Source organism: Cervus elaphus, chromosome 30 (assembly GCF_910594005.1).
Source record: "Cervus elaphus chromosome 30, mCerEla1.1, whole genome shotgun sequence".
In the NCBI taxonomy this organism is placed as follows: domain Eukaryota; kingdom Metazoa; phylum Chordata; class Mammalia; order Artiodactyla; family Cervidae; genus Cervus; species Cervus elaphus.
In genome coordinates, this window is record NC_057844.1 from 60,972,804 (window position 1) to 61,116,982 (window position 144,179).

At 37.1% G+C, this 144,179-nt stretch overlaps 1 pseudogene; it reads right to left on the reverse strand.

The window, feature by feature from the left end:
* Positions 1-43,589: 43,589 nt before the first annotated feature.
* Positions 43,590-111,785, reverse strand: LOC122686684 (annotated as a pseudogene).
* Positions 111,786-144,179: the final 32,394 nt, after the last annotated feature.

Here is a 144,179-nt window from a genome sequence, read left to right on the forward strand (position 1 = left end):
TCTGATTCCTAAAATGTCAATTTTGTGTTGGCTCTAAGTACATAATTCTTGGACACACTTTGATCTATTAGTGTTATGAATGAACACAGAGAAAATAAAAATTAGTGGATTAACTGTCCTTGACCCTTTCCTAAGAGGAAATAAAATTTTGACACTGTTATGTTTTCTATCAGCATAATCTTAACAAACGACAGAATTTTTTTCCATTGGGATTAGCACGCTTATATTCTTTCTTAATGTTATGTCTGTATATAATAAATGTGTTTCTGTACCATAAATACGTTTGCTTGATGATAATTTTAAGAAAAAAATAGCTGCAGGGTCCTTTATTATAAACAAACAAAACAGGGAAAATCTTCCAGTAAATTCATTATAGCCAAACTCCATTATCTCAAGAGTACAAAATTAGAAATTAGCCCTGACAAGGATGAATATTTTTCCAAAGTATTCTAGCACAAAATGCATTGACACTATTTGCTCTGCTGCAAGGAGATTAAAAATTCAATACTCAGATTCTACTATTTACAGACAGGGCTTCTACAGATTAACATGTTAAAGAAAAAAAAGGGTGTTTAGTGACACACACCTGTGGCTTGATTCTCATACAGTCCAAAGGTATCTTACAAGTATTTGCTGGTCCTTCAGTTAAAATAGCTTATTACTTAATAACTATAAGAAAGAAATTTTGGATACTGTACATCATTCTTTTCAAGAAGGAGAGTATGGCACATTTTAAATATGGACGGACAAACTTCTAGCAAACAGTTATTTTAGAAGAATCATCTTTTAAAATTAAAATTCTTATCAAAATTAAAATTCTTCCTTTGCATATTTTTTCCACCAAGTCACATGGGAAAATTAACCCTTCAATTCTCATGTAACCAGTGAGGAGGATATACTCAGAACAACGTGCATATTTTTTAAAACTTTCTAAATTAAGTCACATTCAAATATTTCCATTTACATGTTTACAGCAGTGTTCAAGGTGACTGCCAGATAGAGCAGGTTCACAGATAAATTAGTCTCAAATTAACTGTATACAATAAACATTTGGAGCTGTTGATACTTTTCCTTTTACATTTTGCAAAATAAAGCAGTGCAGTTTAACTATCATGCTTACAATTCTTATCTTTTTAAGACAGTAGAAAACCAAGGCACTTTCAGACTGATACAAAATTTGAAATTTATATTGATCCATATGAAGTAACCTTTCTCCCTTTCTACTATCGATCTGTCTATCCATCCATCCATCCATTTACCTATCATAGGGCATTTTCTACAATGGTCCCACAGGTCTGGCCCCTCTACCTGCAGTCCACAACCCTGTATAATTTTGAGTGTGGGCAGCACCTGGTCACTAGGAGTCTGGCAAAAGCAGCTCTGGAAAGAACTGTTCTGACAGTTTTCAAAATGGAACTGAACCAAGGATCCCCAGCAAGAGACATAAAAAACAGAACACTCTTCAGTCATCCCAACCACAAATTTTGCAGCAGCTTCAGATTAAAAAAAATAGTGACTTGAATAGGACCATAAGGATCTGTACCCCTATTCTCTCCTTACTTTTAAATCTCTAATTCTATTTTGCCTTAGGGAGTTATCTGATCTTCAGATTTTTCCTAATGTGCATCAACTGAATAAAAACTTCTACCTCTGTTTGAGTTACTTTTGTTTTCACTGATAGGATCTATATAACTAATTCTTTTTTTTTTTTTTTTCATTTATTTTTATTAGTTGGAGGCTAATTACTTTACAATATTGTAGTGGGTTTTGTCATACATTGACATGAATCAGCCATGGATTTACATGTGTTCCCCATCCCGATCCCCCCTCCCACCTCCCTCTCTACCCAATCCCTCTGGGTCTTCCCAGTGCACCAGGCCCGAGCATTGTCTCATGCATCCAACCTGGGCTGGTGATCTGTTTCACCCTAGATAATATACATGTTTTGATGCTGTTCTCTCGAAACATCCCACCCTCGCCTTCTCCCACAGAGTCCAAAAGTCTGTTCTGTACATCTGTGTCTCTTTTTCTGTTTTGCATATAGGGTTATCATTACCATCTTTCTAAATTCCATATATATGTGTTAGTATACTGTAATGGTCTTTATCTTTCTGGCTTACTTCACTCTGTATAATAGGCTCCAGTTTCATCCAACTCATTAGAACTGATTCAAATGAATTCTTTTTAATGGCTGAGTAATATTCCATGGTGTATATGTACCACAGCTTCCTTATCCATTCGTCTGCTGATGGGCATCTAGGTTGCTTCCCATGTCCTGGCTATTATAAACAGTGCCGCGATGAACATTGGGGTGCACATGTCTAATTCTTATATTGAACAGTATAAAATGTAGGTTTGTGTATGGACAGAAAACAAAATCTTAAGAGTAGCAGGAAGAGGGTTTACAACTGAGAAATTCCAGACTACTTTTTCCTAATGTTCCATGGTGTTTTCTCGGGTTATGTTTGGGTTTTGTATTGTTCATAGATCCTCAGTGAAGAAAGAATGGAAAGGCAATATTCCCAAGTCATTGAGAAATTCTAAGTAATTTCTTCCTATTACCTATGTTTCCCAGAGCTGTTAACATCATGACAAGTCACACTAAGTGTTTCTCTTAAGTAGGTGTCAGATAAGTGCCTTGGTTACCATTATGGAAATAAGGGCCTAGTTCATGATTTTGTCTACAGTTTAAGTTTTATGAAAGTAGGGAGTTTCTGTATGCTTAGTAAATATAACAGGAGTCAGCACACAAAAGATATTCAATACATGACTGTAGGATAATAAACACACAAACATATTACACACCCATATACACACTGCCATTTTTTACAGAACTCCGCATTATCACTAGATGGTGGTTTAGCATAAAACTGTAAGAACATAAATTCTAGATTTCTTTCTACAGAGGGTTAAAAATAAATGCATTATAGATAATGAGTCCTATTACTGGCTCATTAAGTAGAGGATTTCAGTTCAGTCGCTCACTCGTCTCCGACTCTTTGTGACCCCCATGAACCGCAGGACACCAGGCCTCCCTGTCCATCATCAGCTCCCGGAGTCTACCCAAACCCATGTCCATTGAGTCCGTGATGCCATCCAACCTTCTCATCCTCTGTCATCCCCTTCTCCTCCTGCCCTCAAATTTTCCCAGCATCAGGGTCTTTTCAAATGAGTCAGCTCTTCTCATCAGGTGACCAAAATACTGGAGTTTCAGCTTCAGCAACAGTCCTACCAATTAACAACCAGGACTGATCTCCTTTAGGATGGACTGGTTGGATCTCCTTGCAGTCCAAGGGACTCTCAAGAGTCTTCTCCAACACCACAGTTCAAAAGCATCAATTTTTCAGCGCTCAACTTTCTTTAGAGTCAAACTCTCACATCCATACATGACTACTGGAAAAACCATAGCCTTGACTAGACCGATGTTTGTTGGCAAAGTAATGTCTCTGCTTTTTAATATGCTGTCTAGGTTGGCCATAACTTTCCACCCAAGGAGTAAGTGTATTTTCATTTCATGGCTGCAGTCACCATCTGCAGTGATTTTGGAGCCCAGAAAAATAAAGTCAGCCCTATTTCCACTGTTTCCCCATCTATTTCCCATGAAGTGATGGGACCAGATGCCATGATCTTAGTTTTCTGAATGTTGAGCTTTAAGCCAATTTTTTCACTCTCCTCTTTCACTTTCATCAAGAGGCTCTTTAGTTCTTCTTCACTTTCTGCCATAAGAGTGGTGTCATCTGCATATCTGAGGTCATTGATATTTCTCCTGGCAATGCTGATTCCAGCTTGTGCTTCCTCCAGCCCAGCATTTCTCATGATGTACTCTGCTATAAGTTAAATAAGCAGGGTGACAATATACAGCCTTGACGTACTCCTTTTTCCTATTTAGAACCAGTCTGTTGTTCCTTGTCCAGTTCTAACTATTGCTTCCTGACCTGCATACAGGTTTCTTAAGAGGCAGGTCAGGTGGTCTGGTATTCCCATCTCTTTCAGAATTTTCCACAGTTTATTGTAATCCACACAAAGGCTTTGGCATAGTCAATAAAGCAGAAATAGATGTGTTTTTTTTTTTTTTTCTGGAACTCTCTTGCTTTTTCGATGATCCAGTGGATGTTGGCAATTTGATCTCTGGTTCCTCTGTCTTTTCTAAAACCAGCTTGAACATCTGGAAGTTCACAGTTCATGTACTGCTGAAGCCTGGCATGGACAATTTTGAGCATTACTTTCCTAGCGCGTGAGATGAGTGCAATTGTGCGGTAGTGAGCATTCTTTGGCATTGCCTTTCTTTGGGACTGGAATGAAAACTGACCTTGATTTAATCAACTTGGAAAATAATCATAATTATTTTTTACACTGATTGAAGATTTAAGAAAAAATAATCTTACTTGGTTTCCAAGGAATAGATTTTCCCTTTACAATAAATTTTAGTTCTAAAGTCATTCCATATTAGAAAGTTCAAAAACATTTTCTTGTATTTATGAGGGATGACCGAAAATGAATTACCTCTTCTTCCAGTGAAGCAATGCTAAAGGAAATTTTATGCACACACATACACACACCAGCTCGAAGAAAAAGAGGAAAGAGAAGAGACATGTGGAGGACAGACATTAGGGGAAGATAAAGTAGATGAGTATATATAATATATAAACCACAGCAAGAAAAACAGAACAAAAAGCAGTATAAAGAACCACAGCCATTCTTTCTTTGGTACACTAAGAATATCCAGTCTTGGCAATTCAAAGATAGGGTAGCAAGGGAAACAAAAGTTAGGTTGATTGTTTCAAGGAATGTTTATAGTTTTTAAAGGCAGTATCCTACTTTTATGTGACAAGTGAAAGTTTAGCCCAATGAAAACAAAGAAGAAATTCAAAATATCCTAAAAGGTGGGAAAAAGCCTAACTATAATAAAATTATGTTGAAAATCAAGGCTGCTTGTTACAAATATTTACTTGACATTAGAAAAACAATTGAGAAATACCTTTAAACTGTGGAAGGTAAAATCTTTTTCAACATGATTTTATTTTCAGTAAAACTATCAAATTAGGTTTGAAAGCAAAACTAAGAACTGACTGAAATTTTTTGAAATGACTGCTTGACTATATTCTCCTTGCATGCCCACAAAAAATATATTAATATATAATATCTACTGGACTTCCCAGGTGGCACAGTGGTAAAATATCTGCCTGCCAATTCAGGAGACACAGAGACATGGGTTCAATTCCTTGGTTCAGGAAGATGCCTTGGAGAAGGGAATGGCAATACATTCCAGCATTTCTTGCCTGGAAATCCCATGGACAGAGGAGCCTGGAAGGCCACAGTCCCTGGGGTTGGGTTGGAGGAACTGTCGCTGAAGTTCAAATACTTTGGCCACTTGATGTGAAGAGCTAACTCATTGGAAAAGACTCTGAGGCTGGGATAGACCGAATGCAAAAGGAGAAGGGTGTGGCAGAGGATAAGATGGTTAGATAGGATCACTGACTCAATGGACATGAATGTGAGTGAGCAAATTCCCAGAGACAGTGAAGGACAGGGGAGCCTGGTGTGCTGCAGTCCATGGAGTTGCAAAGAGTTGGACACAACTTAGCCACTGTTCAACAACAACAAAGCTATTAAAAATATATTTAATTCCATAATAATATAAAAGATTCCAACAGAATATCCAATGTTGATGCTTAATAAATCCTGGATTGTAATAAAAATGCTTAATACACATTAGTTCTCATAAGAATAATTCAGAAAACATGATTTTAATTTGCCCAAGGTCGAATTCATAAAACTGATATATTCAAATCTCTCACAAAATTCTTCCATAGTCCATATTCCTAAATAATTATTAAAAGATAATTAAATAGCTCTTCTAAATATAAGAGCCATTTAAAATATGGCTGCTATTTCTTAGAACTATATTGATATGAAGCTATGCAAAAAATAGGATAGCTGTTTTATTAGAAATATGAGCCCATCATTTTCCTCACTCGATTTGTCCTATACATTTACCCATCAAAATTTTTTCATTTGTACAAAAGCATGAACTCATTGGATAAGTTGGATGCATGTAAAGACTCTGGAGTCTTTCTTCATATGTAAATTATGTGGAAATTCTTCTAGCTATCACTTATATGGAACAATATGAACAGAAATTAAGAAAGATCAGACAGAAATTTTACTTCCTGAACTATTTCTGCAATATCAAGAGAATTCAGAGAAGCAGTGTTAACAGAACTCCACAAGTAAGTTCTGAGAAGGAGAAAAATTATTCCACTCAGCAGCTAAGAGCTCAACCCGCAGCAGGTTTGGTTTGGTCTGGTGTGATTTCATGCTGACAACCAGCAGCATCCATCAGGGCTGCACGTGGCAATGATTCCCTTGACACAGACAGTTTCTCTACACCTCCTCATTCCTGTGAAAGTGGAAAACCACTGAAATTTGGGACATCAGTTCAGTTCAGTTCAGTCACTCAGTCATGTCCGACTCTTTACGACCCCATGGAATGCAGCACGCTAGTCCTCCCTGTCCATCACCAACTCCCGGAGTTCCTCAAACTCATGTCCATTAGTCAGTGATGCCATCCTATCATCTCATCCTCTGTCATCTCCTTTTCCTCCTGCCTTCAACCTTTCCCAGCATCAGGGTCTTTTCAAATGAGTCAGCTCTTCTCATCAGGTGGCCAAAGTATTGGAGTTTCAGCTTCAACATCAGTCCTTCCAATGAAGATTCAGGACTGATCTCCTTTAGGATGGACCGGTTGGATCTCCTTGCAGCCCAAGGGACTCTCAAGAGTCTTCTCCAACACCACAGTTCAAAAGCATCAATTCTTCAGGGCTCAGCTTTCTTCACAGTCTAACTCTCACATCATACATGACCACTGGAAAAACCACAGCCTTGACTAGACAGACCTTTGTTGGCAAAGTAACATCTCGGCTTTTTAATATGCTGTCTAGGTTGGTCATAACTTTTCTCCCACAGAGTAAGTGTCTTTTAATTTCATGGCTGCAATCACCATCTGCAGTGATTTTGGAGCCCCAAAATTTGGGACATAATTGAATGTAAATATCAAATTGGATAAATAATCTATATTGGCATTTAATGCAATTCAAAAGTTTAACTAACTGAATATTAGTACATTTAATTTAAGTGAAAATAAATGGGACTCTATTTTTATTTTCTAAGTGTTCACATTTACCTTGCCTTTTGGTCATTATTGAAATACTGATTTTTGGCTTTTGACTTGTTTATTTCTGTCTGTCTGTCTATGCTCACACATGGAATGAACAGAGAAAAAAGTGAAATAAGATGGTAGAGAGGGAAAGGACACAAAGAGAAGGAAAACTTGTCATGAGGTGAGTTTAGATCTATGAAGTGAGTTGGGGACTAGAAACTAGCTATAAATAATGCTCAGATAATGAACATTTTTAAAGTGGTGTTAACAGAAATGTGCCAGGCACAGTTATGGGATGGCACATGTGCAGTCCTTATTTAGTGGAGGACCGGGGCCATATAGACAGACATATGCAGCTTTTTCTTATCTCTGTGGTTCTAGGGAACGGGTTGATGCCAGGGTGGAAGGGTAAAAGGAGAGACAAGACAGAAAACAATTTAATTTCTGCACTGAAATACATGTGGAGTGTGAGGGAAAAGAACAGTAAACACATGGCAATTTTACATTTATCTAAATATCTGTGCTTACTGAAAAGATGTGGGAGGCTGAGAAAGGGAAACAAACATTTATGATATTTAAATCAAATGGTTTATAACTGAGGAAAGCTCATAAGCTTTACATATTGTGTACTTCTTTTATATATTTTATTTGCATAAAATTGAGCTAATGCTACAGAAACTAAACTGAATATGTTTTAAATAAGAAATTTACTACCTTCTAAAAATAATCCTGATAGTTCATAATTTTCTTTTTCCAAGAGTGTGCGTGCCTACATGCTAAGTCACTTCAGTGATGCGTTTTTTGTGACCCCATGGACCATAGCCCCACAGGCTCCTCTGTCCATGGGATTCTCCAGAAAGAATACTACAGTGGGTTGCCATACCCTCCTCTCCAGTAGTGTATTTTTCCTAATTAAATTTTTTTTCAGAAAATTTATAGCACATATGATATCTTAAGATCTATATACATGATCTCCTAGATCCTCTGAATACACATTCAAAGCCAAATGTTAAAAAGGTAACAGATATTATCACACAGCTGGATTAGGACTTTTTGGAAACCCACTAGTGTTTCCAAGTCTGAAATACTAGTAGGCTCAGTTGTATGATACAAAGCTAAAAAGAATACCTACCACAAGAAGAGTGTTTTGCAAACTGGAACTGCTAATGAAAGAATAGTTCACATAGGTATTATATTAATAATACCATTTCTTTTCAGCTTGAAATCCACCATGCGTTGCTCATATTCTTTGATACATAGGTTTGAGTTCCAACAACTAGGTCTCTCTTATCCCTTTGAGATAGTTAAATTGAATAACAGGCAGTTGTCTCAGTGGGTGTCTTCAAATGAGACCTTAATAACTCAGGACCTGCATTTTGACCATAAAAGTAGGATTCAGATTTATACACTACATGAAGCATGCCACTATGTTGAGATTTGTATAATACCAAATGAAATTTAACAGTGATCTTTTTTCCCCCTGTAGTGTCAGAATTACCAAAGGGGCATTGTGATACTGTATGAGCATTATCTTGAATACCTGCCTCAATCACTTGCACAGCATACGCAATATGCTTATAAATAAAAAATAGATGTTAGCTTTGATCCATTTTATAATCATATACTAATCAAAAACAATTTATTTATTTGACTCTACTCTGTAGGAATTATAACCTAATGGGCAAATTCTCATAAAGCTAGAATATTTTTACTGAAGCAAAGGGTATTCATAAAACACCAGGTAATGAGGAAAATAAATTATGCTTTTCTGCTCCCCTAACAATGCTAGGATGCTAGGAATTCAGTAAAGTCACACAGATAAATTAGAGGGTCGGTAATAGAATTAAAGATGGAGGAAAGAGTTTTGCTTCTTCAAGAGCAAAACAAAACTAATTTAGAAGAAAGCAGATAATAATGCATTTATAAACATTTCAGTTCTTCTCGAGTGTTTGAAAATGACTCGCATAATTATCTTTAATAACATAAACTAAAAAACAAAACTAATAGAATGTGAATAAAACATGCCAAAGAATATAATACTGTACCAGATGCAAATAAGTAGCATACATTTGCTAGTCAAGTTGAGCTTGGGGTTTATATGTAAATAAAAAATCTCATATTTTAACTGAACAAATTAACATTTATTTTCATTTGAAATGAAATATAAACTATTCATGATATCTATTATAAAATAATAAACTATTTATTATTTCCTAATATGAGAATGTTATACAATTACCCAAATTTGGGGATGATAGATGGATGCCGGATATGGGTAGCGAAAAAAGAGGACCAAAGATCTCACTCTCTCTCTTATGGAAGTAAATAATTCTTGCATGTAAGTCTTAATGTGCCAATCATCAAGTAGTTATTACTAATAAATCCTTTCAATTGTTGTTTTTTGCATTATAAATCAAAACTACTGACTGACATATTTTTGAACCAGTGTGAGTAATTTTCCTTATTCCACATCACTTTGTTCTATTGTGGCCAAAGGGATATATCTGCAAGGTGAAGAGCCGATTATGAGATGCCATCTGTTACGTTACATAATATTCTTTTTGTTTGATGTGCTGTGTAAGGATCACACCCTCATAGCTGACCTCATCAGCATCATGATCTAGATAATGGATCTAGTTAGCACCAATAACTCATTCATATTCTATTGCTGAACACACTGCAGTCTCAACTCATATTTGATTAAATTTCCATTAATCATTATTAAAGATTCCTCTGTGCAAATGAAATGGCATTTAGTTCATTTAACATGTAATTGACTTCTAATTGAGCAGCAACTGTTTCACAGAATTGTTAAGTACTTTGAATGTAAAATAATACAGGTACCAATTTTGTCAGTAAAGTGTTACGTACCACTCATTCTGTTTGCTCATTATCTTCCATTTCTAGAGACTGGACCAATAGTCATTGGCTTATAATTATTAATATTCTCCTTGTCATTAAACTCATTCTTCATCCAGTTATGGGGTGTCAAGCATTGAGGAAAATAAATTACACCTTTGGATATCTTTTTAAAATCACATATTTTCAGTTCTGTATGGAGAGATGAATATCCTTATTTATTGTAAAATAAAAGTAGACACAGGCTTTTCTGTCAGGGAAAATTCTTTTTCTTAGAAGATGTTATCTCTGACTTGTGAGACTGTGAGACATGTCTTCAAACAGAAGAAGAAGACTTTTATTTAACTTGCTCAAAATCATAAATCAAATGTTTCCTGCTCAAGTTTTTACTATCCATTCCCAGTTTGAAAATGGAAATGCCCTTACAAACAAGGTTGGGTTTTTGTTTTCCTATTTTTGTTTTTACATTTATATTCTGTAGATTTAAGACTCAATTTCATTTTCCTTAATTTTGGTAATCAACTAACCCTCTTGGGAAACCTATATGTAGGTCAGGAAGCAACAGTTAGAACTGGACATGGAACAACAGACTGGTTCCAAATAGGAAAAGGAGTACGTCAAGGCTGTATATTGTCACCCTGCTTATTTAACTTATATGCAGGGTACATCATGAGAAACGCTGGGCTGGAAGAAGCACAAGCTGGAATCAAGATTGCTGGGAGGAATATCAATAACCTCAGATATGCAGATGCCACCCTCATGGCAGAAAGTGAAGAGGAACTAAAAACCCTCTTGATGAAAGTGAAAGCGGAGAGTAAAAAAGTTGGCTTAAAGCTTAACATTCGGAAAACTAAGATCATGGCATCTGGTTCCATCACCTCATGGGAAATAGATGGGGAGACAGTGGAAACAGTGTCAGACTTTATTTTTTTGGGCTCCAAAATCACTGCAGATGGTGACTGCAGCCATGAAATTAAAAAATGCTAATTCCTTGGAAGGAAAGTTATGACCAACCTAGATAGCATATCAAAAAGCAGAGACATTACTTTGCCAACTAAGGTCCGTCTGGTCAAGGCTATGGTTTTTCCAGTGGTCATGTATCAATGTGAGAGTTGGACTGTGAAGAAAGCTGAGCACTGAAAAATTGATGCTTTTGAACTGTGGTGTTGGAGAAGACTCCTCAGAGTCCCTTGGACTGCAAGGAGATCCAACCAGTCCCTCCTAAAGGAGATCAGTCCTGGGTGTTCATTGGAAGGACTGATGCTGAAGCTGAAGCTCCAGTACTTTGGCCACCTCATGAGAAGAGTTGACTCATTGGAAAAGACTCTGATGCTGGGAGGGATTGGGGGCAGGAGGAGAAGGGGACAACAGAGGATGAGATGGCTGGATGGCATCACCGACTCGATGGGCATGAGTTTGAGTAAACTCCTGAGTTGGTGATGGACAGGGAGGCCTGGCGTGCTGCGATTCATGGGGTCGCAAGGAGTTGGACACGACTGAGTGAACTGAACTGAGCGACATTCACTTTCACTTTTCATGTTTAAACCAGTTTCAGTGCTCCCTATGTCAATCTCATTCCCTGACTGCTCACTATAAGAGCATAATAGCTTGTATATGGCCCTAACATTCTCTTCTTTTCTACTTCTCAGTTATTCTCAGATGTGTCTTGTACATTATATGACATTCCAGTTCACTGCCTACAGGTTGCAGAAGAGGTGGGTGAACCTGGAAAGAACTCTGTTGTCTTGCTGAATTGTGGAAATGAGGGTACAAGTTTCAGGAAGGCAAAGGTGACTAGAATTGTTGGGCAGAGTACCTGACAAGCGGAAGTTATCTAGGGAAAATAATGGCTCTCGGTGAGTCCCGAGGTGTGTCTAGGTGTGTCCTGCCCGTTAAGTTCTGTCTGCACACAGAGTTGCACACAGAAAACTGATCTGCATCTGTGTGAGCAGAGACCCCCCAAGACAAGGGAAAGACACACCATGAGGCACCAAAGACCAGCAATTCCTAGCGCTTTCACATGGCTGGGAATAGTTTTGCGTGTCCATTAGCTAGAGTGAAGAGACCTTGCACTTTACAAGACATTGAGAAGAGTTCTGGGAGAGTCGTCTCTTAGTGGTGGGGTGGACGAGTACCAAATAAGACAAGGATGTTCTGGATATGCTAAGCAAAAGGCTGGGGGAAAAAAAAATCATGGCAAGACAAAGCAAAAGTAATCTGAAGTAACAGACTGAAGCATATTTCTGGGGATAAAGAGAGACATTGCAAAATAAAAAAGGGATAAATTCATTAAGAGGACATGTGTGTTAGTTGCTTAGTCGTGTCTGACTCTTTGCAACCCTATAGACTGTAGCCCACCAGGCCCCTCCGCCCATGGGATTCTCCAGGCAAGAACACTGGAGTGGGTTGCCATTTCCTTCTCCAAAAGGAACTACAGAAAGAAAGAAAGTGAAGTCACTCAGTCCTGTCTGACTCTCTGCGACCCCATGGACTGTAGCCTACCAGGCTCCTCCATCCATGGTATTCTCCAGGCAAGAGTACCGGAGTGGGGTGCCATTTCCTTCTCTATAAGAGGGCATAATAATTCTAAATTGCATGTATCTAATAACAGACCATTGGAGAAGGAAATGGCAACCCACTCCAGTGTTCTTGCCTGGAGAATCCCAGGGACGGCGGAGCCTGGTGGGCTACAGTCTATGGGGTCGCACAGAGTCGGACACGACTGAAGCGACTTAGCAGCAGCAGCAGCAATAACAGACCATAGACAAATATGAAGTAAATACTCATAGAAATAAAAGGAAAAGTGGACCCCATTTATTACAATTAACTTAACTGTAAATTATATTATGCATAATTTTTATTACCTCTTTTCCTCTCAATTTAAAATAAGCATTCTGAGTGCAGATATTTTGTTTGTTTTGTTCTCAATACATATTTATGAATAAAAGGAAATAGAATAGTATTCAATATTTTGAAGCAAAGTTTCCTCTCCAAATTTACCATTTCATTTTTGTTCTATTCTTAAAACCTTACTTAGAATTTTTCCATATTTTTCTCATTGTATATATTTATTATTATTCTAAACTATTTCCACATTTTCAAGAATACTTTCAAACTTCCTAAACTCTTTTCCCCAAGTATCTATCTCAGAATTATTTTTTTATTGAAGTACAGTTGATATACAGTAATGTTATATAAGCTACAATTATATAATATAATGATTCACAATTTTAAATATTCTACTCCATTTACAGTTATTATGATACTGGCTATATTTCCCATGCTGTGCAATATGTACTTGTAGCTTATTTTATATAGTGACTTGCTTTGGCTCAGATGGTAAAGTGTCTGCCTGCAATGTGGGAGACCCGGGTTTGATCCCTGGGTCGGGAAGATCCCCTGGAGAAGGAAATGGCAACCCACTCCAGTACTCTTGCCTGGAAAATTCCATGGACAGAGGAGCCTGGTAGGCTACAGTCCATGGGGTGGCAAAGAGTTATATATAATAGTTTATACCTCTCCATCCATACCTTTCTACTGTTGCTCCCTCTACCTCTGGTAGAGGGTAGTTTGCTCTCTATACATGTGAGTCTACTTCTTTTTTGCTATATTCACTAATTTGTTATATTTCTGGATTCCACACATAAGTGATATCATACAGCATTTGTCTTTCTCTGTCTGACTTACTTCACTTAGCATAATGCCCTCTAAGTTCATTTATGTTGTTGCAAATGGCAAAATTTCATTATTTTTTTATGGTTGATTAGTATTCTGTACCATCATCTTCTTTATCCTTTCATCTACTGATGGACACTCAGGTTGCTTCCATATCTTGGCAGTTGTAAATAACGCTGCTATGAATACTGGAGAGCATGTATCTTTATGAACTAGCATTCAGAACCTGGGTGTTTCGAGTGTCTGACACACAGAATGGGTTCCTTCTCACATGTTACAACTAACAGAAGAAAGTCAAGCTGAGGCTTCCTTTTGCCTAAATTATCAGTTCCACTTTTGCATCCACTTTCCATCTTCCAAAATGTATTATTATCTCTTATTTCTTGATTTCCCTATTTTTGTGCATGTGATTGGTTTAGACCTTCAGGATCATACATTTAACACAGTATCTTAAAAAGGAAGAGTTAATGTATGTGGTGAGGCAGCTAACAGAATTAGGAACCTTGCAAATGTGAATATATTTTCTATGCGTCAACATTCATTTCACATTTGAAAGGAAAATACAGAGTATTTTGTTGGAAATCAACTTTGAGCAACAATTTCAAAATTTAACAAATGGGTCTCTCCTTTTCTTAACTTTTTCTGTTTTTAAGTAATTATATATTCAAAGGACACTGTAAAAATAGCACACCAGGCACCATGTACTCTTCCTCAACTGAAGGGGGTAAAAGCCCTGTCTTCCCAGGCAGAGGGAAGCAGAGGGGCGCTCATTAGTGCCGGGTGGTAGGGGTCCAGACACCTCTTGTGCCCCTGCTGGGAGGGGTGAGGGTGGAGCGGTGGAGGGCCGGGTTGCACTGCTGAGTGCTGGTGAAAGCTCTGGCTTTCCCTCAGTGTATTCTTACACCACCCCTCTCGGGAGTGGAAGATGGAAGTCTCTGCTTCACAAACAGCCTTTGTGAAAGTGTGTATAGGTGGACACAGGTCTTTCCCAAGGTTGGAGTAGGGAAATCATATCCAACAGCTTTCTGTTCTGCCTGGCTTCCCCTTTCCTGGTTGTCTGGTTGGAGAAAAAAGGGTTTTTCTTGGGGCTTTTATTTTTTGGTCTGATCTTGATGTTTTTAGGCTGTGGGCTTCCTCAGGACACAATCCAGGATAAAGAAGGCAAAAAGAAAACCCTGTGAACTCACTGCCTTGTCATTCCTCAGTTATAAAGTCTCTAGCTGGTCTGCCTTCTTCTTGTCAGCACAGTCTTAAGTGTATCTTTTTTTTCCTTCATAATTTTAGCAGTACTCAGCAGGAAGAATACTGAGGAGTTTGGCTATTCTGTCTTGTTGAGGACTTGAAGTAGTCTGTTTCTCTTTAAGTAGTTTTAGCACATGAAAATTAACTTTTAGAAATGATAGGTTATAAATATTTACTTAAAAATAAAATTGTTCACCTTGCAAAATATTTCACTTTGGAATTACAGTAACACCACTCCTAAATAAATTTAATGTGTGATACACTTTCACTGAATGAAAAAATACACATGGCTTTTCAGAAATACATCATTCTGTAAAATGATGCATATTTGAATTGAAAAGTCTAAGGATGGCACTAGGATGATAGTTTTAGACATTACTTTCTTAATTTTCTTAAAGAGAAAAACCACAGGTCCCAAATGGCATCACTTGTGTTAAAGTTCATGATACTGTTAGGAAGTTAGGCAAGAGCAAGGGGTGGCCTAGCAAAAAGGATGTAAACTGATTTCTAAATCCCACCCCAGACATGGGCCCAGGTGAGCTCACAAATATGCTACAAAACTAACCACAGGGGCTCCTCCAATTTCTGCAAATGAACACTTGATGCAAAGCTGTGTCCTCAAGTAACCTTAGGCTGCTAGGAGTCCATTAAGGGTTTGTAAATACTCTATACATACATATATAGGATTATAACAGACTGAATTATGGGAAAGACATGCACACTAGAGTCTGTTGCTAGGTAACTTGTAACTGTCAGTTGGCCTGAGTATATACCCATTCGCATTCTCTTTCTTTATTAACAGCAGGTACAAGCCCTATTTTGCACAGTGCAGAACCAAGAGGAGGAGACAGGAAGTATAAAATGGGAAGCCAAGAGGAATCATGGCCACTCTTCTGGGGTTGGCCTGCTCCCATGTCTCGGGAGTGTACTATCTCCTATCTGTTTAATAAAACATCTGTCTGAGCTGTGACTGTAAACAGTCCCTTGCCTTGAATTATTGGTGTGATGAGACAGGAGCTGTGAAATCCTGCCTGCTTAAGCTGCAGTCAGTCCATCACTCCAAATCTTTGTTAGCATGAGACAGGAACTGAGGGAGAGAACTAAACCAACCTGACGATGCCAAACTTAGATGTAATACCTAACCTGACTGTAATTCCAACCTTCACCAGAAATGCAGTTCTAGTCAACCCGTCCAAAATTGTCTAGTTAGCCACAGTGAGGTAATCTATCTCCATGCCTCAGAGGAAGATATCCTGTCCTAAAAATAATCTCTCTGGTTTTTTTGCTAATAGTTCCCGTGCCTGCTTCCTTCTTCCTATTAAAACCTTTCATTCTGTGCAACCCCTCTGAGTGCCCTTCTGGTTACTATATGGAAGCCTGTCTAATTCATGAATTGCAAAATTAGAATAAATTCATGAATAAAGCAAATTAAATGTTCAAATTTACTCAGTTGAAATCTGTTTTTTGACAAATTGGTAGCAACAGTAGGATCTGAAGCGAACTTTAAATGGCATCAGGAGATAACAAGGAATACAGGTGTGGAACCCTGGGAACATTTTTGAGTTCACTATTTTTCTTACCATTTCCAAGGGTCATTGTGAGTTCCTCTTGGTTAGGTTCCACTTTTTCTGTTAAAGCCCTTGATCTACTTGGCTTTCCTTTATGGCAGCAGATCAGGTTGAGCTGGCAGATGATTCTCCCCAGATTTCAGACAGCAACTCCACAGTCGAAAACCCCAGCCCTAAGCTCTGTCCCTGGATCCCCTGTTGGGACCTGCCGATAGTTTAGTCTGTGATTCTCCATTGGTCTGGAGTCTTCCTCTGCCTTCTGTGGTGGTTCCGTCAGTGGCAACTGCAGCTCTTCATTTGTGTGGAATTGGACCATAGTCTCATTCTTTGGGGATTATTGGTTCAATGGTTCAACTGTTTCTCCCAGTCAAATCTGGACTGGGCCTGATTTAAGAACTGGACTGGGTCCTGGATAAGACTGAGTCCAATTTGAGCTGGACAGGGCCCAGTGGGAAGCTTCAGACTGATATTAAATAAAGGCTAGTTGCTAATGAGAATTTCAGAAGTCCCCAGAAATTGCTAAGTGTGCCCCTGAGAAATCCAAAGTCCTATCTAAAAGAAGAGAATCTTTATGTCTAAAGAGTTGAGTATGTCACTTTCTGGCGCACCTGCTAATGTTATGTTTAAGAACCTTGGTCCTGGAAGCTGCAGATATTGAGCAAAATTGCAAAGTTTTATCAACAGTTTTGAATTACAATGGCCATTATTGGGAATATTCCAAACAGATTTAAAAGAAAGAAAGAGCACATAAAAGGATTATGCAGAAACCTTCAGAGATTCTGAGATTTCAAAATAGCTTCATTGAAAAATTTATTACAAAAGAGTAATAAAAAATTAAAGAGATAAGAATGTGCCTAAAACAGAAGACTATAAGACTGACCTACAAGACTGAGGTAACTTCTACTGCTCCCTTCTATCCTCCTTTATCTGGCTAGTATTCATTTTAAAATTAGACCACCCAAGGCTACAGGCAACACTCTTCAGATATCTTTCACTCCTAAGTCAAAGGCCAACATATGGGTCATAGTTAAAGAATTTCTTAAACCTGAGGAGAATATTCAAGTTTATGTAAATGAATTACCTCTCGAGATAAGTGGGTTAAAAAGGTGGAAAATAAAATAGAGGCCACCAGTCTGACTGAACTCCTATCCTAACTGATATCCAAAGCCTGGCAGGAATTTTCTCAGATCTTCTCTCCTAAAATAAATATACCCAGAGGGAAAGAAACACTTAACAAATGGGTAGATGCGTGAGTTGGTCCTTTTTACCAATCCAAAAACCTCCTCTATTTTTTCAAAATACTTGTAGATATTAAGACCTTACAAACAGAGTTGTCCTGAGCATATGTACCATCCCTCAAAATTCCATCTTGGAGAAATCATGGATCCCTTAGTGAGGTAGGTGTTCCACCACCATCTTTTCTAGAACAAAAATCCATTGCTTGAAATGCAAATGCTTTTCATCAGGAGAAAAGGGAGGGACAGGCTATTTGGAAATCTGGCTAATTAAGAAATCTTACAAATCTTCTCCACATATATTAGTAATTTTAAGGTTTCTGTGTCTTGTCTGTACAACACACATATATGTTGAGGATGTGTTATATCTTTTTACTTTCAGATGGCATTACCTAAACTTAATCTGTAAATTGAGCTCTCTTAATTAAAGAGGGCTGAGGGCCAAGCACCTCTGAAGACTGGCTATTCTTAATCTCATCAGAAACAGAGAAGCTAATCCAAATGATTCTTTCAAGTTCATGGGATCTTTAATAAATAAATAAATCTTTAATAAATAAAAGGTAGTTTGCTTTCTGGTTTAATTAAAACAGACATGTGTTTAGAGTGTGTGTGCTTAGTCGCTCAGTCATGTCTAACTCTTTGAGACACCAGGGACTCTGGCCCACCACGCTCCACTGTCCATGGGGATTTTCCAGGCAAGAATACTGGAGTGGGTTGTCATGCCCTCCTCCAGAGGATCTTCACAACCCAGAGATCGAAATGAGGTCTCCCCTGCATTGCAGGTGGACTCTTTATCAGCTGAGCTACCAGGGAAACCCCATTTTTAGAGTTATCAGCATTAACTGCAATACTTATATTCTGCCTAGTTTCTTACAATTTGTCAGCATAAAAAGTAACTGGATATGAAGAAGCTTTCTTAGGTAATCTAAACCTAATTGTTGGGAGCAAATAACTTAAATAGATGTAGCTGTTTTAAGAATTTATAAACTTTTTTAGTAACAATTATATTTTATGGTTTACACACTTAAAAATATCTTTCCAATTATTTTTGGTACCTTGAAACCTTAGTGTTTTGCTCAGTCAAGTTAAACAATGGAAATTTACAGAATAGCTACAGTACTTCAAAATAAGAATAAAAGTACTGAGACATCAATGAATGTAGGTTTATCTACTTTTGGTTTCTTATTATATAGAAAGTAAGATGTTCAATGTCATGCTAAGAAATTTTCCATGAGAAAACATGTTTCTAGAAGTTATAAGTGATTATAAACTTGTCAACCTAAAGAACATTAATGTAAGAGACAGTTTATGATTGTTTAGCTTCTAAAGAAATTACAGTTTCTAAGAGTTAAGGATTCTAATGTAACTAAAGCTACTAAAATCATGAAAGGAAACATTTTTGTATGCAAGAAAAGCAGAATGTGTTTTTGTCTAAGACAAGGTATGAGGAGTGAAGATGCATTTTGTTAAGGAAAATTAGAGTAATTTTATCTAACTTAGAACTTCAGGTGCTAAAGGACAAACTCAAAGTATACAAAAGGTTGAAAAGAAAAACGATTTTACCTTGTACAATCAAGCTGGCTAAAACTGAATTGTTATCATAAAGATTATTAAAATTAAGCTTTACTATCAAAAGTGCAGTTATGTAAAACAGGAACTTAATTTTCTTTCATATGCTAAATAGACAAATATCATTTCACATGGAGTTGTGATCCCATTTAGTCATGTCCAAATCTTTTGATATCTTTGACAATTTCCCCAAAATAAAATTCTAAATATAAAGTATTTTTGTTTTCAACTTGGAAGAAACTTTAGGATTTTTCCAGAGGGCCCCTGAAACATTCTAAAAGATTTGTTAAACTAATTAGACTTACTTGATACATTAACCTACATGGGAAGCATTGTCAAGTAAGAAGTAACATAAACTTTCCTTGGAGAAGACTCTTGAGAGTGCCATGGACTGCAAGGAGATCCAACCAGTCCATGCTAAAGGAAATCAGTCCTGGGTGTTCATTGGAAGGACTGATGTTGAAGCTGAAACTCCAATACGTTGGCCACCTGATGTGAAGAACTGACTCATCTGAAAAGACCCTGATGTTGCAAAAGATTGAGGGCAGGAGGAGAAGGGGATGACAGAGGATGAGATGGTTGGATGGCATCACCGACTCAATGTACATGAGTTTGGGTAGGATCCGTGAGTTGGTGATGGACAGGGAGGCCTGGTATGCTGTGATTCATGGGGCTGCAAAGAGTCGGACACGACTATGCGACTGAACTGAACTGAACCTTACGTCTCTATAGGTATGTGTCATAATATTCCAGAAACTTGCATAAAATTCTTTGACATCTGATGTGTCTTGGCATAAAATTATGTCTGTCATCATAGCTGAAGCTGAAGAATTGATGCTTTCGAACTGTGGTGTTGGCAAAGATTCTTGAGAGTCCCTTGGACTGCAAAATCAAACCAGTCAATCCTAAAGGAAATCAATCCTGAATATTCATTGGAAGGATTGTTGCTGAAGCTTCAGTAATTTGGCCACCTGATATGAAGAGCTGACTCACTGGAAAATACCCTGATACTGGGAAAGATAGAATGCAGGAAGAGAAGGAGATGACGAGATGGTTGGATGGCATCACTGACTCAATGGACATGAGTTTGAACAAGCTCTGGGAGACTGTGAAGGACAGGGAAGCCTGGTGTGCTGCAATCCATGGGGTTGCAAAGAGTCGGACATGACTGAGCAACTGAAGAACAGCAATAACTGAAGCTCCCATTAAAAGGACTGAACCTGAGGATCAAGGAAGTGCCCTATCTGACTTTCATACAAAGGCAGTGATGACAGACTCTATAAAGATTGTGGCACATGTGGTGTGAAGTCCAATGAGTGAAGTCCATGTGCTTCTGCAAAAATGACCCCCTTACTGCCAGACTTTCGCCATTCTGATAACCCATGATGGCCTCTTGGTTCTTCTCAGCTACCTGTCAAATCCTGCTTATCTCTTTTTATATTCTTTCAGCCCCTTCAGTGCAAATTTTATTTTTGTTCTTTGGGGCCTAGACCTCCTTCCTCTGGACTCCTGACATCTGCAACTGGACTTTCTTCAACTGCCACTTAGTATGGTTTATTGGTAATATTGGTGATGGTTTAGTTGCTAAGTCATGTCTGACTCTTTCAAACCCATGGACAGCCCCCCACCAGGTTCCTGTGTCCAAGGGATTTCCCAAGCAAGAATACTGGAGTGGGTAGCCATTTCCTTTTCCTGGGGATCTTCTGATCCAGGGTTCGAACCCACGTTTCACGCATTCTAGGAACATTCTTTACTGATGAGCAACCAGGGAAAAAAAAAAAAAAGCAACGAGTCTGAATGAATTTTTTGGCCAACCCGATGTAGTCTTGCTGCTGTATGTTTCCCATAGGGATTGAAGCCTTCCTCTGTTCCCTGAGGCATTCTCCTTACTTCTTCTCTGATGTTCCAGCCTTAGTCAGCAAGTTGACTTGTAGCAAGTCATCCTAAATTTCAGAGCTTAGCTTCCCACCTTCCCCGCACCCCTTTTAGCAATGGTCTGGGACATACAGAAGTGGTGTGCTCTCTTTCTACACTCATACCAGACTGAAAGTAAGACAAGGAACAAAGGGTCTCATGTTTAGATACAGTAGGAAGTCCACTCGGTGCTGTCTGCCTGACTTTGCGGGCTATGTCAGAGTCTGTTTTTCCATCACCTCCCTCTATCTTCTCTACTTTAGTCTTTATCTCCCAGAGTCCTAAACCCTATACTCTTGAGATCTTGGTCGCTTTTCAGGCTCGTATACAGCTATTATTCTGCTTCATTTTGGAGAGCATCATCATTTTGGCTTCACCTCAGAAGACTGGCAGTAGTTTTTTTACTAGTCCCACTGTGTTACTGCAACTTCCAGATTCTTTAAAACACACACACACACACACACACACACACACACACACACACCCCATCCTCCTTATAATGTTGAGCACGTTGACAACAGAACTTGACTGAACCATGCTCATGGAGTTTGTTCTTTACTCCTGCCCAGATCAAACAGAAACACGGAAAGATGTTGAGGTAGAACGAAAATCTTGTTTTGCCATATGTGGTTTAAAATTTTTAAATTTACTTCTTAAATTTACTTCTATCAAAAATGGCCAAGAAGATTAGAAACAGGATCTGTAAAGTCAGCAGAAATTAAACGTGTGTACAGTATATCTACTAATTACTTTTGTATATGAAAACACATAAATACAAATATTTGACATAATACATATTTATATTAAATATAATTCAATCAAATAAAAATCAAGCAAAAGGGCTTCTCCTGAGAAATCAATGTCTTAAATAGAAAATATCCTTTATGAGTGACTTCTTTTATCAGGATCATAAGGAAGTTGTGAGGGATCACAGCATAATGTCCTCTTTGGTGGGAGGATTACTTTAGGCTGGTTCTTCTTAAGAAATACAAGACTTATGGAGGTCTTTCTTTTTGTTTGTTGTTGTTCAGTCACTAAGTCATGTCCAACTCTTTGTATGGACTGCAGCATGCCAGGCTTCACTGTCCTTCACTACCTCTTAGAGTTTGCTCAAACGTATGTCCATTGAGTTGGTGATGCCATCCAAGCATCCTCTGTCCCCTTTTCCTCCTTCCCTCAATCTTTCCCAGTGTCAGTGTCTTTTCCATAAGTCAGCTCTTAGTATCAGGTTGCCAAAATATTGGCACTTCAGCTTCAACATCAATTCTTCCAAATAATATTCAGGGTTGATTTCATTTAGGATTGACTGCTTTGATTTCCTGGTCTTTCTTTTTAACTGCCCCTTAGTTGCCTAAGAATTTAGATAAAGGGGCTGTCCTTGAAAATAGCTATTAACAGAGACATCTGCAAGTTATAAGATTTATATTTGTTGAAGGTGGGGTGGGGTGGGGGGCGTGGGGGACTCTGAAAAGCCTAAAGAGCAGAGTCTACTCTGTGTCTTGCTGTCTCCTTATGGCCCAGTAAATTCTTGTTTGCCAAACAATTGTTTCTGCAGCTCCTGGTGAATTGCCTTCTTCCCCTCTGAAGTCCTAAGCCACTACCCCGGCATCCTCTTTTGTCTTTATCAAGAGGCGTTATTTAACACAAGGGTATCAATTATTTTGGTGAGTTACTCAGTTTTCCTGGGTCCCTCCCACATATAAATGTTGTTAAACTTTTAGTTTAATTTTCTCTGGTTAATCTGTCATTATATTAATTTAACTCTTAAGCCAGCTAGAAGAACCTAGAAATGTAGAGGAAGATTTTTTTCCCTCTGACAAAGTCCATAATGAGGCCTACTGTTGTACTTTATACTGCACATTAAGGAAGATGTGGGGAGGGGAGCTGATAGGCAGTAGACACCTACAGATGGGAAAAGTATAGTTTTGTCACCCAGAGGAAGTGTAGCCATTTGCCTACTCTTATCCGTATTTCCTTGTTTTGTGTGTTATTTTTCAATTGACTAAGTGGACAAGGGTTGAAGACAGTTACGTAGATCCAGCAATCCATTATCTACTTCTTTCAGGTAAAACTGAATATATGAGTTCAAAGGTCTATATTTTACTACAGGAGATAGGTCAGTATTTTGGACTGTAAGACTAAGCATCACATTTGCTAAGCTTGCTTTACCTTTGGCCTAAAAATTTGCTCTTTCTTTCTGTATAATTTTCTTTGGGAGACATCCCATTTGGCACATAAATCCCAAACTGTAGTAATCCTTAGTAATCGGTATAAAATACAGAGCAAAACTCCAGGACTGATGGTAGTGATACTCAGCAAGAACAAATTCACAACGTGTATATATTTTCATTAAAGGGCATCCCAGGTGAAAGAAAAGTGAAAGTCTTGGTCACTCAGTGGTATCTGACTCTTTTGCCAGGCTCCTCTTTTCACGGAATTTTCTAGGCATGAATATTGGAGAGAGTTTCCATTCCCTTCTCCAAGAGATCTTCCCAACCCAGGGATCAAACCCAGGTCTCCTGCAAATGCAGAAGACCCAGGAGATGCAAGTTCGATCCCTGGGTTGGGACGATCTCCTGGAGTAGGAAAATGGCAACCCACTCCAGTATTCTTGCCTGGAGAATCCCATGGATAATAGTACTCAACAAGTACAAATTAAGAATGTGTATATTTAGTATCACAAATGCTAGTATTGAGGTTGATGTTCTAGATAGAAAAACTGATTGAAACCCAAGTTTCTAACTTGTTTCAGTGAATTACATTTCAGAGAATAGCTGGACACTTGAACTGGGGAGACACAAATTTCTCATGATTAAACTTTGCAGCTTAAACATAATCAAACTATAAGGGTAAGATATAGAGTGGATAGAAACCTATGTTTTATAATTTTATAAAATTTTAAAAAATATAAAATTTCAGGAAAGGAACAGGTATAATTCTTTGTATTATTTTTCCTACCTTTCATAAGTGTTGATTTGAGATATATTTTAAATAATCCTACTCCAAATTAAGAATAAAGCACTGTCACAAGAAAAAACAAATGTTACTCAATATTTATCAGTGTGTATGTGTAAGTGCAGGAAGTGAAAATTCTAAAAATCATTGCTCTTGACCTATGGTCTTCCAATTTTACTAGAGAAAAGAAAGAAGATAGGAGGCAGAAGAGAGAAGAGTGTTCAACGAAAGTGATGTAGAAGTGGAAGAAAACACAAGACAAAAATGCTTAACAAGGAAGACATAGCAAAGTGATGAGAAAGAAAAGCAAAGAAGCCAACTGATGGACACTGACAAGAGGATACTACAAAGGAAGGATAAATAAATGCAACAGGAAGGCAGACAAGAACAACACAGAAAGCATCAGAGGCAAATGAGACTGAAGAGTAGGACCAAAGGGAACAAGAATACAACTAAATGTTCTTGTATCTGTTGTAATTAATTCAGTGAAGTAGATAACATGTGCTTTTACTCTGATATCTTCAAGTCAGTAGTAACTAACTTGAAATTAAGATATGTAATTTTGAGATTTCTTTTCAAAACGTTAAATTGGTTGCACTGATTAATAAATGCCCACTAGGTAAAACAGTAATGATCAGAATTTAGAAAATAAATACTTGACAGAAACCTGCTGTAATAGCGATTGCTATCTTATATAACAAATACAAAACTCCTATTAGCTCCAATTTAAATCAAACTGACAGTTCTCACTAGGAATTTGCTATGAACACTATTTTTGTAAAATTATGTAAGAAATAAAGCTTCCATTACAAAATAGAAAACATACAAATGAAATAAAACATAGATGCTAGTTACCTTCGGCATTAGGGGTTTATAATCAGCCATAACATATGTATATTTATATACATATCTGTAATAATGCAATTTGTTCCAAGGGGCGCTCTCTTTCTCTCACTCTCTCACACACATGTCTTCTATCTGGATGATTTTCATCGCTCTTGACACTCTTTTTAAGTGTCGTTATGATCCTCATTTACTTTTCTCTGTGACTAATTGCTCCCCACTATTAGAATATAATGAGATCTAATAATAAAGACAAAAGACATCCACTGTTTTCTCTCTGCTGTTCTCTACATCCCTTGCCAACATTCATCCGCAGCTCTTTTATACTAAGGGAGAAAAAAAAACAAACCTGATTAGAGACAGCCTCTGTCTCCTGACTGTAACAATATATATTCACCATCATCGCACCCTAAACAATATGAGATTGGAGCAGACACCGGCATTGCTTATTTGTACAGCCCACGCCTCCAGCACTGGGTATGAACTAGCTCCAGGTATGATCTTGCCCTGGGTGGATCTAAGCACATCTACTATACTTTCAGAAATTCTAAAATCTAAAATTGACTAGTGAGAATAAAACACATACAATCTGGTCATTACCTTTAGTAGATTGTTATTTCAGAATATGCTAAAGAGTGTGGAATGAGTGTTCATTAATATGTGGGATTGACAATGTCTGGAAATGTGCCTGGAAATCAAAATCTAACCTAATGCCATTATAGAAATGAGAATGAGGAAATAATTGCTACTGTGTTGATAAAAAGTAAATGTTGCTTATTATCACTTGTTAAATCTTCATCTGAAATATTTTATTACTGTACAATGACTGACATGGAAATAATTCTCATCACTGTGGGATAAAAAGACAATTAAATTACATGATTATGATTTGAATAAAGACAATGGACTAAGCCAGAAAGTATTCATAAATAAATAATTTGAGAAAAGCGTAATTTTTGGTTCCTGAAGATTTAACTGAGTTTCCTAAACAGCCAGTGTATTATTTTAGATTGGGAAGGAGGAAGAATCCAGGAGGGTTTCACCAAGTGGCAACCCATAAGAGTATCCTATTTCACATAAATATGTACACCGTATGTGGGTTAACCATTGCCATAGATTTAGAATGTAATGTTAAGAAGAATCATTAAAAGCATGCTTCTATGCTTAAAAATTAACCTTTCTCTGATATTTCGGCTCTACTACAACATGATAAAAATACTTCTCTGCATTTTCTCCCTATTGTGCTCCTCTGTTACCTGGGTTGTGTTAAATCGCTCAGTTGTGCCTGACTCTTTGCGACCCCATAGACTGTAGCCTGCCAGGCTCTTCTGTCCATGGGATTCCCCAGGAAAGAATACTGGAGTAGGCTGCCATTTCCTTCTCACCGCATCTTCTGACCCAGGGATGAAATCTGCGTCTCTTATGTCTCCTGCACTGGCAGGCAGTTTCCTTTCCACTAGCGCCACCTGGGAAGTCCTTCTGTCACCTACTGTTTTCAAATAAACTACTCTGTCTCCTGAGTATGCCACAACTTTCTACCACTTTTACCATGGAGTTCCAGAACCCTTAGACTCACTCATCAGTTTCCATGATATCTGGAAACTTCTTACTTCTCCAAACTCCTCAGCATTGCTTGAGTCATTTTCAAAAACTCCACTTGCTTAAAATCTTTATAGATTAAATCATACATTCCCAAAGGGGTGATATTTCCCCCCAAGGGTATAAAATCGCTCTGAGTAGACAAAATATTCTTAGCCATCACATTTGTTGTGAGTCGCTGAAGCTTAAATGTATGCATCCAAATTGTCATTCTTACTGTTTAATTTCATGGGGTGGGGAGGTTATTAAGAAAAAAGTTGTTAAAAATCTCCTTCTGGGGAGAGGAGTGTTAATAAAAAGAAGATTGAGGAAACACTGGACTAGACTATCTTTTCCAAAATCCCCATGTATTTGTAAAGCTCTGCGTCAATATTCACATTGATTTCTCTATCTGAAACAACTTTAATTGCCACTTGGTTAGCTCTCCTTAGGAAATCATTCCATTTTTCTAGATACAGCTCAAATGATAACAGCTTTCATGTGTACACTCATTCATTTCACCTTTTCTAGGAAGAATTTTTTTTTCACTTATGTTCTTACAACATTTTACAGTTATCTTTGCATCACTATATATATAAATATTTATTTATATGTTGCTTTTCTCTCATGAGAATATAAGTACATTAATCTTAGGGGTCGTATGTTTTCATTTTTGGAAATTCTAGCTCTAAAGATCACATCTGATACTTAGCATGAATTTAACAACTGATAATAGTACTGTTTTCCTACATCCAAATAGGACATTAGCTTAGTGTTTATACATATAAGTGATGAACAAATACATATATATTTAATTTAAAAATGCATGATAATTGGATAAAATACCTCTTTCTTCCATAATTTCTCCTTGTCAATCTGTAATTCACCTTTCAGCTGTTTCCAAAGTAAAGTGCTCAATTCAGTGTTTTTCACATTTTCTTTTACTGCATTTAGATGTCATACATACAACATCAAATATATACCTAACTATTTTATCTTGTTTAATACAGCTTTGCATATCTTTCTCATGAGTTTTGATACACAGAATTTTTAAGCATTGTGTCACACCCACATCATTTACTCTCCCTCAACACAAAATGCATTGGAGGTTCATTATTTACGATATCACATTTAATGTGTTATATTACATAAAGATTAAAACAGACCAGCTTGTTATAAATGAATAAAAGCATGTAGAAACACTTACCTTTTGAAAATGGAATGATAGCTCTTTAAACAAGCATGTAGATACCACATTTGTGGAAAGGAGTTTTGCTTTTATAGAGAAGAGCTTATGAGAAGGCATGTATGTGAGTCAGAAAGAAGTAAACAGGTATACCAAGGATATTTTTTAGCACAGTAGACAATATGGGAGAAAAAATTATGAAAAGAGGGTAGTTTTAATAGAAAAATACGAACTGAAATTTGATGATTTTGATATGAGGAACAGGTAAATATATAGGTTTGCTTAACTCTAGATAAATTATAGCCCATTCTGCTCACCAAGTATGACAAAAAAGAGTATCAAACTTACATTTCCAGAACAGAGAGGTAAGCTGATTATGTGCTTTACAAACCATATTGGCATCCTAGTGCTCTATATAATGAGCGTAACTATGAGACTGTGTAGATGACAATACAAAGTCTTACAGGAAAGAAAAACATGTAACATACATGTATATACATCTGTATCTGTCTATGTATATCTCTATCAGTTGATCAATAAATATAAATTAACTGTGTATCTATAGTGTATATATTATACTTATTATATATTTACACAGTATATATTTATATGTATATATTTAATAATGAATATAAATCATTATGATAGTTATATATTTATTAAAATATGTCTTCTAAGAATAGAATAAATTTGACTTAAAGTAAATATTTCTTTATTTTCAAGTGTTAATGAAAACATGAAGTGAACATATTAGTAATGAAGGTCAGATTATAAATATAGTCTTTCTGTCAGCTAACTTATAAATGGCATTTTAAAGAAAAATCACATATATTAACTAGATCATTGAGGGTAGTCAAAGGGAAAGTTTAAGATACCAACAAAAAAGAAAAACTTTGCATATTTACTTAAATCACAAAGATAGACAAATGTAATTACAAAAGCCAATGGAGAAATTTAGTAACAGAACAAAATAATGCAAAAGATTAAAAGTAATTAAAATCCCAACTGAATGCTAGAGAAATGTAGGAACTTTATAAACGCCTTCATATTGGCTTATTTTTCAGACTGGAAGAGATTATAAAACTACAAGGAACCAATATCTGTGAAGAAAACAAGAAATAATGAAAAGAAAAGATTGCAATTAAGATTTGTATCTGATCCCATGGTATTGAACATTTCTAGAGATGGTAGTGTAAATCCTTGTATATTTCAAAATGTTCTTCAATGTATGTGCTGTGCTATATAGCATAAGTATAAATAACCTTCACACTTCTTAAATAACAAAATTATAAAATATATCTTTATTTAGTTGAAAGAAATATAAATGCCCCTTCTAGGCTGAAATAAAAGAAGTCCACTGCACACATTAGCAGAATGGGATTCTAAGTAAATTGGGGTTAGAGATCAAATAAATATACTTAGAACAGTTAGTTCAATCAGCATTCTCAGTAGGTTGCAGACTTCCTTGTTGAATAAAAATTGGAAAGATCACCTCCAATCTTTTCATTTGTTAAGAACTTCACTTATCACATACACAAAATGTTCTCCTATCTTGGTAATTAACACATTTCTTGGTAGAAGCCCAGTAAGTAGAAACAGTTTCCTCCTCTACTGTGCAGTGGACTTAATCTCAACAGGACGCCCCTCTCTGCCCACCCTAATTAAGAAAACTGGCATATGAAACTTTCTGCAGATGGATTAACAGCAGGGGCTGCATAGATTTCCTTCATAGGCTTAATAGTTCTATCAGCAGTCCACGTCAATTTAAAACTTGGAGTTCTGTCTACACTCTAGAGGCTTTCTTGAACCCCATAGCTTCCTGCCCATGCTTCCTCTACAATGACTATTGAAATTCTTCTCAGGTTCTCCAGAATACTCTTCTACATGTCACTTTTATTCTGGCACCATTCTATCTTTATTTTCTTTTCCCTTGGCTCCCACACACTGGTGTTGATCTGGTCAAGAGATGCTTCTGCCATCTTAATAGTCATACTTCAGAAGTACAAGCCACTGGTTTGGGGAAGATAATGAGCAAAATGGAGTAACTTTTAGCTAAAAAAGTTCACTTGGTTAATTTTATTTTTTTAATCTTGGAGAGCAACTAGAATAACTAGAATGTGTCTCTCTCTGTGTTTTATATATATATATATATATATATATATATATATATAGTTTTTTTTTTTTTTGCAAGTTCCATCTATAGAAGCAGTTATCCTGGCTTAGTTCTACCCAGTTTATGTTTGTCTCCTATGGACAAACAGCAAAACAAAAAACAAGTATCATCATTTCACCCCAGCTTCTCACATAGGATATCTCATCCACTTTCCTTTTTGTGAAACATGATCAGCACAGACCCACTCTAGGTCTCTTACCTCCTCTTAGTGCTGGTCAAAGATGGAGCTTGTTGTAGACTGAGTAGAACTGACAGGGGCGGCATGCTTTGACCAAGCTCTCATCATCTCAGTGGCGCCTAGTCTTCACTTATAAACTCTGATATAAAGAGAGACAGAGAGAAACTGACATGTACAGGCTGATTTTTGTTATTCTTATCAGCAACATTTGGAAAATCTTGATAAGACTTCTGCATGTATGATGAGACATTTTAATTTTCAATCAAGTCAACACTGGGGAAATGCCTCATGTAAGAGTTTAGAATAATTAAAGAAATAAATGTTTTATCAGTCAGAATTACTTGCATAAAGCATACCTATTTTATTTACTAAAGTAAAAGGTTTGTAATTAAGCTTGTTAATGTTCACAACCTCCAGGAGGACCAGAAAGCTGGGTTTGGAGTTTACACAGCCAAGAAAGATATCCAAACCATACAGGTGTAGATGGTACCATGGTGCATTGCTCAGATAACCCCTCCTCTGGCCAAGAGGCCAGCACTGTTGGATGCTGAAGGCTCAAAGATGAGTCTGTCTCAAGGCAACACCCTACTCCTTAGGGTGTACCTAAGATTGTACCCCACCTTGGGACTAACCTAACTCCAATGAATGATTTTTAAGGATATAAAACCTGCCCCATCCCTTCATCACCCTCATTCGGAAAAATCTTAGGGGTACCTAAGATTGTACCCCACCTTAGGACTAACCTAACTCCAATGACCAATTTTTAAGGATATAAAACCTGCCCCATCCCTTCACCACCCTCATTCGGAAAAACTCTAAATTGCTATTTTGGCTGTGGAGTGTCCTGTGGAACAGGCTGAGGGCTCTGATTCACCTTCGTGGCAGTTCTCTTTCTCTCCACTTTTCTGTATCCTTCACTCTTTTAAAACTATGGTACTTGAAAGCACTCAGTACTAATCTTTGACTGGATTATCTTGTATCATAATTTGTTTCTCAGGGAATTCTACCTAAGACATGGAAAGATTTCATCCCAACCTGACCTCACAGATAATGCCCAGGTCACAGACTGGCACCACTTCAGTCAGCAATGAATTCCAGAAATTGCCACTGGCATATAAGAAAGCCACAATCCTGAATACCGAATGTACTTGCATGTCACCTGCATCCTCAGATTGCTAACTTCCAAGTGAAAGTATTAAAATTTTAGAGATTGTTCAGTCAATTTCCTTGCATAGGCTTTATTAGCTGCCATGCCTCATGATGGGTCAGTATTTTTAATTACACTTCCTTTATGAAGAAAACGACTAGAGTACAAGTTCTTCTTCAAAGTATAGGCAAAGAACTTCATATCCCAACCTCCTTTGCTGCAAAAATGCACAGAATTACAATCTCTGCAACACTGATTACCTATGTTCAAAGGGACCTTTCTTCTAAGGGAAAAAATAGTGAAAGTTCTAAACTCCCAACATCTAAATTTTTTTTCTATCTCATTCATAAGTTGAAGTTTTCACATTTTCTATCTTGTGTTATATTACTAATAATTTTGATAAAATAATATCTAATCATTATGTGGAATTCTATATTCAGTGAATCCTAAATAAGGAAATCTCTACCAGTGTTTCATTCTTTAATGAAATTATTATAGAAGTGAAAGTCATACAGAAGCAAGGAAGGGAAAATGGCGTTGCTGGGGGCTCTGATTCAGTTTAACTTTTGAGTTTCATCTCCCTTGCTAAGGTGATGTAAATGTCAAATTTCTGCTAATTTTAGAGTTGAACAGGTAGTCTTAATTTAGCCAATTTTACCAATACTTTAGCTTTTGTTTCATTTTTATTGTGGTTGAGTAACAATATCATATTCATTTCAGGTGTACAACACAGTAATTTGGTATTTTTACAGATTATACTCCATATAAAGTTACTATATTGGCTATATTCTGTTTTGTACATAATATTCTCATAGCTTCTTTATTTAACACCTAGTAGTTTGTACATCTTAGTTCCCTTCACCTATCTTGTCCCTTTCCTTCCCCCTTTCCCCAATGGTTATCACTAGTTTGTTCTCTCCTTGAGCGTGCTTCCATCTTTGTTATGGTTGTTCATTTATTTTTTAGATTCCACATGTAAGTAAAACATACAGAATTTGTCTTTCTCTGTCTGATAATACCTTCCAGGTTCAACCAGATTATTGCAAATGGCAAAATTTCACTCTTTTTAGTGACTGAGTAATATCCACTGTATACATATCACATCTTCTTTGCCCATTATCTGTTGTTGGGTGCGGAGGTTGTTTCCATATATTTCCTATTTTTTTCCATTTACTTTTATTAGTTGGAGGCTAATTACAATATTGTAGTGGTTTTTGCCATACATTGACATGAATCAGTCATGGATTTACATGTGTTCCCCATCCTGATCCCCCCTCCCGCCTCCGGAAATATTTCTTATTCTAAATAATACTGCTATCAACACTGGGGTGCTTGCATCTTTTCAAATTCATACTTTTGTTTTCTTTGAATATGTACCCAGAAGTATGACTGCTTAATGATATGGTAGCTCTAACTTTAGGTTTTCTGAGGGACCTCCATACTGTTTTCATAGTGGCTACACCCATTTACATTCCCACTAAGACTGTGCTAGGTTCTATCTTCTCCACATCTTTACCAACCTGGTTATTTCTTGTCTTTTTGAGGACAGCTATTCTGACAGGTATGAGGTGATATCTCATGGTGGTTTCAATCTGCATTTCCTTGATGATTAGTGATGTCAAGCATATTTCCATGTGCCTGTGGGCCATCTGTGTGTCTTCTACAGAAAACCTTTTATTTTCTGAATAAAAAGTATTGTCAAAACCACACATATGTCTTACAGGCACTCCTCCCATGTATTAATTATTTTATGATTTAATATAAGATACACATTAAGACATTAGATTTGAGTGAAAGATTCTACATAAGCTGTTAACCAACTACAAGTAAGTAAAATAAAGATCCTTTTTTTTTCATATAATGCAAATATTTCATTGCATGATGTCTGCGGATATTTCTGTTTCTAATATGCCACCATTCTGTGATTCCAGATAATGCTGTTGAAATTAATTATGATAAACTTCAGCTGGAGTACCGATGTAAGTAAGTCTTCAATTTGGCAGCCAACATTAGATATGGTTCTTTCAAGACAGTAGGAGAAACCAGCACTCTTTACAGGATAAATGTTGATGAATTTATTAAGTAACAAGACTGGCTGGAGGCAACGTTAGAAGACTGCAACATCTGTGTGTGGCTTGTCTCCAATTGTTCAGTTTTCTCTCATCAGCTCCAGCCATCTTGGTCAAAAGAATCTTTCTAGCTTTAGGCTTAATTGTGTTCATGTTTCTGAGTACATTCCGACTGTAGGGAACCATAATTTTATCCAAGAAACTCTTATGACTTTGCATCTTGTCCAAATGCCCAGACCTAAGATTTGTTATCCACTATGGGTTCCTGGATTCCAACATTGTTTCTTTATTGCCATAAACCAAAAGTGATAACTGTGCCCCAATTTTATCCTATAACTCAGTACCCCTTCTCTTCAAGTTATCTCATGTCTCAAAAATGGGCTTCTGTGTATATTCCCTTATTTCCCTTGCTCTTGCTTTCCCCACCACAAACAGATAATTAATGCTTTATTATTTTGTTCCCAAGTAATTATTCTCTATTGAGAAAAATTAGTGAGTACTTAAAATACAGTATACATAAAATCATCACTTTGGTAGCCCAAATGGCAAAGCATATGCCTGCAATATGCAGGATTTGATCTCTGGGTTGGGAAGAGCCCCTGGAGAAGGGCATGGAAACCCACTCCAGTATTCTTGCCTAGAGAATTTCATGGACAGAGGAACTTGGTGAGCTACAGTCCATGGGGTTGGAAAGAGTCATACATGACTGACTGACTAGCGCACACACACACAACTCTGCTATGATGTATGAATTTTGTTCTCATAGACAGAGGAAAAAAGTATCTTCAGAGAAGCCAAATAAGGCTATACTGCTTAATAATGTTGGGAGTTTGGATTTTAAATGTATATTTTATTCTGCAATTCACTCTTGAAACATCCAGTTGTGGGACAATTACTTACTCTTATCTTTCTCTTCCACTGAGATAATCTGCTTTGATTTTGACTGAGGTTACTAAGTGACTCTGATGGGTAACTACCATATTTCTAGCTATTCAATCTGCTCCCTCACTAATTCTGCCACTTAAATTTTGGTGGGCTTCAGCATTCTTCCATCACAACTCAGAGCAAAGTTCCTATTAATCAGTATTAAAAATAAGCTACCATTTAATCCCAATCTATTTAATTTCATTCATCAGCCCCTACACCAGTGTTGTTACCTAGAGTCTTCAGACAACATTAGAGTCACACGTTTTTGTCAGCCACTCCAAACCCATGTCATTTAACGTTTCCTTCTGCAAGATGAGGGGCTTCCCTGGTGGCTCAGCTGGTAAAGAATCCACCTGAAATGCGAGAGACCTGGGTTTGATCCCTGGGATGGGAAGATCCCCTGGAGAAGGGAACAGCTACCCACTCCAGTATTCTGGCCTGGAGATTCCATGAACTATTTAGTCTATGGGGTCGCAAAGAGTCGGACACGACTAGGCAACCTTCACTTCCCTTCAGCAAGATGATATACTTTCTCTTGCTAATCCTCGTCTCTCTTATCAGTAAAGAAATAAACAATTGCTTTACATTAACTTTTAGTGAGGGCTTCCCTGGTGGCCCAGTGGTAAAGAATCCACTTGCAATGCAGGAGATGCAGGTTCGATCCCTGAGTCAGGAAGATCCCTGGAGAGGAAATGGCAAGCCACCTCAGTATTCTTGCTGGGGAAGTCCCCTGGACAGAGAAGCCTGGCTATCTACAATCCATGGGGTCGCAAGAGTCAGACGTGACTGAGTAACTAAATACCACATCACAACTCTGAGTGAAATGTTCCTTCACAAAGGATTAAGTTGCATTTAAAGCAAATTTAAAGATTTTTAAAAATTGTACTCTGGAAATTTTAAAGCATATGAAGTAGTTAAAAAAATAGTATAGTAGCTCTAATCTACCAAGCAGCCAGCTTCAAAAGTTAATTCATTAGCACTATGGTTCTATCTTTACCTCCTTGGAGTATATGGAAGCAAGTGTCCAAAAATTATTTAATTCATCTACAAATAATTCAACACATATTTCTAAATTATTAGATTAAAAAATATAATGTCATTCATCACATCATCACATTAATAATAATGTCTTCACTCTGTGAAGTAAGCCAGAAAGATAAAGAACATTACAGCATACTAACACATATATATGGAATTTAGAAAGATGGTAACGATAACCCTATATGCAAAACAGAAAAAGAGACAAAGAAATACAAAACAGACTTTTGAACTCTGTGGGAGAAGGTGAGGGTGGGATATTTCAAAAGATCAGCATGTATACTATCTATGGTGAAACAGCTCACCAGCCCAGGTGGGATGCATGAGACAAGTGCTCGGGCCTGGTGCACTGGGAAGACCCAGAGGAATCGGGTGGAGAGGGGGGTGGGAGGGGGGATCGGGATGGGGAATACGTGTAAATCTATGGCTGATTCATATCAATGTATGACAAAACCCACTGAAATGTTGTGAAGTAATTAGCCTCCAACTAATAAAAAAAAAAAAATAATAATGTCTTAACACCATAATCCTCTAGTCAGTATTCACATTGCCCTATTCTTTGTTTCTTTCCTTTTTTAAGTTGGTTGGTTTACATGAGTACCCAAACAAGTCCACATAATGCATTATATTGACATGTTTCTGAATACTATTTTAATATACAGGCCTTCTGTATATTACACTGTCTTCTTTTATTTTTCTTGCAATAAAAAAATTTTTTTTCTGAAAAAACTAGGTAATTTTCCTGTACATGTCTCATATTCTGAATTTTGCATCCCTTGGTATCACTTAATCTTTCCTTTCATTTCCTGTGTTTCAAATAAACTGATATTTTTGGTTTGATCCAACTCAGATTTTGTATTTTGGACTACAAGTGTCATAGGTAGTATTCAGTATGTCCTGTCACAGAAATTTTGCATGCAGTCTTCTTTCTTTCTCTTTTTCTGTTAATATTAATCAGTCAGTTCAAGTGTAGTTATCTTAATCCTCTTGAGCCTCTTTCCTAATAACTGGGCAGTCATTGATAATAATTTTCTATGTCAATAACTTCATCAGCTATTGCAATATGATGATATTCCAATTCCCACATACTCTACCCTTTATTAACTGGAATGCTCAATGTAAAAATTAACTTCAATTAGCTACTTTTAGTTTGTTCAAAAATGTTTGAATGATTGCTTGAATGTTTCCCTTTATTTCTCAGCTTTCAGAACATTCTGGTTTCCTAGAATCCACCAAATGTGACTGAATTTCTCATTAGGTAACATTATCAATTAATTAACTTATATTTTATTATTAATTTCAATCATTTTATTTATTTGGTTCCACTTGCTTCACTGATCAAACTGTGTCATCCCATTAATAGAAGACTCTTTAAATTGAACCATGAATCATTTTGATATGCTCCTAGCTTTTGATAGATTCTTTGATTTGGGGGACGTTTAATGAAATTTTTACATTTCTTTGCACTATATCCTGACTTAGACATTTCTTGGAAGATTTTTGATTCATTTCAATGAGAAAGCACAGTCTGTTTGCCAAGGTGCACATTGCTACTGGGTTGGCCATTGTTTCTAGGCTGTGAGCTTGGAAATGTGTATGTATATAAAGGAAAAAATGTGTGTGTGTTATTACTACTGAAAATAATTTTCCATTGCTAAATCTAAACTAATAAAATGTCATAATCAACATAAATATTCTAGTGATTGAAATATTAATATGTGGGTGTGGGCTATTCTGTTTCATTTTGAACTAAGCACTTTCACACCAGCTTCTTACAAGTCAGTCTTTCGGATCTTAGCCCCTTCATTTGTAAAATGTAAAAGTTATATTTCTTTTTGTCTATATGACAGGATTATGATGACATATTTATAAAACTGTGGATGTGCCAAAAATAAAAATGCCGCAGTCAGCTTTCAATCATCCGTATGCAGCTTGCTCTTTGGTACAGCTTAGCTTTCACGATCATTGACAAGGAATGGCTAAATGATTTATTTTATTGGCAAAATTTTCTGAAAATGACCCAGAGATTAAAAAAAAAGAATAAACCACAGCTGTAAAACTAGTTAATAGCCAAGCAGTGTGGTTATAATAATCAGAGAGGACACTATCACTGACACGCTGTTTGCCCAAGTGTAAAGGTAATAATTAAGGTACCTAATGAATTCCATTGCAAAAGGCAGGATGCTCTTTTGTGCATCAGACTGCAGCATAAGACTCAGTACCTATAAAGATGGTTTTGAACAATGGGAACATCTGTAGAGGAGTGTTTGATGACATTTTTGAAGCATCTGTGATGAGACGGGTCACTCACCCAGACTTCAACTATCTCACCCTCACTGGGGTTCGGTGGAAGAACTTTGAAGCAACCCAATGAATAGCAGCTATTGACATTTTCTAAAAATAAGACGTGAGAAAGAAAAGTTTCAACAAACTTCTTCAATTCATTTCAACTCGATAAACATTTTTGAAGGCTCACTAATGTGCACTGTCTTTCCTGCTCTTTGCATCTTTCGTGTCTATTAAAGGGTCTCCGTGCTTCAGATCCCTGTCGGATCCATCCTTCATGCTGCTGACATAATAATCTTTTTCAAACATACCCCTGATAGGGTCACTTCCCCATCTCAAATCCCCAGGATAAAATCCAATACCTTTACAAGACACAAAATGTCATTAATGATTCATCTCCTCCATCTCCTCTTAAATCTCTTATCCCCATGCCCTTGACATGCAAAGCTATTTATATGTCTTCTGGTGTTATGCTCTTTTGAGTCTTTGGTACAATCCGTATGCTATATCCTCTTCCTGAAATGGTCATCCATCTTCACAGGACTATATACTAATTGGCCTTGAGATAACCACATGTTGTCTTTTACATAGAGTCTTACATGGTTTTTCAACTTTGCTTAAATATTTGAGCATTCTCTTCATTGGAATATGAGCAATTATAATGTAGGATGCTGGGTAATGTTTCTTTTTATAAAGAACCTTCTTCAGCAGTACCAGTAAAAAGTATTTTTCAGAGGGTGATTAAATTATTTAACCAGTCCTACAATATATTAAAACAGTTGCTCTTCCATCAGAGAAGTCCTTGGTATCTCAAAGACTTATACAGAATCTCTATTTCATGGGGATTTGAGAGAGAAAGTTTCTTAGTAGAAAGCTCTATAACTGACTGAAAAGCAAACCATGAATGTGAAGCACGAAATACATTATACAGAGAAGTTTTATACTTGTCAGGAAGGAGATTGATTAGCTTTCCGAATCTTCAGAGTGGCAGTTCATTATTTTATTGGTTTCTAGCATAAAGGAGACACCCAAATTTAAATCCAAGTAACAAAAGGATTCCATAAGCAGATACAAGTTGCATTTGCATTGATAGACATCACTGCTTCACTGTCTCTGAAGGGTGCCAAGACATTGTCCAGGCTATCTTGCTGCTCATGTCACTGAAAAAGCAGAATACTTGGGGATTAGGTGACTTCAAATATTTGGATAGTGGGAGGAACTGAGACATGCCTCAGATTCTTAAGTCTTAACGCACTGCACATTTTAACATAATGAAAACGATCACATTATAAAGGATATGTATCAATGTAAATCACTTACATTAGGCATTATTAGCTCCAAAGTTAAAAAAAAATCATTATTGACTAGCTTTTAGTTTTAGATTCAAAAATTAATAAACATTACTGTTATACCTTTTTCTGTTTTACATATATATTTAAAATCCTCCTCTTATATGTTGTTTTTTTTTTCTCAAATTGATTTCTGTTGTAGACCTTTATATAAGCAGCTTTACAGACCTTTACAAGAGGTAGTATGTCTAACATACACATGAAAGAAATGCAGTCCGTAGGTTCGCAAAGAGTTGGACACAACTGAGCGACTAACACACACGTAAGAGTGCTGAATAAGAGTAATATGTTACAAAATCAATGACTGGAAAATAGAGCAACCAACTTTCTATATAAGAAGGCAGACATTATTTGAAGGGAAGTAAATGAAACATCAAGAAGCAAGAATATCAGAAGAAAAAAAAACTTGCAAAAGGTAAAAGTAAACAGAAACAAATGAGGCATTATAATGTCTAATACTGTAAATAAATATCAAGTAGAGGGTATAGAAATAAAGGTAATACTGATATAAGAAAATATTTTTATATCTGAAGGCACAGTAAAAAGGAATAATTCAGTGATATGTCAATGCTGACAGTTTCAAACAATATCAAATAACACTAAATGTTATCACTGTGTACAAGAAGTGGTTGTAGAATCTCTGAAGGATTTTAATAAATTTTAGATTAACACTTATCGCTTGAAAAGGAGAGATTCAAAGTCAGTTGCTGGAAGCAGACAAAACTGAAAAATCCTTCAAAAATACTTTTTACTATGCAGGCACAGGGGTTTTCTCTGGTGGATCAGACGGTAAAGAAGCTGCCTGCCAATGCAGGGGACAAGGGTTTGATCCCTAGGTCAGGAAGATCTCCTGTAGGAGGACATGGCAACCCACTCCAGTATTCTCGCCTGGGGAATTCCATGGACAGAGGAGGCTGGCAGGCTACAGTCGGACATAACAGAGCGCTGCATACACATGCAGGCACAGCTTGAGGAAAGAAGGCAGTGTGATAGGATAGGATAGGATAGTATATAGTATAGTATAGAATAGAATAGAATAGTATAGTAGAGTACAGTATAATATAATAAGTATTGTTGTTTAGTCACTAAGTCACGTCCGACTCCTTTGTGACCCCACAGACTGTAACGTGCCAGGCTCCTTTGTCCATGGAATTCTCCAGGCAAGAATACTGGAGTGAACAGTGCTGCAAGGAACGTTGGGGGAACATGTGTCTCTTTCATTTCTGGTTTCCTCGGTGTGTATGCCCAGCAGCGGGATTGCTGAGTCATATAGCAGTTCTATGTCCAGTTTTAGCAATCTCACTGCTGGTCAAACGCACTGAAGAAACCAGAATTGAAAGGGACACATGTACTCCAATGCTCATCGCAGCACTGTTTACAATAACTAGGACAAGGAAGCAGTCTAGATGTCCATCAACAGACGGATGGATAAGGAAGTTGTGGTACATATACACAATGGAATGTTACTCAGCTATAAAAAAAGAACACATTTGAGTCAGTTCTAATGAGGTGGATGAAACTGGAGCCTATTATACAGAGTGAAGTAATTCAGAAGGAGAAACATCAATACAGTATATTGACGTATATATATAGAATTTAGAAAGGCAGTAATGATGATCCTATATGCAAGGCAACAAAAGAGACACAGATGTAAAGAACAGACTTTTGGACTCCCTGGGAGAAGGCGAGGGTGGAATGATTTGAGGAAATAGCATTGAAACATGTATATTGCCATATGTAAAATAGATGACTAGTGCAAGTTTGATGCCTGAAGCAGAGTACTCGAAGCCAGTGCTCTGGGACAACCTACAGGGATGGGGTGAGGAGGAAGGTAATTTCAGGATGCAGGGACACATGTGCACCTGTGGCTGATTCATGTTGATGTATGGCAAAAACCATCACAATATTGTAAAGTAATTAGCCTCCAATTAAAATAAACAATTTTTTTTTTTAAAAAAAGAGAAAAGAATACTGGAGTAGCCATTCCGTTCTTCAGGGGATCTGCCCGACCCACAAATCAAACCATGTTTCCTGCATTGGCAGGCTGATTCTTTACCACTGAGATACCAAAGAAGACTAATACACTATGTGCTCATTCACTCAGTCGTGTCTGATTCTTTGTAACCCCATGCACTGAAGCCTGACAGGTTTCTCTGTCCATGGAATTTTCCAGCAAGAATGCTGGGGTGGGTTGCCATTTCCTACTCCAGGGGATCTTCATGACACGGGGACTGAACCCATGTCTCTTGCACCTCCTGCATTGTCAGGTGGATTCTTTCCCATTGCGCCATCTGGGAAGCCCATGATATAATATATAATAAACATAATGTAGTGAAAGTGATTGTTCAAATTTATACAGTACATACTTGGTGATATAGATAATTTAATATGACACAAGGAAAAAGCAAACAAATAACATGCCCTGAGGATGTCTGTAAATGTTAGTGCTCTCTTTTTTTTAATTAGTTAACATGTATATATTTATGGTTTTTTTTCTCTGTATATATGCTACATTTACCTTTTAATTCTATCATGAAAATGGCCTGTAAAATTAATATATTGGATATTGTTTCCCACTTAGGATATTACTCTTATGACTCTCCTGTTCCTTGACCCTACAAAATAGTAAACTTAAAATCAATGTATTCCATCATAGAATTTTCCCCATCTGGAAGCACCCATACAAAGTCTTAAAGTACCAATTCTCCTCCCAAGATTTCAGTGACTGCTGGTTTGTTACAGAGGCTGCTAATTTATCTTTGCTTTCTTCCACTGATGTTTAATAATATCACTTATGGGAAGCAATTTCTTCTAATAATAAAATGTTTTACTCACTGTACTCCACTACTGGGGAATATTAAAAATCTTATTCACTTGAACTAATAATTTCTCTTTCTTTAATATATGTTGGAAAATTAATGGGAACTAGATTTTTAAATTTAGAGTCAATGTCATATATCTCAGAATAAATTTCCCCAAATTCAATGCGTATTATATTGAGAATTTCAGGTATACTTTAGTTTTCTAAATTTCTCTTCACAATATTAGCTTCACTTTTAAGACAGGTTTATAGGCTTAGCAGACATACATATCCGAATCTTCAAATGTTTAAGGTAAACTATGCAGTCTATATAAAAATAAGCTTGCATTAGACTTTTTTAAAGCAACACAAAGTGCTAAATTTTTTTTCCATATAGACACAAAAGTTACTCTATTTTTTGAGAGCAGGATCCAGTATTAGTTGTATAATTAAATTATTTTTATTTTTTCTTATACTTACTTATCTTTATTTAAATTAATGAATAAATTACATATAATACATCTACCAAGTCCCTTATAAGAAATTAGATCTTTTTGGAGAGAGATGTTTATCACTTTCACTGGAACTGGAATACAAATTGACTTGTCTGCAAGGTGGTAAACACCTACAGTTTTTCCAAAATATGAATATAATAGAGATTTATAAACAAGATGCACTTATAATACATATTATAAATGAGATGCAATTATAAATGCATTTTAGTATAAATAAGATAAACTAATACAAAATCTGAACAAACTCATGAAGGATAGCTAAGAAAAATTTTCCACTTTTTTTTTTATTGGATTTAAGGGGATGACAGAGGATGAGATAGTTGGATGGCATCACTGACTCAATGGACATGACTTTGAGCAAGCTCTGGGGATGGTGATAGATGGGGAAGCCTGGTATGCTGCAGTCCATGGGGTCGCAAAGAGTTGGACACAGCTGAGCAACTGAACAACAACACTTTCTTATTTTATCAAGAGATTGTTTCAGAAGCATATTGAAATCTCACTGGATATGCAAACACCTCTCAGATATACTGCAAACTCTGGCATCTGCTCTATCAGGACAGGGGTTTAGGACAGATTCATTCACTGACATTATCACCAATGCGTATTTGTAGAATGAATTTAAATGTCAATAAGTAGATACTGATTCATAAGAAAATTAAGTGCTACATAGAATTCAATTTTTAAAATTGCATTTTCCTGTGATAAGAACATGTGATGACTGCCCTCAAAGACATTACCTTACACTATGGAATAAGCTCTAAAATCTTAAAATCCACAAGCGTGCATACACATGACCCTGATTTCACTAATAGTTAGCAACAGTCAGTTGAAAGGTCTAATCAAAAGATGAAGTGACACGCATCCAGGCCATGGAATATAAACAATTACAGTTCAGATGTCCTCCACATCCAAGGCCGCATTTAACAGAACCTTAAAGCAAGGCCACAATGCTCTTAGTTTGAGTCTCCACTCTGCAGGGTACTTATTTCAATAGAGATGATCTATCTAGCTTGACAAGTTATTCTAGTTTCCTCTCACAATTATTTAATCACCATTTTAACGACTGTACTTAAGTCTGTTACCAAAATGAAGTTCTCATAATTTGTTACCTTGTGAAACTCTATCTACCACATAAAAAGCAATAAATCTGAAAAACAAATCTGTCAAACTTAAAACTATGGGTCAACATGTATTTACTGAGATCAGTGAGATATACTTAGGTTCTGCTATATGAAAGTTTAAACTCTAATTTGAAAAACAGTTACAATAATAAGATGTACCATTGTGTGTTGGACTACCTTTCAACTGCCACACATATGTCCTACTTGGGGAGAAACTCTTTTTTTTGAGTCTTAGTGGGAGGCAAGGAGGTTAGATCTCTCTCCTCAGCCCCTTGCTGGCGACAGTGGCTTGAGCTCTTGGCAGGGATTCCCTGGGTACTTCCATCCAGAACTTTGACACTGAACACCTCCTAAGAACTCACAGAGTGCTTGAAGAGTCAGGCACTGACCCCTGCACAAGCACCATTAACGCAGAGCAGAGAACTGTTCATTGCCAAAGTGGTGACACAGGAACTGTGACCTGAATGCAGAGCAGATTCCAAAAAAGTCTTTGGTGGAATGAATGGTTAAACAAATATTCTTCCCTTGGTTTGGGCATGTTCTGATGGACTTCTGCCTGCTAAGTCTGAACTTGTCTTAAAAAAAAAGTCCATTCTTCTGGTGTCAAAGATCACAGGTGATTTTCTCAAACTGATAACAATTATTTTTGTTTCCCTTTGTCAGACTTTATTTTTTGGGGCTCCAAAATCCCTGCAGATGGTGACTGCAGCCATGAAATTAAAAGACGCTTACTCCTTGGAAGGAAAGTTATGACCAATCTAGACAGCATATTAAAAAGCAGAGACATTACTTTGCCAACAAAGGTCCGTCTGGTCAAGGCTATGGTTTTTCCAGTAGTCATGTATGGATGTGAGAGTTGGACTGTGAAGAAAGCTGAGTGCCGAAGAATTGGTGTTTTTGAATTGTGGTGTTGGAGAAGACTCTTGAGAGTCCCTTGGACTGCAAGGAGATCCAACCAGTCCATCCTAAAGGAAATCAGTCCTTGGTGTTCATTGGAAGGACTGATGCTGAAGCTGAAACTCCAGTACTTTGGCCACCTCATGTGAAGAGCTGACTCATTGGAAAAGACCCTGATGCTGGGAGGGATTGGGGGCAGGAGGAGAAGGGGACGGCAGAGGATGAGATGCCTGGATGGCATCACCGACTCGATGGGCATGGGTTTGAGTGAACTCCAGGGGTTGGTGATGGACAGGGAGGCCTGGTGTGCTGCGATTCGTGGGGTCACAAAGATTCGGACACGACAGAGCGACTGAACTGACTGACTGACTAATGCATTTCAAAGCATTATTCACTTTCTTAAAGATTTCTTACAGAGTGTCATTTTGCTTTTTTGACATCACTCACTACCGAGACAGAGCCAACATCATGTGGACCTTCACTTCAGCAACATTCGCTCTCTCCTCCGTATATTTAGGATTCCTATTTTTATTCTTAACATTTATTTTGTAGGAGACACTTGTTTTTCCTGGATAAGCCTTAATAGTGCTTAATGGATTTTATTACTAATTTCAAAGAACCAACTTTTGGCTTTGCTAATCCTTTTCATGTGCCTGTTTTCCATTTGATTCATTTATTTTCCTTATAATCACTAGAGTTTTTGTGTTTTTCTAAGCTCATTAGAGCTGAAGTGCTTTTCTAAAGTATGCACTTAAAGCTACACATTTTCCTTCATATTAAAAACTTGTTGCATCTCTCAAGTTTTGATAGTTACTGTTTTATTATCTTCTGGTGCTAAGAAGTTTGTATATTTTCATTATACAGGGCTATCCAATATATATTGTACTAAGATGGTAGTATATAATCAGTACAGCCCAATATGTTAGTCACTAGCCATATGCGATTATTGAACACTTGAATGAATGTGTCCAGTGCAACTGAGAAATTGAATTCTCACTGTATTTTATTTATGTAATTCAAAAGGTAACACCCACCTCATTGGACAGCTTGGCCTTAAGAGAGATACTGGCATTAGATGGCAGAGGATGGTTATATAACAAAAGTTTTAAAACACACATTTTTTCATAAGGGTTACAGGTTTATAGGCTGATGTAAATAATTAAGTATAGAGGCAAATCTTGATGATCCAAAAGAGGGCAAGTCACACAAGTGATGTCCTAAGAACCAACTGTGAATGAGTATATAATAGACAATGGGAAGATTGTGCATCAGATACACTTCTAACATACTTTTCAATCTTTATAAAGATCCTAAATTTTCACCCAAAGTAGTGGAGATGAAGTGAAATGTGCAGTACACATGCAGATGTGATGATGGAAGTATTCAGTCTCTTCTATACCCAACCTCCCTTTATTATTGAATAACCCTTGTATTACAGAAGTTGTACAATATTTCCAGTTGAAATGCCATAGCCACCCTTGTAATAGCTTCGGCCAGTGAGAATAAGTGTGATTCACTCTCTGTGATCAATGAAATAAGCAATTTCTCCCTGACCCCTTTTCTGTCTTCTTCTCTACAATGAGGAAGAAACTCCATCAGGAATCTCCTATAGGCATACCTTGGAGATAATGTGGCTTTGGTCCCAGACCACCACAATAAAGCATACATCACAATAAAGTGAGTCACACAAAAATTTTCCCCAGTCCATACAAAAGTTATGTTTATACTATTCTGTAGTGTACTAGTGTACAATACTATTCAAACGTATAATAATAGCATTATGTCTAAAAAACAAAGTGCATACCTTAATGGAAAAAATTATTTTTTTTTTATTTTTAGCTAAAATAATGCTAACCATCAACTGAGCCTTCACTGAGTTGTATCTCTTTGTTGGTGGAGGGTACTCTCTTGATATTGATGAGTGCTGACTGAGCATTGTGGAAGATACTGATTCAATTTCTTAAAATAAGGCAACAATGAATTTTGCCACACTGATTGATTAATTTCTTTTATGAACAATTTCTATGCAATATGCAATGCTGCTGTTTGATAGCATTTTAGCCACAGTAGAACCTTCAACATTGGAAATTCTATTCAAACTCATTGATGCTTTGTCAACTAAGTCCAAGCAATATTTTAAATTGCTGGTTGTCATTTCAATGATCTTCACAGCATCTTCACCTGGGTAGATTCCATCTCAAGAAACTGCTTTCTTTGCTCATTTATAAGAAGAAACTCCTCATTCGTGAAAGTTTTACCATGAGACTGGAGCATTTCAGTCACATTTTTAGGCTCCACTTCTAATTCTAGTTTTCGCAATTTTCACCACATCTGCAATTACTTCCTCCACTGAAATCTTGGGCTCCACAAAATAATCCATGAAAGCTGGAATCAGCTTCTTCCGAACTCCTGTTAAGGTTGATATTTTGACCTCTTCCCATGAATCACAAATGTTCTTCATGGCATCTAGAATGTTGAATCCTTTCCAGAAAATTTTCAATTTACTTTTTCCCAGATCCACCAGAGAAATCATTATCTGTGGCAGTTATAGCCTTAGGAAATGTATTTCTTAGAAAAGATGACTTGAAATTTGAAATTACTCCTTGATTCATGGGTTGCAGAACAGATGTTGTGTTAGCAGGCATGAAAACAATATTAATCTTATACATCTCAGTCAGACTCTTGGGTGACCAGGTGCAATGTTGATGAGCAGTAATGTTTTGAAAGGAATATTTTTCTGAGCAATGGATATCAACAGTGGTGTTAATGGGTATCAACAGTGGCATTAATGGGTATCAAGAGTGGCCTTAAAATATTCAGTAAGCCATGTTCTGGACAGATGTGCTATTTGTTATCCAGGCTTCATTGCTCCATTTACAGACCATAGACAGAGTACACTTAGCATAATTCTTAAAGACCCTGGGATTTTGGGAATGGTAAATAAGCTTTGGCTTCAACTTACAAGTCACCAGCTGCACTAGTCCCTAACAGGAGAGTAAGCCTGTCTTTTCAAATTTTGAAGCTATCATTGACTCCTCCTCTTTAGCTATGAAACTTCTAGATGGCATCTTCTTCCAATGCCAGGCTGCTTTGTCTTCATTGTAAATCTGTACTTCTGTGATATGGAGATAGCATTTTCCCTCAAATCTCATGAGCCAACCTCTGCTAGCTCATTCAAACTCTTCTTCTGCAGCTTTCTCCCCTCTCCCAGCCTTTACAGAACTGGATAGAGTTACTTTGTTCTGGATTAGGCTTTGGCTTAAGGGAATGTTGTGGATGGTTGGATCTTCTATCCAACCACTAAAAGTCTGAATCAGTTACAAGGCTCTATAATATCCAACAATTCATGTGTTCACTGGAATAGCACCTTTAATTTCCTTCAAGAACTTTGCCTTTTCATTCACAGTTGGGCTGTTTGGTGCAAGTCAGTTTTTGTCCTGTCCTGGCTTCTGACATGCCTTCCTAGCTAAGCTTAATCATTTCTAACTTTTGATTTAATATGTTCCCTTCACTTGAACAGTTACAGGTCATTAGAGGGTTAGTAATTGGTCTAAGTTCAACATTGTTGTTTCTCAGGACATAGGAAGGTCCTAGGAGAGGGAAAGAGACCAGGGACCAGCCATTCAGTGGAGCAGTCAGAACACACATAATATTTACTAAATTCACCATCTTAGGATCAGTTTGTGGCACCCCAAAATAATTAAAATAGTGGTGTCAAATGTCACTGATCACAGATCACTGTAACAAATATACTAATGATGAAAAATTTTGAAATACTGCAAGAATAACCAAAATGTCACAAAGAGGTAGGAAATGAGGACATGCTTTGGAAAAAAGGCTCTACTAGACTTTCTAGAGTCAGAGTTGCCACAAATCTTCAATTTGTGAAAAAAATGTAGCATCTGTGAAGTGCAATAAAGTGAAGTACTGTAAAAGGAGGTCTGCCTGTATCTCTGATGTACTGAAAATGGAAGATGCTCATTGCGTGCATGATCAGTTGTGTCCAGCTCTTTGAGATCCCATGGAAGGTAGCCCGCTAGACTTCCCTGTCCTTGGAATTTTCCAGGTAAGCGTACTGGAGTGGGTTGCCATTTCCTACTACAAAGACACTCATTACCAGTCTCTAATAAGTATAAAGCCACCACAAGAAGACATGCGCTGTCTTACTCCATATATATTTTACCTAAAGGAAAAATAAGTCTCTAACTTGCTTACACCTTTTAAAAATATTTACTAAACATGTTTCTTGAAATAGATATAATTTGGAAGTGTTGGTTGTAATACAACCTAAAATGTGGCCGAACAAAAGTGATGAGGAGATATTGCATGAGTTTCATATGGTTCAAAATAGAGTTGGTATTAAAATAATACTAATACACATTTGACCTAATGAGGTAGATGAACCTAGAGCCTATTAAACAGAGTGCAGTAGGTGAGAAAGAGAAAGCCAAATGTATATTAAGGCATGCATATGGAATCTAGTAAGATGGTACTGATGGACCTATTTTCAGGGCAGCAGTGGAGACACAGACATAGAGAACAGACTTGTGGACACAGTGGGGAAGGAGAGGATGGGGTGGATTGAGAGAATAGTACAGAAACATATACATTACCATATGTAAAACAGATAGTAAATGGGATATGCTGTGTGCCACAGGGAGCTCACCTTGTTTCTCTGTGACAACCTAGTGGGGTAGGATAGGATATGGTGGGGGGTGGGAGGGAGGTTCAAGAGGGAGGCGATACATGTATACTTGTGACTGATTCATGTTGTACGGCAGAAGCCAACACAGTATTGTAAAGCAATTATCCTCCAACTAAAAAAAAAGGAAAAATAAATAGACATTTGGTCAAACCATTACTTGATGTATTTTTGAGAACAGACTACACACTTACCGAGATGGTAAAACCAAAGAAAATGGTAGGGAATGTTTAGGATATTCCATGCGATGACTCCTTCTTGCTGTTTTTAGCAAAGTTCATGAAGAAAAATATGAATTAAGGACAAAGTTATCATAGCTGTAAGCAAGAATCAAAGGAAATGCCATTACGACAGTGGGGGTGCTCTCTGCCCGTGCAGACATCACCGAGAGGGCCATAATTCAGAGCCCTGCACAAGGGGAAAAGCCAAGTGTCGCTACTCTGCAGCCCAAATGGAAATTCTTAAAGCAGTTATTGCAGGCAGGTAATCTTAGCAGGAGTGTCACTGCTGTATCTACCAGACTTCCTTTGCTTTATTTTTTGTTTTATTAATATTGTTAGCTTTATTCTTACATATTACTCTTTAAAAATTTATTTAGTTATTTTAATTGGAATTCTCCAATTACTTTCCAATATTGTGAAGCTTTTTGCCATATATTAGTATGAATCGGCCATAGGTATATGTCCCCTCTGTCCTCAATGCCCCCCCCTTTTCCACCAGACTTTTTAAAAACATCTTCCACTGATAATCCCTGACATGTATTGACATTAGTGCACTGATGATGACCATATTAAAAATGTCATCTTCTTAATTATACTTTTCTTTGGTTGCATGGTAACTACCAATTTCAGGCTTGGGAAGACAAATGGAACACAGTAGGTAAAACACAAGAATCTTCTAGTGCTTGAAAATTACAACCAGACAATTTCTTGGTTATAATGAGTCATCCAAGGAACTTCGCAGAAGTAAAGAAATAGGCAACTTCACAGGGACTTAAAAGTGTTAACTACATTAACAACAGAAACCTGGGTAGCCATACATACACTCACACATGTGACTATACAGCTCTTTGAAAAATCCTACATACCACCCACCCCCAGCTATACTAGTCTGTGTTCTGTGGAACCTCTTTTTCCTCAGTGCTCACCTCAGAATGAGTCACAGACATGATGAAGAAACACTTGAATTATGGAGAGACACAGGGACGGAGGAGAACCAGAAAGTGGAGGCCTCATTTTACTGCCAGGATAAGTAGTGTCAGGGAGTGCTCAGGAGTACGCTTTGATAACTGTTCTGAGCCAGTGCCTGGGGCATGTTTTCTCTTCTTTTCTGTTTGGGAAGAGTGTGTGTGTGTGTGTGTGTCTGTCTGGGTGTACACGTACGGGAGCGAGAGATTTGACTCTACATTCTCCACTATGGTACATTGGGCATGATGGGGCCCAGTGTATTGTGCTGCATATTATATATTCCTTCTCCTCAGAAAAAAAAAATCCAGAATGCCAATTTACTTTTCTCACTGGTGGAATGTAGTTATCATCTGAGAACTTCTACTTTAGTGTAACAATGAATAAACTCTTTAGCTGAGAGTGAGCAGGATATTGAAGGGATGGAGGGTTTGAAAAGAGGGAAGATGTGAAACAGAATTTTGGGATAATGAGAGAACAGACTAATTCATATGTCCCTATTATTTTTATTTAATATTAATTATTAAATACTACATGCATGTAGTAGAAATATCAGGCAGCACTAAAAACCATCTAAGTCATGAATTTAAAATGAAACTAGATATTAAATTTGTGTGTTTTATACCTGCCACCATTTCTAGAGTAAACAGAGAGCTGGATTAACCTCTTATGGCTTTGCCAGGGAGAAAGAGGCAAAATTAGCACTTACTACTAATTGTCCACATTCTATATGAACCAACTTCAAACATTATAAGAGGGGATAATCGTTGGATAGTCACTGCTACTGCTGAAGAACAAAGCTACCATGCAGCTCTCTTAAAAGCTTGCTTTGCCTCATGATCTGGCCTTTCCAAGTCCAAATTACTTTGCTTAGAGTAATAAAGTAACAATGAATATTGGTTTATGTATTTACTCCCAAAAGGAAAGTACATATGGAAGGTTCTTGTGGCATAATCACAATCTAGCTATTCAAGCATATATTATGTCCTATAAAATGCAGAAGTAGCAACTATACTTATTGACTGAAACTGGTATTTAAGCTATCTTTACTAGAGCAATAAGAACTAGTTTTATTGAAATTTAATTTAGAAATAATAAAAGCTTTCAGTGAAAGCTTTGCCTTGTTTGGTAGGGAGCTTTTACCTTATACATTCAAAATTACGTAAGTTCTAACTTGCATTTTGCTCATCAATTCTCATATCAAAATTAGCTTCATATTGTTGAAATTAAAAGAATATGTTTAAGTTCTCCTATAAGGAAAAAAATAAAAAGTTTTCTTTAGTTCAGAGTAAAGCAGAATTGTACTTTTTAAGAAAGAGATATTAGCCCATTCTGATTACAGCATTTAACTAGATTGAAGATATTTTTAAAAAATAACAAAAAAATTTATGTATTTTTATTGAACGAGTAAGTGAATGTTACTATATAGCAATCTTGATTACTATAGTTCATAAGTTGCTGAAACATAAACAGGAAAACAGACCAATGAAACTGTACCAGGAAAAAGAAGTAACATACTGCATATACATTTTGGTCATATATATTTTTAATCATGTGACCAACATTCAAAATTTATTAATAAAAGTATAGCGAATATTTTTATTTTTTAAAGGTATAATAAAAGAATGCTGCTCAGACGTTCAGACATGTTTGACTCTTTGAAACCCCATGAACTGTAGACCACCAGGTTCCTCTGTTCATGGGATTCTCTCAGCAAGAATAATACAGTGAGGTGCCATTTCCTCCCCCAGGGGATCTTTGCAACCCAGGAATAAAACCTGCATCTCTTACTACTTCTATATTGACAGGCAGATTCTTTACCACCAGCGCCACCTTTCTAACATAAACAGGAGTTCTGAAAATAATCCTCAAAAATCAGGTTTTGAAAAATATCCTAAAATTATTGATCACCTTTTAAAATAGCTCTCCAAAGGAGAATCTACATTTTTATGTACTTAATTGAGAATGTTTTCTGAATAGATGACTGAAAATAATAAAAAAAAAGATCAAAATGTGATTTAATTTTACTGACACTAGCTAATAAGCTAATAAGGCTATAAGAATATCTGACTCTCTGCAGATTATATGAATGAAGTATTATCTATAAATAGTAGGATATTTTTGGTTAAAAACTCCTTTAAGTGAGCAACAGGAAATTAAATTAATATCTGAGATGGTATTCATTAGCAATAATTATTTTAACTATCATTGTTCCTTATTACTTAAAATTTAAGATGACTGAAAATTAATGAGATCATCAATTTAAATATGTTCCAGATTTTGATAGGATTTCTTGACTTATTAGATAAATATTACGCATGAAAGTATACATCACAAGCATAGTAAGGCTAAGTCAAATGCTTACATATTATTTTAGTGAAGAGGAGAGAGAAAAGCAAACTTAGTAATAGCTCAGTTAGGCTTACGTTAACTGAATGAATCTTAGATATCTGTAGAATAGAAGATAATCCTTAGAATTCAGAGTTTTGTAAATTAGAAAATAAACTGAGGCTCAAGTTTAAAGTTGGCAACATTTTATTTTGTCATTAAAATAAGCTATTATATACACAAAAGGCAACATGTTAAAATACAGGACACTTCTGAAAACATGTACCTTTACTTTATAAAACTTCTCTTCTGTTTGCTTTTCTCTCTATACTGTGGTTATGTAAAATCATACAGTCAGGTGCTGGTCAAAGATTAGCACCGAGATCCACTGGTAAAGTGAATAGAATTTAGGACTGAGTCAGAAGACCAAATTTTAGTTAAGCCTCTACTGATATCCATGTTAGTGCAGTTACATAAAGCCATCATTTCCTTTTCTTTTTTGTTAGAGAAAAACAAGCAAAAAAATCAGAAAAAAATTTTCCTTACTCAAAAATAGGTGTGAAATAAAACGTCCTTGTGAAAGCATATTTTGAATAGTATAGTAGAAAATATTACTTATTAATTTTCCCTAAATAGTATTTATAAAGGATGATCGCTAAACTAGAAGAAACTCTCTAGGGTTAAAGTATCATAGGGTGCTACATTTGACTTGGAGTATAAATAGCACTGTTATTAGAAATGACATTGTTTTAAATTAATGTTAATAACATGGATTCTGAATCTGGAAAACAGGTTTCTCAACAGGTTTACATAGGTTCTGTAAAGCTCCTAAAAATGGGCAAAAACTATAAATCTTCTGTGCATGTGGATACACTTTTTAGAAGTATTAAGGGCCACATATTTATAAATAATATTTTTAAGAGCAGAAACTAAAACAAATAACTTAGATGTTCAGAATACACATTCTTTTCAAGCTCATATGGAATGTTCTCCAGGATAGATCACAGACTAGGCCACAAAACACATCTCAAAATATACAAGCAACTGAGAAGGAAAAGGCAACCCACTCCAGTACTCTTGCCTGGAAAATCCCATGGACGGAGGAGCCTGGTAGGCTACAGTCCATTGGGTCGCAAAGAGTCAGACATGACTGAGTGATTTCACTTTCACTTTCATGCAGCTCAACTCCAGAAAAATAAATGACCCAATCAAAAGAATTAAACAGACATTTCTCCAAAGAAGACATACAGATGGCTAACAAACACATGAAAAGATGCTCAACATCACTCATTATCAGAGAAATGCAAATTAAAATCACAATGAGGCACCATCTCAAGCCGGTCAGAATGGCTGCTATCAAAAAAGTCTGCAAACAATAAGTGCTGGAGAGGGTGTGGAGGAAAGGGAACCCTCTTACACTGTTGGTGGGAATGCAAACTAGTACAGCCACTATGGAGAACAGTGTGGAGATTCCTTAAAAAACTGGAAATAGAACCGCCATATGACCCAGCAATCCCACTGCTGGGCATACACACCAAGGAAACCAGAATTGAAAGACACATGTATACCCCAATGATTATTGCAGCACTGTTTACAATAGCTACGACATGGAAGCAACTCAGATGTCCATCAGCAGATGAATGGATAAGAAAGTTGTGGTACATATACATAATGGAATATTACTCAGCTATTATAAAGAATGAATTTGAATCAGTTCTAATGAGGTGGATGAAACTGGAGCCTATTATACAGAGTGAAGTAAGTCAGAAAGAAAAACACCAATACAGTATATTAACACATACATATGGAATTTAGAAAGATGGTAATGATGACCCTATATGCGAGACAACAAATGAGACACAGATGTAAAGAACAGACTTTTGGACTCTGTGGGAGAAGGCGAGGGTGGGATGATATGGGAGAATAGCATTGAAGCATCTCAGGGCTGGTACACTGGGATGACCCAGAGGGATGGAATGGGGATGGAGGTTCAGGATGGGGAACACATGTACACCCATGGCTGATTCATGTCAATATGTGGCAAACACCACTACAATATTGTAATAGCCTCCAATTAAAATAAATAAATTAATTAAAAAATAAAATTTATAAGGTCTTGGAATTAAAAAAAATATTTAAGAGGATAAAAGAAAATATATCAAGCATTTTTTTTTTCTGACAACAGAAATAAGAAACCAGAAATCAACTGCAGGAAGAAAAATGGGAAAAGCACAAACACATGGAGACTAAACAACATGCTACCCCCAAACAAATGGGACAATTAAAAAAATCAAAAAAGAAATCATAAAATACCTTGAGACAAATAAAATTGGAAATATAGTACTTCAAAATCTATGGGATGCAGCAAAAGCAGTTCTTAAGAGGCAAGTTCTCAGGCCTTCCTCAAGAAACAAGAAAAATCTCAATAAGCAACCTGATCTACCACATCATAAAGGAATCAGAAAAATAACAAACAATGCCCAAAGTCAGCAGAAGGAAGGATTATATTAATGATCAAAGAAAAAATAAATAAAATAGAGGTCAAAGAACAGTAGAAAAGATCAATGAAAAAATAACTGTTTTTTTGAAAAGATAAACAAGATTAACAAACCTTTATGCATACCAAGAAGAAAAGAGAGGAAACAAATAAACAAAATAAATAATTAAAGAGGAGAAATAAAATCCAATACCAGAGATACAAAAAGTCACAGAGTAATTCTACTGAACTTATAAGAGCTAATATCTATTTTTCTCAAACTATTCCAAAAAAAATTGACGAAGATATAGCACTGCCAAATCTATTCTATGAGGAAATCATTACTCTGATACCAAAACCAGACAAAGACACAACAAAAAGAAAATTACAGGCCAAAATACTAATGATATAGATGCAAAAATTCTGAACAAATATTAACAAACCAAATTCAACAATATATAAAAGTATCATATACCATGATCAAGTGGGATTCATTCAAGAGATGGTTCACTGTTTACAAATCAACAAATGTGATACGTCACATTTTGAAAGGAAATATAAGATTTTATTTATTTAATTTTTTCATTTATTTTTATTAGTTGAAGGCTAATTACTTTACAATATTGTAGTGGTTTTTGCCATACATTGACATGAATCAGCCATGGATTTACATGTGTTCCCCATCCCGATCCCCCCTCCCGACCCTCTCCCCACCCCATCTCTCTGGGTCTTCCCAATGCACCAGTCCTGAGCACTTATCTCATGCATCCAACCTGGGCTGGTGATCTGTTTCACCCTTGATAGTATACTTGTTTCAATGCTCTTCTCTCAGAACATCCCACCCTCGCCTTCTCCCACAGAGTCCAAAAGTCTGTTCTGAACATCTGTGTCTCTTTTTCTGTTTTGCATATAGGGTTATTGTTACCATCTTTTTAAATTTCATATATATGCGTCAGTATACTGTATTGGTCTTTACCTTTCTGGCTTACTTCACTCTGTATAATGGGCTCCAGTTTCATCCATCTCATTAGAACTGATTCAAATAAATTCTTTTTAATGGCTGAGTAATACTCCATTGTGTATCACATATCTCAACAAATATCTCAACAAATCACATATCTCAACAAATAACATACATCTTGACACAAGCTGCGTATTTCTCAAATTTCTCCACAGCACAAAACAAAAATAAATAGATGAGATTATGTAATTATGGGGGACATAAATTCATCTCTGTCAATACAAGAGAGAGGAAAAAAGTTTAGCAGCATAATAAGGCATATTTTAAAGATATACGTTAGACTTGGAACCCTCATATCAGAAAACAAAATATCCTTTCAAATACTCATGAACCATTTAAAATTATTAAAATTTTAGCTTACAATAAACTCAGTAATTGTAAATACATAACTGTGGAACTAATAAAGATAACATTCTGATTACAAAATACTCTAACTGCCAGAAATACACAAAAACATTTACAGGGCAAATCTACCAAGCCTTCAAAATCAGAAATTCCAGTGTTATGTAAATTGTTAGCAAAGAAGAGAAAAAGAAAAAAAGATCAAAAAAAATTTTTTTTATTTGGGTCAATTTGAGACAGATACCACAACTTCCGAAGTGTAGGACAGAATTCTAGAGAGCTAGCTTACTATGCCAATTAATAATTCTAAAAACCAATATTAATAAACAAAATCTAGCAGACTATTAAAGAACATATATTATGAACAAGCTGAATTTACTTAATATACAGTTGAGCTATATACACTAAAATAATTATCTAAGAAATAACTATTACTTAAAATTATGACATTTATAACTTCATTTGTATTAGTAAAATGTAGTTAAGTGCAGTGAGGTATCATTTATCAGCTGTAAGATTTACAAAAATCCAAGAGTTTGTACACATTCAGCTAGAAAAGCCAGAGCAGAATCCACTTAGTTCATTACAGATGGAAGGGCAAATTCACAAACCCTTAGAAACAATCTCAGGGATAATCTAACTCCATTTATCAACATGACTAACTCATCCACCCTTAGACCTGCCTGCCATAAACACTTTGGGGGGATTTCCCTCTAGGTGTTTAGGCAGACGTAGGAAATGATGGATCTACAAAGCTAGTTATGTTAATACTGCTTGTAATGGCAATAACTGAAAACAAATATCAGCTGTTTAGACTTAGTACATAATACTATGGCATGCCAATACAAACAAGTATTAGTCATACAAGAAACAATAAAATACAAAAAAAGAACAAATACCATTAAATAATATATTGCCTATATGTTGAAGTGAAAAATACAAAGTGGAAAAGTAATGTAACGGTATGCTATATTTATTGGAGAAAGAAATGGCAACCCACTCCGGTATTCTTGCTTAGGAAATCCCACGGACAAAGTCTGAGCCCCGTGTACTACTGTCCATGGGGTTGCGAAGAGTTGGACATGACTTGGCAAATAAGCACATGCTGTAATTGTGGAAGGAGTGAATAAGGGCACAAAATCATATTTTGTAATGAAATACTAGAATGATACACAAGATTTTGTAACAAAATTGGTTACACAGGAAGGACCAAAATGGGTAGAGAATAAGTTAGAGAGGAAAACGGATGAGATCAAGTCTTTTCAACACACAAATTTGTGTATTCTAATATTTGGAACAATGATTGTACACTCTATAAACTGAAATTAAAATTCAATGGTTCATTAAAAATGTTTAACTTGACTGTATTCCTGATTTGGTTCCTTGCTGACATAATTTTACTCCATTCTTATTGATTTGAACATATTTGAAACTATATTTATCATCTAAGAATTGTTAATGTATCTCCAATATTAGCTTTCTTATGCACTTTACAATTTCATAAGAAAAGTAGCTTTAAAAGTATACATGGGAATGCATTTACTTACATATACTGTGTGTGTGTGTGTGTGTGTGTGAGAGAGAGAGAGAGAGAGAGAGACACAAGGAGAAGATTTGAGCCTTTTCCAGGTAAGCAGCCATCTATCCTGCTGGGGGACATGCTCTGGGTAAGGGTGTGTATGGACATATACATGCAATATTTTCAGACTTTATCTACTTCAAAACTGCAGACAGAACGGCATGTTAATGAATATGAGGGGAAGTGTGCTCTGTACGTAAGGATTGTTTCTAGGTAGGTTTAGACCAAGCTATCCACTAAAGGGCTTCTCTCTCTAGTAATTAACTCAGGGCTGTACATGGCTATGCACACATTAGCTGTTGGCTCCATGTACACTGGTCAACAGCCTCACCTGGTCAGCAGGCAAACTAGCAGAGGTATGAGAGAAGAGGAAGTTTCATGTAAGTGGTTGTTAGACAGATGGTGGATTCATTTTAATTGCGTGAGAAGTAACATTTTTTGAGTAGAGATATAGGTCCCCCTGTAACCTGTGCTGGACAAATCTTTGCAGATGCCACTACTCTTTTTCTTTCATTTTATAACTGGAGGATAATTGCATTACAGTATTGTATTGGTCTTTGCCACACATCAACATGAATCAGCCATAGGTGTATTAATACGTACATGACCTCTCTCTTTAACACCCCTCCCATCTCACTCCACCCCTCTAGGCTGCCATAGAGCACCTGATTTGAGCTCCCTATGTCATACACCAAATTTCCACTAGCTATCTATTTTACATAGTAATGTATATGTTCTGATGCTACGCTCTCAATTCGTCCCACCATTGCCTTCCTCCACATGACTTCACATTCCAGGATATCTGGCTCTAGGTGAGTGTTCACACCATCAAGATTATCTGAGTTGTGAAAATCTTTTTTGTACAGTTCTTCTGTGTATTCTTCCACCTCTTCTTAATATCTTCTGCTTCTGTTAGGTCCATGCCATTTCTGTCCTTTATTGAGCCCATCTTTACATGAAACGTTCCCTTGGTATCTCATCCTGGAATGTGAAGCTGAATGGGCCTTTGGAAGCATCACTACGAACAAAGCGAGTGGGGGTGATGGAATTCCAGTTGAGCTATTTCAAATCCTAAAAGATGATGCTGTCAAAGTGCTGCACTCAATATGCCAGCAAATTTGGAAAACTCAGCAGTGGCCACAGGACAGGAAAAGGTCAGTTTTCATTCCAATCCCAAAGAAAGGCAACGCCAAAGAATGCTCAAACTACCGCACAATTGCACTAATCTCACACACTAGCAAAGTAATGCTCAAAATTCTTCAAGCCAGGCTTCAACAATATGTGAACTTCGAGATGTTCAAGCTGGTTTTGGAAAAGGCAGAAGAACCATAGATAAAATTGCCAAATCTGATGGATCATTGAAAAAGCAAGAGAGTTCCAGAAAAACATCTGTTTCTGCTTTATAGATTATGCCAAAGCCTTTGACTGTGTGGATCACAATAAACTGTGGAAAATTCTGAAAGAGATGGGAAGACCAGACCACCTGACCGGCCTCTTGAGGAACCTGTATGCAGGTCAGGAAGCAACAGCTAGAATTGGACATGGAACAACAGACTGGTTCCAAATAGGAAAAGGAGTATGTCAAGGTTGTATATTGTCACCCTGCTTATTTAACTTACATGCAGAGTACACCATGAGAAATGCTGGGCTGAATGAAGCACAAGCTGGAATCAAGATTGCTGGGAGAAATAATAACCTCAGCTATGCAGATGACACCACCCTTATGGCAGAAAGTGAAGAACTAAAGAGCCTCTTGATGAAAATGAAAGAGGAGAGTGAAAAAGTTGGCTTAAAGCTCAACATTCAGAAAACTAAGATCATGGCATCTGGTCCCATCACTTAATGGCAAATAGATGGGGAAACAGTGGAAACAGTAACAGACTGTATTTTTGGGGGGGCTCCAAAATCACTGCAGATGGTGACTGCAGCCATGATATTAAAAGACATGTACTCCTTGTAAGGAAAGTTATGACCAACCTAGACAACATATAAAAAAACACAGACATTACTTTGCCAACAAAGGTCTGTCTAGTCAAGGCTATGGTTTTTCAAGTAGTCATGTATGGATGTGAGAGTTGGGACTATAAAAAGCTGACCACTGAAGAATTGATGCTTTAGAACTGTGGTGTTGGAGAAGACTCTTGAGAGTCCCTTGGACTGCCAGGAGAGCCAACCAGTCCATCCTAAAGGAAGTCAGTGCTGAATATTCATTGGAAGGACTAATGTTGAAGCTAAAACTCCAATACTTTGGCCACCTGATGTGAGGAAATGACTCAATGGAAAAGACCCTGATGCTGGGAAAGATTTAATGCAGGAGGAGAAGGGGACAACAGAGGATGAGATGGCTGGATTGCATCTCCAACTCAATGGACATGAGTTTTGTTAAACTCCAGGATTTGGTGATGGATAGGGAGTCCTGGCGTGCTGCAGTCCATGGGCATCACAAAAAGTCAGACATGAGCGAGCAACTGAACTGAACTGAACTCCTTCCTCCACTGTATCCACAAGTCTGTTCTCTATGTGACCATCTCCACTATGCCCTCCATTTAGGTTCATAAGTATAACACCTTTCTAGATTACATATATATGTGCTAATATACAATATTTGGTTTTCTTTCTGACTTATTGCACTCTGCATAACAGGCTCTAGATTCACCCACTTCATTAGGACAGACTCAAATGTGTTCTTTTTATGACTGACTAATATTCCATTGTATATACGTACCACAACTTCTTTATCCATTCATCCATCAGTGGATATCTAAGTTGCTTTCATGTGATAGCTATTGTAAAGTGTGATGCAGTGAATATTGGGGTACATACATCTTTTTCAATTACGGTTTTCTCAGGGTATATGCCCAGTAGTGGGATTTGTTCATAGTTCTTTCCTAGTTTTTTAAGGAATTGCCATAGTGTTCTCCATAGGGGCTGTATCAATTTACATTCCCACCAATAGTGCAAGAGGATTCCCTTTTTTCCACACTCTCTCCACCATTTGTTTATAGATTTTTTGATGATGGCCATTCTGACTTGTGTGAGGTGATAACCTCATTGTAGTTTTGATTTACATTTCTCTAATAATGAGTGATGTTGAGCATATTTTCATGTGCTTATTGGCCATCTGTATGTCTTGAGAAATATTTGTTTGGGTCTTCTGCACATTTTTTGATTGGGCTGTATGTTTTCCTGAGGTTGAGCTGTATGAGCTGCTTATATATTCTGGAGATGAATCCTTTTTTGGTTGTTTAATTTGCAATTATTTTCTCTCATTCAGAGGGTTGTCTTCTAATCCTGTTTATTTCCTTTGCTATGCAAAAGTTTTTAAATTTAATTAAGTCCCATTTCCATTTCTCTAAGGCCACTACTCCACTTCTAAATGCTGCTACATTTTCATGATACTTGATCATCAATGTGTCAAGTTCTATCTGGACTATTTGCTGCTTATAAGACACTCAGCAATTCTTAGCATACCTCCATTCAGTACAAGTTCACCTCAGTCCTGATGATGCCATCTGAAGAGTCTTTTTTAAAAAGTTGTATTTAGTTTATTTAAACTAGGACTATATATATACACACACACATATACATATGTATATAAAATAAATAATATACATACACATATACATATGTATATAAAATAAATAATATACATGATAAAATATAATTTAAATTATATAATATTTACCCAATTATATAAAATTTTAAAATGATGCATCATATATTACATTAGATGTGCCACCCAATAAGAATCAGAATAATTAATTGAATCTCACATCATATTGGTTTAGTAGGTTAAGAATAATTTCCTTTTATTGGTAAGGGCATACATTTTTTCTGCTAGCATGCAATAAAACTGTTCCTTCGAGTCAGGTATATTACTAAGTATTACTGTAAAACATCAGTTTAGATTGGCTTGGTAAGCAATGAACTGATAGTAAGATCAAGCTCACTGAATTACAACTGTTTCTCAGATGATATTAAATTATTTATGAATGAACAATTCCTTGAAATTTAGGTCACTCATGAAAACATTTATATTTACTTAAATGTCTGGAAAAGTAAAACTTTAATTCTTCAAATTTTCTGCACATACACTGAAACTTTTGAGAAAGGATTCACACAGTATTAATAGCTATATAGAGAATATTTTTAAAAAGTCAAATGTAGATAAACAGACAGAAATTAGAATTGACTACCATCAATCTTCTGAAAAAGAATTATATTATAGTTTTAGAAATATACAAAAATACACATAGAGGAATAATATCAATTGTTATTCTATGAATGTTTCATATATCTATACAACAAAAGTATATTCAAATCTTCTATCCAACTATTTTTCTTCAAGGTAAAAAGCATCTTATGTCTTCCTACACATAGAAATAAGAGTATACAATATGTGTCAGTTTGTTTTCTAAAAAAAATGAAACATTGAGTTCAACAAATATGAGAATTAGAATAAAACCCGAACACTAGAAAAAAGCCCAGGTTATACAAGCCTAGGTTTAGAATGTAAAAAAATCTAAATATTTCACAAAGACAATGTATACTGAGAATCAAGTTTTAAAAATAATATGTTTAACAGCTAATGATATGGAAATGATGGTGTAATTATTGAAAATGTAAGGATTGGAGAAGATCAGTTAGCAGAAGGGCTAAGAATGCCAATTTTATTGACTGTTAAGAGAAATGATGTCAGCAATATAAAATTTATATATGTACTAAAAAGACTGTTACTTAAGATGTGTTTTTCATATTATTTTGCTTAATTTTTATAAATTAACGAATTGAAATTGCTCTAGAAATTCAAGGAAATCTCACTAAAATACCAACAGCAGTGTGCATGAATGTGTTTGTGTAAATCGACAAGGTAATTCTAAGTTTTCGTGAAAATGAAAATAGCCAATATGTATTTTATTTAGTCATAAATAAAATATAAATTTATGTGTATATATATACATAATTTACTAACATTTCACATGTTTATTATCAAGTACTAAAATATTTATGTCCTTGTAAAGATTTGAAACTTTTAAGTTGATGATATTTATATGAAATTTGTATTTAGAGTTAATACTATAATGGGTTAAGAATTCTGGAATTTTTGAAGGCAATAAGTGCATTTTCCATGTAGGACAAATGTGAATTTTGGGAGACAGAGAGCAAACTGTATTGGGTTAAATAATCTCTCTCCAAAATTCACATCCATACTGAATCTCAGAATGTGACCTTATCTGGAAATAAAAGCTTTACAGATGTGATTGCAACCAAGCAGAATACTATGGGCCTTCGTGGAATAGACTCTCCTCACTACCATGTACTCTACCTTCCACTTGTACAAAAGGTGATCTCTAGGCCTCCTCTGAGTCACAAAACCTTGGTTCAACAATTAATTATTCAAAGAATTTGAACATTTAGTAACAACAAAAAAACAGTGTGGCCTGGAGAAGTGGTAACAATTTGACCAGTAAATATGCCATATGACAGTCAGAGCATCATTGGTTCCACCTTGAAAGTACACAAATAACAGTATCTGATGAACACTACTGAGTTGTTTTACAGATACTGAAACCCACACCAAATGGAAGAAGTAAACCACAAGATGATCACGGACATCCCCTACCCTTCACCTTGCATTTACAAATGCTTTGCTGATATCCATCAGAGTCTGGGTTTTCTTGAGCATGAGCTGTCTGGTCTCCTTATTTGGAGTTTACAATAAACATTATTGTACTTTGATTCACCACAACCCTATGTCAGTAGATTGGCTTTTACTAAAGCACATGAGCAAGTCTGGTTTACTAAAGTGTGGGCCCAACTTTGGTTTGGTAACTTAATTAGGTCAGATGAAGTCATATTCGATTGGAGAAGGACCAAAATGTGATGGCTGATATCCTTATAACATGGTCACATGAATACAAACACTAAGAGAAAAAAATATGACCAGGAAAACAGACATATAAATTGAAGTGATGCAGTTACAAGCTAAGGAAAGCCAAAGATTGCTGGCCATCACTAGAAGTTAAGAAGAAGCAAAAAAGAAATCTTCCATAGAGCCTTCAAAGAGAGCAAGGACCTACTGAGAGTTTGATTTTCAATGTCTAGCTTCCAGAAATGTGAGAAAATAAATTTCTTTTAAGCCACTCAGTTTGTGGTACTTAAAGAAGCCCCAGGACAGTGATACACTGGGCTTAATGTTTGCAAGATGTTTCGATATTTCAAGAGCCAAAGACGGGACTCAGCTTTACTATGTTTCCAAGGAAACACACTTGGAAAGAGGGAAAGGGTAGTACTCTCTGCCTTAATGAATGGAAAAAATAATTTTTCAAGTACTCCTAAAGTTCAGTTCAGTAGCTCAGTTGTGTCCGACTCTTTGGGACCCCATGAAATGCAGCACGCCAGGCCTCCCTGTCCATCACCAACTCCCAGAGTTTACCCAAACTCTTGTCCATTGAGTCGGTGATGCCAAGCAACCATCTCATTCTCTGTTATCCCCTTCTCCTCCTGCCCTCAATCTTTCCCAGCATCAGGGTCTTTTCAAATGAGTCAGCTCTTCACATGAGGTGGCCAAAGTTTCAGCTTCAACATCAGTCCTTCCAATGAACACCCAGGACTTATCTCATTTAGGATGGGCTGGTTGGATCTCCTTGCAGTCCAAGGGACTCTCGAGTCTTCAACACCACAGTTCAAAAGCATCAATTCTTCAGGGCTCAGCATTCTTTACAGTCCAAATCTCATATCCATACATGACTATGGGACGAATCATAACCTTGACTAGATGGACCTTTGTTGGCAAAGTAATGTCTCTGCTTTTTTTTTTTTTTGATTTGTTCACATTTTATTTTAGGGATCTCAGTACAATAATCACTCTACTGTAACATCACGTAGTTGTACCTTGTCTCTTAATATATTTATTTTTCTGCAGTAGGCTCCTCCTCTTAGAAATGTAAAACAAAGTGAGGAAAGCATAAGGAAAAAATGGGAAGGTAAGATCCCATTAATCTAAGATGCCTTAGATTAATTGCAATTGCATAGGTTTTTTTTTTTATTATTTTTTTATTAGTTGGAGGCTAATTACTTCACAACATTTCAGTGGGTTTTGTCATACATTGATATGAATCAGCCATAGATTTACACGTATTCCCCATCCCGATCCCCCCTCCCACCTCCCTCTCCACTCGATTCCTCTGGGTCTTCCCAGTGCACCAGGCCCGAGCACTTGTCTCATGCATCCCACCTGGGCTGGTGATCTGTTTCACCATAGATAGTATACATGCTGTTCTTTTGAAATATCCCACCCTCACCTTCTCCCACAGAGTTCAAAAGTCTGTTCTGTGTCTCTTTTTCTGTTTTGCATATAGGGTTATCGTTACCATCTTTCTAGATTCCATATATATGTGTTAGTATGCTGTAATGTTCTTTATCTTTCTGGCTTACTTCACTCTGTATAATGGGCTCCAGTTTCATCCATCTCATTAGGACTGATTCAAATGAATTCTTTTTAACGGCTGAGTAATATTCCATGGTGTATATGTACCACAGCTTCCTTATCCATTCATCTGCTGATGGGCATCTAGGTTGCTTCCATGTCCTGGCTATTATAAACAGTGCTGTGATGAACATTGGGGTGCACGTGTCTCTTTCAGATCTGGTTTCCTCAGTGTGTATGCCCAGAAGTGGGATTGCAAAGACGACTTACAGATGGCTAACAAACACATGTAAAGATGCTCAACATCACTCATTATTAGAGAAATGCAAATCAAAACCACAATGAGGTACCATTACACGCCAGTCAGGATGGCTGCTATCCAAAAGTCTACAAGCAATAAATGCTGGAGAGGGTGTGGAGAAAAGGGAACCCTCTTACACTGTTGGTAGGAATGCAAACTAGTACAGCCACTATGGAGAACAGTGTGGAGATTTCTTAAAAAACTGGAAATAGAACTGTCTCTGCTTTTTAATATGCTATCTAGGTTGGTCATAACTTTCCATCCAATGAGCAAGCGTCTTTTAATATCATGGCTGCAGTCACCATCTGTAGTGATTTTTGAGCTCCAAAATATAAAGTCAGCCACTGTTTCCCCATCTATTTGCCATGAAGTGATGGGACCGGATGCCATGATCTTAGTTTTCTGAGTGTTGAGCTTTAAGCCAACTTTTTCTACTCTCCTCTTTCACTTTCACCAAGAGGCTCTTTAGCTCTTCTTCACTTTCTGCCATAAAGGTGGTACCATCTGCATAGCTGAGGTTTTTGATATTTCTCCCAGCAATCTTGATTCCAGCTTGTGCTTCATCCAGCCCAGCATTTCTCATGATGTACTCTGCATGTAAGTTAAATAAGCAGGGTGAGAATATACAGCCTTGACGTACTCCTTTTCCTATTTGGAACCAGTCTGTTGTTCCATGTCCAGTTCTAACTGTTGCTTCCTGACCTGCATACAGGCTTCTCAAGAGGCAGGTCAGGTGGTCTGGTATTTCCATCTCACTCAGACTTTTCCACAGTTTATTGTGATCCACACAGTCAAAGGCTTTGGCATAATCAATAAAGCAGAAATAGATGTTTTTCTGGAACTCTCTTGCTTTCAATGATCCAGCGGATGTTGGCAATTTGGTCTCTGGTTCCTCTGCCTTTTCTAAAACCAGCTTGCACATCTGGAAGTTCACGGTTCATGTATTGCTGAAGCCTGGCTTGGAGAATTTTGAGAATTACTTTGCTAGAGTTTGAGATGACTGCAATTGTGCAGTAGTTTGAGCATTATTTAGCATTGCCTTTCTTTGGGATTGGAATGAAAATTGACCTTGTCCAGTCCTGTGGCCACTGCTGAGTTTTCCAAATTTGCTGGCATACTGAGTGCAGCACTTTCACAGCATCATCTTTCAGGATTTGAAATAGCTCAACTGGAATTCCATCACCCCCACTAGCTTTGTTCGTAGTGATGCTTTCTAAGGCCCACTTGACTTCACATTCCAGGATGTCTGGTTCTAGGTGAGTGAGTTTTAAAATATTTGAAGATTGCAAATTGTTTTGGTTATATGCATTATATATGTTTTTATGTATTTTGCAGGAAATTTAATAAAATTTTTAAAAAATATTTATATACAAAGTGCTTGAAAAATGATAAAAATTAAATGTTAATAGAAGAAACATTTTATGCAGAATTTTATATATTTCTCTACTTATGTAAATGCAAATGCTGCTCACAGTAATCACTTTACATGATGAATATCAGACAATCAAACAATCAGAACTAAGAGATTACGGAGTACTTACAGGGCTCCCCAATGGTGCCAGTGGTTAAGAACCCAGCTGCCAATGCAGGGTTGGGAAGATGCCATGGAGGAGGGCATGGCAACCACTCCAGTATTCTTGCCTGGAGAATCCCATGAACAGAGGAACCTGACAGGCTATAGTCTATGGGGTCATAAAGAAATATTGTAAAACAGATAACTTGATGCGTAGCTTAACAAAAAAAAAATTCAATTCACTGATTATATTTAGTGAATATCGCTAACCCCTTAGAACCATTAGTTTGGTATTAGTCAATAGGTTTTCTCAATTGATAATTTATTTTCCACTGTGAGTCTTGAGATAACATAAATTTTTGATAGCTAATATATTAATTGAATTTATTAGGCATCTATTGGTCTTCACAGATGGCACAGTGGTAAAGAATCCGCCTGCCAATTCATGAGACACAAGAGACAAGTGTTTGATTCCTGGGTCAGGAATATCCCCTGGAGGAGGAAATGTCAACTGACTCCAGCATTCTTGTTTGGAAGATTCCATGGATAGAGGAGCCTGGCAGGCTATAGTCTCTGGGGTTGCAAAGAGTGGGACACGACTGAGTGACTGAGCACACACACTCACACAAGTAGGCACCTCCTGAGTGATATGCATGGTACCTAATGTTTGATTCTTACAAACATATAAAAAGCAAGATATTATCTCCATTTTGCTGATGAGACACTGAACCTTAGTGTAGTTACCAATGATTTCAAGTTCACCAAATGGATAAAAGTAAATGGAAGATCTAAGTTTCTCCAAATTCATTTTTTTTTCCAATATATTATGCAGTACTACACTCATGTAGAATCTTGAATTCCTGCCCCAGCCCTTCTGCTCTATGATTATATTAAGTAGGGCTAGCAAATCAAAAGCACTGAACTTTACTTTTTATTAATGAAGCTGAGGTGGGTTTTATTGGCTCTATGTTGTCAACAACACAATTAGAGTTGAGCTATGCACTTTTCTTCCTTCTACAAGCCAAACGGAGAAAGAAAAAAGAATAAATTTAAGGAAGACATTTTACAAAGATTTTGTGATCCCAAATCACATATTTTATGTCTTCACTCCTACAAATACTTCCATTGCCATGGAAACCCATATAACCACAGGGACATCAAGAAAGATTTAGACTGAAATCAAGTCAAGGTACTTGTCTTTTCCTTTGATATCTGGAGATTAACACTTTACCAATACATCTGTCTTTGTGATTTGAAGATCACAAATTACCAAATGTTACACATCCCTAAGGAAGATCACATCAAAGGATGATATTAAATAACAAGATTTCTTAAACAATTATTTGGAGCATCTAGAAAAAAGGAAACCATAGGAATGCTATTATGTAAATTTATGGTGACTTAAAGCCATCTAATGTCTTTAGGCATTAAAGGGAAAGGTTCTAATCTAAATGGAATGTGTCTCCTTATCATATCCAAATTGATTTTACCTTCTAATCTACAATATCCTTCATTAGGTAAGTAAGTGTTAGCCGCCCAGTCGTGCCTGATTCTGCCACTCCATGGACTGGAGCCCACCAGGCTTTTCTGTCCATGAGATTTTCCAGGCAAGAATAATGGAGTGGGTTACCATTTCCTTCTCCAGAGGATCTTCCTGACCCAGGGATCAAACCCAGCCTTCCTGAACTGCAGGCAGATTCTTTACTGACTGAGCTACAAGGGAAGCCCCAATCCTTCATTATCCCTGTTCTAAATAAATATTTATTTTTTCACCTTTCTGAATTTTCATCATTTACATTAAAAAAAATAAAGTGACTGACCAAATCATGAAAGAAATTGAAAGAAGCAGCTTCTATAAGTTTGCAAAAGATCAGGTTCACTCAGTCTCAGATTAGTACAATTATCTAGTAAACTGGCTCTCAAGTTTACTTTGAACAGAGATTATTAACCTGTGTGATTAATTTGATAATAGGAGATCCATTTAGTTACTTCAGTTAATCTGGATTTCATTCCTCTTCCCAGGAAGGCAGGCCAAATGATGGTCTATTATGGGAGCCAAATATTATCAGTTTTCACTACCTAGCCTTATTGTATATTAACAAATAGAATGACATAATTAAAAGTAAGAGATTGAATTTATTTTTGAAATATAATTAAGGACAAAAATTATGTCCAACCCAGAAATTCTTTCCACATAGGTAGTAAAGAAAGACAAACTTTTATTATTGAACAAACTGTTGGGAGGGGAAATTTCCCCCTCTACTGATTTTGGGTTCTTGTGGATAGACTGAAAACAAAATTTATGCAAGACAGATTAACAGAAGAAAAGAAAAAAAAATGTCTAATTTCTGTGCACAAAGGTATAAAAATGAGACCTAAGCAGTGACCAAAGCAGGAAGGTTTTAAACTTTTAGACAAAGAAACAATAAATTTGGAAGCAACTGACAGGGTGAAAAAATTTAGGCTTTAGGGCTTAATTAGCAAGGAATCTAAATAGAGGTTGGGCTTGAGATAGTAAGTGAAAGAAGCAGCCAGGTTTGTTAATATAGGTTTCCAGGTCCTGAATTCCTTATTTTCTGGCAATAAAGGTGTCCTTCTACCTCCAGATGCAGGGAGGGCACCTTCCCTCCCTGGAAGGGAGGGGCAGAGTAGGGTCAGGGTGTGTCTTACATGGACTGCTTCTCAAGTAATTTCAATTCAAAGTAATCAAATGGGCCATTATGACATATTTTGGGGTTGTCCTCCTGAGGCTCCACAAAGTATTAAAATCAGAATGTGATGAGCATCATAGACAATTCACCAAGAGATAGGAAAGACAGAAAGAAAGCTCACTCTTTGTAGATTCTAGCAGATACATCCCATTACACACATATTCTCAAGATAATAACTTGTCCTCGTCAGATATATGGACACCACAACTGCTCACACATAGTACATTCCAACTTCACCTGTTTGGGGCGACCATCTGTATTAGCTAAGCAGCTTCATCCAGAGGAAAAGCACATTTCTCAGATCTTGAAGACAGGAGGTATTTTTGTAACTTGGAGCATGGAGCCAGCCAACAAAAACAGAAGTGTAAAATGGGGTGATATCTCCCCCGATTTTCACATTTCAGTAAAGTGGTTCTCTTATTATTAAGAAATAAAAAAAAAAACAAAAACAAGTTTGAGTCCTAAAGTTAGTAAAAGGCTGCAAAATAAAATTCATATTTTATGGCAAGACAAAAATTTAAACATAAAAAATGTATCTGCCTTTAGTGTCCTCACTCCCCTCTACTATGCATTGTACCTGTATTATGCCTGGACCAGATCTTTCCACTGGCAGAAATAACTGCTCAGCCATGAAGAGCAACATTCTCTTAGCACCAACAAGACAATTCCTTAAAAGATATGATTACCCAACAGGAAAGTGTGGTGTTGTGATGGAGACATTTTGAGGTTGGGACTAACATATACACACTACTTTATATAAAATAAATAACCATCAAGCATCTACTATACAGCACAGGGAATTATACTCAATATTTTCTAATAACCTATAGGTGAAAAGAATCTGAAAAGGGATAAATATTAATATATATATTAATACATATACCATATATATATAATTTATATATAAAACTGAATCACTCTGCTGGATACCTGGAACTAACACAGTATTGTAAATCAACTATACTTCAGATGAGATCAGGTGTGTTCAGGGTGGTATGGCTCTAGACTCAACTATACTTCGATAAAAAATAAAATAATAAAAAATAAAGCAAGAAAAATAACAGCTATTTTTGATACATTCAAACTTTATTATAAAATAGACTTTGTACAAGATGATTGTGCCTAACTGTAGACTAATATAAATGTCCTGGGCATGTGTAAAGTAGGTGAGGCTAAGCCACAATGTTCAGTAAGTAAGGGGTGTTAAACACATTTCTGACATGCTATTTTCAACTTATGATGTGTTTATTGGAATGCAATTTCATCATAAGTCAACGAAGATCTGTAATTAAAAATCAATAAATTATTTAAAAAGATAACATTCCTTCTTTATCCTGTAAGGTGTTATGATGACCCACTACTTTGTACTTACAGATCTGGACTTTGCAAATTTTGTCATATAATGGTCAGCCCTCTTTCTCAAAAGCCTATATAACTGTGCTTTGACCTCTAATCAGAGGAACAGTTCCCAGAGCTTTCTATGACGCTGTTCCCAGGTTATAATCCTCAATTTGGCTTGAATAAAATTTTCCATTTTTTATTAAATCAACTAATCATTTTTCATTAACAGGTCTATCTAGTTTTCAAAAGTACACACCTACACCCACATATATTTCAAAGTGAGAACAACTTACAATTTCAAGTTTTCTAAGGCAAATGAGAAAAAGGAGGGAGGGAACTCTTTCGACATAGATAGTTAAGTCTCCTATTTTTAATGTATTCTGACCATTAATGATTTTGTCATTTCTAAGAAATCTAATATTTTGTATCTCTGCTATAGTTTTCCTTTATATATATAAAGAAAAAAGTCAGAAATCAGATTTAATTAATTTTATAGAAAAGATACTCTATTTTTCAAAAAGCTATCAGGTCAATCAAAATCTATTAAAATATAATCACTTTTAAACTTGAGTTTATTATCACATAATAACAGGATAATGTAAACAGATCCTTACAGTTCTTTTACTAAAACCTTCTTGCCAAATATCATTAGAAAGCTCTCCTTTGATGTGCATCTGCCCAACATAATTAAAATATAAATAGTATAATTTGTAGAGATTCATTTGCTAATACATCAGTAAACACTGATGATAGTTTTGATCTGACAGAGCAGAAATCTGAATTTCCCATTGAACTGTAACCTAGAAGGAGCAGTCTCTTTGGGTTTTTCCCCTAACCAAACCTGCAGTAATAAAGCTTGCTACGTTGTTATCACCAGAATTACATAAGCTAAGCTAGTATCTAATGAGGCCTTACCATGTAACAGATTCCTTCTAGGTCAGAGACAGACAGCTGTAACAAAAGAAGTCTCCTTCTTCATGAAGCTCACTTTACTGTAAGATAGATGATATAAACATCTGCATACATCATAAGTTTATGTGGTGATAAACAGCATTAAGGAAAACATCAGAGAAATAAGATCGGTATTACTAGCAAAGGGATGCTAATTTAGGTAATGGAGCCAGGAAATTCTTACTGAGAAGACAGCATATAGCTGAGAAGCAAATGAAGTCAGAGAACCAGCCACAGGAATACATGATTGGAGATATGAAAAGGAAGTGCAGAGGTTTTAAAACAGGGGTGTACTTGACATGTCAATGCAATGCATTTAGGAAAGGGTAAGAGATGACAGTGGAGAATTAACTGAAGGCCAGATTATATAGATTTCTGTATAATTTTATTAAAATTTTAATCTTATTCTAAATGTGATGAGAAGTCACTGGAGGATTTTGAATTTGGCGTTTACATGTTATAACTAATATTTCAAAAGGATGACATGGGTTATTTTATGAAAATTAAACTGAAGTTGGGCAGGGAAACTAATGGAGACTATCATCACATCCATCAAGAAACTGGTGAAGGTGAAACTAGGAACCATGGTGAAATTGGTGGGTATAGGAAATTCTTTTGTGTTTTAAGGCCAAACATATTTTTCCATGAATGAAATAGGAACATGAAAGAGAAATGAAATTTAATGAAGACTGTGAATTTTGGCCTGAACAAACAAATGCATTTTAGAGTCAGAGTCATTTATTGAGTTAAGGATGTAGCACAAGTAACAGGTTTGGGGTAAAAATCTACAGCTGAACTTTTATCAGGTTAATAGGAAATATCTGCCAAATTGGTCAATTAATTTAGAATTATTATAATTTTAATCTAGATAATTTCATATGATTTAGACACTTAATTCTCCTAAAGTATTATGAAAGGCTACTTTATCCCATTTCTTTAATCTTCAAAATGACTAAAAAAGGGATGGATCATATCTGTCTACTTAGGACAGACCATATCTCCTAATACTAGAATGCTTTTTACAACATATAATACCTACTTTCTTCGTTGGAGAAACACCAAGTATGATAAATAAGAGAGAAACTGAGGACAATATCCATTGCTGACATATACAATTGCTGGATTAGAAGTTTTCAATTTTATTTTTATTCAGGACATGTTCCAAAACACCTAAGGCAAGACAACAGTCTAATTAATTCTTTTATCTTAATTTCACAGCTTTGGTTATTCAAGCTTTATTGCTAAGATTTTACGATTGCTAAGTGGCTCAGTTAGCATGATCTTACATAATTTTAAATGTCAAATGAATAATGATTATCTTACATTTATTCAAAATGTAATTTATGTATGAGAAACTGATTCTCCCTAGGTGATAGGATTAACTGGTTTACTCGAACTCTAGCACATATCTGGTGTCAAAAGACACTTTTCTTTTGTTAGGTTATGATATAATGTGTCTGAAAAGTATCTCGAAATTGTATGCGTGTGATTATAAACAGAGAGAGGAAGAAGTGGAAGAGCAGGAGAAGGAAGTAGAAGAGGAGAAAGAAAAGGATGAGAGATGAATTTCAAAAACTTTATGAAGATCATACATTTGAGATTATTTTTAATCTGAAAAATGCACCTTCTAATTTGTCCATATATAAAATAATCTATGGGGCTTCTCTGGTGGCTCAGTGGTAAAGAATCCTCCTGCAACGCAGGCCCCCTTGGTTTGACCCCTGCGTTGGGAAGATCCCCTGGAGAAGGGCACGGCAACCCACAGCAGGATTCTCGCCTGGAGAGAATCCCATGGACAGAGGAGCCTGGGGCTGCAGCCCACGGGGCCGTGGAGAGCGGGACTCAACTGAGCGACTAACCATCGCAAGCACAAGGTAATCAGGAGACAAACGTCAGATCTGCAGCTAAGAGCTTCACTCACGCTTTGGGCAAGGGCAAGTATTAATACCATTTCAAATTTATCTAAAAACAAAGAAAACACTAATTTCAGAACAGGAACATAGAGCTACACTGGAGAATTTTCTGTGTGTACTTATTCATTATTAACTTTGAAAATTAGTGTAAGCATCCTTCAAGAATGTTTAATCAAGGATATAACCTGCTATATAGGAGTCAGTCAATTTAGTTCAAAGCATTTCAGGTTAAAAACATACTTTTAACACCCAAAGTATATAAGTGAACATATAATCCCATGTAGAATATAACTGCAGAGAAACTGGGCCAATGTGCTGCAGAGCTACTGAGCCTGTGCTCTAGACCCTGGGAGCCACAGCTGCTGAGCCCACGTTCTGCAGCCCATGTTCTGAAGTCCGTGCACTAGAGCCTGTGCTCTGCAACTAGGGAAGTCACTGTAACTAGAGGCCCCTGCAGTGCAACTAGAGAGCAGGCCCTGCTCACCACAACTGGAGAAGAGCCCAGGCAGCAGTGAAGACTCACACAGCAAAAAATAAGTAAATAAAATTATTTTTTTAAAGATTTAGAATGTTAAATGTGTGTTAGTTGCTCAATCATGCCTGACTCTTTGCAATCCCATGGACCGCAGCCCACCAGGCTCCTCTGTCCATGAGATTTTCCAGGCAAGGATACTGGAGTGGGTTACCATTCCCTTCTCCAGGGGATCTTCCCAACCCAGGGATCGAACCCGGGTCTCCTGCACTGCAGGCAGATTCTTTACCAACGGAGCTACAACGGAAGCCCCCTATACATCTGAATAAATACAGAAAAGTAACTTCCATACAATGCTTGATAAAAAATGTTAAATTATGGTTATAAACAACTTTGGATTGAAAGATAAACTTATTAAAATTGATACCAAATTTAGATATAGTTATTGAAATAAATTAAGAAGTGTTTTCATTTTAGACTTATTTAGAATTTGTATTATGTATTAATTAATCATAGGCACAATTGACTTCTTTATTGATTATATAAAGTGGTTTCACACAGTATCACATATAAAGATAAAAAAAAAATTGGTGTTCTCAATAAATGAGACAAAACTTCACCATCCATCTTCAAGTTTTGTTAATTGGGAACAATTTTTGAATATTTTGGAATTTCCTTATTTCCATGTATTCCCTTATTTCCATTTTCATGTTGGTTTCCACACTACAGGGGCTTCCCTAGTGGCTCAGAGTGTAAAGAATTCACCTGCCTTGCAGGAGACCTGGGTTTAATCCCCTGGTCAGGAAGATCCCGTGGAGAAGAGAATGGCTACCCACTCCAGTATTCTTGCCTGGAGAACCTCCATGGACAGAGGAGCCTGGCGGGCTACAGTCCATGGGATTGCAAAGAGCCAGACATGACTGAGAAATTTCATTTTCACATATAGGTGTATAGCGAATGTATGATCAGAAAAAAAAATCCAAAGTTTATACAGACAAGCACCTACATTTTTAAGCACGAAGTGGAACATAAAATTTAAATTTCACATTGTTGAAGGAAAATTGGTTTAATTACAGGCTTCTATTTCTTATTTACAAAGCTCTTGAGGAAACATTTGTAACAATAATGCTATTAATAATTCCTAAAAGAATGATATGTTATTGCATCAAAGCCTACATTTAAAAAATACGTAGTTTGTACAAATACACAGAAACTAAACTTTTTCCCACTTGAGAATTTCTTTAGTTACTGAAACACATTATCACCAGATAAGATGGCAGACTTTTCGGATGGTGCTATGAGCCAAATATTTGCGCCCCTTGCTAAATTCATATGCGGAAGTCCCAACACACAATGTGAAAATACCTGGACATAAAGCCTTTGGGAGGTAATTAGTCAGGAAGGCAGAGCCCTGGTCTGATAGGATTAATGCTTTTATAAGAAGAGACATCAGATAACTCTCTCCACCTTTCTCTCTTTCTCCGTCTCCCTCTCTCTCTGTCAGGTGAGGACACAGTGAGAGGGTGGCCAGGTGCAAAAGAGGAAGAGAGTTCATGTCAGAAACTCTCCATGTGGGCACTCTATCTCAGAATACCAACCTCCAAAACTGTGAGAAAATAATCATCTGTTGTTTAAGCCGTGCAGTCCCTGGTGTTTGCTTACGGCAGTTTAAGCTAAGACATGCTACCATCATCACACTCTGGTTTCACCAGTTATGCCTTTGTCTCAGAAACTTTAGCAAAGGGCAAGTCTCTGCCTTTTATTCTAAATTTCCAAATGGAAATGGGAAGAAATGAAGAATAAGATGTGCGGATTTGCTATCTGTCTTTCTTCTTTCTTCTATATCCTCAGTAAACATGATTTTATTTTTTTATACTGAATGATTAAACATTTTTTCATTATGTTGTTTCAAATTTTAAAATACTTACATATAATTGATTTATTATGCCCAGATATTATCATAAAACTGTCAATTTATTAGGTTTCAACAACGTGCCAAGAGCCAATAATGGAAAATATAAAAGATACAGAACCAATACCATGTAATCTTCATATATATCCTAAGAAAAAGGCATAGTCGGCCTTGTTTTCTGATGATAAAAATTAAACCTTAGCAAAGTTAAGCAAAGTTTTCAATGTCATGTGTCTAATTAGTGGTAATGCTGAGATTTATAGTTTATTTTATTAGATTCTAAGTTTGCTGAAATTATTAAGAATGTAAGGATTCTTTCCTAGGGGATGCCAGGGAGCCCATATATGTTATATTCAGCTTCTTCAGAAACAAAGCTCTGCCTGTTCTTTCCCCAAAGTGACAAATGGGCCTGTTCATGGACATTCCTTGCCCTCTCTGCTTCTTTTCTCCTTGCATAAAAGTTGGAAATCCATTTTTTCACCTTAGGTTTCAATCTAAACAGTTTAAGATTTTCAACACGATCATCACATTTCCATTTAGCTTTTATTGCTATAAACCATCTTTATCTCAGCTTTTGACATGTCATTTCTATTTCTACAACTTAAAACACTTCTGATGCAAGTGTAATAGAAAGAATAACCTAACTGGTTATGTTCATGAATTTTATTTTCTCTTTATTCCTTGTGTTCTCAATTTTCTAGATATGATTATGTTTCATTACATTTATTTTGCCATTTTCAATGTCTAATAAATACAGAATTAAATAAAATTTCATAATATATGTACATATAAATGATATTCCATAAGAAATATGATCTGACCAATTCACTGGCATATATTTGAATTCCTCATTGTCATTGTTTGTTACATTTAAATTCAGAAATAAAAGTTCCAGATACTTGAACTGATCATGAAGGTGAGCCTAGGAACTTCACAGAGCATATGGACATAAGTTGTGATCCATACACTGAGCAGCTGAGGAACTGTCACAACACAAACCAGGCAGGAAAATGATTAGCTCTCTGCAGAAGGTAAATAAGAATCACTGGATGCTTATGGAAAACAGGAAGAAAAAGAATAAAAGTAGAATGCTGAAAATCTTCAAAGTAAGACCACCAGTCCTTTTCATGAGATTGTATTATTATTTACATAAATACACTGCCTCTCACTAGGGAATGATTCTTTTGCAGCTATCAACAACAGTTTACTCATGTTACTTAATTGGGTCTAAGAAATGTAAAGGAAAATGAGATGTCTTACTTTTTATTAGTAGATTTTAAATCACTGCTGTATAAAGACTGATCCATGGGTCCTGGAGTGAAGGTGGTAATGGAGAAGAAATGGAGTTGATCCTTAAAAAAAAAACAAATACGTGAGATCAAGATAAAATCTGTATAAGTCACTCAAATCTTGGGACCATTTTTAACTGCAGCATAAACTAGGTTTCTATGATTGAGAAATGTTCTTACAGTTGATTCCCATATTTCTAGCAGTATGGTTTATGATTTCCAGGAAGAAGGTTATAACACATTATACTCAGGAAACTGATGGGTTGAGGGAAAAAAAAAAAAAAAGACCTAGAGATTCTGCTGGCAAGTGGATGAACCTTAGTGATGAACCTGATACTCCCAGAAGGAAATTCTAATCTTTCAGTAGGAAAAACATTAACTGAGATCTCAAATAATGCACATATTTAGTTTTCCAACAATATGATCACACAAATATGTACACACAAACCTGAACACGACCCTAATAAGTGTAATTCAACTAGAAACATTAGCTCTTTAGTGCCCTACTCTCAAATAGGGACAGGCAAGCAAAAGCAAAAATGGCTTACAAAAATTTTCTTTAATAGAAACACAGATTCAAAAACAAAAACAAAAACAACTCTCAGAAATGAATTTGGTAGAAATTTAGACTAATTTTCAAGCAAAAATTAAAAAACTTAGTATCTCCAGAAAAAAAAATAAAGGATCTATGAATCTTGAATGGAATACTATAAACAGGAAATATGCAAATAGTAAGATAGAACTCTTGAAAATTATGATAGAAATTTTAAAAAATAAATAAAGTTACTAGAACACAGAGTTGGTGAAATAAAGAGAAGTAAAAATTAGAAGAGCTGGTTTAAATAAATTAGAAAATCATCCTAGATATCCAACATCTGAATAGCAGGAGTTCCTGAAAGAAAACACAGTAAAACAAAAAGAAGAAAGTGTCAAGGAAGTAGCATAAAACTAAGAATTATAAGAGTTAAAGGATTTCAGCTTCCACATAGAAAAGGCTGATAGAATAGACAGCACAAACACTCTACAAAGTGAATCCAAAAAAGAAATCTATTTCTGGATTTTCCGTGAACTAGACATACTGAAGGATTCTTGCTATAAAGCACCAAAAGTGCTACAGAAGGCAAAATATTAAAATGATTAAAAGAGACCGAAAGAAAATAAGGACAATCATTTCTGAAGTAAACAAAAACCGTGATCTTGAATATCAGGAAGTGAGAACTGAAGACACTGCTAGTCTCTAGTATCTACATACATTATTTTATCTTAAGAGTTTTGGTTCATGAATAGATAACGGAAGAATATTCTTGAACATACAAACAGTAAGATGCCTCATTGTAGATCATATTGTATAAAGTCAGGACTTAGGAAAAGTTACATGGGGAAGGTGAAACAGCAAAAAAAAAAAAAAAAAAAACAGAAGTGGTACTCCTTGATGGTTCAGTGGGTAAAGAATCTGCCCGCAAGTCAGGAGACACACGATGCTCAGGTCCAATGCCTGGGTTGGGAAGATATCTCAGTGAAGGAAACGGCAATCCACTCCAGTATTCTTGCCTGAAAAATTTCATGGACCGTGACGTCTGGCTTACAGTCCGATGGGTCGCAAAAAGTTGCACACAACTGAGTGACTAAGAGTAAAAGCACTCAACTGAAAATACCGTTTCAAGTTTGGTTGCAGGCTGTCCATGTCTGAGAACCAGTGTTGATAGAAGTTAAGACCCTACAAGATGGTTTAGCAGACAGACACAGTTGGACACAACTGAGCAGAGGTCCTACAGAGATCAGAAAAAAAGGGGTCTTATTCTTTTTGATGATTACATTTCAAAGGAATGGCTCCCAAGTCCTTGAAAGAGTCCCTATGTATGCTTTGCTATGCGAAGTTGCTTCAGTCCTGTCTGACTCTTTGCAGCCCTATGGAATGTAGCCCGCCAGGCTCCTCTGTCCATGGGGCTTCTTCAGGCAAGAATACTGGATTGGGTTGCCATTTCCTTCTGCAGGGGATCTTCCTGACCCAGGGATCGAACCCGTGTCTCTCATGTCTCCTGCATTGGCAGGAGGATTTGTTTCCACTTCTGCCACCTGGGAAGCCCTTGAGAAAGAGTCCCAGGTTGTTGTAAGAGACACATATGCATGTCAAAGGCATCAGGAATGGAGTTACAATTGCAAGTTTTCTAAAGAAAATACTCTAAGAAAAAGGAAGAATGGGTCCATCAGGTTCTGTCTAGAATAAACAGTAAATAGTTTTAGCAGTCTCGAACTTTCCTAGGTGGAACTAAAGGAAAGTTTGGTTATCCTGTGGACATTTCTATAGACTGGTAGAGGCCATGCTAGAGTTGGGGCAAGTCTCTTAGTGGAGATGATTGATACCATCATTGGTGTTGAGAGATCTGAACTTCTCCTATGATTTCCATTTCCTGAGCTTTAACTTCCCAGGTCAAGATAAAGGTTAAGAACCAAATAATAACACTCTAGTTCCCAGTCGGCGCTAGTGGTAAAGAACCCGCCTGCCAATGCCAGACACTTAAGAGATGCAAGTTCAAATCCCTGGGTGGGGGAAGATTCCCTGGAGGAGTGCATGGAGACCCACTCCAATATTCTTGCCTGAAGAATCCCATGGACAGAGGACACTGGTGGGTTACAGTCCATGGGGTCGCAAAGAGTTGGACCCAACTGAAGCGACTTAGTATGCACAGTTTTAGCTTTAAGGAATTCTTCTTATCTTATAGTTGTGAAATAAGTTTTCTGAATGACAAACTCAGTTTTTAATTTTTTGGGTGGTTGATAAAAATAAAAATTGAGTTCATAATGTTTACAGGTCTCATATCAAATATACGGATAGCAGGTTTAGGAAAGAAAATAAGCCAATGAACTCAAAAGGAGGTGTCTATTTCAGTATCTGTAAGTATGTGAAACCAAGTCCTCCTAAGTTCTCTCACCTTATTTATGATTAATCTCTCTATTCAAAACTTTATGCCCTTTCTTGTCTTTTTCTTGTTCCCTCAGAACTGATGTCTATCAGAGAAAATGGGGGATTAAAACCAAGTAGGACCCTGAGGGGCCTTTCTGGGTACAAAAATCCCTCTGTGTGTTCTGGTTCTTGATAGAAAAAAGCCTTTAGTCTTCTAGGCCTTGGCTCCAAGTTCCAAACAGCAGACTCAAGCAGCTATTGATTAGACTCAACCATTAGTTTTTCCTGAAGTGATATGGATAACAATCTGGTGTATATCTCTGAGTTGTGCTGCAGACATTAAGAGCTCCCATCCAGTGGAGCATGGTGACTATACACTGACCACAAGCACTAGACCTGGACTGGTTGGAACCAGAAGGTTGATGACTGAGATTCCTGAAACATCACCCTGTTATTTCACCACCAACCAATCAGAAGAAGGCCCACAAGTGATCAGGCACCCTATAAACCTTCCCCAACGCTGCCTTTTAAAGCCCTTGCCAAGAGGGAGTTCAGGTCTTCTGAGCATGAGCTGTCTTTCCCCCTTGCTTGGCACCTAAAAATAAACTTCAACTTTGCTGCAAACACCTGCACTCAAAGTTTGGCTTTCTGCTCTGTAAGCACACAATCTCTTGCTCTGGAACATATGTCAAGCCTTCAAATTGTATTAAGATTCCTTTTTCAATGGGAGCAGCCTTCCCTCCACATTCTGAGGAGGTGTGATAGAGCTCACGGATGGGTCATTTAATACATCTGCAGCCATACACTTATTTCTTATAAACTTGCAGTCCACTCCCCAACTCCCATTGTGGCTCTGGTATTGACCATACGACTTGGTTTGGGAAATCAGACATTAGAAAAGACACAAGCAGAATGATGAAAAAGTCCTTGCGCACTTTTACTTCTTCTGCATGCCCCTCTGCATTTATCATGAAAATGTGTCTAAACTAGTTTTCTTAAAGAACAGGGACCAAGTGAGGCAGAACTGAAGGACCCAATGTGAAGCTGTGATTTATAATAAGAAATATATATTTGGTATTTGTCCCATTTCTGACACAGAGCTTCTACAACCCTTGTGATTTCCTAAGTGGTGAGAACCATACAAGTGTCTTTTGTTATAAATAAAGTGACTTCTGGTAGGGGGTGGCTGCCTGGAGAGCCAACCATGTGATTATAGGGACAGAGCTTTCAGTCCTACCCACTGACCTCTGGGGAGGGGAAAGGGTGGGAGGTTGAATCAACTGCCAGAGGTCAATGATTTGATCAATCATACCTGCATAATGAAGCCTCCGTTAAAAACAAAACCAAACAAAAGGCCTAGGTTCAGAAAGTTTTCAGGTTGGTGGATACATAGAAATTACAGGAGAGTGGAGCACCCGGAAAGGGCATGGGTGCTCTGCACCCTCTCCCCATGCCTTACTCTGTGCATCTCTTCCAACTGGATGTGCCTGAGTTACATCCTTCTATGATAAACTGGCACTCTAGTATGCAAAAGAGAAGGCAATGGAACCCCACTCCAGTGCTCTTGCCTGGAGAATCCCAGGGACGGGGGAGCCTGGTGGGCTGCCGTCTGTGGGGTCGCACAGAGTCGACACGACTGAAGCGACTTAGTAGCAGCAGCAGCAGTATGCAAAAATGGTTCTGAGTTCTCTGAGCTGCTCCAGCAAATTAACTGAACCCAAGATAGGGGTTTTTGGAATCTCTGTTCTACAACTGATCAGTCAGAAGCATGGGAGATAACTTGGAATTACTAGAGGAGTCTGAAGTGGTAGGGGTGGAAGGCAGCAGTCTTATAGAACTGGGCCCTTAACCTGTGGGATCAGATGCTATTTCCAGATGGATAGTGTCAGAATTGGAGCCTCCCAGGTAGTGCTAGTGGTAAAGAATCTGCCTGCCAATGCAGGAGATGAAGGAGACTTGGGTTCAATCTGTAGGTCAGGAAGATCCCCTGGAGGAGGGCATGGCAACCCACTCCAGCAAGAGCCTGGAGAATCCCCATGGACAGAGGTGCCTTGTGGGTATAGTTCATAGGGTCACAAAGAGTCAGACATGACTGAAGTGACTGAGTATGCAGGCAGAGGTGTCAGAACTGAGTTATTTGGTGGTGTGGGGGTAAAGCCCCCGCCGCTGGATTTGGACTGCCATTTATTACCATCCTAAGCAGCCGTCTCTCAGCATAGTCTCTCAGCCATCTCGCATCTCTCAGCCATCTCTCATCTTGCCAGCTTACTGAAACACAGGAACAAGCCCAGATCAGGCCAGCGCTAGTGTACAGAAGTGCTCCTTGCAGTCCTACTGAAAAAGCAGCTGGGATGCGTGTGAAAAGCACATTGATGTACATTTTTGGATGTAAGCCTGGCAGCAATCTCTCTTCTTCCTGAAGTAAGCAAGAGACTTAGCTTAAACGATGTCAGGTTAAAGGACATGGCCAAGATGACACATTTAGTTTGCTTCATATACATTTGAGTCCTAAAAATTAAAAAAAAAAAAGTCTGCTATTTCTCCCTTTCCTCTTATCTGTTTCTTACTTTCCTTTTCTTTCTTTTTTTCTCCCTTCCAATGAATAATTAATAACTTGGCCTCCATAGTATTCAACAAAAATCCCTCCACAATTAAACCTTAAAATCATGGTTGGAATCAACTCTACAATATATTTTACACAAAATGTTCCATGGTATTATGCTTAAACTTAAAAATAATTAGTGAATGCCCTTAAGTTAAATTATGAAAAGAGAAAAATAATATTGTCACAAGTGTATGTAAACACTTAAAATCCATTATTAATGCATTTAAAAACAACCAATCACTTTTGGGAGATAATAAAACAGAGAGTAAATATATTTAGAGGGCAGTTTCATTTAATTAAATTGATACTGAATACATTACATTACAGCCATTACATTGCTAAGCGTGTTAAAAAACATTTTGCATTTTACCATGCAAAATAACAGTGTATTTGAATAAGCAAGAATATTAGAAAGACTTTATTTAGGTCTTCCCATTTTGTTTTACATTTTGGGCAACTGAACCTACTTGGTATACTGAGAAAGAGGTGATTATCTATTTTTTCTTATATTTATTTTATTTCTTCCTACATTCAAAGATTATATTTAATGAATAAAAGGCAGAAATAAGTGAGAGCTTATTTCTTGTATTATTTTAAAAATACAAATTATTAAAATCCATAAATACTAGTTATTTTCTAGGATTTACAGAGGATTTTTAAAGGTTAATTTACACATACACAGACATATAATACACTTAGAATATACATATGTAATATACTACTATGTGGGAAAGAGAGTGCTATTAAACATCACATTCAGCTCTAAATTAACAAAGTATTCTTGTAACGAAAATTCTGTCCTAAAATTCATTTTATAAATACCACTACCTTAAAAAATCCTTTTGAGATAAACAATCACTCCTCTCTCAATCAGCCCCTCCTCTCCAGGTGCCATACACATGCTATACAGATTAAGTTTCAAATGACTGTTATTCAAAATTAGAATGAAAATGGAGAGATCATAACAGACAACACTGAAATACAAAGGATCATAAGAGACTACTACCAGCAGCTCTATGCCAATAAAATGGACAACTTGGATGAAATGGACAAATTCTTAGAAAAGTATTACCTTCCAAAACTGAACCAGGAAGAAATAGAAGATCTTAACAGACCCATCACAAGCAAGGAAATTGAAACTGTAATCAAAAATCTTCCAGCAAACAAAAGCCCAGGACCAGATGGCTTCACAGCTGAATTCTACCAAAAATTTAGAGAAGAGCTAGCACCTATCTTACTCAAACTCTTCCAGAAAATTGCAGCTTCCAAACTCATTCTATGAGGCCACCATTACCCTAATTCCAAAACCAGACAAAGATGCCACAAAAAAAGAAAACTACAGGCCAATATCACTGATGAACATAGATGCAAAAATCCTTAACAAAATTCTAGCAAACAGAATCCAACAACATATTTAAAAAATCATACACCACGACCAAGTGGGCTTTATCCCAGGAATGCAAGGATTCTTTAATATCCGCAAATCAATCAATATAATACACCACATTAACAAATTGAAAGATAAAAACCATATGATTATCTCAATAGATGCAGACAAACCCTTTGACAAAATTCAACACCCATTCATGATTAAAACTCTCCAGAAAGCAGGAATAGAAGGAACATACCTCAACATAATAAAAGCTATATATGACAAACCCACAGCAAGCATCACCCTCAATGGTGAAAAATTGAAAGCATTTCCCCTGAAACCAGGAACAATACAAGGGTGCCCACTCTCACCACTACTATTCAACATAGTGTTGGAAGTTTTGGCCACAGCAATCAGAGCAGAAAAAGAAGTAAAAGGAATCCAGATAGGAAAAGAAGAAGTGAAACTCTCACTGTTTGCAGATGACATGATCCTCTACATAGAAAACCCTAAAGACGCTTCCAGAAAATTACTAGAGCTAATCAATGAATATAGTAAAGTTGCAGGATATAAAATTAACACACAGAAATCCCTTGCATTCCTATATACTAACAATGAAAAAACAGAAAGAGAAATTAAGGAAACAATACCATTCACCATTGCAACAAAAAGAATAAAATACTTAGGAATATATCTACCTAAAGAAACAAAAGACCTATACATAGAAAACTATAAAACACTGATGAAAGAAATCAAAGAGGACACAAACAGATGGAGAAACATACCATGCTCATGGACTGGAAGAATCAATATTGTCAAACTGGCTATTCTACCCAAAGCAATCTATAGATTCAATGCAATCCCTATCAAGCTACCAACGGTAATTTTCACAGAACTAGACCAAAGAATTTCACAATTTGTATGGAAATACAAAAAACCTCGAATAGCCAAAGTAATCTTGAGAAAGAAGAATGGAACTGGAGGAATCAACCTGCCTGACTTCAGACTATACTACAAAGCCACAGTCATCAAGACAGTATGGTACTGGCACAAAGACAGAAATATAGATCAATGGAACAGAATAGAAAGCCCAGAGATAAATCCAAGAACTTATGGACACCTTATCTTTGACAAAGGAGGCAAGGATATACAATGGAAAAAAGACAACCTCTTTAACAAGTGGTGCTGGGAAAGCTGGTCAACCACTTGTAAAAGAATGAAACTAGAACACTTTCTAACACCATACACAAAAATAAACTCAAAATGGATTAAAGATCTAAATGGAAGACCAGAAACTATAAAACTCCTAGAGGAGAACATAGGCAAAACACTTTCTGACATAAATCACAGCAAGATCCTCTATGACCCACCTCCCAGAATATTGGAAATAAAAGCAAAACTAAACAAATGGGACCTAATGAAACTTAAAAGCTTTTGCACTACAAAGGAAACTATAAGTAAGGTGAAAAGACAGCCCTCAGATTGGGAGAAAATAATAGCAAATGAAGAAACAGACAAAGGATTAATCTCAAAAATATACAAGCAACTCCTGAAGCTCAATTCCAGAAAAATAAATGACCCAATCAAAAAATGGGCCAAAGAACTAAACAGACATTTCTCCAAAGAAGACATACAGATGGCTAACAAACACATGAAAAGATGCTCAACATCACTCATTATCAGAGAAATGCAAATCAAAACCACAATGAGGTACCATTACACGCCAGTCAGGATGGCTGCTATCCAAAAGTCTACAAGCAATAAATGCTGGAGAGGGTGTGGAGAAAAGGGAACCCTCTTACACTGTTGGTGGGAATGCAAACTAGTACAGCCGCTATGGAGAACAGTGTGGAGATTTCTTAAAAAACTGGAAACAGAACTGCCATATGACCCAGCAATCCCACTTCTGGGCATACACACTGAGGAAACCAGATCTGAAAGAGACACGTGCACCCCAATGTTCATCGCAGCACTGTTTATAATAGCCAGGACATGGAAGCAACCTAGATGCCCATCAGCAGATGAATGGATAAGGAAGCTGTGGTACATATACACCATGGAATATTACTCAGCCGTTAAAAAGAATTCATTTGAATCAGTCCTAATGAGATGGATGAAACTGGAGCCCATTATACAGAGTGAGGTAAGCCAGAAAGATAAAGAACATTACAGCATACTAACACATATATATGGAATTTAGAAAGATGGTAATGACAACCCTATATGCAAAACAGAAAAAGAGACACAGAAATACAGAACAGACTTTTGAACTCTGTGGGAGAAGGTGAGGGTGGGATGTTGCAAAAGAACAGCATGTATATTATCTATGGTGAAACAGGTCACCAGCCCAGGTGGGATGCATGAGACAAGTGCTCGGGCCTAGTGCACTGGGAAGACCCAGAGGAATCGGGTGGAGAGGGAGGTGGGAGGGGGGATCGGGATGGGGAATACGTGTAAATCTATTGCTGATTCATGTCAATGTATGACAAAACCCACTGAAAAAAATAAATAAGTAAATAAGTAAATAAATAAAAAAATAAATGTCTGTTATTACTTGTTTCCGATTTACACTTAAATCAAAAAATTTGAGTAAAGATATGCTCTACAGGTTGCTTCCATGTCCTGGCTATTGTAAACAGTGCTGCGATGAACATTGGGGTGCACGTGTCTCTTTCAGATCTGGTTTCCTCAGTGTGTATGCCCAGAAGTGGGATTGCCGGGTCATATGGCAGTTCTATTTCCAGTTTTTTAAGAAATCTCCACACTGTTTTCCATAGCGGCTGTACTAGTTTGCATTCCCACCAACAGTGTAAGAGGGTTCCCTTTTCTCCACACCCTCTCCAGCATTTGAATAAGGAAGCTGTGGTACATATACACCATGGAATATTACTCAGCCATTAAAAAGAATTCATTTGAACCAGTCCTAATGAGATGGATGAAACTGGAGCCCCTTATACAGAGTGAAGTAAGCCAGAAAGATAAAGAACATTACAGCATACTAACACATATATATGGAATTTAGAAAGATGGTAACGATAACCCTATACGCAAAACAGAAAAAGAGACACAGAAATACAGAACAGACCTTTGAACTATGTGGGAGAATGTGAGGGTGGGATATTTCAAAAGAACAGCATGTATACTATCTATGGTGAAACAGATCACCAGCTCAGGTGGGATGCATGAGACAAGTGCTCGGGCCTGGTGCACTGGGAAGACCCAGAGGAATCGGGTGGAGAGGGAGGTGGGAGGGGGGATAGGGATGGGGAATACGTGTAAATCTATGGCTGATTCATATCAATGTATGACAAAACCCACTGAAATGTTGTGAAGTAATTAGCCTCCAAGTAATAAAAAAATTAAAAAAAAAAGATATGCTCTACAGCAATGCATAAATCACTATTTCTTAAGATTTTTCTCTGAATGTACAAAATCTGGATATATACCTCCCATGAAATGTTGTTCTGAAAAGAAGTAATTTAGTAACTACACCCCACTAGCCTAAGAACATATGAGGCTTCCTAAAACACTTTTACTTCTGCTAGTTAAAAGAAAATATATAATAACTGTAATACAACCAGAACTGTGCTGGGCCCTGGAAGTTTAGAGATGAAATACACAAAACATTCTCCCTATAGGATGTCACAGCCTCGGGAGGAAAGCAGATAGGCACTCACAATTATAATGGACAAAAATACATATTATATTTGAAAAACTCAACATGCTGTATAGGAACTCTTCCCACCAAGAGAGATCTTACTAAAGCAATTAGTCACTTGGAATTGAGAGAGAGAGAGAAGGCAAGGCAACACAGAAGTTGGCTTCATTCACCACGATGTGAACTAAATGCAGGTCCAGACTTTAAATGTGAATTTTGAGAAGGAAAATGACCTAGAACTTTGTCAAGGATTGTTACTTTATATTATTTTTTATGTGATTAGGTTTACTCATCCACAGAGAGCGCAAAGAACTATAAAGGGTGGAGAAGTAGAATTCTATTTTCAGTATCTTTAACTAGCTATTCTGTGTAAGCCAAATAGAGATATAATGCAAATAATAATAAAACAATTTATAAAATTTATGTAGAAATAATACCATATGGTGGTGTAGTGATATGCACAACTGTTTCGTAGACTCATCCAGCTGGAAGAGGGAGAACAATCATTGAATTTAACCACTTCATGCATTACAGATTACTTGAGAAATTAATAATTTCCCCAAGGTCAAGCAATGAGTCTTCTTGGTTTTTAGTTCAATTTGTTCACTTTCTGACTCTAATGGGAGCTCAGAGGTAAAAGAGAAGTAATTCCATCTCATCTGGAGATTAAAAAATAAAGGAAGCAAATATTTTTCAGAAGTCTTATTTGGCCTGTAATTTTACTGTCTTCTCCATTATGCTTCAGAGAATCTGACATAGAAGCTTTGAAAGCAGTGAGTTCTGAACACAAAAATAGAATGTCTATGGTTTTATTCATATTTAGGAGCAGCAGTTTGAAGGAAGTGAAGCTGCAGCTGTACTTTTCCACGTTACTTAGCAACTGGTATGAGTCAAGAGAAATCACTGAAACTCACAGGCACTGGTGGGAGCACGACAAATGCCATTAAAAAAAAAAAATCCTATGGGGTGGATCTACCTGTCGACTTTCAACATGCTATTAAGCAATAAACTAAGGGTCATTCCTTTCATTAATGATGCAAATTCAATTTTAAAGGCTGGCAGTGACTGCATAGGGAGGCTCCCACAGGCACAGTGCCTGTCAGATAGATTCTCTGGTCAGATTTATTGAACTGAATTATTAGGCAAATATTTCTGGCCTGAAACACTAATTCACTTTACAGAAGATAAGTCTGCACGTTTGCATTGACATGTTTTGGGGAAAACTTATTAATAGTGTGTTTATGGTTTGCCAAAATGAAAAATAGGAAATGTTTTTAGATATTTAAAGTGTCTTAAAAAATCACCATATCTGAATATGCACAACTGAAATATAAAGGACTTTTGGGTAAGAAGAAATAAAGGCTAAAAAATGAGATATAAAAATTCAAGAAGGTACAAGAGGAATCATAATGTATGACTTAGTTGATATTTAGAAAAGTATTTTGCTTTTGAAAGTAAGAACACTTTCTGAAAACACAGAGGCAGAAATTATTTCCAAATAGAACACTATAATATTTAACATTTGAGAGCATCACAGATTACATGAAAAAAAATGCATGCTATAAAATAATTTTTAAAATCCTAGAAAGAATATGTTTCAGCAAATTTTGTAGGGACCCAAATTATACTAGTTTATATTGTCACACAGAGAGAGTTTATCTGAAAGCATAAATTATAAAAAGTTAAAAGATGTTATTTCAGTGATTGTGATCTACAAATATTTTATACCAATACAACTTGTCAACAACTTAAACTAAGCTTTTTCTTTCTCCAAATGCAAAGCAGATTGGCCATTCCAAAATCAATCTCTGAGCTATCCACAACCCTCTTTCATCACTGCCTTCACTTCACCACATAACAAGTGTTGGCCCCATCTTTCGTTATCTGAACTACAAAAATAGTCTTCTAGGGATAGCACTACTCCTTCCCCTAATGTCCTTCAAAAATCTCCAGAAAAGAGTCAGAGTGAGTTTATAAGCCAGGCCTCCCTGTCCATCACCAACTCCCGGAGTCTACTCAAACCCACGCCCATCGAGTCGGTGATGCCATCCAGTCATCTCATCCTCTGTCATCCCCTTCTCCTCCTGCCCCCAATCCCTCCCAGCATCAGGTCTTTTCCAATGAGTCAATTCTTTGCATGAGGTGGTCAAAGTACTGGAGTTTCAGCTTCAGCATTAGTCCTTCCAATCAACACCCAAGACTGATCTCCTTTAGGATGAACTGGTTGGATCTCCTTGCAATCCAAGGGACTCTCAAGAGTCTTCTTCAACACCACAGTTCAAAAGCATCAATTTTTCGGTGCTCAGCTTTCTTCACAGTCCAACTCTCACATCCATACATGACCACTGGAAAAACCATAGCCTTGACCAGACAGACCTTTGTTGGCAAAGTAATGTCTCTGCTTTTTAATATGCTATCTAGGTTGGTCATAACTTTCCTTCCAAGGAGTATGCGTCTTTTAATTTCATGGCTGCAGTCACCATCTGCAGTGATTTTGGAGCCCCCCAAAATAAAGTCTGACACTGTTTCCACTGTCTCCCCATCTACTTCCCATGAGGTGATGGGACCAGATGCCATGATCTTAGTTTTCTGAATATTAAGCTTTAAGCCAACTTTTTCACTCTCATCTTTCACTTTCATCAAGGGCTTTTTAGTTCCTCTTCACCATGGGGTCGCAGAGTCGGATACGATTGAGCGACTGAACTGAGTTGATGTTTATAAGATATAGCATATACATATTTGGGCAGGTCCACTGGAGAAGAAAATGGCAACCCACTCCAGTATTCTTGCCTGGAAAATCCCATGGACAGAGGAGCCTTGCAGGCTATAGACCACAGGCTCGCAAACAGTTGGACATGACTAACTGACTTAGGACACACACATATACATATTATTAGATCAATCACTTCCTTTCGATTGTTTCAAATGTCCCGTACAGCTCTCTAACTTCATCTCACAAACCACTTATTAAGCTTAGCTATTCAGCCTTTTAATCAGTTTTTATTCTAGAATCTCTCAGGTTGGCTGTAGGTTTAAAATTACCTTTCACTATTATTTTTAATTCCTTCCAACATGTGCATTCAGATTTTCCCTACAAACAGCCTCACTTTACCTCAGGGACTATTTTATTTGCTGTTCTCTCTGACTGGTATATTTCTACCCTATATCCCTGAAGATAGGGTCTCAACTCAAATATTGACTCTTTAGAGATTTCTCCATCCCTGCAAATGCTAAACAGGTTCTTCTCCTAAATAGCTACTGTATAATATGTTGTTGTTTAGTCACTCAGTCCTGTCTGACTCTTTGCAACCCCATGGACTTTAGCCACCAAGCTACTCTATTCATGGAATTCTCCAGGCAAGATCATGGAGTAGATTACCATTTCCTTTTCCAGGGGATCTTCCTGACGGAAGGATGGAACCCATGTCTCCTACATTGGCAGGTGGATTCTTTATCACTGAGCCACCAGGGAAGCCCATTGTATTCTATACCACCTTTTAACTTATATTTGAACATACTGATGTCATACTAAATTATTTAGTTTTACTTGTTTATTGTCCCTATGCCCCTATCAATTTGCAAGGCTCTTGAGAATAGAGTTTTCTTAGGAATGGTTCACTGTTATCAAGAATCTATGAGTTACACATTTTGCATCAATAAATATTAGATGAATACATGACTAGTGATTAATACACTCATTGGTAGAGTGAAAATAGACAATAAAGCATAGGACATGATGTTAAATGAAAGAAGTAGACAAAAAAGAATATAAGAACATTTAAATGCTGGCTTTCAAACTGTAGGCACAGAATAGATGTTCTCATGTACAAAGGAAGCTTTAGGGCGAGGTCCTGACGACTCAGGCTCTTCTCTCCATTGGGGCAGATGTAGAAACCTTCTGTTGAGATGACAGCATCACAACATGTTGGTGACTGTCGTCAGCTTATATTCACTAAGTGGCCACAGGAGAAAGAAATGAGTTTTGCTTTGTTAAGAAGTTAAATATGTGTTCTGAATTCATAAATCTGTGGACAGACTTTGCAGAGTCAACCCATCCATCTAAATTATACACAAAATGTTGAGTGTATATGTATTTCTCTGAGAAGCGTGCTCATAGTTTTGTCAGAACTTCAAAGGGATCCTTCATCTCTTTGTTATCATCAGAGCCTCTTGCAAACTCACAAAATAAGCAAACCAAACAAAGGTTAGAACAAAGACAAGACACCTTTGTTTATATATATGTAGAAGAATTTCACCCCAAGTTAGAATGTGTGACATGAAATTAAATTAAATTCCAAGTTGCATGACTAATCTTCAAAATCCTCCTAGGGTACATATTTGGTATATTTTATCTTCAGATATGCAGTTGCTACACGCTATAGGCACAGAGTAAAGAGGAACTAAAGAACCTCTTGATGAGGGTGAAAGAGGAGAGCTAAAAAGCTGGCTTGAAACTCAACAACAACAAAAAATTAAGATCATGGTATCTGGTCCCATCACTTCATTACAAATAGATGGGGGAAAAGTGGAAATAGTGACAGATTTAATTTTCTTAGGTTCCCAAATTACTGGGGATGGTGATGGCAGCCATGAAATTAAAAGATGCTTGCTCCTTGGAGCAAAGTTTTTCCAGCAGTCATGTACAGATAAGAGAGTTGGACCATAAAGAAGGCTGAGCACCAGAGAATTGATGCTTTTGAACTGTGTTGCTGGAGAAGACCCTTTAGAGTCCCTGGACTGCAAGAAGATCAAATGAGTCAATCCTAAATGAAATTAACCCTGAGTATTCATTGGAAGGATTGATGCTGAAGCTGAAATTCCAATACTCTGGTCACCTGATGTGAAGAGCAGACTCACTGGAAAAGACCCTGATTCTAGGAAAGATGAAGACAAAACAAGGGCGCGGCAGAGGATGAGATGGTTAGATAGCATCACCAACTCAATGGATATGATTTTGAGCAAACTCAAGAGATAGTGGAGGACAGAGAGCCTGGCATGTTGCAGTTCATGGGGTCACAAAGATTCGGACATGGCTTAGCTACTGAAGAACAACAATATATTTTATCTGTTTTAGAGAACATCTTCTGCATTTAGTCATTTGCATTTAACATTATGAAGTACTGAGGTTCTGGAACTAATTCAACTCTTTACAAAGAATTTAATACTACTACTCTAATGAAAAAAATCACAGAGGACTGGAAACCTCATGTACCCAGTATATTCATTTATTTAGAATACTAGAGATAATAGAGGTTGTGACTAAGAGCACAGTTTCCTAAACAGATCATGGATTTGAATCCTGCTTAACATATAATTAGGGCCTTGAATGAATTACTTTACAGCTTTGTGCTGCAGTTTCCTCATCTGTTGAATTAGCAACACAACACTGCTTGTTTATAATTATTGTGAGAATTTAGTATGGAGAAGCTGGAGGTGTTGCATATATCAAGTATGAGAGTTCTCATTTTGCATGGTTCTGATATGCAAATAACATCAAAACCCCAAAACACAGTTCATATTTCAGTTTCTGTGCTGTATTAAGTATTTGCTTAAGTACAATAATACTTAAGTATTTACATTAAGTATTAATGTATTTGCATTAAGTACAATCTTCACCACTTACTCTTTAGTACACAAATCACTATAGAAACAACAGATGTACCTCATGATCAGTGACCATCCACACTGCTTCTTTCAAAGCCTGTGGTGACTGGTCCCTGCATATCTGTTATTCAGTTCACACACAGGAAGCAAAACATCTAGTTCGGTCTCTTCTACTGGCTGAGAGAAACCATGTGCCATTATAAAAATGGATAATTGCCTCCAACTAATAAAAATAAATGGAAAAAAATGGATAATTGAAAGAGGAAACTGGACAACAAAGAGGAAACCAGCAAATAAATGAAAAGGAATAAACACACTGAAATTAGAATTGTAATGTAAATGAAGTTTCAGGAAATACTTATTAATATATATGAGTAAAATGTTTGTGAAAAAAAAAGAAAAGGATGAAGATATCCCAGAGGAAGTAGGGCTGGCAAAAACCACCACATTAAAGAAATTCTCAGTGACATTTCAGAACATTGAAAGCAAAAAGTATGCAATGTTGGAAACTGATCCCAACTTAGAAAGGAAAATAACAATTTGCCAAGGCACAGAAAAGATGCTTACTCTGGGTTACATATTAAACAATGTGAAGTAAAGCTGCTCCTGATAAGTTTTTCATTAAGAACTAAAATATTGATTCTCAACTTTTCAATGTTTTATATCACAGTCTACTAAATAAATGTTAATTTTACTAATTCTACTTTCCTATAAATATACAACTTATAGTAAGAGAGTTTTAAGTGTTTTCACAAAAATTAAATTTAAAGGTCATAGAACAACTGTAATATTTCCCATGGAAGATTATTTCTTTGAATGATTTCAGCTTATATGGTAATTTTTACAGTGTGGCACTACCATGCAAAGAGCTGCATTACTAAATAAAAACTAGCTATAATCAATATAATTATATAATCAATATAATTTTATGTATTTTATCATTATTATCTGCCTTAGCCATTTTTAAGCTTTTTTTTTTCTTACTGTTGGATTTCATCTTGCTTGTGCAGATTTGCAAAAGTACTTTGTTAATTAAAGTACCTACCCTTTTTCTGTTAAAATAATTAAAAAATATTCTCAGATGTTAGCTCATTCTTGAGCTTGAGCATGGCATTTTTTTATGTAGAAATTTAGAAATTTTAATTAATGAAATTGTTTAGCCTTTCCTTTTTGGCTTCTGTACTAGGTATACTAGTTAGATGTTGATTGAGAAATTAACCTCTACATTTCTTATTTTATTATCTATAGAGATTAATATTTACCTCCCGTAGTTATTATGAGAATTAAGTGTGTATAAATGTGTTAGCCTTATAACATGCTATCTCATAGGAAGAATTATATATCAAAGTTATTTCTATTATTAGTAAGTATAAGTGAATCTATTAGACATTGAATTAGAGCTAAAAATGCCTTAAAAGGCGCACAGACTCCTGGGAGACAAAAGAGTGATGGAGCTTTAAGAGTGGTAAGGGTTAGAACTGAGATAAAAAGCACATGGGACTAATGGAGCATCCATGATCATGAGCCAATCCATATGGCTGGCACCAGAAGAGTGATTCCAGAGAACGTGATAATCACACTTAAATGAAGTTAAAAAAAAAAAAAACTTTTTAAAATTGTGACAATAGAATGTGCAAAGAGAAAATGTGTAAACAAAGAATGCCAAAATTTGGAAAGTACATGTTGTTGAGGATGACAAAGTAAAGTATCTGAGTGTTGGAATTAATGCTCCAAACGCTCCAGTAAAGAAATAAGAGGCTGCATCATACAGTGTCAGGTAAATCATTATAGGGACAACTGAAAGATATTGAACAGAGGATGATCATAAACATATTTCAATTTAGAAAAATCAACCTGAATATGAAAAGAAGATTGACTCAAGTAAAAACAAGACACAGCAAAAGTAGGATGTCAGAAGCCGTTGCAGGAATGATCAACGTTAAAGATGATGGGAATCTGAATGAAGGCAGTAGTCATGGCTATGTGGACTGGGAGGAACTGGGCAGATAATACGAAAGTAAACTTACAGACTTGACTGAACTCAAAGGTGAATTCCTAAGAGGAAAAATCTGATTATGGAATTTAGTAGCATCCAATGTTATTAAAATATGATTCTTTTTTTTTTTAAAGACACTACTTTAAAAAGTAGGTTTAGCAGTATCTCTTTTATTTCAACTATAAGCCACATATTTAAACACAGATAAAGACATTTTCCTATGAAGATAACCCTGAGGAATTTTTTTTTTAGAAAAAGTGATGAATTGCATAACAGCACTTTATCTCAAAAGGTTTAAGTTTCTATAACAAAGAAATTCTCAGCTCTTAAGAGCACAGTGTGACATTCTGGGGACATCTGATTCATTTGCATCTCAACACCCTTTTCATGAGGACCCCCAGAAGAAAGTAGTGTCTGACTTTAGTACGAGGTATAGTGCAGTTCTCCTTAGCAATTGTTTTGTTTCTATCTCATGGATGTTGTAAATTTTACAACTTAGAAGCTTTTTAATTTGTAAGTCAGATCTATTTTTGTGGTTTATCTGTGGTAAACTTGTGGGTTATTATGACATTTTCCCCCTTTTTTTCAAATCCACTCTGTTCCTACATCCTTTTTTTTTCCTTCTGAAATGACACTCTTACCTTTTCATTTTATGCATCCTTCTAAGATAGCTAAAATCATTTTGGGAACAATATGTGACATGCATTACAGATAAAAATCATTCCCATGGCTTGATTCTTTCTGCATTGAGAAAGGTGTTTTCTATTCATTAAAGGTTGAAGAGTCCTTTCTATCCCTTCTGTACATTCTGTCAAATCCTCTCATGCAGGATCACCTTCCAAGATTTGATGCTTTGGACATAAACTTTACAGAAAAGTCCCTGAGGTACACAGTTACTACCTCTATGAGGCTGAAAGCTTTATCCAGTTCCTTCCAAGAAGTATGTTTGAGAAAACGATGGATACTTTTTGATAAATGTGAAGGAGAACAGCCACTGGAGGTGCTTACCTACTATAGAGACCTACACTCTTCCTCTCTATGTAGTCAGACTCTGGGCTCACCCCTCTCAGTTAATAAGGCTGAGGTATAAGTGTGTTTTAGAGCAAAAGTCTCATTGATACCACTGTTTTACATTTCCTGGGTATTGCTAAATGTTCCTCTCAAAACTACTAAGAATTTCAAATTCACCATGGTATGGAGTGGTGATTTAATTAAAAAAGCATTTCTGCTTTGATAACTTAGCTGTCTTTAAAAATCACATTCTTATTTCTGTTGTTTGACTGCATAGGAGCTAAAAGAGAACGTATTTGAAAATGTTTGAAATATAATTGACGGTGACAGAGAAAATCATATAGCTTTGAACTAGAGTGGAAAAATGACAAATCTATTACGTGGGATTTTTTTCTCACTCTCCATCTGTAGGTATTTGGTCCTAATATGGATATAATTCACATAAAGACAGCATTGTGATACAACTATTAGGGCTTAAAAGTCTGCTACTAGAAAGTGAAACATTTATTGCGCATGGCATGAGAGTGCAAGAGACTCTCGTAAGAAAACGGACATTTTCTTCCAATGTACTACTGTCTTTAGGGTAGAAGATGCTCCATTCATATTTTACCTTCTCAGGGTTAAAAAAAAAAAAAGCTTGGAAATAAAATAAGTTGGCAACAAATTATATTCTGCTCTTAGTACTAGAGCTTGCTAAACTTATTCTCTTAGTTAAGAATTAAGACCAGTGAAATAAATTATTTCCATTTTTGGCATATTACCTTCTTTACATCAAAGTGCAATTTCTTACATTTTTCTTACAAAAGATGAAATGAATGATACATGATGATATATTAATTGGTGTGACATTTAAATGAGCTCCTCTATCACAGGAAAAATAAAGAAAGTAAAAAAATAATCTCTAAAAATGGGTTCTGATAGAAGGTTATATGGGAAACTAAATGGTCTCTCTTCACCTGAAGCATGAGTTTTCAAGGGATTTGTGTTATTTTTCTTATTTATTAGTATCTAGAGAAAGTAATGGATCTTGTAGCCACAGCTTCTTTATGTTTGTTAAGCTCTGATTTTTTTCTAAAATAATGTTAAGCAAAGTAAATTAAAATAATATGCTTAAAGGCTTTTGAGATATATGTGAGAATTCTAGAACATGATGGCTGAAATTGGTTCCATTCTCTTCTGATTCCAATCCTATGGGACTTCCCTTTTATTACACAAAAAACTCTAACAATCTTTGGGCAGTTCAGTGCAGCTGAGGCATGGATAAAACTGGTGAAGAATAACTTTATAAAGGCACTAGATGGGTTGGAAAACAAATCACCCAATTAAAAAAAAAAAAGGCTGCTGAGTTTAGTCTTTCCTGCTTCAACACTGAGAGAATACAGGGATTTTGGAGAGCAGTGAAGTTTTCTCTGGGGCCTGTGAAGACAGCTAACCGCCTGCCCTTAAATGGAAGGAGCTAGAGCCAACTCCATTGTCTTTGTAGTTGCAGGGTTATCAGGTAGGGGGACTCTCTGCAACAGATCCAAGTTTCCAGGAGCCACCCCCCCAAATAATAGCCCACCAAAGGCACCCCAGTACCAAAGAGAGGGTAATCAGGCAGAGTAATCAGAACATACACTCCTTGAAACCAAAGTATTTAAAGAGAGCAGGACTGAATAAAAGGAGGCGGGGGGTGGGAGGTGGGGAAGACAGGAAAAGAAAATGAGGAGATCAGTGAGCAGCACAAAAATCCAAAACTCACCAAAACAGAAAACAAAAAAACACACCGCCACATCCTAGCCATCAGTTCAGTTCAGTCGCTTAGTCATGTCTGACTCTTTGTGACCCCATGAACCACAGCAAGCCAGGCCTCCCTGTCCATCACCAACTCCTGGAGTCCACCCAAACCCATGTCCATAGAGTCAGTGATGCCATTGAACCATCTCATCCTCTGTCGTCCCCTTCTCCTCCTGCCCTCAATCTTTCCCAGAATCAGGGTCTTTTCAAATGAGTCAGCTCTTTGCATCAGGTGGCCAAAGTATTGGGAGTTTCAGGTTCAACATCAGTCCTTCCAATGAACACCCAGGACTGATCTCCTTTAGGATGGACTGGCTGTAACTCCTTGCAGTCCAAAGGACTCTCAAGAGTCTTCTTCAACACCACAGTTCAAAAGCATCAATTTTTCGGCACTCAGCTTTCTTCACAGTCCAACTCTCACATCCATACACGACCACTGGAAAAACCATAGCCTTGACTAGACAGACCTTTGCTGACAAAGTAATGTCTCTGCTTTTTAATATGCTGTCTAAGTTGGTCATAACTTTTCTTACAAGGAGTAAGCGTCTTTTAATTTCATGGCTGCAGTCACCATCTGCAGTGATTTTGGAGCCCAGAAAAATAAAGTCAGCCACTGTTTCCCCAATACTAAATAATAATAAGAGTGCTGCCCCCCCAATAAAAGCTACTCGGGAGCTTAAAAACCTAATTTTATCTCAAATTTAACTTTGAGAATTAAAGGAGACTTGGTCTCTATTGAGATCCAATTATGAGATCTAGAAGAAGAATCAGCAAATTTTTTCTGTCAAGGGTCAGGTAATAAATATTTTGGCTGTGTGATAGCTTGCAAATAGGATAAGGTTTCAGGGCTTGATAGTAAGTACAAACCCAGAGACAGTTTTTCAAAAATACTTAATGAGAGAACATTCAGAGTAGCAGAAAGTGAGTAAAGATGAAATAAGTAAATTAAAAAAATAAGTAAATTGACAAGTAAATTACTGACTAGATTAGATACATCCATACTATGCTCAGATAGTAGATGTTGCAATATACACTTTACCCAAAAGAAAAGGGGGTAGCTTTTTTCATATAAGAGGAAGGCTCAGAAAGGAAGGAGAGGTCAGACATGAAAAGAAAAAAAAAAGATATATCAAAACCCATGTATAAGAAAACCTCACCTAAACATGAATTTGTAGTTATAACATTACTGCATAATTTGTATCCAGTGTGTTATGTTTACCCTTGCTCTGCTCAAAATATCATTATTTACACAAATGAGTCACACAAGGAGTGATGCTCTTGAATTCTAAGAAGATTGGAAGATGGATGTTGGAGCAAGAAAGGCCTCAGGAATCGCATGAGTCAGTCACCTCATGATACACTTGAGGAGATTATCATGCAATAGACTATACAGAATGTGAGCACATCTGCAATATATTAACAGGTAGTGAAAAATAATTTTATTTAGGGTTTCTAAAAAACATTTAAAAGAAACCAGTCCCAGCATCATTATGCCAGTTCTATTTGTACCGACATGCCAGGTTACTCAGGTCTGTCTTTTCCCTGGATCAGTGGGTAGAATTTCACAATCAAAATCAAAACAACAGGAAACAGCTCTAAAGGACACGCACTTCGAAGACCTTGAAATCTTCTCTGGTTCTGAGGTAACACACTAGCTGTTGTATCTGCTGACGGTTTCTAAGGGTTCTCTTTGGGGTCCAAGTCAAGTATTTGACTTACTTTTTCTATTCTAGCAATTGTGGTTCAGTTTCTCTTCTACGTGAAAAAAACAAACAAAAAATACTACCCAGCATTCAGTAGGATGAGTTTGTTAATGTTTTTAATTTTAAAAATATCTAAAAAAGATTTTCACTGTTGTAGGAATAGCATGCATGTCAACTGGAACAGGTTCCAGTCTCTGATGATTTTTATAGAATGCTGGTGCCTTACATTGTCGTCTCTCTTCAAACACAATGTTAATGGTCATGAATTCAACACAAGTACAGAAAATAAAGTAACTCGGGATGTGACTTTGAAAAATGAGGGCATGTGTGTTTGCGTGTGTGTGTATGTGTACACTTTCACCATGTTGATTTGTACATTTTATCTGCTTTGTCTTTTATTATTTTTTTTATCAGAAATACAAGACTTATTCAAAATGATCTCTGACCACACATTTAATAGAAATCAGGCTGTGCTACTACTGCTGCTATTCCAGCCTCTAGAAAGAAAAAAAAAAAAATAACAGCCTGGTGAAATCAGTTTTGCTCGAATTTTGATAGCTGGGGAAGCTGTATCAATTGACATTACAAGTGTGATGGGGACGAAGGTGGTTTAAAGTAATAACTACAGGATAAAAGGGGTCTGGGGGAAATACAAATATACTAATGCTCTTGATACTTTTCAGAAATATTTTCTCAGTATTTCTTTGGTTTAAGATCTTTGACGTTTCCCCCAGTTTTCAAAGCTTATTTCACCCCAGGCATTCAGAATGGCAAATGTTAAATTTTTTTCTTTCATAAATATGCATTTGTATTCTGAAATTTCAGTCTTTTGAAGACACACTATTAAATATTCTGACGTGTTTAGGGAAAGTTCTTTTCATTGCTTCTCTGTTAATCTAATTAATATGATTAGCACTTTAGAACAGAATAATAAGTCTTCCTTGATAAGCAGGAAAAAAGGCACAAACAGCAAGTGATGACTTCACCAATCTGACTGAATTTTACTTAAAACTGTACCTCTAGCTAGCCCTTTACATTTGAGAAACTGTTAAAATATTTCTGCTACACAACTTTTTCATCACAAAATGAGGATAATAATATAACTGAAAGCACAGTGCTACCGTAAAGATAGGATAAGACATGTAAAGATCTTGAAAATGTCCTTTCATGAAGTAAGTGCTCAATAAATGCTGTTATTGTTATTACATGGTAAAAAATGTCTCTTTCTTAGAACTTCCAGGGCAAGCAGTAAAATATGAAAAACACTCTTGCTGTCATTTAATTTCACTATTCCAAATATTTATAACATTCGGTTCCTATGGATCTTTATTCCAGTTGGCCAGAAACGGGCTTTAATATTTCCAGAATAAAGCCAGAGATATAATCAAGGAGAGTCAGATGAAGAGGCGAGGGCCAAGAGAGGGTTAAGGTGTGCAATTAACATTTACAAAGTGTACCCAGTACTTGCTTAAGTTATTAAGCTGGGTGAGACTTCTCAGAATCACCCAGCTTGTGTGTTTCAAACAGTTTAGACTTTCTGCTGCCATCACTTTTGGTTAAAGTGTGAGGTGACCAGAGAATTAGTCTTATTCTACCACTGCAGCAGGAGTATTTCCTGGAGATGAGAATTCATTCCCTGTTACACAGGTGGTTGACAGCATTGTGTCCTCGGCCAGCACAAAGCCATGTTAAGCATATCAAGCGGACATATTCTTTACATACTGTAATGAACTGGACATTGTCACCCCAGTATAACTGAAGCCCTAATACTTTAGAATATGACTATATTTGGAGATAGAACCTTAGAAAGAGAATTAAGGTTAAATGGGCTCATAATGGTGGGGCCCTGATCCATTATGACAGCTGTCTTAATAAGGAAAGGAGACCAGGGGCAGGCACACACAGAGGCGAGGAGAGACCACGTGAGGACAGGATGAGAAGCAAGCCGGGGAGAGGGCTCAGGGGAGACCCAGCCTGCCTCCAGAACTGAAGAGAATAAATTCTCGTTGTTTAAGCCACCCAGTTTATGCTATTACTGGTGACAGGCCTATAAAACTAACACAGGTATTAAATACAAAGGGAAAAGACTCTAGGGCATGGGCGCAGTACCATTGTGCAATAGTTCCTGGTGTGATACTGTGGTAACAACACAATTGCACAATAACACAATTGCATATGATAGGAAGGTATATGTGCAAATCTACAAATACCAGGACTCTTTTACATTCTATGTAATTTCTCTCTAATTAATAGAAAAGGACTATCTTACGGACTTTGCCTAAACAACTTCTTCCCATCCTGAGTCTCTAGGAAAGAGTACAGGTAAAAAATGCCCTCATCTCCCAGTACTAAGCTATATATACATGAGCTTGGGGCTGTAGGCAAGTGAGATTCAAGGACTGCTTTTGCTGTCTCCAGGCTTCTCTATAAGGGTGGTAATATCTGGACTGAGTTGAGACCAAATGCTGCTATTTAGTTCTAGACAAACAAGGTTAATACCACAAGAGGGCTTGTATTTCAGCTACCTTGGTCAGACCTGAAGATTCTAGGAGACCAAAGTGATACTTACTATTACTATTACATCCACAAAATTCTCTAGGAAGTGTAGGCTCTTCTCATACTTCCTGTGTATGAGTAGCTGCTTTTCGAAAAATCTTGAGACCCAATGCCATCAGGTCATTTAGTGGCTGACATGTCAGTTCCTGTTCATATTAAACCTAATAATGAAAGCCTTTTGAACTTCACATGGTATGGATCCCCTTCTCTGAGTTTTCCTCTTGATGTATCTTCTTTTCAATTCTGGTTAAAGGGCCTGCAAGAATGAACATTGACATTCTAGGAATCAGTGAACTAAGATGGACTGGAATGGGGGAATTTAACTCAGATGACCATTATATCTACTCCTGTGGGCAGGAATCCCCCTAGAAGAAATGGAGTAGCCATCATAGTCAACAAAAGAGTCCAAAATGCAGTACTTGGATGCAATCTCAAAAATGACAGAATGATGTCTGTTCATTTCCAAGGCAAACCATTCAATAATATGGTAATCCAAGTCTATGCCCCAACCAGTAACGCTGAAGAAACTGAAGTTAAACAGTTCTATGAAGACCTACAAGATCTTTTAGAAGTAACACCCCAAAAAGATGTCTTTTTCATTACAGGGGACTGGAATGCAAAAGTAGGAAGTCAAGAAACATCTGGAGTAACAGGCAAATTTGGCTTTGGAGTACAGAATGAAGCAGGGCAAAGGCTAATAGAGCTTTGCCAAGAGAATGCACTGGTCATAGCAGACACCCTCTTCCAACAACACAAGAGAAGATTCTACACATGGACATCACCAGATGGCCAACAATGAAATCAGATTGATTATATTCTTTGCAGCCAAAGATGGAGAAGCTCTATACAGTCAGCAAAAACAAGACTGGGAGCTGACTGTGGCTCAGATCATGAATCTTTATTGCCAAAGTCGGACTTAAATTGAAGACAGTGGGGAAAACCACTAGACCATTCAGGTATGACCTAAATCAAAAACCTTATGATTATACAGTGGAAGTGAGAAATAGATTTAAGGGACTAGAACTGATAGACAGACTGCCTGATGAACTATGGAAGGAGGCTATTGACATTGCACAGGAGACAGGAATAAAGACCATCCCCAAGAAAAAGAAATGCAAAAAAGCAAAATGGCTGTCTGAGGAGGCTTCATAAATAGCTGTGCGAAGAAGAGAAGTGAAAAGCAAAGGAGAAAAGGAAAGATATATCAATTTGAATGCAGAGTTCCAAAGAATAGCCAGTAGAGATAAGAAATCCTTCCTCAGCGATCAATGCAAAGAAATAGAGGAAAACAATAGAATGGGAAAGACTAGAGATGTCTTCAAGAAAATTAGAGATACCAAGGGAACTTTTCATGCAAAGATGGGTTCAATAAAGGACAGAAATGTTATGGATCTGAGAGAAGGAGAAGATATTAAGAATAGGTGGCAGAAATACACAGAAGAACTGTACCAAAAAAAATCTTCACAACCCAGATAGTCATGATGGTATAATCACTCACCTAGAGCCAGACATCCTGGAATGTGAAATCAAGTGGGCCTTAGGAAACATCACTACGAACAAAGCTAGTGGAGTGGATGGAATTCCAGATGAGCTATTTCAAATCCTAAAAGATGATGCTATGAAAGTGCTGCACTCAACATGCCAGCAAATTTGGAAAACTCAGCAGTGGCCACAGGAATGGAAAAGGTCAGTTTTCATTCCAGTCCCTAAGAAAGGCAATTCCAAAGAATGCTCAAACTACTGCACAATTACACTCATCTCACACGCTAGCAAAGTAATGCTCACAATTCTCCAAGCCAGGCTCTGGCAATACATGAACTGTGAACTTCCAGATGTTCAAGCTGGTTTTAGAAAAGGCAGAGGAACCAGAGATCAAATTGCCAACACCCCTTGGGTCACTGAAAAAGCAAGAGAGTTCAAGAAAAATATCTATTTCTGCTACATTGACTATGTCAAAGCCTTTGACCATGTGGATCACAATAAACTGTGGAAAAGTCTGAAAGAGATGGAAATACCAGACCACCTGACCTGCCTCTTGAGAAACCTATATGCAGGGCAGGAAGCAACAGTGAGAACTGGATATGGAACAACAGACTGGTTCCAAATAGGAAAAGGAGTACGTCAAGGCTGCATATTGTCACTCTGATTATTTAACTTATATGCAGGGTACATCACGAGAAACGCTGGGCTGGAAGAAGCAAAAGCTGGAATCAAGATTGCCAGGAGAAAATATCAAAAACCTCAGATATGCAGATGACACCACCCTCATAGCAGAAAGTGAAGAACTAAAGAGCCTCTTGATGGAAGTGAAAGAGGAGAGTGAAAAAGTTGGCTTAAAGCTTAACATTCAGAAAACTAAGATCATGGCATCTGGTCCCATCACTTCATGGCAAATAGATGGGGAAACAGTGGAAACAGTGGCTGACTTTATTTTTTGGGGCTCCAAAATCACTGCAGATGGTGACTGCAGCCATGAAATTAAAAGATGCTTACTCCTTGGAAGGAAAGTTGTGACCATCCTACACAGCATATTAAAAATCATAGACATTACTTTGCCAACAAAGTCCATCTAGTCAAGGCTATGGTTTTTCCACTAGTCATGTATGGATGTGAGAGTTGGACTGTAGAGAAAGCTGAGCACAGAAGAATTGATGCTTTTGAACTGTGGTGTCGGAGAAGACTCTTGAGAGTCCCTTGGACTGCAGGAGATCCAATCAGTCCATCCTAAAGGAGATCAGTCCCGGGTGTTCATTCGAAGGACTGATGTTGAAGCTGCAACTCCAGTATTTTGGCCACCTGATGCGAACAGCTGACTGATTTGAAAAGACCCTGATTCTGGGGAAGACTGAGGGCAGGAGGAGAAGGGGATGACAGAGGATGAGATGGTTGGATGCCATTGCCAACTCAATGGACATGAGTTTGGGTGGATTCCGGGAGTTGGTGATGGACAGGGAGGCCTGGTGTGCTGCGGTTCATGGGTTCGCAAAGAGCCAGAAACGACTGACCGACTGAACTGAACTGAAGAGCTTGGAGATTTTGAATAATAGATGTGTAGGAATGGGACACATAGTACCAAGATGGGTTGGAATTTTAGTGCTTGGATTCCAGGAACTTCAGACATCTGTACTATCTCAAGTTCTACCAAGTCATTACTTAGTGGGATATAGATTACATCATGCATACCAAATGTTGCAACCATATTCTCTCAAGGAAGAATCTTGCAGTATCTTGCTCACTCTTGCCTTTAATATTGTTATTAAATCCATCTACCTCAGCATCACTTGCTGTGGAACAGGCTTCTACAGCTTACCCCGAATCAGCTTCCTGTTCTTCCTAGGCACGAAAAGACTGAGAATTCTAGGTAGTCCTCAATTCTCAAAACAACATTAAGAAGGTATCAGTTTTATCTCCATTTTACACATGAAGAGACTGAGGTATCAACATAAGAACTTATTGACTTGTTTCTGGTCACCAGTTGGTAGGTGGAGCTGACATTCAAACATAAGCAGTATAGTTTCCAAGCCCACATCCTTTGGCACCCATCTACTGTCTGTTGATCTTTCTGTAAAAATTAATTTATCAGATTTTTTTCAGTCTCCACAGACTTGTTTATGATTTTATTCCTGCTAATATTATGTTGGTTAAAAACACTGTAGAGGAATGGTACAGGATAGGCAGATTGTGAATGGTAAGGAATCTGTCCTAACCAGAGAGGATTTTAGCTTTTAATGTAGGATATCATTAGGATATCATTGGAAACTCCACCTCCTTAAATATTGCTATTGAACCTATCAAACACTCAAGTAAGAAACTAATCAGATATCTGATTTAAAGGGAAGTAATAACTTTAAGTATATATCTGACAAAATGACCATTTAATTGATGAACATCTTTCTTAACTCACCTTGGATCATTTCTTTACACTTAAGGACCTTGTAAAATGCACTAAGGAACGGAGTACAAGTTCAGTTAAGCAATGGGCTATTAGAGATGATCTGAGCCTGGCATCTCCTGCTTAATATTCTACTATCACTGCCTGTCAGATTTTACCTTTGAATTCCTGAATTTATGAACAGATCTTTTTCTGCACCATTTCTATTTTCAGCTCAGATTCCATGCTTATTGAATCATGAGGAATGTTTAAAGGAGATATTTATGTCTAGCTAATCTGACATCTGACTCTTCCAGGAGTTCTTACTTGTTTCAAAACCTCCTAACCAGTTTCCCTGATTCTATTCTTGATTTCCTCTATCCATTCTCCTAACAGTATCCAAAGTAATTAAAAAATGACACATAAGCACATAAGTAAATAAATTAGATCATGTCATTTTCCACTTAAATCCCTTTCATGGCTTTCTTTCACATTTAAAATAAAATTTTAACTCCTCGTCACAGTTTCCAAAGCTCTGCTTTGTCTGGTTAAGGCTACCTCACAGGAATTCAAGACACACTAGAAAGCTACATTAATCAAGATACTGTCGTATTGGCAAAAGAATGGACAGATAGATGGAACAGAAAACGGAGCCTATAAATAGACCTGCAGAAATATTTCCAACTGATCTTTGACCAGGAAGCAAATGCAATTCAAGGAAGAAAGGATAGTGTTTTCAATAGATGATGCTGCATATATGTATACATGCAAAACCATAAATGTAAACACAGGCATTACACCTTATGCCAAAAAAGTAGATTATAGACATAAATGCAAAACACAAAAAAAGAAACAAACAAACTTCTAGAAGCTACAGGAAAAAACAAAAATGCCCTTAGATTTAGATACAACATCAGAAGTACTATGAAAAAACAAAAAAAAACTTGAACCTCATTGAAATAAAAAACTTTTGCTCTATGAAAGACACTTTGAAGAGAATGAAAAGCCAAGTCACACACTGGGAGAAAATATCTGAAAAAACACATCTGATAAAAGGACTGGTGAACTACATGAAGGACCCAAAACCTAGCAGGAAGAATATAAACAACTCAATAAATTAAGAAAAATACCAAAGCAAGCATCTTGCCGAAGAAGATATACGGATGATGACGAAGCAAATGAAAATATATTAAACCTTTAAAATCATTAAAGAACAGCAAGTTAAAACAGTAATGAGACACCACTACACACCTGTTATTAATAGTATATCTAAAATACAAAACTGATAAAATGCTGGTGAACACATGGAACAGTGGGAACTCTCATTTTTGCTGGTGAAAATGCAAGACAGTATTCATTTTGCAGGACAGTCTTGTAGTTTCTTAGAAAGTTAAACAGAACCTTAGCATGTAGTCCAGCAATTGTATTTTTACCTAAAGCAGCTGAAAATTTACATGTATACAAAAAGCTGAACCAAATGTTTATAGCAGCAGTATTCATAACTGTCATAACTTCAAAGCAGCCAAGATATCTTTCAGTAGGTAAACAGATAAACTGTGATCCATATATGCAATGGAATGTTATTCAGTGTTGAGAAGACAGGGAGAAATCTCAAATGCATAGTGTTAAGCAAAAGAAGTCAATCTGAAAATCCTACACACTATTATTCAAATGTATGACATTCTGTTTAAGTCAATGGTTGCTAGGGCTCGGATGGAGAAAGGAAGGGATGAATACTGGGTATCTGAGGGATTTTTAGGTTAGTGAAACTATTCTATATTGTAATGGTGGACATATGACTTTATGCATTTGCCAAGACTCATGGATCTATTCAACAGTAAGTGTGAATACTCAATACAAACTATGGGCTTTAGTTAATAATAATGTATCAATATTAGTACGTCAACTATAACAAATATAATACATAAATGTAAGATATTAATAATGGGGTGGCTATAACATAATCTGTGAGGGGAAGAGGAAGTATACATAACTGTTTTCTACTCAGTCTTCCCATAAAACTAAAATTGCTCTAAAAATTCAAGTCTATTAATTAGAAATATATGTATGGCTGATTCATTTTGTTGTAAGGTAGGAACTAATTCAACATTCTAAAGCAACCATGCTCCAACAAAATTAATTTTAAAAAAGGTAAAATATATCTATATGATATATAGCTAAATAATAATGTACCTGATAACTGCCGTTGGAGGTCAGAGAAAGAGTATATGAAGGTAACCTTACAGTTACCATAAAGTAACAGAGGTTATGTTACTTTAACTGAATATATGAAATATCTGTCCAGTGATAAAAAAAAAAGTGAGATTTGGATAACATCTTCAAGTTGCTTAGAATGGAGAGTGGTAAAAGAGAGAAAAGAGAACATTCCATATGAGGAGAGCAAATACAGCAGAAGCTAGTGGAAAAGTCTTTGAACAGTTATATAAGCTAGCAAAATGACCACTGAGGTCACTGACTGCTACTGTGGTCTGAAGGTTTGTGTCCCCCCCAAATTTGTATGTTGAAATCTGGTCTGATGTGATGGTATTAGGAAGTGTGGCCTTTGGGCTCTGTACTCATGAATGGAATTAGTGCTCTCATATGGGGCCTGCCACATAGCTTTCTAGCCCTTTTCACCATGTGAAGTTACAAGCAGAAGTCTGCAACCTGGAAAACGGCCTTCACCTAACCAGGCATCTCAGACTTCCAGCCTCCAAGAATATGAGAAATAAATTTGTCCTTTATAAGCCACTCGGTGTGGGCTTTTGTTATAGCAGCCTGAATGGAATAAAACACCTGCCTTTTCAAAACACAACATTAGTGTTTGTCAAGATTTGTTTTCAGAAAGGACATGAGCTTTTTGTCTCCAAAGTACTTGAAGATAGGCTGATGTATTCATTCAGTTAAACACCAAGGGACAGACTACAGCCAACTGGTCTAATGGGTGACTGAAACTGGTCCTGAGCTGTATCCTATCTCTGGAAACTACAGTCAACCGTGTCACTACAAAGGAACCATATGACTACCAGCAGAAGGAATGAGTACCTTAAAATAAAAGACTGACAAATTTTTAAGCATGACAGCAGGTATTTCTGTTCCCTCTCCCACAACCTCTCAGGCACTAAATCATGACTCCCAGGGGCACAGTCTCCTAAGTTGTATTCTCTGAAACAACCACACCTAGGAACTCTTTCCAGTCAGCCCCCACTTAGACCCCATGGTAATTTATAAACAAGTCACATAAACATTCTCCTTATTAAGAAAAGACGTGATAATACATACGTCAACAAAATGACCGCAAAATTCTCAAGCTTAAAAGTCAGAAAGTTTCTGGCAACTGGATTACTGGTCTTTTCAAACTCATTATTGGTCTCCTTGCTCTGCAGTGGATCTAGCCTGGATTCCCTGCCTTCAATTTCCCTGCCCTCCAAATCCACACCCCTTGCCCCAATTTCTCTTAGGAGACCACACAGATTTCCTTAGCAGCCAGCCCTCAGACTTTTAACATTGTTCTCCTGGGCCAGACACTGATTTGTTCGTTCTTTACAGGGAGGAATGTGTGAAAAAACAAACAAACAAACAAAAACTAGGTGCGTTTATTACCATGACATCATTTAAGCACTCATCCTCCAGACCCAGTGACTAAATAGAGATTAGTTTCTGTAATTCTCATAAAACAAAAAAAACTTCGTTAAAGTATTACCTTCGCATCCCAGAGGTCGAAAGAAGCACAGTAGGGTTAAATCATTTAACTGGTCCTGATTAGCAAGGAAAGTTTCTACCCAGGCCGTGTGAGCTGACCGTACTTTTACCCCTTTGGGCGGATGGTGACGGCCATCCAGGGGAGGAAGGCCCGCAGGGTGGGATGCCTGCGGAGACGCTGGCGCCTGGATGCCTGGAGAAGAGCATTGAGACCAGGAACGCTGGAGGGTGGGGCCGCACCAGTCCCCAGGGCCCGCGGCGGGCAGGTGCCTGGCTGCGCGCCAGACAATGACCCCACGTGTCCCACATGCGCTTGCTGGGGCCTCCATGTGCCGCCAGCCCCTCGTGCGCCCTAACCTCACGTGCGCCCCAGCCACGCATGCGCCCCAGCCCCACGTGCGCCTGTGTGGGCCCCACGTGCCACTCAGCTCCGGCTCCACGTGCGCCTGTCCCGGCCTCCACGTTTGAACTGCCGGCGGGGGCGGGGCCTTGTCCGAGCCCCACCCGGGGATCCGGTTAATTGACGGCAAAGATGGAGCACTAGCCTCGCAGTGTTGAGAAGCTGGCGTTGGGCCGCCACAGCCCTGACCGCTCTGCAGGAGCTGGGGCCCCTCTGAACCTCTCGGTTTTTCCCAGGACCCCGTGACCCAGTGCAGAGGCCTGCGGGTAGGTGCCCCTCGGAGACTTGGTGGGGATGGGGAAGTGGGAAGGGGCTCCTGCGCGGGACAGGCGGGCAGCGGAGTGCGGGGCGTGCCCGCAGTGATGGCGCAGTGAACAGCCGGTTCTGAGACTTCTGGAATCCGGCACAGCAGAGGCCACTTGGTCGGTGTTCACACAGTGTAGGCGGATGGAGTTCCTTTCTGGCTGGTGGGTTGCTCTCAGCACAGCTTATGTTACTTTAACTGATCTTCATGGTGCCTCTGTGAGCAGTGTGCTGGGCACGAGAATAAGTTTGTGCATCATTTCTTGTGCCAAGTACGCGGATTTCTGAAATTTATAGAGCTCTTTACCCCCGTCTCAGCCTTTAACCTTGGCTTCCTCCCCAGCGTGACTAAAGACTCATCGTCGTTCTTACCCACCTTGCTCTCCGGGCTAAGATTCTGATGTCAGGTTTTTCTTCCCACACTCTTCCCGGGAGAGACCGAAGTTCTCTTCCCAGTAACTTGGCATTAAATGTTACTTGCATTTCCTCTGATAAGCGATATTTCAATGTACGGTAGAAGCTTTTGACTTTTAATACTAGCAGGATAGTCGGAGAGAAGTTGGTAGATTTCATCAACCAACTAAATATTATCTTTGGAGACGTTTTCCCAGTCAGGAGTTTGGTTTCTTCAAATGTGCAAATTAGTGAATTGAGTCAGATGAACTGTTCTAAAAATCTTAGTTCTGGCACATCTATAACTCAGTAAATGGGTGTGATTCATGTGACTGTTAGGATGTCCAGATAACAGTTGACTCTTTTTTTCTTTTAGGTTAATTATGACTCTTCCTCTTTCTGAAGCTACAGTTTGGGGTAATCTCGGAACTGGGTTCTCCATCTGACAGAAGGCTTTAATTTGCAAAATACCTATCAGTAAAACTGTCTTTTTCAAGGCAACTATGGTAGTGGCTTAGGTCAGGTAGATGCATACAGTCTTGCATTTGAGTTACTAATTCTTTAAATCTTCAAAATGCCAATAATAAATGGAAAGAAAACCACTTTTCATCTGGACTGATCTAAGAAAGATCTTAATACTGGCATTACTCTTCTCACATTTGAAAGATTCATATCAGTACTTGATGGCAGAATTCTTAATTTTACCTTGTTTTGCATTGTGAAGTAAGTTTAATTCAATATTTAAGAATTTTCAACTTCTTCAAAGGATAATTGCAAACAGTTGAGAAATCTTCAGGTTTACTGAGTGAAGAAAATTGCCAGACTTCACTTATGGCGAACATGGAACCTGTTTTCTCTTTAACAGCAGAAGTACTAAATCTGGGTTATGGGCATTTGTGAATAGGATCCTAGATGCTTTTCCTAAGGGAGTATTTGTTCAGAAGTCAAATTGATGGCTCTGCAAGGGAGGAGTAGAAGTGGGAATTAGTGGATTTGAACCCAAAGAAAAAACGACTCTCCCCTTCACACCAGGTAGAGTGGGCAGGGAGGGCTCACTGTAATTTCTCACTTGTTCTGCTTGCTACAGTTGGCCTTGCTACCTGCTGGTATTTGTTAGCCCGCTTCTATATTTGCCTGCTTGTCACAGTCCTAGTGACACAGTAATGAAAGCCAATGTTTCTGGGTTCCTTACTGTGTTAGTTTCCCAGGGCTGCTATAATAAGGTGCCATAAACTTGGAGTCTTAACACAACAGATTTGTTGTCTCCCAGTGTTGGCAGCTAGGAACCCGCAATGGAGGAGTCAGCAGGCCTCAGCTCCCCTGCAGGCTCTAGGGGAGAATCTCTCCTTCTTCTCGCCTTCTGGTTGTTTTCAGCAGTCCTTGGTGTTGGTTCCCTTGAAGATGTCATGGCAGTCTTTGCCTCTGTCATTTTGTTGCCTTCTCCCTGTCTGTCTTTTCTCTTATAAGGACATCAGTACCCGTGGGTTAGGGATGAGTGTAACGACTTAATTGATTACTTCTGCAAAGATCATATTTACAGATAACATCACATTCACAGTCACCTAGGTTAGGACTTCACCTTATTTTAGGCAGACATGATTCAAGTCAAAACTCTTACTGCTCCTTTTCTGTGTGCTGTGTCAAGGGGCTTTGCACTTTTAATTCTCTTGTTTGTAATTCTTCTGTACCCCTAAAGGGGCCGTAAAAACCAGGGACATGGTTTATGTAAAAAAACAAAAAGAGCCCTGTACAGTGCAGGGAACTCAACTCAGGTGTTGTGTGGTGACCTGGGGGTGGGATGGGGGAGGGGTAGGAGGGACTGTCAAGAGGGTGGGGGTACATGTATACATATAGTTAATTCGCTTTGTTGTACAACATTGTAGAACAATTATACCTCAGTTTTTTTTAACGTTTTAAAAAAAAGGTCTTCATTAACCTTCAGCCAGTGTTTCAGAGACGCTTGATACTTTTTTTTAAATGTCCACAGATACAACCAAAAAATGTTATGTTGTTTTGTTATTCTTTTGCATTGTAACTGAATTCTTCTGTAGCCTGGAATCACTTTTTTGGAGAGCTCAAAGTAACTCCATATGCTCTCATTAAGCTGTTTGATTTAAACAGGGGCCAGTAGTTTGGTTTATTAGCACTTAATTGTTTTTGTTAGTAGAGATTTACTTTACTTATTTTAACCATCTGCAGCCTTTACCTGTTTTCAGCCTTTACTCTTCAGCATGAAATCTAATACCACCTAGAAGGAAAAGTAAACTTTGAATTAGCAGAAACAGTCTTCAATAAATGTGCTGTAATTTGAATCAGTGATAAGAAGGTTTTTCCATTCAGGGCAGCCGGTTCTAACACCCATATTACTTTTTACTTTTGTTTTCATGAGTTTCTGCTTACTATCCAATCAATGTAGTTCTTTTGTCTTGACAGTTCTGTAATGTTGAAAGAATGAAGTCACTCAGTCGTGTCTGACTCTTTGTGACCCCATGGACTGTAGCCCACCAGGCTCCTTGGTCCATGGGATTTTCCAGGCATAAATACTGGAGTGGTTGCCATTTCCTTCTCTAGGGGATCTTCCCAACCCAGGGATCGAACCCAGGTCTCCTGCATTGTAGGCAGATGTTTTACTGTCTGAGCTACCAGGGAAGCCTGGTGTAATGTTAAAACTCTTTTGGAAAAATTCTTAGAACTTTTACGTCCTAAATGTTTTAGGACCATGCAGATGAGTTCCGAGGAAGGAAGATGCATAGAAATACTCTTAATAAATTAATGTTAGAATAGATTTAGACTTATAAAAGTCATGAAGTTAGTACATTCTGTTTCTTTATATCTCACACCCAGATTTTTACTCATGTTTTATATTAGTATGATGTGTGTGACAAGTAATGAACAATATTGAAATATGATTGTTAACTTAAAAGTCCATAACTTATTTAGATTTCCTTAGATTTTACCTAATGTCCATTTTCTGTTCCAGGATCCCATCCATTATACAGCATTACATTTAGTTGTCATGTTTCTTTACGTTTCTCTATGCTGGCACATTCCCATGTTTTTTAATTCTACCTCCGTTGATTTCTGGTCACTTTTCTGGCCACTTTGCATATACCATCACATTTGCTCCTCAGAATAACTGAGAGAAGTAGAATTAGTTGTGTATTGAAACAGAGCAGTTAGGCAGTTTGTCCAAGGTTGCATTATTAGAAAATGGTGAGTCCGCAGTTTGAGTCCCAGGCTCCTGGAGCTCCAAAATCCATGCTCTTCTTCTGTGCGTTTTAGCAGTTACTACTGTGTCTGCTCTATTAGCACAGGTTTCCATACCTGAACGTAATTTGGTAATTTAAGTCAACCTGAGTTTTCTTAGCTTTAGCACTCTTGGCATTGTCTTTGTGGAGGGGGCTGTTCCCTGCATTGTGAGATGTTTAAAAGCGTCCCTTCTCTTCTCTCTTTGCACTAGATGCAGGTAACATAGCTGCCTTCTCACGCTCCTCCAGACACATAGTGTGACAACCAAAAATGTCTCCACATGTTGCTCTTTTTCCCATGGTGGTGTTCAGTCATGTACTGAGAATCAGTGGGTTAACACTTTCCTTAAAAATGCTCTAAGTCGATGGCGATGACCTGTAACACGTATTGAATAAACCAGGGCACTCTGAGGCAATTTGAGCTTCTAAAAACTGTGTCCGTTTTAAAGAAATAATGCATGGCTCACACTTAGTGTTGTGGGAAAACGTAGGCTGTATGATTTTGTTGTAGTTTAGTCTGAAGTCTGAGAATGAAAATCAAATGGTTACATTTTCAGCTAGAGTTTGTTTAGTTACTCTGTATGTTTGCCATACATTGGGGTCCATTTTTATAATGTGTGTATTGTTCTACATTTAAGGATTTTAATATAATCTCACAATTTGATACGGTATGGATTTTTTTTTTTGCCCTTAAGTAGTTTTCACAGCAGGACCATAATCAGTGCTGACTGTGTGGATCATGGTTGATGCTGATTATCCCCTTGTAACTTTTGAGTAAATATAATTTATTATAGCTTGGCATGTCTGCTTTATGACTGGATTTTTTTTAAGGAATTATAATTATTTAGCCTGCATTCTTAGCAAAGATGATTCTCATTAGTATCACAAATGTTTTCACTTTTTAATAAAAGGATTAAACTTCTGAAACAATGTTCAACTTTCTTTGTGAGAAAGTGAAGGTGTTATGAAAGTGTTAGTTGCTCAGTGGTGTCTGACTCTTTGCAACCCAAGGACTGTAGCCCTCCAGGCCTCTCTGTCCACAGAATTCTCCAGGCAGGAATACCAGAGTGGATAGCCCCATTCCTTTCTCCAGAGGATCTTCCTGACCCAGGGATGGAACCTGGGTGTCCTGAATTGCAGACAGATTCTTTATAATCTGAGCCACAAGGGAAGGCCTAAACTTTTTTGGTTGATCTCAAATACATAAGAAGAGTAAATCCCTCCCCGACAGCTATTTTTTTAAGCAAATAGGAGATTGTTTGAAAATGTTAACTACCTTGGATTTGTTTAGTGCCTAAGAGCACGTGAGCATGCTAGTTTAAAACAACTTCTGAGCCTTCTTGTTCAACCTTCTAAAAGCTTGTATCTGACAGGGTCAGATTTGTTCCTATGCTTGATTTCATAGTTCTAGGTCTGTCCTGGTCTGTTTGGCATTCAGTGTTCATATATACATGGAGGATGGTAAATTTTTTATCTCTAAACTCCTAGGATTACACATATCCAAAACAGAACTCAAATAGTGTTCAACCCTTGAATAGGATAATTGAAGAATCCAGCCTACAAAGATTAAATCTCTTATTCAGAGTTATTTAAACGGGTCGCTAGACTCCTTGATTTCTTTCATCATGGTGCTTTTAGAAAATCTGTGACCAGCTATGAAGAAGGAAGCATCAAGATATATGATGATGGTGAACTTTAAAGACTTGTCCAAGTCATATTCAGGGCTTCCCTTATAGCTCAGTTGATAAGAATCTGCCTGCAATGTGGGAGACCTAGCTTCAATCCCTGGATTGGGAAGATCCTTTGGAGGAGGGCATGGCAACCCACTCTGGTATTCTTGCCTGGAGAGGAGGTTGGTGGGCTACCCTACGTGGTTGCAAAGATTGAGCGACTAAGCACACATATCATAGGCAGATGAGACTTGACAAGCTGAAGCTTAAATTCTGGTTGTTAGACTTGACAAAATGTTCACTGTATTCTTCTCTAGTCTCTTGAATCCTGTTTAAAAATAAAAATAGCCCATCCTACTGGGCTAATGATCTGCTATACCAATATTCATTTCAACTCTGATTTTAACTTAGATGAAAAATATGTAGTTTTCATTTGGCATGCAGTGAATATCATTTGGCAAAGTCAGCATTAAAAACAGGTCCACCTGATGTAGGTTTTGGGATGTTTACTTGTCAAGACCAGTGCCTGTAGTGTGTTAAATTACTTGTCTGAACCTGATGTAGTTTGTGTCTGTGGGTGATTAATGCTTGAGGGGAAGGTGATAATGCTAGAGATGCTGTGCTGTATCATGCCTGGAGAATCAGGAAACAGTGTGTGGTTCACAGGTGCATATTATCCTCTTCTAACCTGCTCAGTCTTTTATATGGTGTTATTCAATCTGCAGAAAATCTTCGATTTCCCATGTTCAAGCAGCAGGCTAATATGGGCAAACTCACTCTTTATCTTTTAATTACCCTAGGAAGATTATCCTTTTCAATGTCAGTGATGCTTATATTTCCTGTCTCTTCACAACTTTTATCCTCTTCAGTTGTCTTATGATCTCAAATTAATAAATGACTCAGCCCTACATTTTAGAATTTGTAGGCTAACCTACTTACAGCCCAACTATTTGGATTTATGTTTTATCTTGAATCCCTAGTCCAGAAGTCTGTTTGGGATTTAAAATACAGTCTGATTTGTGCAAGTTTGACTCTTGACTGAATTACTTGCCTGTATTACCTCTTAAATTTCTGTACTGTGTGTAGCATTTATCATAGAAATTTATTATACCCTACTTTATTTTAGGAAAAATGACTGATAAATGTATTACCGTAATTTGGCTAAAGATCTACAAGTCGTCTTTTTTTTTTCCCTCTCATCTAATGTCTGTGGCGGACTTCCCTGGTGGCTCAGACAGTAAAGTGTCTGTCTACAACGCGTGAGACCTGGGTTCGATCCTTGGGTCAGGAAGATCCCCTGGAGAAGGCAATGGCACCCCACTCCAGTACTCTTGCCTGGAAAATCCCATGGACAGAGGAGCCTGGTAGGCTGCAGTTCATGGGGTCATGAAGAGTCGGACATGACTGAGCGACTTCACTTTCACTTTCAATGTCTGTGGCTCTCCTAAAGCTATCTCACTTAATCTCAGTCTCTAATGAAATATTAACACTAAAATTATTTGGTAACTGATTTTTAATGTTTAAGTGTTTTGAAAAGGTATAAATTTACTGGCAGTGTAACTGAGGTGTTACGGACTGAATGTTGGTGACCCTACAAAATTCATATGTTGAAGTCCTAATCTCTATGTAGCTGTATTCAGAGATGGGATCTCAAAAAAATAACTACAGTTTAATAAGGTCATAGGGTAGAACCTTGACTCACTGAATTAGTGTTCTCAGGGAAAGAGACACTGGAGAGCTCTCTCTGCTCACCAGCATGAATGCACTCTCCCCCAACCCCTGGAAATAGAAAGGCCATGTGGAGGCATATTGAGAAGGCAGACTTCTTTAAGCCAAGAAGAGAGTTTTCACCAAGAACCAAACTGGTCAGAACCTGGATCCAGCACTTGTAGCCTCCAGAACTAGAACACATTTCTTTTATCTCAGCCACCCAATCTTTAGTTGTTTTTGTTGTTAGGAGAGCCTGACCAGAACAATACATGAAGGCAAGTTGGCTGAACTTGTCTTTGATTTCCTCAAGGTAAGATTTAGTTACTGTTTCACAGGACTTAATTAGGATGAAAAGAGAAGGAAGAGACTTATCACATTGAAGTACTCAAATATTAATAATAAAGCTTTTGAAAAAAGAGTAGATATGGCATTCATTTGGCTTTCCTCATAGCTCAGTTGGTGAAGAATCTACCTGCAATGTGGAAGACCTGGGTTCAATCCCTGGGTTGGGAAGATCCCCTGGAGAAGAAAAGGCTACCCACTACAGTATTCTGGCCTGGAGAATTCCATGGACTGTGTAGACCATGGGGTCACAAGGAGTCGGACACAACTGAGCAGGTTTCTCTTTCATGGCATTCATTTAAATGTCCTTTATAATCTCTAGTATTTTAGAAAGTTAAGTGTTTCTAGCACTCATTTTGTTTGGACATCGTGGATGAAGGTAGTACTGCTGCTCCTGGGTTCTAGACAACAGGCGGGACCTGGGCTTATTGTGAGATTCCATCAAAAGCCTGCTTCTGGCTCTTTCCAGTAGAGAGTAAATCTTATTACCAGTGGTAAATCTAGTTCCAGCTTGATTTATCTAGTTAATTCTCCATAATTCAGTTCTTGAAACTGCTTGCATGCTTTCTGGAAGAGTGGCAACATTTACTTTCCTTGTTAATACTTGCTTATGAAGCCTCTCTAAGTGTTTTGAAAATTAAAAACAATCTTGCTGACTGTTTTAAACTAAGAACATATTAATGAGTAAGCTGCAAATCACCCTTTTTTGCTATTGGGAATATACAAATATAGTAATGGCTTTATTTGTATGTACATTAGAAACTTTTCATGATATGTTTTTAAAATTGCTAGTAACTATGTAACAATTCGGAGAAGGCAATGGCACCCCACTCCAGTACTCTTGCCTGGAAAATCCCATGGACGGAGGAGCCTGGTAGGCTGCAGTCCATGGGGTTGCGAAGAGTCAGACATGACTGAGTGACTTCACTTTCACTTTTCACTTTTATGCATTGGAGAAGGAAATGGCAACCCACTCCAGTGTTCTAGCCTGGAGAATCCCAGGGATGGGGTCGCACAGAGGCGGACACGACGGAAGTGACTTAGCAATAGCAGCAGCATGTAACAGTTATGCTGTGAGTGAACAAGGTGTAGTGGTTCACTGCACTCCTTATATTACAACACAAAAGATGAATTCCTAATGATTCACTTAAAACTTATGACTAGTACGTTAAATGGAGTTTTAATATCCTTCAGGAACTTATGCTTTCATTTTACACATTTATTTTATCTGAAAAGGTAAGGAGGCAATTCTTAGCAGTTTCTCTAGTAGTTTTAATTCCCCTTAATTCCTTACTATTTTATTGGTGCATATTGTTTTCCTTTTAAGAATATTTAAGGCCAATAATAGTTCCTCAAATTTTATGTCAAAATGTGCCCCCCCCAAAAAAAATAAGGGATATGCTCGACACAAATGGCAGCCCAAAAATTAGCAGCACTGACTTCAGAGGCTTGCTAAAAAGTGTAACATAAAGAGCAAGACTGTTCATGACTGACTCAGTTGAATTGACTTACTAAAAACCATGAAGTCCATCTTGGTTCTCCTTTATGGTTTTTTGTTGTTGTTTAGTCTACCAAGTTGTGTCTGACTCTTCACGACCCTGTGGACTGTGGCCTCCCAGACTTCTCTGTTCCTCACCATCTCCTGGAGTTTGCCCAAGTTCATGTCCAGTGAATCAGCATTGTCATTCAACCATCTCATTCTCTGTCACCCTCTTCTCCTTCTGCCTTCAATCTTTTCCAGCATCAGGGTCTTTTTCGGTGAGTCACCTGTTCGCGTCAGGTAGCCAAAGTATTGAAGCTTCAGCATCAGTCCTTCCAAAGAGTATTCAGGGTTGATTTCCTTTAACATTGACTGGTTTGATCTCCTTGCTTTCCAAGGGACTCTTAAGAGTTTTCTCCAGCACCACAGTTCGAAAACATCAATTCCTCAGTGCTCTGCCTTCTTTATTGTCCAGATCTCTTAGAGTTTTACTAAATATTGATTTATACAGTGGAGAATGTGATAGGAAAACATTGGTGCTTTGTTTTATTTTTTTATTTGACTAAAATTTTCATTTCTGGGCCCACCTTATCTTTGCAATAGGTCTTAAGTTCCTATTAAGAAATGAAATGATTTATTTTCAGTTTAAAAAGTACTTAAAAGCCAGTATAATTTGTTGTTTTACTTGCTCAGTCATATCCAACTCTTTTGCAACCCCATGGATTGTAGCTCACCAGGCTCCTCTGTCCATGGGATTATCCAGGCAAGGATACTGTAGTGGGTTGCCATTTCCTTCTCCAGGGGATTTTCTCAACCCAGGGATTGAACCTGCATCTCCTACGCTGGCAGGCAGATTCTTTACCACTGAGTCACCAGGAAAGACCCGAAGCCTATGTAATAGGATGCTTAAAATATTAATATTTGTCCATTCCTGAAAATATTTTTAAATATATATCTAAAATACATAGATAGAGCTGGTTATATAGATCAGTGGTCCCCAACCTTTTTGGCACCAGAAACTGGTTTCCTGGAAGACAGTTTTTCCACAGACCAGGGCAGATGTGTGTGATACCAGCAGCAGTAAATACAGATGAAGCTTTGCTTGCTTAACCGGGTCCTGACTGGGGGTTGGGGAACCCTGATGCATCCCATGAGGACCAGTCTCACTACCACCTTGTATAAAATTTGTAACTTTTGTTTAACCTGAGTCTGTTTTCTTTTTCTCAAATAGAGAAGATACTTACCTCCTAGAGTTGCTGTGAATATGAGAATTTTTGAAAGGAGTGAATATAACGGATACCTGCTCTAAATCCTCCGTGAACTCTCCCAACACTAACCACAAACCCCAGCTCCACTCCCTGTAATCTCACGCATCTTCTCTCCCTTGCTTGCGCCACCCAGGCCTAGCTGACCCCACTCCTGGTCTCGCGGAGCACACGCCCACTTGCCTCTGCTCTCTCTGCCCTTTCCCTAGACTTGTTCCCTGCTGTATCCTGGTGCATAGAACGTCATTTGCTTTGTAGCAGGTAGTGTATTTTTAAAATAAATTTATATTAAATCTTTTGAAAAGGCAAGCTATCTGCATTTGAAGATAGTAGATTCATAAAAATATCATAGCAAGACAATTAGAATAAGAGAACAAATATATTCTCCTTCCAGATTAGTATATAAGATTATTTTGGAAGATATTGGCAAGATTCTTTCCTACCTTTTATGAAACACTGGCTGACTTTGTTATTTTCTAAACAGTAAATTAGGCCAGGCTGTCTATTGTCACCCTGTTTATTTAACTTATATTTAACTTTATTTAACAAATGCCAGACTTGATGAAGCACAAGCTGGAATCAAGATTGCCAGGAGAAATATCAATAACCTCAGATATGCAGATGATACCACCCTTATGGCAGAAAGTGAAGACGAACTAAAAAGCCTCTTGATGAAAGTAAAAAAGGAGAGTGAAAAAGCTGGATTAAAACTCAACATTCAGAAAACTAAGATCCAGTCATCTGGCCCCATCACTTCATGGCAAATCGATGGGGAAACAATGGAAACAGTGACAGACTTTATTTTTTGGGGGGCTCCAAAATCACTGCAGGTGGTGACTGTAGCCATGAAATTAACAGACACTTGCTCCTTGGAAGAAAAGCTATGACCAACCTAGACAGCACGTTAAAAAGCAGAGACATTACCTTACCAACAAAGGTTTATCTAGTCAAAACTATCTATGGTTTTTCCAGTAGTCATGTATGGATGTGAGAGTTAGACTGTAAAGAAAACTGAGTGCCAAAGAATTGTTGCCTTGAAGTGTGGTGTAGAAGACTCTCGATAATCCCATGGGCTGCAAGGAGATCAAACCAGTCAATCCTAAAGGAAATTGGTCCTGAATATTCATTGGAAGGACTGATGCTGAAGCTGAAACTCCAACACTTTGGCTGCCTAATGCATTGGAAAAGACTGTGATACTGGGAAAGATTGAAGGCGGGAGGAGAAGGGGATGACAGAGGATGAGATGATTGGATGGCATCACCGATACAATGAACATGATTTTGAGTAGGCTTCCGGAGTTGGTGATGGACAGGGAAGCCTGATGTGCTGCAGTCCATGGGGTCGCAGAGAGTCAGACATGACTGAGTGACTGAACTGAACTGAAACAGTAGATTAGGCCAAAATCTGAATTCATGGGAAATATTTTATAAATACAGTTATCTTCTGTTAACTTTTCTAGTTATATCCTGTGGCTCTTTTTTATTCATATATTTAACAAAGAGTTAACAATCCTTGCTTTAGGTTACATTTACAGTTTACAAATAGTTGATATTAAAGACTATATAAAAGGAGCAAGGTAAAGAGAGATGGTAAAGACGGTAAAGGTGGGAGCCAGAATGCAATGTACTTCATGCAACATACTGAGGGGGTTTGGACTTGATCCTACAAGTGCTGAGGCCGCAGAAAGATTTTAAACATGAAATTTTCTTCAAAACGTCATCCCAGCGACTTCATGGAAAGACTATTGGGGAAAGTCAGTCTCCTGCATCACTGCAGTCTATAGAAGATGAGGGTTGACCTAATCAACATTATCAGACTATAATTGGAAGATTATTCCATAGTAACTTAAATCATGTTTTTAGAATGAAATGTAGCAAATTTTATAATTACCTAAATATTACTATACAGAGTCAAAATTTGTGCTGTAAGTTACCTTAAAAATCATCTAACCACATCTCATGCATTTGCTAAAGCTGATGGCCAGAGACATGCAGTGACCTAGTCAAGATAACACCTCTGGATCATGGCAGACTTACTGTTCTATGACAGTGGATTTGTATTCACCAGATAAAGTGACAGTTTAGGAAGTTAACCATTTATTTCTTGAAACCTAGCATTTTCTTCTGAAGCTAGCCAGATGGCATTTTACTAGAAATTGTGTTTAATATATAATTATCTTGGAACTTGTTTCCTTCTATTCTTTTGTAGCCAAAATGAGATGATAGATCTTACAGACAGCTTTGAAATAAGCAACATTTTGTTGCAAAAATGATGATCTACAACTTGAATCTGGACTGTAGCTATGGTTGTGACCTGAGCAAGTAAATTAGTTTGATTCTCCATTCTGAATTTTAAAGAGGAGATTTTGATTTTGATGTCTTTTTCAGAAATTGAATAGCTTTTGTTTATAGCTTAAAAAAAAACCTAACTGAACTTATCATTGATACTTAACTCAGTTACACATTAAAAAGCTTTACACAAATAAGTGTGTAGATATTTTAGTTGGTTGCAGACATGAAAAGCTAGTAGATTAGATACTGTGTTTTATTTTTTCTTTGCTTTTGTTTTGTTTTTTTTTTTAAATAACTATTCAGTAGGGAAGGTGAGTACCTTTCTGTAGCAGTTGACTTCTTGGAACACCTCTTCTACCAGAGTTGGACACGAGCAGACATTTACAGAAGCAACCAGATAGAACTAACTTAGTGAGAGAACTCCTGTTTGATGCCTTAGCAAATATTAAAGTATTAGGCAACCTCTGTCGGATCACTTGACTGAAGTTCATAGTGCAATTTGAGAGCTCTTAGGTAAGCTAATACTGGATAATAGAGCTTGTCTTTTGGGGAAACAAGAAAATGTTTCAACATTAATAAAAAAATTGGATTACTTTTTTATATCATCAAATATGCAGTGTTCAAATTCTAATCTCAAATGGTGGTTTTTTTTGTTTTTTTTTTTAATGAAGATTCAAATACAGTCCATAAATTACAATTGGTAAATTTGCTCCTTGAGTCTTTCTCAGGATCTATAGATCTTTACTCTCCTCTTCTTTTTTTTTTTTTTTTTGTAGCTTATGAAACCCATTGGTTGTCCTTGAGTTTACTACGGTGTAGACTTTACTGATTGAAAGCCCCTTTATCAAATGTTCCTCTGTGTCCTATAACTGTTGTAAATTGGTCATTAAAGGCCGAAGTCTTTAACAACTTTTTAACCACATCAACAGTTATTTTGGAACTACTGCATTGTCAAAATGCATTTAGTAAATGCACTTGTACAATTTACCAAATATTACAATTGCAGTAGATTTTTACTTCTTTATTATTGTAAAGATGAACTATTTGAAATCAAAACTATGCTTGATCTTTTTTAAACTTTGACTTTAATGAGGTGTGAAAACTTAAGTGATGTATCAGTATGCTAATATGTCATAATCTTTCGCTATGATCTGATAACTTACAGTGACTGGTCTTTAAATGGAATGTTGAGGGTTTGCATTTACAATATAACCTGCACTCCTAATGAAGGAAGAAATAACTTGTTATAAAAAGTTAGAAGGACTTGTGCAACTTCTTGCATACTGTAGATAAGAGAATACAGTTCTTAACAACGAGGTGAAGGATTGTTCATAATTTGACAATGGGGAAGTCTTTCAGAAATTAGCTGCTGAAACTCTTGTGAAAGAGCTGGCAGAGCATTTATGTACTATTGACTTGAAACCTCTGTTTTGCACATAATTAAATATCATGATTACTTCACAAAAAAATAACCTATGCCTTTCATGGGAAGGCAGAACTAACTGCTTAGTTATATTCATGATCCTGGAAGCAACATTCTCATAAACATGATGAGTTCATGGAACACATTCTGGGAAAGCTAGTTTTACTAGTTAAAGTTGGTCATGTTTACTGTAAGAATTGCTAAAGTTTAGGACTGGACGTCCAGTGATATCCTAAATGCCTTGTACTGCCTCCCCTGTTTTCACTAGATCTGTCAGTCATGTTGCTGTCTGCATCCTTCTGGATTGTCTTCTAGGGGAACCTCCCCTGCTCATCCAGGTGGCAACTAGGTGACTTGTGAGTGCTTCCACTGCCCTAGCTGAGTAGCTGGCGCTGAGCACCTGCGCCAAGAGTAGCCTACCGGTAGGCTAGTGAGACTGACCTAGCACAGAATCGACTTGGCCAATCAAAATATATATGGCAATAGCAACTGAGTCACCAGAGAAAGCAGTATGTAGCATAGCGAGGAGTGGAGGAGGCTTCAGCAAGAATCAGCTGTGATGAGGGAGACCCTGTGTGGTCTGGGGTGGCGACAGTAGACGCTGAGTTTTAAGGAAGCTGCCAGCTCTGCCTTCCAAGCCCTATGTGGTATTTTTTGTTGTTCACTTTTTTTTTCCCCTTGAGGCAACTTGAGTCTACAATCCTGGTGGCCATAGATCAAACGGAAGCGTGTCAGTGTTTTACGGTCCACCAAGTGCAGATAAACCATTCCAAACCAAAAGGAGTATTGTCACAATGTTCTCTCGACAGATGAAAGCTTTACACTGATCCCTCAGGGAAGGTAGGGGACTTTCACAGGAAGTAGAGAGTGGGGGTTAAAACTCAGATGTGGTTCTAGCCTAGATCACATTGGAATCACGTTCCTTGGCATCAGATCCAGAGATCTCACATGGTAGTGTTAGAACCTAGTCCCTGAGTTCGGTCACTCAGTCACATCCATCTCCTTGTGACCCCATGGACTGCAGTATGCTAAGCTTCCCTGTCCATCGCCAACCCCCAGAGTTTGCTTGAACTCATGTCCGTTGAGTCAGTGATGCCATCCAACCAACTCATCCTCTGTGGTCCCCTTTTCCTCCTGCCTTCAATCTTCCCAGCATCAGGGTCTTTTCAAATGAGTCAGCTCTTCTCATCAGATGGCCAAGGTCTCTATCGGAGCTTCAGCTTCAGCATCAGTTCTTCCAATGAATATTCAGGACTATTTCCTTTAGGATTGATTGGTTTGATCTCCTTGTAGTACAAAGGACTCGCAAGAGTCTTCTCCAACACCACAGTTCAAAAGCATCAATTCTTTGGTACTCAGATTTCTTTATGGTCCAACTTGCACATCCATACATGACTACTTCAGAAACCATAGGTTTGACTAGATGGACCTTGTTGGCAATGTAATGTCTCTGCTTTTAAATATGCTATCTAGGTTTGTCATAGCTTTTCTTCCAAGGGGCAAGGGTCTTTTAATTTCATGACTACAGTCACAATCTGCAGTGATTTTGAAGCCCAAGAAAATAAAATCTCACTGTTTTCATCATTTTACCATCTATTTGTCATGAACTGATGGGGCCCCCAGGAGGCTCCAAAATGTTGGGTTGAGTACTGCTGATCTAGAGATATTATGGTGCTTAAGTTTGGACACAAAGTGACAACTTGTGAATCTTAATTCTAGCTAGTTAATATCTTAAGGGTTCTTTTCTCCTAAAGTGGATCACCATCTGGTAACTTATTTTTTATTTTTTAAAATATATAAATACTTGATCTAATGCACTAATTAGTAAATGGTTTGAAGGTACTGAATTGCACTCAGCCTTCAGTGTTTTAAGGATCAGTGCCTAGATGTGATCTATGTAGAAGTAATGTTTGACACTATCTTTTATTCTAGTTAATTTTTAAGAAGTTTTCTAGACTGAGTGTTAGGGACATTATGTAATGTGAACTTTATGTTATTAATGCATTTTATAAGTAAACAGTTTAGAATTTTAATACTTCAAGCACAATAACCACCACATAATTTTACTATGAAATTGTTTTTATGTATGTATCAATGTTTGTATGTGTTCCTGGGAAATGGTTGAATGGGAGGGAGAAAGAAGTAGATGACCCATGTTGCTTGATGACACGTGTATATCCATGTATACCTGGCTTTTGTTCCCTGGTAGGTACTGAACATCAAATATCTTAAAATGTTTATAACTACCTAGTAATTAAATAGAGCACATGCTTGTATTTTTATTAGTATTGAAATTATTGCCAATTTTCATCATCAACTTTTAGATACTTGTTATAAATTGTGAACCTATACTTCCCATAAATTTCTGGAACTAGTACTTAAACTACGGACATTTAAGGCTCTTGATGTATGTATTCTCTTGTGTTTATTAACAGTTATTTTGAAGAGTCTAATAGAATATATATTTGAACATGTAAAAGGATAGTACATATAGCTCAGAGTAGACTATTCATTGTGTCTGTTTATTAAATAACCAGAAAAAAATTCTCACTTAAGCATCAATACATTCAACCAGAGACTTTATAGAAGTAGTAGTTGATAGACAATGCTTTGATTTCCCAGTTTATTTTTAGATCTAACCAAAGGATACTAGAAGTCTCTAGTAGTTTGTCATTCTTGTATATTTCTCCTTCAAAATGTTTTCATCAGTTCTTTAAATAGATTTTGAATATTTTTCAACAAAATTTTTATTACCTAATTTCTATTGGCATTAAATTGACTATTTATTACAGTTCTTTTGCATTAGAAAAGATATTGCTGCTTGTAATTTTACAAATACACTATTGCCTGTCTTAAACCACAGATTCCTTTATGTTCTATGTATGTAAAATATTATTCACAGATAATTTGCCTTTTCACCCTAGTATCTTTTTGTATAATTATTTTTAATGCTTTGATATTCTTTCTCTGTATCACTATGTTAAATCAGAAAAATAACAGAATGCATCCTATTATCCTTGAAGCTAAGTATTACGCTTCTGGTCTTTGACCTGATTTTTAAAGGTGAATATTTGTGAATATGTATATACTTTCAACTATCTGTGTGAGTATAATACTTTTCATATTGAACATGAAAACAAAGTTTTTTGAAGTGATGCCAACCAGGTTTGAGATTCTAAATGGTTCTAAAACTCAATTTTTCACAAAATTATCTTGGTCTCACTTTTTAAATCATAGTGTCAGTTGATCATTTGGTCATACTGATAAGACAAATTTTTGCCAAAATAGTCCTTTTCCTTTGAGATTTTAAATCTGCACTCTGGAAGCTCTCCTTATGAATATTTGCCAGATTGCTATTTTAGTCCTTGACATTGATCACCTGTATATACTGGAATTAAAAACCCCTCAAAGTACATAAAACACTGATTTTTCATCAGTAAAAGCACCAAGTCAGGCAATAATTCTTAGCTTATGCTAGTTTATGTGGCATGTAGATAAAAACTAAGTAGTTGTCTTGTGTTGAATTCATTGGTTTGAATTACAGATATATATTAACACATTGGTTTGTAGAAATTGGGAATCCATAGCAGACTTGCCATTATACCAGTGTTGTAGTCTATTGAGCTTTTCATTTCTGGGAGTCATTTTTGTCCTTAATGTGTATCACAGAAAAGCCAGTGTTATTGCACACATGATTTTTACTTTTACATGGCTTAAGTCATGTGGTGGGGAGGCTAGATTCTTCTAAAATTAGCTACAACCTAATGAAATCAGTAATTGTAAAAGTGTACATAACTTTATGTATCTACCAAGAAAAACCTGTACAATTACGTATAGAGTATAACTTTTTAAATTAAAATAATTCGACTGGAACATTACTTTTGTGGTTATTTGATACTCTTTGGTAAAAATATCAATAACATATAACTCTTTTCCACTAGTAGCTCAATTTTCTGTTGTTGTTTTTGTTGTATAGTACTATAAATACCTTCCTGTAGAGTTTCTGCAGCTGAGTTAAGAGATAAAATATTTGCATTTGAAGGTCTGTAATAAGTCAGTTTAATTCAACTGTTTCACTTATGGAGAAAATCTTAAACTTGTCTTCTGAAATTTCTTCATTCAAAATCTTTATTTTAGTCTTGCTGTATGTTCCCCTTATGCTGCTCCTCTTGTATCAAAATCATGGTACTTGGTCTCTAACTTGTCAAAGAAATTAGAGTTATTTTTGTAAATTAGAGCTCAGCAATGTTCTGGCTGTAGTGTTGTCATTTATCCCGTTTTACAAGTGTACCTGACATTTTATATAAACAATCTTATATATGCTTTAAAATATATAGACATGTATATCCAGCATCTAATGTTTGCCTTTACTGTTAAATATTATATAGAAATACTTTTGTTAGTAATATATATCTGTGTATACAGTTTCTTAAGAGTCATTGAATAGCAACCTACCTTTGGAGAAGGCTTTTAAGTCAGTTTTTTCATTTGATTAAGTATTTAATAGTATTAACATGGCTTCTAAATTCTAGTAGCTGAATTTGTCACTGTTTTAGCTCATCACTTCCAATATTTCGGAGCATGACTGAATTCCACTTTAAGTTAGTTAATTCCTTTGTTTCTGTTCCTTTTTAAAAAATGTCTTTAATATGAAACATTACATTTTCCTTATTCTTGTTAGCACTCTTTCAGATGCTACAATGAGAGCATTTATGCTTTGACTTTTCTGATAGAATGAATTTTAGGGGGAAAAAAGAAATCAGCAAAAGTGATTCTTAACACTTTTGGGAAACTGGTGATGTCATATGGTCAAAGTGATTGAAGAAAGTCTTGCAAAGACTACAAAATTTTCCTTAGCATTCATTATAACTTGCTGTTTTCCCAGAAAGATAACATATCTAAGACAGGATTTTATTAGTAAGATAATGAAAAGCACATTAAAAAGTGATATTTATAATATGCATAATCATAACTGTCCTGGAAATGTAAGTAGCCAGGCATGAATTCAGAAATTCAAATATTAAAACTATAGCTGCCAGGCTTCTCTGCCCATGGAACTCTGCAGGCAAGAATATGCAAGTGGATTGCCATTCCCTTCTCCAGGGGATCTTCCTGACCCAGGAATTGAACCTATGTTTCCTACTTTACAGGTGGATTCTTTACCCAGTTAAAAAAAAACAAACAAACAAACAAACAAAAAAAAGAAAGCCCAGTTAAATTACAGGGAGAATATTTTCCAAAATAGTTATCTCATTTCAAAGGCAGGGATTTGGATTGAAATGGCAGTAAACTGAAAACTGCTTGATATACCTAGATGTAGTATAATTTGTACAAGAATTTTGTTTCTCATTTTTTTCCTGTGAATTTCTCTCTAAAAGGTTGAATGATTTAGGGTGTGTTTGATTTAGAAGGATTTTATTAGATTCTATAATATTTGTCTACCATTCTGTGTATGCTAAATTTAAAATCAATCTACAGTGTTTTAATATACCTTCTGTTCATTACTATAATAACACCTGTAACAGGTTATCAAGTGGAGGCACTGTTTGTTATCAGAAGAAAAGAACACTAGATATCAACAGATTAATTGAAAATTTCAGGATACTAAGAACAAGAATATGTATGGTGAAAGGTATTACTGTATTTCTAAACTGGATGCCTCTCAAAGCATAATTCAACCAAGAGAGATTAACACATGTCTCTTTTAGGGTAGCTTATAGGACAGCATATAGTAAAATAACATATTTGAATATGTATGTGTGTGTATATATATATATATATATATATATATATATAGTAACTTATCCACTGCTGGAAATGGATTCTTCTGAACTTCCTTAATGTTTAAGGAAACTAGTCTTTTCATTCACTAATAATGTAAATCGGTGTGGAATTAGAATTTTCAGGTCATCTCATTTGCACTCAGATAGGTGTATCTAATTTTTTGCATCATCTAACAGATTAGCACCACTCACCTGAATGTTCACTCAGTGAGAATGTTAAGCAGTCTTCTACAAATTGGAGTACTTCAGAAGTGCTTTACAGATTTTCTCTGTGCTAACTGGGCACTTGAGGAGCATTTTTAGTGTTTCTCAAATTCCCTTGACTATGTGTCAGTCAGACTTGGAAAATCGTTTTCTAAGTCACTTTTTTTCTATCTGATGTTCCTTTTAAAAATGCTGTCTTAATCCATAAATATAATAATCAATGTATATGGAAGATGGTTCTTAAAATTTTGGTTTTTGCCTCCTAAATCTTTAAAACCAAGACTTAAAAACATAATCTTATAAAATTCTTATTTTTTCCTTTGTTTCTTACTGTGTTAGTTACATTTCATGTTATATATTCTTAAATGATTCATTAAAGGTGAAGCACAACAGTGTTCATTAGCTTTATTAAATAACTAAAATATCTAAAATTCTATTGAATACTCTATATTCAGTAGTTTAAACTCTTACTTGTGGTTAACTTCAAAACAGTACTTTTAGTTATCCTCCATTCCAATCTCTAAAACATAGATGGAAAACATGACTTAGAAATTAAATGACTGATCCAAATTCTTTAGCTAAAATTTGAACCAGATATCTGGTTTACCAGCTTGTGAATACTTTATTGGTTCATGATTTGCATTCATAACCTCTCTGAGAATCCATAACAACAGTTAATATAAAAGTTAAACTACAGAAGTACATACCTACACACTCAAACATTTGTACCCACACTTTTCTTGTTTTCCTATTATTTAAAGTGAAAACGGTCCTTTCAAAAAGTTCATGATGAAGCATAGATAACTGTGAATTTTAAAAAAAAGATGTTTAATAGTGGCACAGAGGAATATGATATTATGAGCTCAGGTTGCAGAAGGGAAGTTACTTATTATCTAAGCACAATCAACTACCTAAGCAAAGAAGAGCCAAGTTCACTGTGGGGCATTTCTGGGTGTCTTGAATGTGGGTGTCCAGTTTTTATGGACTGTAGCTGTAAAGGAAGAATAAATCCTTATCTATAACTTAGTATGGATGCAGCAATTGCAGTGGTCTTTATATGGTCTCCCTTAGTGACTCAGTTGGTGAAAAGTCTGCCTTCAATGCAGAAGATTCAGGTTCGATCCCTGGGTTGGGAAAATCTCCTGGAGGAGGAAGTGCCAACCCACACCAGTACTTTTGCCTAGAGAATCCCATGGACAAAGTAGCCTGGCAGGCTACAGTCCTTGGGGTCGCAAGAGTCAGACACAACTTAGCAACTAAACCACCAAGAAAATATTAACTGCAAGTTCTTAGTCTAAGCCTTCACAAAAGTATTTGGAACGTAGCCCAGAATAGATCAAGATTATCATGATCACAGAAGATTAGTAAGGCTATGAGAAGAAATGTTAGCCTAAATAAAGAAAGATTAGCTCCTTAGCTAAGGTTTGATTTTTTTCACCAGTTCCTTAGTGAGGACATCCAGCTGCCTTACTACCTAGGATTCCTTGTTCCAAAAGCCAGAAAATTACTCTGGCTAACTTGGGGGAAAATGATATTTTTTGGTAATATATTAGCTACCCTCAGATTCTATGGGAAGCCTTAAAAACCAAATATGGGAAAAGAAAGCCAAGGCAGCAAGAAATAACTCGAGTCATGTCAGTATACCTCTTGTGATTAAAGCTGATGTTGGGTCTTCCCATTACAAGAAACTTAATCTGCATGTAGGAAATTCAGGGAAATCAGTGAATGATCAACTTAGAAGGAGGTGATCATGTGTGGGTGTGAGAGTTGGACTGTAAAGAAAGCTGAGTGCAGAAGAATTGATGCTTTTGAGCTGTGGTGTTGGAGAAGACTCTTGAGAGTCCCTTGGGGCTGCAAGGAGATGCAGCCAGTCCATCCTAAAGGAGGTCAGTCCCGGGTGTTTATTGGAAAGACTGATGTTGAAGCTGAAACTCCAATACTTTGGCCACCTGATGTGAAGAGCTGATTGATTTGAAAAGACCCTGATGCTGGGAAAGATTGAGGGCAGGAGGAGAAGGGGACGATAGAGGATAAGATGGTTGGATGGCATCACCGACTCAATGGACATAGTTTGGGTAAACTCCAGGCATTGGTGATGGACAGGGAGGCCTGGTGTGCTGCGGTTCATGGGGTCACAAAGAGTTGGACACGACTGAGCGACTGAACTGAAAGCTTTTCCACTGTTCTTGTTCATTGCAAGCATCAGTGGCTGACTCCCTTGCTATAGCAAACTCTGATTAAATATCTTTTGCTTGTTCTCATTTAGATGGTCTTCATTTGTTTTTTACAGCATCTTTGTTTTTTTTTTTTTCTCTTTTGGCCAAAGTTGTAAGATCATCCAGATTCAAGGGGAAAGAGGTTCTACCTCTTGATGGGAGGAGCTACATTTTAGAGAAAAGACATGGATACATGGAGGGTATATTTTTGCAGTGAATCTACCATGCCTACCTCTGTGTATAATATATCTTTCAAATAATACTGAACTTCTGATATTCTGTTTTAATCTACCAGTCAAAGGAAGACAAAGTAAATAGCTACTTGTAATTTTAATATTTTAAGAATTTCACTTTAAAGACTCAGAAAATTTTATAATGACCCCCTCTTTTTCCTGAGTAGGTCTCTTATGTTGACTGATTTTGAATGATTCTTTGCAAAACTCAATCTGAACTGCACTTAAAGTAGTGAAAGGCATGTGTTGAATAGTGCAGGATATTAATGCTTACTCAAGAGGTTTTGTTCCACTTAAACTTCATTTCGGAGCCTTCTACTATATTCCCCAATAGACTGCCCTTTTCTGTTTGTTAACACAGGTTTTCATACCACTGAATTGACAGCATCTTATAATGAACTTTGATTCTGAGTTTTGGGAAAAAAATAACAAGAACTAAAACCTTCACTGAGCAATTTTCTTACTGGGTAACATGCAGCACTTACTGCCAGAACCAGAGAGACAATTTTCTGACTGATTTGAAAAGCTATGAGAAAGAAAAAATCTGAAGAAACAGTGCATCTGCACAGATTCTTCCTTAATTGTCTGTGTACAGTTAAACTTCAATAAAATAACTGTGACTCTCTCAAAATTCTATGCCTCAGTGGAGACATTAGTCCATTTCGCTCTGGCAAAGGCTGTTTGTCCAAATTCACCAAAAAATGTTGTTTTATATATAGGCCACCATCGATGTACTCACAGAAGACTCCTATGGTTTCTGATGATTTGGTTAAAATAGTAATTGACAGTAGACACTTCATGCATGCATAAAGTATTTTTTCTCTGGGGGAGGATCAGAGAATTTAAAACTTAATCATTCTGTAAGCCAAAGGTAAATGAAACACACAGTTGTTGAAATTAAAGTCTAGATTCCAAGACTTGAGCTTAGTGTGTTGTAAACTTCACATTTGAGTATATTATGAAGAAAAGCAATTACTTTAACCTCTTATCTCTTTATTAAGCAAATATTCCTATTACCTATGAAATTTCAGCATATCAAAAGCTGAAAATCCTACAAATTTTGAAATGTTTCTATATCAAAGGTAAAGTGTTATTTTTAAGAAACATAATATGTGGAAAATAAACTACAAATGCAATTTAAACATCCCCTGAAACTACAGCCAAGATAAAAGAACTATCTCATTGTGGCTTTGATCTGCCTTTTCCTGATGAGTGGTGTAGATCCTCTTCTTGTGTTTCTGTTGACCACCTGTGTATCTTTGGAAAAACATCTACTCAATTCCTCTGCCCATTTTTACAATCACCTTGTTTTTTCATGTGTTGTACTAGTTCTTTGTGTATTTGGGATATTAACTACTTCCTGGCTGTATTATTTGCAAATATTACTTCCCATTCAGTAGGCTCACTTTTTGTTTTACTGATGGTTTCCTTCACTGCACAAAAGCTTTTTAGTTAGCAGTCTCATTTATTTTTTGCTTTTGTTTCCCTTGTTGGAAGAGATAGATTGAAAAAATATTACTAAGACTGGGGTCAGCGTTCCGCCTATGTTTTCTAAAAATTCTGTGGTTTTAGGTATTACATTTGATTCTTGACCACATTTTGAGTTTCTTTTTGTACTTGGTATGAGATTAGTGGTCCGGTTTGAGTCTTCTGCACGTAGCCATCCAGTTAACCAATTACCGTAGTGGTTGTCTTTTCTATATCATTTATTTTGGTCATCTTTGCTGTGGATTGGTTGACCATATAAGTGTGAATTTACTTCTGGGCTCTCTGCTTCATTGCTCTGTGTGTCTGCTTTTATGCTAGTCAATACTGTTTTGATTATCATAGCTTTTGTAGTCTTGATTGAAATCAGAAAGTGTGATACATCTAGCTTTAAGATTGCTTTGGCTATTTGGGGTCTTTTCTGGTTCTGTTCAAATTTTAGGGTTTTTATGTATTGTCTCTTTATCTTGCAACTTTACTGAGTTTGTTTATTCTAACCATTTTTTGGTGAGGTCTTTTAGGGCTTTCTGTGTATAATGTCATTTATTGAAATGAGCCCTTTATATAAAGTACATTTAATATTTTTATCATAATCATTGCAAATATTTTACTTCTTAAATGTACTCATCTACTAAATTGGATAAACATCTGTAAATCTGAAGAAACTACACATATCCAGTTTGCTTTAACTGCTATGAAACTTTGGAATACAAATCAGTGAATGGCCCAGACCTGGGTCTTGCAGATAGAAGATTCTTTAATGTTTTTTCCTCAAGTTAGACCACATACTTATTTTCAAAGAAAAGCAGTTTCAGGTCTCACTATGCTTAAAGGCCTGTGTTCTGTGGTGTACATGAGCACTAGATATTGGAAGGAGGTGGCCAGCCTCCAGTAAACTGGTAAACTGCTCCTTATCCATAGATGGGATATTCTCATGTATGAACAGTTATATTGGGGAAGTATAGAATTTTACATAGAGTATTAAAATTATTGACAACCTACCGCTTTTTGATTTATACAGAAAATAAAAATAGTGTCTAGAATTGTCACTCCTATGAACAATGAGTTCTGTTCTCCAGCTGAAATATTTTACATGCTTCAGAATGTACATGTGTCAAGCCCTGGAATGTTGGATGCCTGTTTCCTGGAAGTGTTTGATGAGGACTGTGATGTAGCCCTTATCAGTGTTCCACAAAGTGCTTGTGATTCACGGAAAGTGAAAGAGTTGTATGCTATGAAATTCCTAGTCTCTTCTCTGTGTCCAGCAGTCTTTGATAGTCATTTTCCCAATATCCATAAAATTGGTCTCATTATAGTGTCTAGAATACTTTCTGAGACCTGAGTATTCAAAAAAATCAACTTAAACTTCCCTGGGCATTTCATTCAAGAGAGGGAGAGGGCTTTGAGGTGCACCACTGAATTCAAATCCAAATCCCACAGTATTGCCTTGGGCAAATCATCTAATTTTTCTCATTGGTGAAATGGCGACTACAATGTTGTAATGACCGTTGTGTGTCTTGACAGTAGCACAGATGAAAATTCCCTGCACAGTTTAGGGCATTAATAAAGAGTAGTTTCTGGGAACCTATTATAGAAATAGGCAATAATCTGTGTCTCTTTTGCATATAGGGTTATTGTTACCATCTTTCTAAATTCCATATATATGCGTTAGTATACTGTATTGGTCTTTATCTTTCTGGCTTACTACACTCTGTATAATGGGCTCCCATTTCATCCATCTCATTAGAACTGATTCAAATGAATTCTTTTTAATGGCTGAGTAATACTCCATGGTGTATATGTACCACAGCTTCCTTATCCATTCATCTGCTGATGGGCATCTAGGTTGCTTCCATGTCCTGGCTATTATAAATAGTGCTGCGATGAGCATTGGGTGGGATGTTTCGAGAGAACAGCATCGAAACATGTATATTATCTAGGGTGAAACAGATCACCAGCCCAGGCTGGATGCATGAGACAAGTGCTCGGGCCTGGTGCACTGGGAAGACCCAGAGGGATCGGGTGGAGAGGGAGGTGGGAGGGTGGATCGGGATGGGGAACACATGTAAATCCATAGCTGATTCATGTCAACGTATGGCAAAAACCACTACAATATTGTAATTAGCCTCCAACTAATAAAAGTAAATGAAAAAAAAAAAAAGAAATAGGCAATAATCTAGTAAAGAAAAAAATCAGCAAGACAACTTTAAGGTGAAAAATCCTGAAAGAATTGCAGCAGCGAAAAAGTGGCCATTATCTTGCAACGTCATGCTCCTCTTGGATTTAGCACTTGCAGGTCCCATTGCCTGGGAATATTTTCCCTGATATTGTTACTTCCTTTATTTGGGCTTCCCTGGTAACTTAGTAGTAAACAATCTGCCTGCAATGCAGAAGATGTAGATTCAGTCCCTGGGCTGGGAAGATCCCTTGGAGAAAGAAACAGCTACCCACTCCAGTATTCTTGCCTGGTGAATCCTATAGACAGAGGAGCCTGGCAGGCTGCAGTCCAAAGGGTTGCAGAAGAGTCGGACACAACTCAGAGACTATGAACATCAACACTTGTTTTATTCAGGTCTCTGCTCAAATATCACCTCAAAGAAACTCCCCCATCATTCTTATTTCCCTTAACTCTGCTCTATTTTTTTTTCTCACTATAGGATATTATCTTGAATGTTTACATTACCTACAGAATGTGAATCTCTGAACATAGGCACCATGTTTCTAAATTGAAAATATTGTAATTATCCTCATGGCCTCTTTTGACTCATACACTATGCCTCACTATAATCCTAAGTTTTTGCTTTAAACCTATAATTGCAGTGCTCGCTTCGGCAGCACATATATTAAACTTATAATTGCAGTTTTTCAGATCAGAGTATTTAAAAATCAATTCCTTGCATACATGGCAGTATACATACCTTTTTTAAATCACCTTAACTAAAAATCATTTCTGCTCATTGATGTATTCTTTCACCACTTTTATGTCCAAATGTTCTTCTCGTTCTAGCAAATAGATTTTTATTTTTTTAACGTGGTTAACATATCCAGAGTCTAACTGGACTTCGGAGGAAAAAGAATGAAATGGAGGCATATGTTAACACTAGAGCATTTTACTAGGATGACTTTTCCACCAGTCTTTTCTGATAATCTGTCATTGAAGGTTATCATTTTGTACAAACCCATCAATTGCTTCATATTTTCTCTATTATTAATACTCAGGTGCATGTCTTACCTCCCAGTGAGCCTATCAACTACTTGAAGGCAAAATCCAAGATTATTATTGCTTTTTTCTAATTAGTTTCATACACTGTGTTGTTTACAGAATAACTATTCAAAATGTGCTGAATAAATGAATGAACAAGTAAGTATATTTTAATAAGTAAAGATGGTTATCTGATATAACATTGGCTTAAATGCTGCCTGCACAACTTATTACCCCTGTGATTTTAGGCAAGTTACTTTAATTTCCTGTGTCTTAGGTTATTTTTATAGAGGGGCAGAAATATTTTGTTGAGAGAATTGTTTTGAGGCCTAAATAAAGATGCCTCCGATGGATAGGTAATAAGTATTCGTTCATTTTTCTCTCTAGGCTCAGGATCTAGTCTCTGCGAAATTGTTCCCTAGCCACTGTCTTCCTGACAGTATTGGAGTGGGCAAAGGAAAATTCGCCTTCCCTGGGGACTGTATTTCATTGACTGTCTAAGGATGATCGGAGGCCTAAGAGCCATTTTAAGTCTTTAACCATCAGAGTGGCTTTTTTTTCCCTTTTTTATTTTTAATTTAAGGATAATTGCAATGTTGTGTTGGTTTCTGCCATACATCAACAGGAATCAGTCGTAGGTATACTTATGTCTCCTCCTTCATGAGAGTCCCTTCCATCTCCTACCCCATCCCACCCTTCTAGGTTGTCACAGAGCCCTGGTTTGGCTTCCCTGAGTCATGCAGCAAATTTCACTGGCTATTTTACATATGTTAGTATATATGTTTCCATGCTATTCTCTCCATTCTGAAAAAAGTCAGGTTTATTGTTGCTTTTTGGCTGCTTATGTATCTAAAACCTGCTATATTGTTTAATTTATAGCAATCAGCTCTACAGATCAATAGCTGTTAACATTTGTAAGACATGTTTGCAAAACAGCTATATGTATATTTGATTTCTCAGCTGCTTTTCCTCTCTTATTTCTCTAAATGTATGGTTCTCATGGTTTTTGACCTATAGAATCCTTTTCCCTCTTAAGAATCTTTGGAAATCCTGAAGTTGCTATTTCAGTTATGTCTATCTATATTATTTAGAAACTAAAAATAGTAAATATTACTAGTTATTTTAAATTAGATTAAAAACATTGTCAATTGCATATTAACATTTTTTTAAGAATATAACTATCTTCTCAAATAACAAATAGTTTGTTTTGCAAGAGTCTCTAACACCAGGCATAAGGGAGCACAGCTGGGTTTTCATGTTTGCTTTTGCCGTAGACTCTTGTAACATGCTGTGTTTTTAATAAACAATTATTTATTTTTTACATAGGACTTTGTTGGTTGTATGTTTTAAGTATAACAGTGTTCATGCCAGTCCCGAATTCCCAATCTATCCCTGCGCTCCCATCCTTCCCCCGCCTGGTAACTGTAAGTTCCTCCTGTCTCAAAAGTGTAAAGAAGATTCAGTTTCAAACAACACATATTTGAAAGAGGGAGGAGTATGTGTGATTATTGTTATTGTTGTTCAGTCACTCAGTTGTGTCCAACCCTTTGCAACCCCATGGACTGCAGCACACCAGGCTTCCCTGTCCTTAACCATCTCCCAGATTTTGCTCAGACTCATTGAGTAAGTGATGCCATCCAACTATCTCATCCTCTCTTGCCCCCTTCTCCTCCTGTCCTGAATCTCCCAGAATCAGGGTCTTTTCCAGTAAGTCAGCTCTTCACATCAGGTGGCCAAAGTGATTGTTGAACTATACTGGAAAGGGGTAGTTTCTTAACATTTAGATGCAATGTGAAATTTTAACCGCATAAAGAATCTGTTTGAATTATTTTAAAATCCATTGGATTATCTTGCTTTGTGAATGGGTCTTTTTGCCCATAATTTTATAGCATCATATATTGGTCATTTGGAAAGTATGAGTTCACAGAGTTAAGCAGTTCTTTTCAGTGTCAACATGTTTTATTACACAACATCAAAGAATATTTATTTATCAATCAATCAATAAATATTTATTATCACTGGTATCAGCCTTTATAAGCCTTTACATGTTACATCAGGCATGTGATAGGAAATACAAGTTTTGACTAAAAGCTTGAATTATATCATTGGCAACAGGTACTCAGTTATTTCCTTTCAAGTGACCAACTCAATTTACTTTCAAGGGGATATTTTGCCCAAGTAAATTTTTTTTCCATTTATTTTTATTAGTTGGAGGCTAATTACAATATTGTAGTGGTTTTTGCCATACATTGATATGAATCAGCTATGGATTTACATGTATTCCCCATCCCGATCCCCCCTCCCACCTCCCTCTCCACCCGATCCCTCTGTGTCTTCCCAGTGCACCAGCCCCGAGCACTTGTCTCATGCATCCAACCTGGGCTGGTGATCTGTTTCACCCTAGATAATATACATGTTTCGATGCTGTTCTCTCGAAACATCCCACCCTCGCCTTCTCCCTCAGAGTCCAAAATTCTGTTCTGTACATCTGTGTCTCTTTTTCTGTTTTGCATATAGGGTTATCGTAAATTTAATAGTAGTTTTTTAGTTGGTCCTTGGAGTGAAAATGATATTCCATGAAAAAAGCTTCTAGTTAGACTTGGGTCTCAGTTGTACCAGGCTTTTCCTTGAAATAGTTCTTGAAAAACTCGCTGTTCTTTAGTTGTCATTTAGTCGCTCAGTCATGTCTGACTCTGTGAGCCCATGGACTGCAACCTGCCAGGCTCCCCTGTCCTTGGGATTTCCCCGGCAAGAATAGTGGAGTGGGTTACCATTTCCTTCTCCGGTTCTTCAGTAGGAGTAAGGGCAAATATGGATGAAGAAAATGAGGCTTTGTTCTCTCTCTTGAAAATAGGGGAGACTTCTTCTCTCTGTTTCTTTCCTTAGAGTATTTAACTTAAAAACCTGGTATTATTAAGTTCTTCATTTCCTTGAATTGTATTTAAATCTCTTTAAAAGCTAAAAAAGCTCCTTGCCAGCTAAACCTATTAGGATGTTTTCCTGGTTTTTCTAGAGGACCTGGAAATACTCTTTGGAATGTAACATCCAAGGCCAGCTGTGACTCATCTCCTAGCTTCTGTGAGAGAATCTGGAAGAGGGGTGGGTAGGAGCTTAACTTCTGTGGATGCTTTGCTCCCAGTTATAAAACTACTTTCTGCCGTTAACAAATTAAGTTCTTTTTTTCCGTTGAAGAATTCAATTAACACCAGGTAGTCATCCCAGTTACCAGGTGAGTTTAAGGTGAACTATGTAATAAATGGTGCTGTCAGGTACTCTTATACCTGTTATTGTCTTGCATACATACATTTAATGAGTTGTATCTATGTATGTGAAAGGGCAAAATACCTTTATTCACAGTTTCTTAAAGGATTGCCTGTGACTGCGGTGAAAGCACCAAGTCCTAACCACCAGACTGCCAGGGAGCTTCCCCAGATTTTGAGTTCCTTATGTTTAACAATAGAAGCAAATAGAATTGTGGTAATAGCCCTTTAACAATTTTTGTAATGTTATCAATGATAGTACAATTCACTTCAAACATGCTGCCAGTGTCTTTCAAACGCTCAAATTCGTTTTAAAAAGCACAGTATGCTGCCACCTGTTAATTAAGAAAATTAAATTTCTCGTTTTCCAGTCATACTATCTACTATTAATAGCTAATAATACTAATGATATAAAATAAGGAAAAGTAGTGTACTTAACCCTTTAATAATAGGATATACTATAAAATATCATTGCTTATTAAGGTGATAGTTTGCCCATCAAATATGTATTTAAGTATAAACTGCAATATAAACCTCAAGATACTTGAGTGAAATCCTTGAGTGGAACATAGAAACAAAACATTACCAGACTGACTGAAATCCTAATGAGAGCTGTCACTTCCTAAGAAGTAACAAGGTACTTTCTAGGAACTTTGACTAAGGCTCACTCCATACAGGTGAATAATTCTGAAAGTGCTGTGCTTCTATACTGGTATTGATTGAATGGGTAATTAAAAGAATAGAAAGGTGGTGGGAACCAGGTTTCTCATTATTGAAGGGGGAAGTTACAGATAAGAAAGGGGAGAAGGCTAGAATAAATCAAATATCACTGGTTTAGAGGAAGACACTAAACCATATGAACTCATGTCTAACACAGACTAGATACAGAGAGATATGGATAAACAATTATGTTTCTGTATATGGGTTAATGTAAATACTGCCAAATCGAGAAGTGTAATAATTAAAACCATAGATCAAGGTAGATTTTAGTGAGAATTTATTACATGTGCATATATGCATATAATGACAGTTGGCAGACTGGGAGTTCTCAAACCAACAGTAGAACGAGGCTCAGAGGTATATTATAAGACAGCTTATATAGTAAAAATGCAGAGACTCTATATTCTGTATAATGATTGATTACAGGATTAGTTTACCTAGTGATCAGTGATTGGTTAAAAGTGGTTGCCTCATGTCAATTTGGGGTAATCATTTATGATTTACAGAGGCACTTGCAATAAGTGGCTCAAGTTCATTTTTCCTTGTTTTGCAGAATAGGGTGAATTAAGTTTCACTTATATGGCTTAAATGGTATTTCCTGCTCAGGAAGTTTTCATGGCTGGTCTCCATTTTGTATTTTAGTTTGTGCATATGGAGGAGGGCATGGCAACCCACTCCAGTATATAATGTATGTATATATAGTTAAAGAATTAATTTTCTAGTTCTGTTCATAGAAAGACTTAGCAGAAAAAATGTCCCAGTGGCAGTGTACACAATCTGCATCTGGACCTTGGTTTCTAATACAGTCCTTGGAGAAATGGATGATACTAGATGATACTGGTATCATCGATTATGTGGAATATAAGAGATGAACTCTAAGCAGCTTGTTGTCCCAGAAAGTAAAATGCCAGATACAACTCCATCAAACAATGATGGAGGTATGTCAAGTGGAAATAGGAAACAACTGAAAGAGCTTCCTGGCGGCTAAAACTGGAAAAAATGAGAGAGAAAATGTACTATTAGATCATGACTTGAAGAAGATAAGACTTAATGAGTTCATATTGATATAAACAACTGAACATAGGAAATAGGGGAGAAGTGAAAAATTTCCTGTATAAAATAATTTTGCAGAGTTTATATAGATACTCCCCCTTAACGAATGGGAACCTAACTTCATCCCAAAAGAGTGGCCTGTGATTAGTGACTTGCATTCGGGAATTGAAGTAAAGAAAGGAAGGTGGAGACATTATGGTGCAAAAACCTGGCGACACTCTCCCAGCCAGATGGTCATGGCTAACCTCAGTGGTAAGTCTTATTAACAGTTAATCTTATGTAATGATGATGGTTCTTAACTTCTGGGGTCATCCTCCAAAACCCCGTAATTGCCTTCTTGCTGTCAGCTTAATATACACTGTGAATATTTTGCAATATATTATGTTGTTATTTTACAGTATATCCTATTGTTATGAAAAAAAATCACAAACTCAGATTGAGGTATATTCTGCAGAATATCTCATCTATAATCCTTAAAAAATTTTCACCCTTATGGCAGAAAGTAAAGAAGAACTAAAGAGCCTCTTGATGAAAGTGAAAGAGGAGGGTGAAAAAGTTGGCTTAAAACTCAACATTCAGAAAACTAAGATCATGGTATCCGGACCCATCACTTCATGGAAAAAGATGGGGAAACAGCAGAAAAGTGGCTGACTATATTTTTCTGGGCTCCAAAATCACTGCAGATGGTGATTGTAGCCATGAAATTAAAAGATGCTTACTCCTTGGAAGAAAAGTTATGACCAACCTAGACAGCAAATTAAAAAACAGAGACATTACTTTGTCAACAAAGGTCCATCTAGTCAAGGCTATGGTTTTTCCAGTGGTCATGTATGGATGTGAGAGTTGGACTATAAAGAAAGCTGAATGCCAAAGAACTGATGCTTTTGAACTGTGTTGTTGGAGAAGACTCTTGAAAGTCCCTTGGACTGCAAGGAGATCCAACCAATCCATCCTGAAGGAGATCAGTCCTGGGTGTTCATTGGTAGGA